We start from the raw sequence: 122746 nt of genomic DNA on the forward strand, positions 1-122746 counted from the left end.
CAGGTAGATGGCTTTATTATGGTCATCCTGCTGAACTGCAACAAAGAAGGTCAAGAACCCTCAGCAGTGACAGCCACAGGGAAGACGGGCCGTTCCACAGGGTACAGGAAGGGAAGGGTGGAGTTCCTCATGTCACCGAGGTGTGGCATCGAGTAATGGCTAACTGGCCCAGGTCACTCAGCGGATGGGTTTTGAGCACCTACTGTGACCCAGGCCTGGCCTTTCCCACCAGATGAGGAGCTTGAACTGAACTGTGAAGTCAAGGGGAGCCCAAGAGGTGTCCCTGACACGTGGGGCTCCTGGCGGGATGTAGACAGAACTGCAGTGGAGAGAAATGAAGGCAGCTGTCCACTTTGGAGACCACAAAATACAATAAGACCCAAGTCGCCTTCTCGATCACCCAAAACAAATGATATTTAGTACATTTTTCAGTGACTAATGCGCTTTATTTATTACAATTCTTTAAGCATTGGCATTTTAATGACAGCAGATCCACAGTGAGCATAATATTTGATTACAGGAGCCCTTTGAAGGGCGGTTGAGCATCTGACTCTTGATTTTGGCTCAGATCATGATCTCAGGGTCGTGGGATCAAGCCCCATGTCAGGCTCCATGCCGGGCGTGGAACCTGCTTAAGATTCTCTCTCTCCCTCTCCCTCTGTCCTCAGGCACCTGTTTGGGGAATGTCTTTGGTTGGGATCCCTAGAAGCAGAACCTCAGAAAACACCCCGCCTCCGTCCCTCTCCCTCTCTTAAAAAAATGAGGGGCCCCTTGAGACTTCTACTCTTCTACTTCTGGCCCCTGCCTTGACGCAGCACAGGGAGGGACACCCAGGGGAGCCCAGCAGTTAAGCTGGTGCGAGATGGAACCGCCGCCTCTGACTGCAGTTTGATCACTTCTGGGGGAGCTACTCCTCTGGGGTAGGTGGTTCTCCAAATCCGAGGACCCCTGGGCTGGCCCAGGTCAGGCTTCTGTCCCCTCTGATGTCGCTCAGCTCACACATACGCTTTAGAGTCGGCTGGTCTCCAGGGACCGAATGTCTGTCACTGAGACAAAAATCCCGAGATACTGCGTAACGGGGCTGCGTTTGTATCCAAGGCAGTGCTACATTTCCCATAGCTTGATATAAACTTCCTCTCATTAAAACAGCCCAGAACGCATCTGCATTCACAGGCTGGGAGCGCTGCCTTGAGATTCTAAACTTAGCAGCGTGTTTTCTCCTTGGTTCCCCAAATATGGGTTCAGACAGAGGCTGTGCTCTGGGAGGCAGAATGTCTAGTCACAGCATGCCGGGCCCCCCCGGAGCAGTGTTACCAGGAGGGGGTGGGTGTGGGCCAGGCCGTGGGGCTCAGGTCCCATGTGGGGACCGGCATCCAAGAAACGCCCCCCAGCCCCCAGCCGGGGGAGGGACAGGCGTGCAGGCAACCCCCACGCATCCTGTTCTGAGGGAGAGGCTGTGCCCTTCAGCACTGGGCAGAGGCAGGGAGCAGATCTGAGGCCCACGATCTTGGCAGGAACCCCCAGAGCACTACTGTTCTCCAGCGGCCTGAACCTTCCTATACTTCTCTTCCATCTTCTTGCCTTAAAAGATAGGCTTTACGATGACTGAGGGGCAGTGAGGCCATTAGATCAGGAGACAATGACCACTGAGGAGCTTGTGACTCAGTTCCCCGGAAGAGGGGACACCCGGGCGCCATGCAGGGCCACTCGGGGAAGCAGAGGGGCTGGGCAGGAGGCAGAGGGAGTCGGGAAAGGCAGGCAAGAGCCTTCACCATGATTTAGCAGGAAGGTACAGGGGCGAGGCGGAGCAGGGGGGCTGCGGGCTGGTTTGGGGAACTGGAGCAGGTACCAGCGTATGGGGTTGTCCCCGGGCATAGTTAGGACAGGGGACAAGTGGCCTGGAGTGTCACAACCCAGTAAAGGAGGCAGGTGGGGCATGGGCTCTAGACTGGCTGGTTTGCCTAGAAAAGGTGGGCTCCCGGCTGGGTCATTGGCTATCTCTGGGAATCGGCTCCTCCTGGCAGGGCCCCTCCCTCTGTGGTGGGCAAGGCCCAGATGTCAAAGGGTCAGAAACGCAGGGAGGCGCCAAATTTCGGTTTTGACCAGGTCAGATCTGGATCTAGCGTTCCTTCCTTCCACGGATGCAGCAATCACGGTTTCGCATACCTGCCGTTCATGGCGCTCAGTGTTGGATAAATGACCGTGTTTCATGCTATCGCTACCCCTATTTGTTTGTCTTGCTTCAAGCAAGTTATCCCAGCACCCTCGGCAGCCCGGAGGTTGGGGACGGCAAGCGTGAGGATGTCCGATGTCTGTGCCCCCTCTCCTCCTCATCAGCAGAACTCCAGTTTCGTCCAAGGTGGCGATTTTCCCGACTGAAACACTGACCCCCTCCACCCTCCTTCGCACTGGCGTGCATGAAGCAATCAGTCCCCGCCAGTGAGACACAAAGGAAAGTGGCCCAGGGGGGTGGTAGGAGGGGCACACACAAGGGGCGCCCACGCTGTGGCCTCTTGCCTTTTGTCTCTCGTCCGTCCTTCTGCCTGGTACACAAGTGCGGTCCTTAGAGGCACAACAGCCATCTTGCAACACGAAGGAGACAGCTGCAGGCCGATGATGGCGGTGATGCTGCGGGAAAGCCAGGAGGAGCCTGGGTGCGCGGTGGCTCACGCTGTCCTAGTGGGCCAGGTGGGCAATGCCATTAGTCCCATTGCACAGAGCAGCAAACTGAGGCTCGTCGGGTTAATAAACTACCCAAGATCTTGCAGCTCTTAGATGACAGAGCCTGCTATGGGCTGACCTGTGCCCTCTCCGAGTTCATACATGGAAGCCCTCACCTTTCTAGTACCTTCGACTGTGAGAGCATTTGGAAATAAGATCAAATGAGGTCGCTGTGGTGCGCGGGTCTCCTCAGCCCATCAGTAACCCGTGCTGTGGTTGGACAAGCCCTCGTGGCTCGGACTACGATCGCAAGATGTCCTTCGGCAGTACTCATCGGGAAACTTGGAAATAAAGGTTTATTGCTTACAGGACCTGGAATTTTCACATCGCACTTGGGGTCACGTGGCGAGGTCTCCGGGAGAGAGCAAGAGAGCGAGGATGAGCACAGGCCTGGGAATCTGCTTTTAGTGGGGACGAGGGGAGAGGCTGGGTTTTTTTTTTTTTTTTTTAAAGATTTTATTTATTTATTTGACAGAGAGAGATCACAAGTAGGCAGAGAGGCAGGCAGAGAGAGAAAGGAGGAGAAGTAAGCCTCCTGCTGAGCAGAGAGCCCGATGCGGGGCTCCATCCCAGGGCCCAGGGATCATGACCTGAGCCGAAAGCAGAGGCTTTAACCCACTGAGCCACCCAGGTGCCCCGAGGCTGGGGTTTTGAGAGTTCATTCTCTACTGGTGAATATAAGAGCGGGAATTTAAAAAATATATATGTATTACATAAACACATATTTTATATATATAAATATATTATGTAAGTATATAATATATAAAAATATATTTACATATTTTAAGTATAAATATAAAATGCAAGAGTGGGAATTTAGAGGGTGGGAAGAGAAAAAAGCCAAGAGGCACAAATGGTCAGTCATCTAAATCGACCAAGATCTCTAAAACAAAGGAGGCTGGCTGGTGGGGAGGGGGCTCTGGAGCTCGTCCCGCGGCCCCCCTGTGTGTAAGGAGAGGCCCCTTGGAAGCAGGCGCCTCCATAATCAAAACGTAAGTCCGGCATTTGCTTTGCAAACAGGAGGAAAGCCCTGGTGCTGAGGGCGGGGCTCTAACCCATCGGGACCCACGTCCTTGTCAGAACAGGAAGAGACACCAGGGATGAGTGAACACGGAGGGAAGGGGGCCGGGGGCGAGCCAATGAGAGAGGCCGCAGGGGGAACCCACCTGCCAACACCTGGATCTCGGACTCTGGGCCTCCAGAACCATGAGAACGTAAATGTTTAAGCCCCTGCCTCTGTGCCATTTTGTTGTGGCCGCTGGAGCCGGTGACTCCGGTGTCCCAGTTCACGCTCTGATCTGAAGCCCTGCTCAGGTGGTCCCCGCCACCACCCGGCTTCTTGGGTTTCCTGCCACCTGTGTCCCAGGCTCTTCTGCAACCCCCTGGTTGGTGGTGGGAGGGGAGCTGCCCCCCCACCCCCGTGGCCCTTGGCTGGGGTGGAAACCACCTTGGTCTTCCCTCAAGAGATCTGTGGCATTTTTACTCCCCTTGAGCTACTCAAGTGAGGCCCTCCTGCTTCCTTGTCTGAACTTAACTCCTCAGCCTCATCCTCCAAATCCAACCTTGCCAAGAACAGACCCGTCCCAGTGGTGTTTCTGGAAGCATGTCTAAGAAGCCAGAGAAACGTGGCAGGATGCAAATCCTCTGGATATGGGGGGTTTGTGGTTTACAGTGAGCATCAACAGGGAGTTGAATTTTGTCAAATGTCTTCTTAGAGTTTGTGGCCATGATCATGTGATTTCTCTCCCAGTTTCCCATGTCCGGAAATAAAACCCATTTGGCCGTGATATAGTATCTTTGACGTGCTCGGGGATTCTCTTTGCTTCTTTTTTTATCAAAAATGTTTGCATCAGTATTCATGGGTGACAGAGGACTGTCTTTGTCCGTTCTGCTATATCATATTATATTAGCTCCACAGAAGTAACTCAGAAGCTCTCCTTCTTTTTCTAGGTTCTGTGATGGTTCATGCAGCTTTGTGATTCATTGGTCTTTAAAGTTTTCCTAGAGTCCCTTGGTGATTTTTGTATGTGCAGATTTTGAGTTTTCTGTCTTTGTTCTATGAAAGTTCCCTGCATATACATTCTATCTTGGCTTGGGCTGATTTTGGTACAGTTTACTTTTCTAGAAGTGTATCCATCCCACCCAAGGTTTTAGATTTATTTGCTTAAAGTAGTGCAAAATGTTATCTTTTTGGGGGGGGTGTACATTCAAAGCAACCTCAATCAGTCCCCTGACTCCATGTGCGCTTCCCAGTGTGGTAAGAACACAAGCTGATCACGTGCCCCACAGGGCGGTTCCCCTTTGCACACCCGATGACTCCTGGCCTCGAGCTCTGGCTCAGCCACTCACAAGGCTTCAGTCTAAAGTTTGAGCCTTGACCATTGCGACAAGGGGAGATGCTCGGGGCCCAGGGGCGGGGAATGCGAAGATAAAAGGAAATGTCGTCAGGTCAACATCCAACAGAACAAACATCCTACAGCCAGGCCTGAACTAGCGCCAAGGGAACGGCCGCAAACACGGGAGCAGGTGGAAGTGACCTGTCATCTCCTTTTTAAAAATTCTTCTGTTTAATTCTTTTTCTCTTGTCACTCTCTTACTTTGTGTATTGGGGGGGGGTGTTTTTTTGTTTTGTTTTTTATTTATTTTTTTAGTTATGTCAGCTAATAGTTTTCTAGTTTTGTTGGTTTTTCAAATTATCAGTTTTGATGTATTAGCCTTCTTTTTCAACTCATTACATTTCTGCTTTGACCTCCATTAATTTCTGCCTTCTGCTTTCTTTGTTTCCTTCGTCGATCTTCTGGTAGTTCTTTATTTAGATGTTTAATTGATTGACTTTTATGTTTATGGTTTCTGATACTTAGTGCTAGACATTCTTCTAGGTCCTGTTGTAGCGCAATCACAGAAGGTCTGTTCTGTTCCTCTTTCATGTCATTATTTTCTAGAAACTGGACAGCTTTGGAATATCTCTTTTCTCCCAAGGGAGTAGCTTAATGTATGTGTTTGATTTCCAAGAAGAAGGGCCTATCAGTGGGTGGTGTGTTAGTGTGAATTTCTGGTTTGTTTGCACTATGATCAGAGAATATTGTTTGTAGTATTTATATTTTGGGTATTTTTTGATGTTTTCTTTTTTTTTTAAGATTTTATTTATTTATTTGACAGACGGAGATCACAAGTAGGCAGAGAAGCAGGCAGAGAGAGAGGAGGAAGCAGGTTCCCCGCTGAGCAGAAAGCCTGATGCAGGGCTTGATCCCAGGACTCTGGGATCATGACCTGAGCCAAAGGCAGAGGCTTTAACCCACTGAGCCACCCAGGCGCCCCGGTAATTTTTGATGTTTTCTTTGTGATTCTTCTATGTGCAAAGCTGCTTTTTAAAAAAGATTTTATTTATTGATTTGAGAGAGACAGCCCATGAGAAGGGGGAGAAGCAGAGGGAGAGGGACAAACAGACTTTGCATTGAGCACAGAGCCTGACATGGGGCTCGATCCCATGACCCCGAGATCATGACCTGAGCAGAAATCAAGAGTCGGATGCTTAACCAACTGAGCCACCCAGGTGGCCCTGTTAAAACTTTTTTTGATAAAAAAAAAAGTTACAGATGAAGTGAAGTGGTGACTGGGAATTTCTTTAGAAGACTTCAGTGCGGGCCCCTGGGAGGACAGAGTGCAAAGCACTGATTAGCAAAGCTCTGAAAGTTTTCAGAGTTGGGTGGGGGGTACTTGATCGTTGACCATGGGGTTGTTTTTGTTTTTTGTACTTTCCCAATAAATTTCAATTTTCGTGATAAAAATATATAATACCCTCTCCCTGGAGGATTTTTTTTTTGTTAAGACTTTATTTATTTGACAGAGAGAGACACAGGGAGAGAGGGAACACAAGCAGGAGGAGGGGCAGAGGGAGAAGCAGGCTTCCTGCCAAGCAGGTGCCCAGTGTGGGCCTTAATCCCAGGACCCTGAGATCATGACCTGAGCCGAAGGCAGAAGCTTAACCAAGTGAACCACCCAGGAGCCCTGGAGGATGGTATTTTGTTGTGTTTTGTTTTTAAGATTTTATTTTTTTAAGTAATCTCTGCATCCAACATGGGGCTCGAACTCACGACCCTGAGATCAAGAGTGACATGCTGTATTGACTGCATCAATGAGGTGCTTCCGGCGAATGGGATTTGAATTATTTTTAATTTCTTTAATTATTCTTCCCCCCCATTTTCTAATTTGAGTCCATATTATTTTTATTGCTGAAAGCCCCCTTCTAAATAGGCATTTTATAAAGGAATGAAGAGCAAACCTGATCATCCGGTTCTGACCCAAAACCCAGCCTGGGCTCCTCAGGTGCTGGCAGGAGGACAGGGCTGCGAGGTCTAACAGGTGACTGGAAGTGGCCTTGAGGAGGGACAGTGCCCAGATGCCCAGATGCGCGGCTGGTGAGGGGCCTTAGGAAGACAGGACCGGAACTCGGCGGGAGGGAGGGAAGGTCTAACGGCACAATCATCATGCAGCACATTGAACTTTGCAGGGTCCAAAGGGGGCTCCAGGACCCCAGACTGTCTCAGGGGGAGGGTGCCCCATCCCGCAGTTGGGAGATAATTCCTGGGGTGGGGGTGGTCTGGGGGCTACACACCCAGCTCCAGAGGCCTCCCCCCCCTCCCCCGCCCAGAAGCTTCCCAGGGACACTTCTCTTTTCCTTTTTCCTTTACCTGCCACGTTTGTACAAAGGCTCGTAGCTCTTCTATTTGGTAGAATTTCTGTGGCCCTTTTAAGACCCCCAAAACCGTGTAGAAGCCTCCAAGAACAGAAAGGACGTGCATGCCGCGCTGGGAGGCGTGCTGGGTGGCGCGGACTCAGTATGATGCTGCTTGTCCTCTTAAAAACTTAGATGATCTCTTAGGGCGTGCTCTGTGTCGGAGCAGAATTTCCCGGACTCTGCCCACGGTTCTGCTCGGATCATGTGTCTGCTTCCCCAGGCAAGAAGCCTTTGAGAGTGGCCTTCTCTGAGGCAGTCCTCGGGCCCCAAGTCAGGTTGTAACAGTGGCACACACCCTGGGCCGTAAACCGACCCTCCGCGAGGCCCAGAGCCTGACCCCGATCCCCACCCTGCACCGGGAAACCCCCCATTCAGCCAGAGCGTGTGGGAGCAGGTGCACCCCTGGGGCAAACCAGTCCCCAGCAGGTGCTGACTGTAGAGCCTGGTCACAAATGTGTGAAGAATTAGCATCCCCGTCCCCTGACTCCCGCCCCCGTGCCTTTATCTAGGAAGGTCAAGGCAAAGCAATGCTCAGATGAAGAGAGAAGGCACTGTCCCTCCGTGCGTCCTCACTGACATCGTCTTTAGGAAGTGTGGCAATACTTGCTTCTGGGGGGTGGGGGGAGGACTAAAATCCAACTAAAAGTGCCCTGCCTCCCCAGCTCCCGTCCATTCCTATAAACAGACTGTGATGAGTAGCCGTCCAAGGAGGGGGATGGTGTGTCCGGGCAGGGACATCCTGGAGTAGAGACAGAAGCCACGTCTCAGCCTCACTTGGGCCGGGGAAGAGAGGGGACAATTGGAAAGTTGTGTTATGTAACTGATGCTTCGACTGAGAAAAATATGATACATTATACATATTTAAATCTATTTATTTGAAAAAATATATTTCTATACTGCCTTTGTTAACTGTGGTATGTGAGACCCATTTGAATTTTGGCTCCTGAGGGAGAAGCCGCAGGCTGGCTGTCAGCCTCATGGACATTACCTTCTCCGGTTGCTGTGGGGGCAGGAAGGGCCTGGGCTAAATGTGGGGTTCCCAGGAAGGGGTTTTGGTGATAACAACTGTCCTCTTTTGGATAACATTCAAGGCAGCCTCTCCTTTAAAGAAATGCTCCCTACCTGAAGATTTTTTAAGTACGCGCCACACCCAATGTGGGGCTCGAACTCACCACCCTGAGATCAAGCATCCCATGTTCTACTGACTGAGCCGGCCAGGCCCTTCGATTTACTTGAAGATTTTACTTTAAAAAAAAAAATAAATAAAAATAAAAAATATATATATATATATATATATAAAATTTAAGTTTTACAAATCCCAAACATGTTAGTAATCTAATAGAGTTTTTGATTTTATAAATTATATAAAATCAACCTTATTTAATATTTAAATTTATATTTTAACTGTGGCAGTACGTTCTGAGGCATTCTCTGAAATGTAGTCCCCTTTGAAAGAAAGAAAAGATGCCTGACACCTCAGTCTAGGTTTCTAAGTGTTTCTGCAGGGACGGGGATACACGCGCTCTGAAACGCTCTGTTTTTTCCAAACACATTGCTTTCAGCCGGGTAGCTTTCCTGTCCTTCTCCTCCATCTCAGCTCAGGGCGAATATTCCAGTGTAGACAGCTTAGGTGAAATTTTCACAGGCCAAATCAGCTTTGTTAATCGTCAGTTTGTGACATTTCTTTTCTACCTATGTTCGCCAATTGGGGCCGGGGGGGGGGGCGTTCCTATAGCATAAAGCTATTAATATCCTATATTCAATAATGTAAATCTTATTTACTTCTCCAGGCAAAATCAAGAGTTTTCCCACTCAAAAACTCTCATCAGTTCAATGTAAATTGCCTCTAGAAACGCCCAGAGTTTTCCAGCCTGGACACCTCTGCCAGAAAAGGTGGACATCTGCTCCTGTGAGCTGAGTTCATTTTGTGAAGGTCTAGTAGTTAAACTCAAAGCAGCTCTCCGGTTTGCGGTTTTGCTTTGCATATCAATGCCTTTGATTGTTTTATCTTCCTGTCTTTTATTTTACAACGTAAGTGATTTAGTCATACCACAGCATTTGGAGCGAAAGGAGCTGAGGGCATTCTGTATTTTGCAAATTTGTCGCTAAAACCCACAGTTGCTCTGAGCCTGTGGGATCCATTCCAGCACAATGCAAATGGAATAACAAGACCTGAGAACCCACGAGAATAATGCCGCTATTGTGTCTGCCCTCTGTGTGTGGGGGGGCGTGGGGGGGTGGACGTGGAGGGGGCGCAGGCGGGCAGGGAGGGGGAAGGAGGCCTGTGGGCGTGTATCAGACCATAGTCGTGTCATCAGTGTCGCTCATACTTGGCTTGGCCTTATTTCTGAACGACCTTATAGACGAAGGGACAGAAGGAAGGGCCCTGGGGTGTCCTCACGGTCATCAGCCTTGCGATGGTGGCTGCCAGGGCGCCCGGAGCCCCGGGACCTCTCCGTGAGCCAAGGGAAAACAGTAGGACGCGAAGGGACCGTGGGCTGCTCTGCCACGAGTACTCGAGGAAGGTGTAAGGGGAAAGCAGTGACGCAGCTGTGGGATTGTGGCCGCCGAGCAGCATCACCACCCAACGCAGCCAACTGTGGGATCAGGGATTTGGGTTGGATTTTTGGCGCTTTTGCACCGTGCATTTCAGGATGATCCTGCCTCGTGGTGGAAACGGGAACACAGACGAACCTGTTGTTTTTTTGGTCTGCATGTATAGAATTCCAGCTGTTCAAAACGAGGATAGGCCAGGACCCAGCCCGTGGGGCTCTGTTCCTCCCCTGGCTTCTGAATCTGTCCATGCTGCTGTGACCCAGAATCCTATGCGCTGGCTTCTAGCCGGGACGCAACCCCGGACTCTCCCTTTCATTGTGTGGGGCAGTGGTTTTCAGAGTGCAGTCAAGCTTCTGCTTTGCTGGAAGCATCTCTGCGGTGGGCTCGGGCCCCTGTCCCCTGCAGCGCAGGTGAACCAGAGCAGTCTCGGGCCCATAGCTGTTGGCCGAGGGCATGAAAATAATTGCAGGCTGCCCCGTGCCCGCTCTGGAGGACACCTCAGCGAGGCTCACTAGCCCGTGCTTGGTGTGAATGGACACCTGCCTCTAGAGCTAACGCAGACTCTGGGGCAACGCAGACTCTGGGATGCTTCCTCTTGGGCAAATGAACCTTTCTGGGCCTCGGTTTCCTTATTTGTGAAACGACAGCAATCCTAGTTTCTTCCTGACGGGGCTGTTGCGAGGTGTACATGAGAAAACAAGGGAAGCGCTTAGCGTGGCCCTCTGGGAGACGGTAGGGCAGCAAGGCGGGCCTCCATCACTATGACATCTCGTGCTGAACGTCTCCCAGGAGTCCCACCGTCTCTCTCCTTGACCGTGGGCCAGGAGGGCGTTCCGCAGCAAGGAGTGGCCACTCCCGGTCTCCTGGCGGTCTCCTGGCCCTCAGAGCAGGGTGGCGTGGTTTCTGAGCTTCCCGGGAGAATTCCACGGTGGGCGAGGCCGCGGCGCTCCAAGCTCGTGCCTGCTCATTTCAGGCTTCATGGCACATTCTTTGCGGGGCAGTTGCCAAGGAACAAGGTAATCCGGTGACAGAAATACTGCCCCGGGTTTCAGTTTGCTAGTCCAAAGGGTTTTAGGTGGTGTCAAATTTTATTACGAGCATTCCTGGTCTCCATGAAATAATCACGTGAGAACACAGGTTCCGTGAAAGAACAAAACTACGGGCCCAGACTAGCGCCGCACAGACAATAGGCACTTCGTTTCCTTTTGATAGCGATCCAAAGATGGGTTAAAAAAACAAGAAGGTAGCAAGATCATGTTCATAGGCTGGTCTGTAACCTCCCGTGGGCCCAGGTGCCTTGGCGATGAAGGGATTCCTGAGCAAGTCCGGGGGATGGCTCCTTGGCTCCACCCCCATGAGCGATGGGACCAAGGACTCAGGTCGCTGCCGCAGACCCCCACCAGCCTCCTCAGCGGGTGATGCGCAGGGAGTTCAGCTACAGCCACACGGTGGGCATAGCGCGGGCACCAGTGACCGCCAGCCCCCTTTCCTCAGGGGCGGCTGCGAAGGGGCAGCTTTGAGCAGAGAAAGCCTGGGGGTCCTGAAGCAGAAAAGGGCAGAGGACTGTTCTTTTTACGTGAGCATCCAGTACAGAGGTGGAGTGTGACGTAGAAATCTAGTGATTTTTTTAAGATTTTATTTTTTTTTTTAATTATTTATTCGACAGAGAGAGAGAGAGGGAGAACAAGCAGGGAGAGCAGCAGAGGGAGAAGGAGAAGCAGGCTCTCGGCTGTGCAGGGAGCCCAGTGCGGGGCTTGATCCCAGGACCCCGGGATCATGACCCCAGCCAAAGGCAGATGCTTAACCGACTGAGCCACCCAGTTGTCCCAAATCTGGTGATTTCTATACCCAAAAGTGAGCGACCCTCTGGCTCCTAACTTCGATTTATGGAAAGCCACAGAGTAACTCTCGTGGCCACTAGAGCATTTATACCCATCGAGTCAGTAAGAGTTCCGAAGGAAACAGAAACAGTTGTTCTTAAAAAGCCCTTCTGTGACTGTGTGGCTGAGGACACTGTTTGCAAGTCTGGCTCGGATGCGACGCACAGAACTATACGTCGTCAAAGGCAGGCCGCTCCTCGAATAAAATCATGGGATCTTACCGCAGACTTCACATCAAGCACGAACACTCTTGATGGAAACATTTAAAATTATAATCCAAAAGGAAAACAGATGCAGATTTGATTTTACAAGATCTGTCAATCAAGCAGAAGCGTAAGGGGGCCCTGGAGACGCGTGGGGGGGCTGCAGCCCGCTCTAGGGAACAGCAGGAAGCCGGGGAACCTGCTGGGGGCGGAGGTGGGCATCCGCTCCGCGAAACTGGAGATGGTGGGAAGTAGGAGGCGAGGAGCAGAGGCTGAAGGTTTTGGGAGAAAAACCTGCGTGGAATGTTCGAGGTCCTTTCTGCACTCGAGAGGCCAGGCTCTGTCGAGGATGGAGTCCTCCCCTGGGGGAGGGGCAGCGTCTTGGCAAACCTTGCTGCTGGAGGTGGGCGGAGGGGCAGAGCGCACGCACCCCCACCCCCTTGCCGCCAGAGCTCCATCCCCCATGGCGGCTACAGGGGGAGGCGGAGGTCCGGGGGCAGGGAGGGCCCGGGCAGGGCGAGCCCCTCACTCCGCTCTACCTCAGGGCCAGCCGCAGGTCCCCCAGCCAGGGGACGGCACTGCACGGACCGAAGGCCAAGCAGGGCTGCCCAGGCAGTCCGGGAGAGGAGCGGCGCTCAGGTGCCAGGGTCTGTGGGGTGAGGGGACGGGCTTTCAAACCCAAGCTGTCCTAGAAGACCGGTCAGGATGGCGGGGGTCCCCGAGCCCGACGCCGTCGTCAGCCTCGGGGGCAGCCTAGCACCCGGAGAGCCGCAGGCTGAGCCCGCAGGGGACAACCGTGTGTTACCAGCGCCCGCATTCGTTTCCAGGAGAGCCCAGACATGACAGGACTGGCTCCGTTGCAGGCTAGCCGGGCTTGCGAGCCGCTTCCAACACGGGCGTGGCCTGCACGCCGAGAAAGCAAGGCCAGGCAGGCGGCGGCGAGGAGGCGGACTTTACCTGGGAGGCAGGGGTCACCGATGCCGCGGATGGTGCGTGCGTGGGGGGCTGCGGTTCCCCCGCCTCCCGGAGGGCGGGGAGCGGCGGGCGGCCTCTAGCGGCCTCTAGCGGCCAAGCTGCGCGGCGCACGCTGCGCGCAAGCTCCGGGGAGCACGGGCTCTCCATTTCCTCCCGACCTCTGCCGCGGTGAGAACAGAAAACAAAGAAATCCGGAAGAAACAAATGTCTGTCATTCATTCCATCTTTAGTGCTCAGTCAAAGAAAAATTTCAGATATTAAATACTGTTTTGAAATAAAAATAATTTAGGCCGATTCTTTTGAGGATGTATTTATTAAGTTCTAAGACCCTGAATAATTTTTCTTTTAAACATTCGAACGGAAAGAAAAGCTAGGAAAACTAGAAATTCAACATCTTCCACAGAGGGCTGCAGGCACCCCCATATTACTATTATTCTTTTAAATGTGTATTATTTGCGTAATGAAAGGCGAGCTAGTACTTCCGACAGCGCCGGTGGCCAGCGAACTTCATCTCGGCCTCCACTTGATGTCTTTTACTCCGTGGAAATGTCTCTTCAAAGCGGTGTTATCTGCCCACGGAGAATTTAAGCAGGAGTCGTCATCATTTTCTTCCAATTTCTGGAAATAAACATGTTTTACTCAGGAAGGCATTTCTGGAAAGTGTTTTGCAACATCAACAGACCGAAGGAAGAACCCGTGTCCGAACTCCCACTCCCCGCCTCCCCAGGAGGACGCTTCCGGACTCGGATGCAGGTGGACGCCCCGCAGGGTCCCGCGGCCCAGGAGCGGTGGGAGCTCCAGCAAGGCCCCCTCCCCACATCCTACAGAGCTCGCCACTCCCCAGAACTGCCGGTGCACTGGTGAACGCCCCTGGCGCCAGCTCTCCGGAAAACCTTCTGTGGACCCGCTACCTTGAGCTCCTCTTGTCTTCTGTGATAGTACAGCATCAGCTGTTTCTGCTCCTCACTGCTGATCACTGGTTCCCGGGCTGGAGCGCCTTGTCCCCTCTGAAAGACGCGGGGGGAGCAGACTGGACGACAGCCTCCTTTGCCCACAGCTACGCAGGTGACCCATTCTGATCACCACAGGAAGGCCTGGACTCCAGCAGCCCCTCGCCCGGGGCCCCCATGGGGGCCCGAGACCAGAGGCCAGGCAGTGCCATCTGTCATGCCATTCCCCCGTCAGCCACTGCAGGTCCAGTGTTTCCCCCAAGTCACAGAGCACGCGACCCGAGCACCTTGTGGACACACAGCTCTACGCTACCTACACCCGTATAGGCTTCTGACACATCCTCCTCGTTTAGAGCAGCAGTACTTGGAAAACCGGAAATCCGTGCTCTAGGCTGTATTTTTCATTTCAAGAAACATTTTTAGTTACTTGTAGCCCATTTCTAAAGTTGAAATCAACATGGCATATCCAGCGCCCCTCCCCCACATTACAACAAACTCCAGATGGTGTCAATCAATCCGTCCACATACCCTCCCAGGTTTTGCTGGTGCATAGAGGGGACAGTTTTCCTTTAAGCCTGGACCACTGGCATTAAAGTATTGGCAGCAAGGAGTTAGGTCAGGTTTATTCTAAATTTTTATCAGCTGGAAAATAATTAACAAAAACTGGTGACATGTTAAAGCAAAAGTACTTACTTGCTGAATCTTGACGATGATTTTGGTTTTTTCATTTTTGCCTACGTAGTCGGAAAGCTTCTTTGTTCTTCTCAGCTCCTTGGCCGCCCACCACAGTTGTGCCTCTGATTCTTCGATGACACTCAGTCCTGCCTGGGGCCACGGTAAGAACCAGCAATAAAGTTTGCTGGGACACGGCCCCCAGTGTGTGATCCCACCCCGGTGCGTGGAGCCTGGCAGGTGCCCACGCCCCCCACCAGTGTGGGGCAGGTTCAGTGTGGGGCCACGCTCCATCTCCTCTCCCCCCAACAGGAGGAAACCAAACCCTCCAACAAGTCAAAGACCTTGCTCATTTTTTGTGTGTGTGTCGTGACACAAAGACAGAGAGAGACAGGGAGATAGAATCCCAAGCAGGCTCCATGTGGAGCCTGACCCAGGGCTCGATCTCATGACACTGAGGATCGTGACCTGAGCCAAAATCAAGATTCGGACACTTAACCAACAGCGTCAGCCAGGCGCTCCGGCCTTGCTAACTTGAATGCCTTCCCTGTTAGTTTTAATTCATGCCCCGACTCAGTTAACTTCTTGCTCTGGGAAGCAGAGAGCGTCTGATCTCATCTGCACCCTTCTCTAAAAGGTCCTTCTCAGACGGAATTGCAGGACCCTGCCAGCAAAGAACACTGGGATCCTGCTGGGTTTTACATACAGGCATAATGAGGCTGTCTGTTTGCTTCCGCACAGCCCACCGACTGAAGATGGCTCAGAGCCACACATGCTGCCCAACGGGGCAAGGAATCAGGGAGAAAAACAAGGGAAAATGGAACATAAAGGCAGGAAAATAACATGAAGCGAAAGATAAGGCTAGAATGCAAAATGCCATGCAAAGGGACCAATACATTTTGGGTAGAAACAGGGACAAACTGGGTTTCTGGCTTCCCAGTGGCCAAAGAAAAGGGGAACGTTTTCAGTTCCTCCTAATGGGCAGCCTCACACCCTTCGCGCCTGCCCTCACCCGGAAGCACTACCTTCGGGGTCCCTCTCTCAGCTCAGGACTTTGCCCCGAAGCTCGGGAAGCACGGGGCCAACCCACGTATGGAGCAAAACACTAGGTCCAGAGGCGGAGGGTCAAATCCGACATGACCCCCCCTTAAAGAATGCCCCCGAGCTGCATACCTGGGTTCCAGACAGATCTTCCTTATTTTCAAACTCCGTCCGGATGGGATCGTAGGGCGGCAGCCCCATGGGATAAACAATCATCACGGCCCCTCGAAGCTGGTCCAAGGCGTCTTTCACCATCTCCATGGTAACGCAGACTCCAGCCTCCACCTGTTTCTGAAAAGGCCAAGGACAGACATCACTATTTACAACGGGGCTAATCCATCCCGAGTTCTCACACAAGACTCTCGCCAGCTGCTGCCAGAGCAACAGAAAGGACCCAAACAGGGGCGCCTGGTGGCTCAGTAGGTTAAGCCTCTGCCTTCAGCTCAGGTCGTGATCCCAGGGTTCTAGGATCAAGCCCCACATCGGGCTCTCTGCTCAGCAGGGAGCCTGCTTCCCCCTCTCTCTCTGCCTGCTTGTGATCTCTGTCTGTCAAATAAATAATAAATAAATAAATAAATAAATATAAATAAAATAATATAAATAAAATAAATCAAAATAAATTTAAAAAAAAAAAAGGACCCGAACAGCGCTTGCTACCAAAGCCACTATGTCTACTCCTGGGGCGTCTGTGCATCGGCCCCCCCCACCCCCATGGAAGGCAGAGCATTAGCGGGGCTGAGGACACTCGGCAGCACCCACCACGGGGATCAGACAACACCTGGGGTGGGGGGTGGGAGGTGGCCCAGGTGGGTGACAAGATGGAGACGGAAACAGGGAGGAGCGCAGAGATTGGAGTGATACCCGGAGGAGTACATCTCTTTGTCCTGGTCCTAGCACAGCACTTCAAAATCCCCAGGAATTTCCTGAGCGGTAGGAATGTCTGCTGTTATTCATGAGCCCCTCTGGACTGCACCCGAGTTTATGCTAACGATGTGGCCCACGTGGGACCTAATGTCAGGGAAAGGGCTGGCCACCCCAGGGAGACCAAACTGGGATTAGAGGGTTGGAACTTCCAGACCCAACTCCCATCATCACCCCCAGGGCGAGGCAGGGGGCTGAAGAGGAGTTAAATCATGTGGCCAATCATCTAATCATTCATACTCAAGAAATTCTGGGTAGACGTCCACTGTGGGGGAAGGAAACAGAAGCGGGGTCCAGAGCACCTCGGCTTCAGGAAGGTTCCGGGGAGGGAAAGGCAGACGACAAGGTGCTGAGACGGTGAAGCTGCAGAGAACTGATTTCCTGGGAGGGAAAGAGGCCTGAGGGCCATAGCAGGGTAGACACAGCCCATGGGAGGGGAGAGACTGGGCATTACCCCCGTCTTGGGTTTCCAGAAGGGGGATCCAGACAAGCTGCAGTGGGGGTTGTAGCAGAAATGTGAGAGCCCGGGGGATGGGAGACATGGGTTGTCCCGACTCTGCAGGGAAGGATGAGGGAGGAACAGAGGACCTGCGGGAGGGACCGAGAAGCGAGGGCTCCTGCCCCACAGCCCTGAGTCTCCGCCAGGCAGAAAGCGAAGCTGCCCACGGAGAGGGAGAGGGGACAGGACACAGGCCAGTCGGGAGTCTCAGAGCCCGGGGTCTGCTGCCCGTGGAGAGCTGGCCGGGGCCCAAGTGGGCGAGGAGGTAAGGAAATTTGGGCTCGGGGGGCCCCACGGCAGGACAGGGGCCAAGGGGCAGGGCAGGACGGAAGGTCCTGCACTAAGGGGGGGGACACATGGCAGCTCACATCTGAGCTGGGACCATTCTGGGTAACCGCGTTACACTGTCACCGAGTGGGAGATGCGTAAGATGGGAGGAGATCCTCGCTTCTGAGGAAACCCAGGCGTCCTGTGGCATGGACACCCAGGTCCCAGAGAGCGGTGAGGGGGACCGGTGGGATGTGCGGCCTGAGGGAGGAAGGCGGACGGTCCGCTGGGCGCCCAGACTGAAACTCTCCAAAGCTAGCTTCTCCTCTGTGAAACGGAGGGGACAGTCCTGCCTCACCTACTCCCGGGGCTCATGGATTGTTTCCTGCCCCACATCCCCATTAACCACATCAGGCCTTCCTGTGAGACACATGCCCGAGGAACGGTGAGGAGAGCGCTCAGATACGGTCCCATGAGGGAAGGCTTCTGCTGGGAGCGTGTCACCCGCGCCACCAATGCTAACGGGCGGGGTGCCAGAGTCAGATTCTGTAAAAGCTCCTCCAAAGGCCAAGGGCAGTGAACCCTGGCCAGGGAACATGGAAGGTGACAAGCAACTTCCGTGTGACCAACCTCCTGCCACGGGACTCGAACCCTCCCCCGTGTGGTGTTCGGACCCACAGGGCTAACTGCCCCCACAGGGCAGCGTCTGGTGAGGAGACAGTGACATGCGTACTGCAGGTCTGGTGGCAGTGTGGAGAGGGCCCTGGGCGAGAAGTTGGGCCTGCCGCTCGGGGCCTCTGCAACCGGGGCCAGTCCCTGCAGCAGAGGACCGGGAGCCCGCGGACGCTCTCCGTAAGCCGGGAGAGAACTACGTAAACTCATGCACGGGCAGAGGAAACAGGAGCCAAGCGCCCAGAACACAGTGTGGGGAGGGAAGGATGCAGGGCCATGCCCAGGTGACTGTTTTCCTAACTCGTCCTGACAGGTGCTAGTTTGGCTAGGTGTTAACTGTTATTATCATTAGCAATACTTAAAAAAAAAAAAATTCTGGGGTCAAATGCATTTTGCAAACGTGGGACTGAACCAAAGCCTTTCTTGTAGGACTTCACAGAGCCTTGGCTATATTAACAGGCACAGAAGGGTAGTCTTTCCTGAAACACTAAAAAAGGATGAGTTAGGGGCGCCTGGGTGGCTCAGTGGGTTAAAGCCTCTGCCTTCGGCTCAGGTCATGATCCCAGGGTCCTGGGATGGAGCCCAGCATCAGGCTCTCTGCTCAGTGGGGAGCCTGCTTCCCTCTCTCTCTCTGCCTGCCTCTCTGCCTCCTTGTGATCTCTGTCAAATAAATAAATAAAATCTTAAAAAAAAAAAAAAAAAAAAGGATGAGTTAGGAGCTTGCAGAATCTGGGACACAGGGGTTCAGAAGCAGCGGTTTTGCCCAGCGACTCAAACCCCGACCCCCAAACTGTGAACTTCAGCTGAGAAGGCCTGGGCGGGGTGGGGGTGGGGGGTGGAGCAAGGACCACTGCCAACACAGGAATAGCACGACTGATGGAAAACCCAACTCCTTCAACAGCCTGAAGTCCTCCCCCTCCAGATTCGCCGTATCTGCCGACAGGAGGATGCCGGCTTCTCCGTCCAGCAGAGTTTTTGTATTGTCACGACCACCACAGAAAAGTAACTCCTATCCGCACGTACTAGGTTAATCAAATATCCAGAGGGCTAATGCAGGGCCACAGCGTTTCTGTTTCACTTTGCTAAGCTCCAGAAGCATCCCGCAGGCACCGGCTCCCGGTTGTCCTACACACGCCGCCCTTCACTCAGCGTCTGCCTTCTGCCCAGCGCAAACCGGGAGGACACTGTCACCTTTACGAAAAGGAAAAGCGAGGGGCCACCCCCAGCATGCTGCTCTCCCTTGACTCTGGGAGGCTAACAAAGAAGAAAAAGCCCATCCGCCGAGAACCCTGGAAGCCAGACATGGAGCTGGTATTTCAAACAACAGGCTTTTGGGCCGCATTTCCAAAGCTAACCTTCGATATTATCGCTTTGGCCTCTTCTACAGTCTTCTTTAAAACTTGCTTCATTTTCTCATTTGGAGCTATGAAAATAAAACAGGGAAGAGGGAGAGAGATGGCCATCTTTAAAACTGTTCTCCCACGTCCTAACCCCTCTCCTGGCTGGGTCGGGGGGCTGGGAGAGGAGAGAAGGACCCGCACGGAACTCGGGCCAGGGACATGGGAAGGTTGGCTGTGAGAAGTCACATAAGACTCTCTAAAGCTTAACTTAATGAGGAAAAGTAGGGATTAGACAATGAAAATGCTAGGGGCGCCTGGGTGGCTCAGTGGGTTAAAGCCTCTGCCTTCGGCTCGGGTCATGATCCCAGGGTCCTTGGATCGAGCCCCACATTGGGCTCTCTGGTCAGCAGAGAGCCTGCTTCCTCCTCTCTCTCGCAAAAAAAAAAAAAAAAAAAAAAAAAAGAAAGAAAAGAAAATGCTAGGTGCATAAAGCTGTGTTAGAACAGAAAGGGCTGGGGCGCCTGGGTGGCTCAGTGGGTTAAGCCACTGCCTTCGGCTCAGGTCATGATCCCAGGGTCCTGGGATCGAGCCCCGCATCGGGCTCTCTGTTCAGCGGGGAGCCTGCTTCCCTTCCTCTCTCTCTGCCTGCTTCTCTGCCTACTTGTGATCTCTGTCTGTCAAATGAATAAATAAAAAATCTTAAAAAAAAAAAAAAAAAAAAAAAAACAGAAAGGGCTAATTTAAGACAATGCCAGTTGAAAGACCAATCATGAACCATGAACCGGTTCTTATGAAATACTATTTTTCTCATTGGTGCAGTTCCTTCTAAAAAGCAAAGAATCTCTCCAAACTGACCATGAGTCTATGCACGAAAAGATATAGAAGACAGTCAGCCATTTTCCAGGCTAAAACCCAATGGAGATAATACTAAAACTTCCTATTATCTTTAATATTTTTTTTATAAAATTTTTTGAGCCTATAAAGTCCTCATAAGGATACTTTTGTATTTCTTTTGCCCCTAACAGTGTTTTAGGGACACAGCGAAGTCAGGTGTAATGGAGCTTTTCCTGCAAGTTAAAAGGGACAAGCTCTCTGAATGGGTTAGCATCTTTTCTCCTTGAAATTCCACCCGATTGCGCATTCGCTACAGGGGGACACTTTCCGAATGCTCTGACATGCTCTGAGCTGCAGGCTCTAGGCCACGAGGAGGCACGCCCTCCATGAGAACAGAGACCCGTGGGCCGACACTGATTTCCTTCTTTCTTACGGAATCTCAGTACCTGCATAGCAGAACAGAACCTTCGATGCTTTGCAAACATTCCCCTGCAAACGATGAGGTTGAACCATATGAAACTGCCAATTTTCACCATCTGTTACCTACAAATACGGCAGCTTCAGGTGGTTCAGCTCCCAGATTTCAGGGCAGCAACATCGTAGGCAGAAACAGCAGCCGATGCGTCCGCTCGCTGCCCAGCTCACTCCGATCTGCCCCACAAGGACTGAGGTGTGCAATGCAGCATTTCATCGGTTTGTACAGAAAGCTGAGGCCCATGTTTTCATGGGAAGAGCCTCTCGCTTGCTGCTGTACTCAGGCGTGCGCACAGAAGACACAAGCTGGATTACCTTGCCCATTCCTTCGGCCAATGTCATCCTTTTTAAATACCGAGCCCCCACTGGGTACACACTTCTCGCCCCATTCGTCCCTCAACTTCAGTTCTTCAATCTGGTCGTCGGTCAGTCCTTGCATGTTGGGAGGGAGAAATATGCCATGTTCTGCTAATTCTTCCATTTCTTCAAAATAAGAGAGAGTTAGACAATATGTATCACGATCACCATTACACTTTCTACCCACACTGAAATGTAAGCTCCCTAGAGCTTAGGGATCTTGCCCGTCGGGTCCCTATTTTATTCACCGAACACTTAGATGCCACTTGCTTTGTGCCAGTCCTGCCCTTGACCTTTGACAAATGGTCATGGACATGGCCTACGCCAACAGCAGCACGGAGAATTTAGGGGCTCACCGTGGTCACCAGCAGCAGCGCTGGGCTTCCCTGCTCCGACTCTCGGCCATGCTGTACTTCCTGGCCCTCAGGAGGCACAAATTCAAATTCATCGACACTCTGAACACATATCCACAGGAGGCGTTACAATTTCCAAGTGTGCTCACATGGATTATTTAATTTCGCCTTGTGAGGCAGGTCAGAGAAGCAACATCCTCATCTTCCCTAATGTACAGCTCTAGCATCTGAGGCTTTCATGGCCTTGCGATTTTAAATACACGCTTCATAAATATTTAGGTAACCGATCAGTGGGGAGGATGTGAGGCAATGCACACCCCTCCAAAGGGACAAAGATGGGAGGAGACTGGTTTTCTAGTATCACGCTCACTATTCAAAAGCATGGCTTTATATATTTTCTATCCCACATATATTTACTCTGAATAATCCACATTTTAGCCTTGCAAAATTGCTTGCCCTTCCTTCCTTCCTCTAGGAAAGTACACACATCTAGGTCTTCCCACAGCACTGTAGGAAGGCACTAGCGGCCCGTAATAACACGACACTACAAAACAAAGGCTGTAACTTCATGGGGCCTTTGTTGACTCTCTCCCCACCAGACTCAAAATATCTGGGGTCAGGGGCTGGTCTCAGTCATCCTTGTCTCTCACAAGCATAGCACCTGGGCCAGCCTGGATCACAGTTCAGTGGGGGCTGGAGAACACACGAATGAGTCACTAACGTGACTATTAACATCTGGCACCACGTTTTCAACTGATAATTTTATAGAAAATGAAACTGGAAGTCCCTTTTCTCCCCAAGTGCTTTAATTAAAACAAACAAGCAAAAAAATGTAATACTGACCTTGTTTCGAAATCAGTAAGTTTTACGAAGAAACTTTATGTCCGTCTCATAAAGGTAGAAACCATAACCCTTAAGGAGTTCTCCATGGCACAAAAATCACATATTATAGTTACAGAAACACTCGGTAACATTCTGGACCACATCTGGAGTATGCTCATGTCCTAACGTGGTAGCTACTAGCTGCACGGGACTCTTTACATTTACATTGAAATGAAATAAAATTAGGGGCATCTGGGTGGCTGGGTCCGTTGGGCATCTGCCTTCCGCTCAGGTCATGATCCCAGGAGCCTGGGATCAGCTCCAGATTGGGCTTCCTGCTCAGTGGGGAGTCTGCTTCTCCCTCTCCCTCCGCCCCTCCCCCTGCTCATCTGCTCATGCGCGCTCTCCCTCTCTCTCTCTCCTTCAGATAAATAAAATATTTTTTAAATTATATATGTAATTAGAAACACAGATCCTGGGTCGTGTTCCACTAGTGGGTGCCTTACTGGACACACAAATAGGGAACACGTCCCTCCGGGCAAAAAGTCCCCGGACAGTGCCGCTCTAGGTCACTGACATAAGTGACCAAACGCCGTAATATGAGAAGAAGGCTCGTGTTTCCTGGCGAAGGGCAGGAACACCAAGACCCTCAGCCGGTCTTCCCACCCCCGAGGCACCGTCGTAAGTCAGGTGCTTACCCCCTTGAAATGCATTCACCTTTTATTTATTTTAAAGTAGGCTCCACGCCCAGTGTGGAGCCCAAGTGCGGGGCTTGAACTTAGAACCCAGAGATCAAGACCTGAGTTGAGATCCAGTGGGACGCTTAACCGAGACACCCAGGCTCCCCCGAATTCCCCTTCTGAAAAGGGCCGGGGGCCGTCCCGCCTCTCCCACGCACCACTGCACCGCACCTGCTCCGCTGCCCAGAGTGGCGCGCCCGCGGGTCATTCTTTCCCCGGGCCTATTTCACTCCCGGCCCCGCGGCGCCGCGACCAGCACCGGGCCTCGCCCGCCCGCCGGTGCCGGCGTCTGCGCTCGCTCCGCTGGCTCTTCAGGCATCGCCGGGGAGCCCCGGTGCCCCCTCCAAGCGCGCCAGCCGCGCGTCTTTGCAAATCTTAGCAACCTGCTGCCCCCCACCCCCAAGTCCAGCCGGCCGGAGCAAGTCTCGCGGCTCCCGCCGCACTTCCCCATCCCAGAGGACCCGTTCCTCCACCCCTCCCGGGCCCGCCCCGGCTCGGGCTCTACGGTCCGGGCCGCAGACTCGCGCGCCGCCGGGCCTCACCTGAGCAGACGCGCTGCACCTTGAGCCGCGCGTTGTAGACCCGGGCCACCCGCACCGTGAGTTCCTCCAGCTCCGTGCTCCCCGGCGCCTGAAGCAGGAACTGGCTCTCGTCGCCCCGTTTCACGTGCAGAAGAACCATGGCGGCCGCGGAGACCCCGCCGAGGCGGCGAGGAGGCCCGGGAGGCGCGGCCCGCCTTAACCCGCCGGCGAGCGGCGACCACGCACTAACGGCTGCTAGGAGACGGAACTCGCGGCTCGGGCTCCCGCGGTACAGGGACCGGGGTGGGGAGGGCACTCGCTCCCGGAAGTGGCTGTTGCCAGGAGCAACAAAGAAACACACGGGCCTCGGCTCCAGTCGGAAACGTAAGGTGGTTAAGCCGCAGTGCGCGAGTCCAGGCAACGTGTTCCCGGAAGCAGGTGCTGCGGGGCAACGATCCACGCAGTCGCGGAAGGCCGCGGTCCAGGCCGGGGAACTAGCCGAGCCCCGCTCCCGGAAGTGCCTGTTGTCTGGGCGACCGCCTCACACAACCCAAGCCGCCGGAGGGGGACGCGGAACGCCCCACGACTCGCCTGGACCCGGGGTTCCACCCAGGGAGATGGGTGGTGGGAGGAGGCTGCTAGGTCGGGACTGGGTCGGGTGGTGAGCAGGTCCAGGACTGGAGCCGCGCAGCAGGAGCCCACCGCCTCTCCGAGTCTCAGCGGCGTTTCTGCCGCCCACGGTCACCACTTCCGGAAGTTCAGTCCGCCGTTTCCGGTCTGGAGAAGTTCCGGGCGGTGCGCGCATGTTCCTGGGTCTGAGCGTCGCGGGGCGGGCTGATTCGGAGTCGGGTGTCCGGGGAGGCTCAAGCGCCTGCCGCCGGAGCGACTGTCCCCAAACTGTCCAGCGACCCACCGCCCAACAGATGCTGACTGAACAGGCGCCGTTTCTTCCGGGCGTCCTGACGCCGCGGCGAGTCCAGGGTCACCGGCGCGGTGAGCTTACATCCCAGTGAGAGGACAGAGACAAAGCACGGGGACAGGCCACGTTCAGACAGAAGTTCTAAAGAGAACCAAATAGGGCGATTGGCCTTTTAGACTGGATGGCCAAGGAGTGCCTTGCGGGGAGGGTGACATTTGCCCCGAGAACAAGGTGCCACCGACGCTAAGATAGCGCGAGGCCTCGACCCGTTCCCGCCTGCGGCCGTCGCCCAGTACAAGTTAATTGAACGTTGCTACTCTGCGATCCTGAAACTTCGGCTCTCGCCGCGGCAGCTTCATCCCGGGGGTTCGGGGCCGAGCGCATGGTGTGTGCCTGCGGGCCTGGAAATGCCCAAAGCCAAGGCAGGGCCTCCTAATGAAGAAGGTTAGACTGATCCGGGGCAGGGTGTGGAGCCCAGGGAGCAGATGTTTTTCATCTCCACTCTTGGGGCGGGAGCACCAGACCCTGGAACGGGCAGAACCGGTCAGAGCGGCACATGTCTCTCTCCCCAGAAGGGGAAGGGGGCCTCCTGCGTTCTCGGAGCCCCTCCCCGCTGGCCATAAGTTCATCCTTCCTTTATCCTGAATACATTGTGTTCATGGAGCCAACTACTGCTTAAAGCTTGGTCGATGTTGCCTTGTGAGAAGCGTTTATCCACAGACTCCCGTATTACAGGGTCTCTGGGTATGATTTTTAATATTAGAAGTGTGCAAAACTCATGGGCCGGCCTCCCGCTTTTGCTTAAATATGTAGTTGGTTAATCATTTGGTAGATCTGCCAAATCTCCACAGATCAGGCCCTTGAAGTAACTTTAATCTTTGTCAGCACTGATTTTTGCCTTTGTAGCCCTGCTAAACTTTGTTCTTTTGTTATATTCCTTTCAGTGGTTTCTTGGTTTTTTTTTTTTTTTTTTTTTTTTCCTGCTCATATAGGCCATGTCTCAATTTTGTGTGTAGTTTTTTTCTCAGTGTGTTTTCGGTGGTCATAAATTGTTTCAAAATCTCGTCTTGCCACCAGGAAGTGTGTTCTGAATTTTCAGACAAAACGTGGGATCTGTGTGCTCCTGTGCAGTTGGGCAACTTTCCTCTGAATATTTTAGGTACTGTTGCCTTTCTAGGGTGAAGGGTGTCTTGGACCATTTGTATCTAATGAAGCAATCCATTAGTGATGACTGCTGAGGGCTAGGTAATTAATAGGTCATTCATGAGTGCTGCTAGATACCAGGCAGCCAGAGAAGAAAAGAACACATTTTAATGTATTGAAAAAAAGAATTTTTTTAAAAAGCCCTAACATTGGGGCGCCTGGGTGACTCAGTGGGTTAAGCCTCTGCCTTCAGCTCAGGTCATGATCTCAGGGTCCTGGGATCGAGCCCCGTATCGGGCTCTCTGCTTGGCAGGGAGCCTGCTTCCTCCCCTCTCTGGCTGCTGCTCTGCCTACTTGTAATCTCTCTCTCTCTCTCTCAATCTGTAAAAAAAAAAAAGAAAAAAAAAATTAAAAAAGCCCTAACATTAAAGATACAGTTAAAGTTCCTACATATCACTCTCTGATTCCATTCTCTTCTTCCCCTTCTCTACAGGTAGATACTACCCTGAGTTTCTCATTCCCATTGGCTGTTTTTCTACCATCAACACATGTATGTCTCACTAAACAATAGAGGACATTGTTTTAAGTTTTATATAAATGGTTCATACTGTGTTATTTGATAACTTGCCATTGGTTCCATAATGATTTACTAATTTTTCATTCTAACTTCATTGGATTTACTAATATTGCCTTCACTTGTTTTCACTGCTGTATAGTATTCCACTGCATGAACAGGTCACTCCATTCCCCTGCTGGCGGTTATTGTATTTCTGGTTTGTACCGTTACAAACAATGGATGTCCTTCTCCACGTGTACTATAATTTCTCTACAAGTTAAATTTCTTATGATAGAGTATATGAGTCTTACTGGACATTGTTAAGTTGCTCTCTAGAATTAATTTGCTGACCTACTCTTCTCAAGAACACTGTGTGAGTTCCATTCTTCCACATGTTCACTAAATCTTGATGTGGTCAGACTTATGTGGTCAGACTTCTAAAACTAATGAACAGGCATTTTTGATTTATACATCAGCTTTTTGTGAGTTTGGTTGTCCTGTATCAATCACCATTACTATAGTTAGTTTGTGGACTTGAGGTTACATGTGAAGGGGATGAAAAGATAAGTTACAGATTGGGAGAAATATTTGCAAAGCACATAGCTAACAAAGGGCCAATATACAGAAAGACAAAGAACCCTCAAAACACAATCATAAAAAAAAACCCAAACAGTCCATTTAGAAAATAGGCAAAAGACACATTATTTCACTAAAGAAGACATTAGGTGGCAAATGAACACATGAAAAGATGTTCCCCACGATCAGCTTTTTTGTTTTGTTTTGTTTATTTATTTGACAGATCACAGGTAGGCAGAGAGGCAGGCAGAGGCGGGGCGTGGGGTGGGAAGCAGGCTCCCCACCGAGCATAGAGCCTGACGTGGGGCTCGATCCCAGGACCCCGAGATCATGACCTGAGCCAAAGACAGAGGCTTGACCCACTGAGCCACTCAGGCACCCCCACAATCAGTTTTAAGGAAACAAAGCCACAATGATACATCCTCCACTAAAATGGCTAAAACAAAAAACCGCAAATGCTGGCAAGGATGCAGAGAAATTGGCTCACTCATACATTGCTGATGGGAATGTAAAATAGTCCATTCTGGGAAACAGTTTGGCAGTTTTTTAAAGATACAAGCATGCAACTACACCATGATCCACAGTTGTACTCCCGGGCATTATCCCAGAGAAATGAAAACTTACGTTTACCCAAAAATCTGTACAAGAATATTTGTAGCAGCTTTATAACAGCACCCAACTGGGAACAACCCAGTCCTTCAATGGGCGAGTGAATGGTTAAACCAGCCATGCTACATCCATACCATGAAATGCCACTTGGCGATAAAAAGGAATGGACTAGGGGCGCCTGGGTAGCTCAGTCAGCTAAGCGTCTGACGCTTGATTTCAGCTCGGGTCCTGATCTCAGGGTCCTGGGATTAAGCCCTGTGTTGGGCTCTGCCCTCAGCACAGAGTCTGCGTGGAATTCTCTCTCTCCCTCTTACTCTGCTCCTCCTCCCGCTCATGCTCTAACATAAATGCCGTCTCTCCAAAATAAATGAAATCATAAAAAAAAAAAAGAATGGACTATTGACACATGCGATTTAGATGAATCTCCAGAGAATTATGCAGAGTAAAAAAAGTCAGTCCCAAAAGGTCACATACTGCTCTTGAAGTGGCAAAATTATAAAAATGGAGAATAGATTTGTTGTTGCCAGGAGTTAAGGACAAGTGAGGGGAGATGGGATGGGAAGGCAGCGGGGGAAAAGGGCAACACAAAGGATCTTCCCTGTGATGGAACTGTTTTGCATCAATGTTAAGGTCCTGGTGGTAGTATTACACTATGGTTTTATAAAATGTTACCATGCGGGGAATTGGACGGGGAGGTGGGGGACTGCTTAAAGGGTACGTGGGATCTCTCTGTATTATTTCTTACAACTGCGTATATATACATATCTCGATCATCAAAATCAAAAGTTTCTTTGAAAGCCCATCATTCTCGGGACACCTGTGTGGCTCAGTGGGTTAAGTGTCTGCCTTCAGCTTAGGTCATGATCTCAGGGTCCTGGGATGGAGCCCTGCATCGGGCTCTCTGCTCTGCAGGTGGCCTGCTTCCTCTTCTCTCTCTGCCTGCCTCTCTGCCTAAATGTGATCTCTGTCAAATAAATAAAATCTTTAAAAAAATAAATAAAAGCCTATCATTCTCTATAACTTTTTAGAGGTTAATGAACATAATTCAGTGATTTAAGAATCAAGGTTAGGGGTGCCCGGGTAGCTCAGTTGGTTAAGCATCTCACTCTTGGTTTTGGCTCAGGTCATGATCTCAGTCCTGTCATCGAGTCCCCCAGTGGGCTTTCCCTGCTCAACAGGGAAACTGCCTGAGGTTCTCTCTCTCTCCCTCTGCCCGCCCCCCATGCTCACTCTCTCTCTCTTGCTCTAAAATAAATAAAATCTTTAAAAAAATAAAAATAATCAAGGCTACTGTCTTGAATAGCAATCCTCTAGGACGGAAAAAAATCAATACCCAGAAGAACTACTAGCCTTGGCCTTGCACTTTGGGTCTTCTTAGGTCAGTCTCTTATGCCTGGCTGTCCTTGGGCCTATCTCCCTTCTCCCCCAACTTGTTTCTTTTGCTATGGGTGAGAAAATCATCGTTCCTGCTTCAGTGTTATTTTCAAGCCAAGAAGACTTGGAATGAGGGCCTCTCTTACAGAATACATGCATTGGACTTCTTACTGATGATTTATAGTCTCAGAATGTCTTACTTCTAGAGTATTACATGGAGAAGTGAAACGGATGAAACAGGGTCTTGAATTAAAATGACCTGATTTGACAATGCGAGTTAATCCCCAAATGTCATTAAACTTGGGTATGAAAAGTTCCAAAGAAAGCAGCTGAGAAAAATTCCTTCCTCTTGAGCAAAGCAGTCAACATGGTAAAGACATGTATTTATTTCATATGACAGCACATTTCACAGGATATGTACAGAATGTTGGTATACCACTGACTTTAATACTGTATTTCTATAAAGTATATAGTTATAAATATTGTATGCCACATAAGCAATAAAATTCTTACATATAAACAGCAATCTACTATAGAGAACAAAGAATTCACGAAGAGATCCTTAGTGTCTAATGTCTGCTCTGCTTTTAACAGAACTGGTAAATATTTTAATAACACAGAATAATGGCTAGTTATTTGCAGCATACCTTTGACTTTCAGAACTCTGTGCCCTTTCAGCAACGTGCCAAATAGAGTTTTCCTGATAAAGGCTGAGCAGCTGCCTGATATGTATATTGTAGACAGTAGTTTATACTCAAAAGGAAACATTGCTCACAGAACCGCGATCTGCACTAGTGAAGTAGATAATGAATTCTGCTAAGGGAGAGCAAATACCATATACACTAATCACATAGATGTTAAAGCCACAGTTTCAACAAGTTAATTCACATTCTGAAGCACACTGCTTATAGTAATACTGCTGTTTAAAATATACTACTGCTGAAATGATTAGAACCCTCAAAAAGCACAATATAAAACTCACAAGAGTTATTTCTAACAGCAAATCTGGGCTGTCAACAGAGAGAGGATTACTTCTATAAATATAGTATTTTGATAACATTTGAGCATTTAGAAAAGTGCTTTTTTTCCTACTAGATTTGCTTTACGTATTTGAGTGCAATGCAGTTTGCTGTGCTTTTCTCCATTTTACACAATCTTCGCCATGAATTCTATTTTCTGATATTCTCCCAATGCACCTCTCTAAAGGTTAAATGTGGGACCATGGAATTTAGGTGGACATATACAACTCTTTATATAAAAGGAACGTTAATATAAGTCTTACCGGGTAAAGATGGTTGTAACTTAAACAGCAAAACAACTATTGCCCAGGGAGTTTTCTTTTGGGGATTACTGAATGGTATCAAAATACTACATTGTGTAAAAATTCTGTGAACTTCATAAAATTAATAAAAGCAGGATCAGTTGCATACTGGCAGTGCAGGAGACAAAACCCACAGCTGATTTGAGGGGTGGCCTCTAACAATGTAAAGCAGCATCACGGAGCCTCTCAAGGGGACAGAGCACACACTCCAATTCCCCAGTTCCAAGCATTCTGAGTAGATCCCCAATTCCAGGCATTCTGAGGACTGCTGCCTTCCTGCTAGCGAAGTTCCAGAGCGAAAGCAGCAAAGACGAAGTGTGGGAGGGAAAAGGGCGACATACACCTTAGTGCAGAGAGGGGTACGTTTAGCCCTAAAATTCTCATTACACTTGGAGGTGTGTGCCTTCCTGACAGATAAGGCCACAGTGCTTTTTTGTAAGGACCATCCACAAAATCGACTGCTGCCAGCTGCAAGAACCCTCTCCCAGAAAAAAGCATTTGGGGGTGCCGAAGTGCACAGTAACAAAGATGTGTGTGTTCAGGGGAGCGGGATGGAATGGCAGGAAAATCTGGTAGTGAGATTCTAGGTTTGGAAAGAAAATCAATGAAAGGTCCAAATTTCATTTATAGCCATCCTTTCGGTAATGAAATACTGAAAAGCTAACTCCGTTAGAACTTTTAGGTAAAATCTGGTCTGAGTTATAGCCTAGAATTTAAGTTACAAGTTTTACAATTATATAAAAGTGTGTATATATATGTATATGTGTGTAGTGTGTACACACACATTTTTTTAAAGCCACGCCTTTCAAAACTGTTTCAGTATAACTTTGATAGCTCTTTGGTAAATACTTGGAAACACCAATTGTTTCCAAGTACGAAAGAGCTGGCAGAAATGTCAGCTAGAAGTCTGGGGTTTTTGAGATTCTTCAGAGAAGACTGGCAAAGAATTTCTGAATAAGGATTACTTTTTTTCGAAAGTAGTTTTGAGCACTGTTTGTGGCTACTACTCTCTCTTATCCAAACAGAAACACACCAAAACTCCAGGTATTAATGAGAAGGATTTTTTTCCTTATTTCCAATATACACATATTCCAACTCTGTACACATTAAATAGTGGTATTTCATGACAACATCAGTGCACTTAACAGTTACTTATTGCACATAATGAATAACTAATGCCCAATTCTTTTGGCTCTAACCTGCCCAAACTAAAAAAACAAAACAAAACAAAAAAAAACAATTGTTTTCTATTGCATAACCTTATCTTTCTGTAAAATCTAGTGTGGGTGATGCCTTAGATGCCAAGGTTGTGAAAGGAGCTCCAGAAGGGGTGGTGGCAGGTGGGAGCAGAGTGACAGGCGGTGGAGGTGGTCTTCTCGATGGCAACGCACAGAAAGGAACATTTGTACCTTTATTCCAGTCATCATCAAAGGTCGCGCTGGAGCCAGAAAGTGAACTCGGCTGATGATCCAGTAAGTCTGGATAAGCTAACTTTGACTTCCCTTTTACACCAAAGTCCTCTTCCTCCTCGAAGGTTACCCATCCTTTTGGGTTGCTGATTTTTGCCGTAGACTGGTCCTGCAGATCAAAACTGTCCTTAAAACCATCCAGTGAAGATGCGGGCTTGCTACTGGTATGACCCAGAGGATTCAGAGAAGGGAAAGGACTGTTAGCAATAGGCTCTTCTTTGGAGAGCCATGAAGTTGCCTCGGATTCTTGAGACTCGGCTCTAAATGGGTTTCCGGGAGTGGCGGTCCTGTCTGTAAAAGGATTTGTGCTGCTCAAGCTCGTAACAAATGGGTTTGGAGAACATCGCGTATTTTCCTGGGATTTACTCCGGGCTGGAATTGGAGGCATGCAACTTACAGAACTCAAAGTATTCACGTTACTTTGTGTTGCAGAAGGCAACTGAACCAACCCTTTTGGGTTTGGAGTTAGAACTGATGATGTTTGAACAGATAACTGAGGCTTGGATACAGCAAGCACATTCAATGACAGATCTTCAAACGGGTCACTCTTTAAGGGTGATTCCAGTCTGACAGCAGAGACTCCATTTGCTTTTACCTGAAAAGAGAACACTCAATAATCAGAAAAAAAAAAAAAAAGGTAAAATATAGTTTTGAACACTTCCCCTATGCTTCCTGTCTCAATTATTCTTCATTCTGGAGGGGCAAGTATACAAACTTGAAAGTAAAAATGGCTTTCTGTAGTTTGTTACTCTGGTGGTTTCAGTAAGATGAAACAACTAAAACCTTATTCTTTAAAAACTCTCTACTAAATAAACCCTTTATTACATACATTTTTTAAACCCCAAAGAAATTAAAAAGAGACTGTTCCATTCATGCAAGTCCCAATATGGTAAAATGGAGGTACAGAATTAGCAAATGACTTTCGCTCATGCCCTGTTCTATCAAATGTTAGCACAAACTTCAGAAACCCATATTCAGAACTTTATATTCGACTTCCAATACCAATCTATGATGATGATGTGGTTTCATTGTTCTTTTAAATATATTTTCATTTAAAGTTAATATTACTATGGAAACTCAACTTTACAAATGAAATGGATTTTATTAGTATATTTATATTCATAAGCTAAAGATAACGCATCTTTTCTATTTGGAAAAAAGAATTTTCAGAGCATTCTTTGCCTTTTAAGTTCTCCTTCATAGACTGAACAATGTGACACTATTCCTCAGCTGACATTCTTCATCTTATTAAAAAAATGTTCTAAAACAGACATGCTTATTAATAATCATATGCAGTGACCATTTAAAAGCAGGGGGAAATCCCATTTTCTATTTGCTGTATTCTAAAACCGAGATGAGTGCTACACAGTCCTTTCCACGTGACAGAGTTGGCTGTGAACTGGGAGAAGGAGTGTTGGAATTACTTCAGGGTCATAACAGGTGTGCACTCTGTGCCTAGTTCACAAAGAAACCAGTGGAAGTGGAGCGTGGCTATGGGCCTGAGCAACGGCAACCTTTCTTATGGGAAGGAAAACCCTGGCCTTATCAGCAAATAAGCTCATCAGATGCTTCATTTGAATTAAAAAAAATAGCAACTGCATGTAATTATTAAAACTAAAGAAATGACTTGGATATTGATGCCGTATTTAAAGAGAAGACAAATTTTAGGTTGGAAAGGGCAGGGGAGGGAGAATTTTAGCTCAAGCCCTGCAAGTAACAAAATGGAGCACTACCTGAAATGAATTCAGATATTGTGGAGTCAAAATAACTAAATGTTCATGAACTGTGCTGAAAAAGAGAACAGCAGTTCTTCCCCTGAAACATAACTGTATATTATGAAACAGTAACTTGCTACTTTAACCACAGGGAAGGCTGTTCATTTGTACAAAGAAATGATGGATAATTTCATTAAGTGAGTAACTTTCAAGTATATGACTGTTTTATTCAATTGTCCTAGGACATACTTAATAATTGAATGAACAAGTATGTTATCTTCAACTTAATATAATAAATTTGTACAAAAGTAAACATTTAACAGATTCAAAACTGTATTCTAAGTGTATTAAAGGTAAACATATTTATATATGAAAATCTGCTTAAGAGAAATCTATTAGAGACATAAAAAGTTACAATTAACTCTACATTACCGATAATCTCTGGATTATGATTAACACAACAAAATGGGAGTACCCAATCGGGTCTGGGGCCCAATTCTCCCATGGCAGATGGAAAAGTCCACAACACAGAAAGGAGAATTTTATGCTTTGCACAGCTTAGAATAGCAGGCCCTTGGCAAGTGAATGCTCTACATTTAAATATCTTTATTTTTATAAACAAAAAAATTTGTTTTCAAAATATATTAAGGGTAATTTGACAGAAGCAGGATCATTTTACCCAATCACACTTGAAATTACAATGAAAGCCACACCACCATTCACTGTATTAGAATTAAGTTATAATTTCAGCAGGGTTTGTGAATTAACATTTTTAAAATGATGGTACCTTTACAGAGAAAGGTGTTGGAAGGACCTTAAAATAATCCTATTATAATATTAACTTTTATCTTTCTAAATCATTAGTTCTTCCTTACCAAAAATAATCCTATTAGTAAAATTCTTTGAAAAAAAAATTCCCAAAAGAAACCTAAGAAAAAAGGTTGAATTTTCTATTTATGTACTTATGCCATTATTAAAACCAAGACCCAGTTTGATCTTGCCAAACAGACTTTCCAATACCTAAAGCTTACCTTCTTGGAGTTACACTTTTTAGTTCTGTTAATTTTCATTTAAAAAAAGCAAAAAAATGGTAAAGCATTAACAAGAACTAAAACGGTTCCTAAAAATTTGAAATACTAAGAAAAAAAAAGCAGGTTTATGGTATGATAATAGAATTTATTAATGTGGACAGGTGGTTTTAAAAATGGGTGAGACTTTAGATGTATGAAGCAAAAGATTCATACATCTAATGTGCTAAGACAGATGAAAAGCACAGATAAGATTGAGAAAGATTCCAATACCTGTTACCCTGATGCTTGCTCCTGCTTTGAGAAAGGGAACACAGACATCAAAGGAGAGCGTTAGGAGGACAATCTGAGACCAACCGGCAACCCTAACAATTCAGTCTTCCAAATGCTTTTATGTCTGTATTATACACAGAACCTGAGGGCGGCAAAATGTGCAGGTCACAGCATGCGTTCAAGAGATGACTCTAATTTCTTTGTAATTTTGAATTAAAAAAAAAAATGTATCGTTAAATTCGGGCTCAAAGTTCAGTTCCGTCAGAGGTGGATGACTAGCCACTTCCAAATTTTGTTCCTACAAAAGTAATACTCCAAATAGGTTTTGGGATCTCTAAGAAAAGCAGTCTAATGTCCCCCTGCCTCTGCCAAAGTCCTATGGTGAAGCCCTAACTCTTGGTGGGATGGTATTTGGAGGTGGGGCCTCTGGGGGGTGACTAGCGTTAGATGAGGCCAGGAGGGTGGGGACTCAAGAGGGATCTGTGCCCTCATGAAAGGACACGTCAGAGAGCTTGCTCTCTCCCCCACTGGAAGGCCTGAGGAAAGGTCATGTGAGCACACAGGGAGAAACACGTCTGCAAGCTGGGAAACGAACCCTCACCAGAACCCAGCTGTGTTGGTATCCTGATCTCAGACTTCAAGCCTCCAGAGCTCTAAGAACACACATTCCTGTGGTTTAAGCCACCCGGTTTTTGCTATGGCAGCCCAGGAAGAGGACAGCAGCCACAAGATAGCCCATGGGGTGATCATCATGAGAGAAAATGTATAAAATGGAACCACTTTGCAAAGGTACTACCCTATTGAAAAATCAGTATTTATTTTAACAAAATGACCAGGATCCAGGCATATTTTGTATTAAGCAAATTTTTATCATTAATTCACCTCAGAATTTATTAGTGGTAAGGTACAACAAAATAAAAACCCGGAGCCTATTTTTGTTGTTTAAAAATGAAATCATCTTGGGGCTCCTGGGTGGCTCAGAGGGTTAAAGCCTCTGCCTTCAGCTCAGGTCATGATCCCAGAGTCCTGGGATCAAGCCCCACATCGGGCTCTCTCTTTGGCGGGGAGCCTGCTTCCTCCTCTCTCTCTCTGCCTGCTTCTCTGCCTACTTGTGATCTCTCTCTGTCGAATAAATAAATAAAATCTTTAAAAAAAAAAAAAAGAAATCATCTTTCCATAACACAGCAGTATTTTTTTTAACACAGTAGTCTCAAAAACAGTTTTGAGCAAATCTTCCCCAATATCTAAAGCTTACCTTATTTTAAAATATCAAAACTCATTTTTACAATTGAGGAAGTCACCACTCTGAAGTATATTAAACGTGAACAGTGTTTCCTGACTACTAAACACGAAGACTCCTGAATTTAAACGAGTACTTTCTCGATGATGTCAGGGCTACATGTCTTGGCTCTGGCACTGAGAAAAAGGTAGGAGGTATTGAATAGATCCAGAATGCTGAGATTTCCTACGTGGTCTCTTACGTGGTCTCCTCCCTCCCTGTCAGCTCTCATGACAACAGTATAGCAATCAGGCTGCTCCTTTATCTCTGGTTGAATTTCCTAACTTCCAGTCCTTAGATGACAATCAGATGACTAAGATGCCAGATGTCAGGCAGAGAAGGAAGGCATTTCTACATTTTGTACATGTTATATAGTCATCTGCATTGGGCAAATCTTCTCTATAGAAAATTATAGAGTCAAAGACCATTTAAATAATATAAAAAGGAAAGCTGGGCCATGTATGTTTTTATGTTTTAAATACCTTGTAGATTTGGGGCAGAATTAATAACAAAGACTTGTAAAAATTACCAAGTGTTCAATTCTAAGACGATATCACCAAAATATCCGATATGTCATATTTTAAATTCTTATCATTTTCAACCTATGCCTCTGGGAGATTTTTAAATTTTAGGCATTTATTATTTTTTGAATAGGCATTATTTTTATGGTTCAAAATCCAAGAGGTACGAGAAGGTAAAATGCCTCCCTTCCTTTCATCCCCCCAGCACTCTCCTCTCCTTGGAGGAAATTCTTAACCACTCTGTGATCCTTTCCAAAGACAAGTCTGCACACAAACAAGACCCCCTGCTCCCCCAAGAGAGAAAAGTGTGTGTGTGTGTAATGTCTGGAGGAATCTGGTGTCAATGACTAAAGTAAAGAGAATATTTAGAATTTAAAACAAACATCTTTGGTAGTTTCAAAGAAGTGGATAATACAAGATTTGAGAATGTTCTCTACTAGGCCACACAGGAAGCACACGCTGTCTGCCACCAAATCACCACACCTATTCCAATGAAAAGCAGAAATCAAAACAACAGAAAATGACCTAAGAAAATGATAATGCGGTAGTCATGGGAATATTCGCCCTATGGTACATCCGTGTTATCTTCTACTGAAAACTGCTATCTTACTGAACAGTTGGCTCTTTCTCAAGTTTTCCAGAATACTGTATCTATGTTCATACTGGTCTAAGAATACTTAAACTGTTACAGACTTAGGAATTAAGGTTCATTTTTACTATAAAATAGATGCTTACTTGTCTCTTAAAAAAGTAGTAGAAAGCTCTAAAATGGCTAGTTTGAAAGTTTTTAGCCCTCCAATTACATCTAAAAAATTTTTTATTCAACATTCCTCTGGGTATTCCAATAAAGTTTAAAAAATTGGGGCGCCTGGGTGGCTCAGTGGGTTAAAGCCTCTGCCTTCGGCTCAGGTCATGATCCCAGGGTCCTGGGATCAAGCCCTGCATAGGGCTCTCTGCTCAGCAGGGAGCCTGCTTCCGCCTCTCTCTCTGCCTGCCTCTGCCTACTTGTGATCTCTGTCTGTCAAATAAATAAATAAAATCTTTAAAAAAAATTGTTCTTTAAGATTTACTTATTTGAGAGAAAAAGAGAGGGTGCATGTGTGTGCATGGCGAAGGGACTGAGGGAGAGGGAGAGAACCTCAAGCAGCCTCCCCATGGGTGCAGAGCCCAACATGGGGCTGGATCTCAAGAAGCTGAGATCATGATCTAAGCCAAAATCAAGAGTCAGGCACCCAACCGACTGAGTCACCCAGGCACCCTGCCCTCCAATTACATAAAAACAAAACAAAACAAAACAAAAACTAAGAGTACACATTACAAAAAATGAGAAGAAAAATTCAGGACTTCCTAAAAGGGGATTGGCAGAAAGAAAAGAACAGTGGACATTTGTGGTTTGAAGGATTTCTACAGTGTTTTATATATTGCCGACATCCTCAATTTTCTGAACTAAAAAATGTAGAATACTTTATGCTATTGATCAGCTTAAGAGAAAATTTCCTTTTTTTTTTTTTTTTTTCCTTTCTTTATTTTTGACAGAGAGAGAGATCACAAGTCGGCAGAGAGGCAGGCATAGAGAGAGGGGGAAGCAGGCTCCCCACTGAGCAGAGAGCCCGACGCGGGGCTCGATCCCAGGACCCTGAGATCATGACCCGAGCTGAAGGCAGAGGCTTAAACCACTGAGCCACCCAGGCGCCCCAGAAAATTTTATTTCTCTCAATTATATATACTTCTTCAGTTTTTACCAAGGTGACCAACTGTCTGAGAAAGAGCTGAGAGCTATCAATATTCATTTTAAGACTCATGTTTACTTTAATATCTGTTTTTCACCATATAGAAGCCCAAGAAGCTGTTGACTTCTGCCTACTAGTTGGACATCTCCAGATATCTGTAAAAATAGATACAAACTATTATTTATAAATGTGCCTAAGGGGCATTTGCCAATGTGTACTATTTGTGTTTTTTAGAGCTTCACTAAGTTTAAAAGCAGACTTATAAAGTTTTGCCCATTTCTTTGGCCTTGATGGCATTTTCAAGTTAAAACTGTCAGATAAAATAAACTGTAAGGCTGGACAACAAAAAGTGTTCTTATTAAGCATGAATTTTAACAATTTCACTAGAATGTATATAACAAAGTAAGGTCAGGCCGGCATAGCAAAAGTCCTTGTGATCCTCTGATTTTCACCCACGAAGGCAATGGCAATGCTTTCTGTGCAACACTAATGAGGTGACCTTATTCTTTTGATGGTTTCTATTTGGTCATTGAGCACACTGCCACACAGCCAAAACATCTAAACTGGTCCAATGACTGACCCGGAAACACCTGAGGATCCCAGGGCCAGTTCCGCCACAGCGAAGGACCCGCTTGCCGCTGGAGGAACGAAAGGATTATTCTCTGCTTGCTGGAAATTCAGCACACTGCCAAATGGCCAGAAAGTGAAAGCCAAAACTAATATATTAGCCGTGAACAACAAGAAAAATACACTCCTCTTCGTCCTAATATATTAACTATCCAAAGTAAAATGTGCATTTAAAAAAATGAAAAAGTCACAAACACTGTAAATGTTAACAAGATAAAACAGCCCGGGAACCACTTGGAAATGCCCTCGAGACCCCGATTTTAAGCTTGCTCTTTGAGAACCCCTGATCTTAGCAAAGACTACATCAGAGGCTTTGAAGGGTAATCTTGGTCATCCGCGGGACTTACTTGTGGTTGTGACGAAGGTTCTGAAGGCAAGCTGTGGGATGACCTGCTGCGAGGGGGTGGCTGAGGCGGGGTTTCCAAGTTGGGCTGGGCGGCAGACTGAGGCAAAGGTGCCGCGACAGGGACGAGAGGCTCCTGCAGCTTCTGAACAGGCAGGGGCGGAGAAGGCTGCACAGGAAGGGCAGCCTGAGGCTTCAGTGGTTCAGGAAGAAGAACAGACCCTACACAATGAATTTTCAGATGTTAGGTATTTTCTAGAAAACCTCATTCTGTTCTTCCTTCTGTGCGGTGTTGGGGTGTTCTAGTTCCCCCGTGCCCCCACCGAGCCGCCCCATTTCTTGCTGCAGGGAGAAGGAAGGCTATCCCTACTTGAGTACGTTGTGGAAGGTGAGAGGAGGGGAAAAGGACACGTGAAAAAATTCAGAACAAAACTAGAATTTCTAATATAGGGTCTACCTTTCGCCACTTCTGGTGGTTTGCTTTGGCCTTCAGGGGTCAGTCTGCCAGCAGATGCCCTAGCATGGCTCTGCGGGGCACTGATCACTCCAGCACGGGGTGGAATAGTCTAAAAATGGGAAAAAGAACATTTGAGACATTTACTTATTTTCCATAGATAAGATTTTGCAAAAATATTTGCTTTTGTGTCTCATTTAGTCTCTCTGGCATTAGCCCCATCTTGTCATTTTAATTGTTCTCTATTTATAGTCATACAGTCTTAAGTTTTAAAACCTTCCTTTTTATTTTTGACTTTACTATGTGGCAGGCATGATATTAATTAAGTACTATATAGGCATTTCCACTGCACCTTCGAAATTCCCCTCGGAGGTAGGTCTTGTTTATCATCTCTATTTTAAATGAAGGTGAAGAAATGTATACAACTTCCCCAAGGCCATAAAACTAGAATGGAAACTGGGACTTGAGCTCAGGTATGATGAGCAGCGGGGACCTGGGCTTCCCCTGGGCAGTGTGGCCACAGTCATAGCTGGGGATGGTGTGAAAGCTCCCGAAGACATGGAGATACATGTACATGGAACAACTGAGACGGGTAAGAAAATCCACACCCGGGGCACCTGGGTGGCTCGGTGGATTAAGCCTCTGTCTTCGGTTCAGGTCATGATCTCAGGGTCCTGGGAGAGAGCCCCACATTGGGCTCTCAGCAGGGAGCCTGTTTCCCCCTCTCTGCCTGCCTCTCTGCCTACTTGTGATCTCTCTCTCTCTGTTAAATAAATAAATAAAATCTTAAAAAAAAAAAAAGAAAAAGAAAATTCACACCCTAAGATTGCTTTTTTTTCAAACACAGAAGAACTCCTGGATGACTAACTCCATGTGCTAAGTCAGATACATTCAGAAAGACACCAGTGAGACATCGGTTGTCTATTTTCCTGAGTTTGCTGGAGGCTCTAAGCCCCTGTAGTTCTTATTTTGGGCACAAGTCACTATTGCAATCACAAAATCCTGACATGTCTCCCCTATTCAGATGGCATTAAGCAGAGCACGTAAAGTGCTTATGGGAAGTGTGCTGGCGAAGTCAGTGACGAGCGACTATCCCTTCATGGAAGAAGAATGGGGAACAGATCCCCTAGGTGGGTCTGCCTATCTGTATCTACTGCTTTCTTTCTCTCCTTCCTTCCTTTAGAGCGCACGCCAGAGTGCACACATGAGTGAGCCAGGGGGTGGGTGGTGGGCAGAGGGAGAGGGAGAGTGGGAATCAAAGCAGACTCCCTACTCAGCGTGGAGCTCGACTCAGGGCTCCATCTCCTGACCCCAAGAAAGCGACTTGAGCCAAAATCAAGAGTCGGATGCTCAACCCAGGCACCCCGCCACAGACACTTTAAAGCGGGATGTAATATTATATGTGGTAAAGGTCTGCCCATTTCTTACTAGGAATTAGAAGTGGTGTCATCAGAAGCAGCCCCTGGTTCGTCTCCAGAGAGTACCGGCTCCAGGGTCCCACTCCTCAGCAAGGCGCCCCTCCCGCCCCGTGCCAGGCACCACCGGACAAGCCACTGGTTCTGGTTTCCATCTTCTTTTATTACTTACTTGGTAATAAGTAGAAAGATCCCAGAGAAAATGTTCATTTGCGTAAATATTAGAGTAATTTCGTGTGTAAGAGAACAAAGGCTAAACACAGAAAACCCCAGATTTACAGAGAAGGGAAAAGCCCTGTGGCACCATCCGCGCCCCTACTCTCCCTACCTTCAGAACCAGTTAGTACATGGGCTCCTATCATGAATGTTCTCCCTGCCATCCGGTTATAAAATTCTTCCTCTCGAAGAATGACTTTCTATGCTCATTAATTACTCAGATAATACCTTAAAAAGCTGCCCAAACACACTGCCATCTCATAAACCTTGAGATTCTAAGTTATTTAGGGACCATAATTACTGAAGGACATCACTTTTGTTCAAATAATAAAATGTGTGTGTGTGTGTGTGTGTGTGTGTGTGTGTGTGTGTGTGTAAGGAAAATTCTTATGAAACTTTATTCACCATGAATTTTTCTACATTTCTAAAGGTTTTTCTGTAAAACAGAAAGCTTTGGTTTAGTGTCAGTTAATACTATGGCAATAAAACACATCACCTACTATCCTTGATGGCTACAGTCTTAGTTTCAGAGAATCATGCTCTACCTTGTACCTAGCATCTCACTTTTTTTTTTTTTTTTATTAACGTATAATGTATTATTTGTTTCAGGGGTACAGGTCTGTGAATCATCAGTCTTACACAACTCACAGCACTCACCATAGCACATACCCTCCCCAAAGTCCATCACCCAGCCACACTATCCCTCCCCCTCCACCCCCCAGCAACCCTCAGTTTGTTTCCTGAGATTAAGAGTCTCTTATGCTTTGTCTCCCTCCCGATCCCATCTTATTTCATTTTCCCCTCCCTTCCCCAACGATCTCCCCACCCTGCCTCTCAAATTCCTTATATCAGAGAGATCATGTGGTAATTGTCTTTCTCTGATTGACTTATTTTGCTTAGCATGATACCCTCTAGTTCCAAACAATTGTTGCAAATGGTAAGATTTTGACTTTTTGATGGCTGCATAGTATTCCTGTGTGTGTGTGAGAGAGAGAGAGAGAGAGAGAGAGATAGTATTTCATTGTGTATGTATGTATATATATATGCCACATCTTCTTTATCCATTCATCTGGTGATGGACATCTTGGCTCTTTCCATAGTTTGGCTATTATGACATTGCTGCTCTAAACACTGGGGTGCACGTGCCCCTTCGGATTACTACATTTGTATCTTCTGGGTAAACAGTAGTAGTGCAATTGCTGGCTTGTAGGGTAGCTCTATTTTCAACTTTCTGAGGAACCTCCATACGTTTTCCAGAGTGGCTGCACCAGCTTGCATCCCCACCAACAGTGTAGGAGGGTTCCCTTTCTCTGTATCCTCACCAACATCTGGCTTTCCCGACTTGTTAATTTTAGCTATTCTGACTGGTGTGAGGTGGTATCTCATTGTGGTTTTGATTTGTATTTCCCTGATGCCGAGTGATGTTGAGCACTCTTCATGTGTCTGTTGGCCATTCGGATGTCTTCTTTGCAGAAATGTCTATTCATGTCTTCTGCCCATTTCTTGATTGGATTATTTGTTCTTTGGGTGTTTGTTATCTTTGAAGAGTTAATGTCATCCTTAAAGGGTACCCTGGAGGTCATCAAGTGCCATTCCCTCATTTTAGAGTTGAGGAAACTAGGTCTTGACACGTGATTTGCCGAGATAACACACCTGACTGACAGCAAACCGGGACCTAGACCCTAAACCTGAAACCTGCTGGCCCCCAGGCTCGGTGTTGCCTACCGGTCTGGCTGCACTGTATCCAGCGGGTCCTGGGCCTGTGAGTCCTGCCTGAGGAGAAGGCTGACTGCGTCCTGAAACAAAGACATCACACCATGTATTTAAGTTTTGTTCTGTTTTTTTTTAAAGAAAGAAATGAGAACCCATGTACTTCTATCCCAAGTGTCTACATGGTCCAGTTTTAAGGTTAAGTAGCTAAATTCAAGTGTTTTTACCTATATTATCTTTCCGTGTTGTTCCAGGGCTTTTGGGTGCTTTGAAGCAGGAAGGGGAAAAGAAATGAGTCATAAGTAAGCAATCAAGCAACACTGCATAACATCAGTTGGCTTTCTGTTTCATTACCAGCACAGATGGGAGCACGAGATGGGAAGCAAAGGTACACTGCTTTGGATAATGATGAAGGCTACTCTCTGTCCTGAAGGAAATGCCCCAAAAGAGAGAAAAATTAGAATACTCCGAGTGACATTCATGCAAGACAACTTAGCCCTCAGTCTGCTCTCTCACTCACAGGGTGACTTCTAAGGTGACCTTCGCAACAGAGTTCTCTCCTGTGAACCTTGAAAACAGAAGGTCAGCTTGTGTGAATGGTGACAAGATGTGACCCTACTACCTCTGGTCCCCAGCATACAGAGCCTTTTCCAGGTTATATCAGGGGCTCCTAACCACCCTGCTTTAGAGCTTCGCGCTGTAGCTATCACTATGGATAAAGGAATCTTACGATGAGGTATTTTAGAGTTCTACAAAAAACCCTCTGATTAAAGTAGAAGGCAGGCGCATCTCACAACTAAGTATTTGCCTTATGGAAGACAGTGTGAATATGCGGTTCAAATTCACTAGAAAGGTATTAGACAAATGAAATGAAATAAATCACTCTGGGGACCAAAAGGAGCATGGGGGACTATTATGAGTGGCATTTCAAATTTAATATTTTTTAAAGGAAATTCAAGTGCAATTGTCATATTAAATACATCAGCCCTTTGATAACTATAATCTTAACGAATGGCTTTTTAGTCTTAATGGTCTTTTAAGCAAATTTAGTTCAGCATCATTATACATAAAAAATTTATGTTATTTGAAATCACCCACAAAATACTTATTCTTGGACCTGAATTAATAGGGTTTCATGATGATTATTAATTTTTAAAATGGCAGAGTTGGTATAGTACATTTCTAAACATCTGACTTACTCTGAAAATAATTTTGAAAGGCATTCTTCTTAAAATAACACTGTACAGTAATTCCACATCCTAAGTAGATATGAAATATATACAAAACAGAGTGCAATACAACATAAGAATCACAGGGAAATTAAATGGGTAGCCCGTTAGAAACTATCCACAACACGGAATGAGAAGAGAGAAAGTACGAGGTTACACGGTGTACATGGAGGAGGGGGAAGTTTACGGGCAGACTAAGGACAGATTTAGTGTGCCTTTAATACACTGGGGGGGCTGACATTTAACAGTGAGATGAGAGGTCCGTTTCTATGATGCAGAAGTCTTGTTACCTTCCATCTCTCGCCTAGCTGCCCCAGGACTGGGAGGGGCTCCAACACCTTTTCAGAGAAAGAACAGAAGCTGTATATTGTTCAGGGCCCACAGCACAGAATGAAAGGCAGGCACACAAAACAATTCCTGCATCCAACTGACTTTTGCTAAAAGGTTCTTTCACTGCTTTAACTTCTTCAAAGATATCAATACAAACCAAAGCGCCTTCAGAAGCCTAGCCGAAACCCCGGTCCTCCCCTTCCTCAAACAGGATAGAAAGGCGATGACAATTTTCTTTTTACATCAGGTTACGAGCTCTAGGGAATTTTAGAATCTCTTAATGGAAAGCCCTGGTTTTATGATCATCTCATTATATTCACAGTTAAATCACTAATAAAAGCTCTAATATTTGACAGTCAAAAAGGAAAAAGAAATCACAGATCAATTTCATTTTAAATTTCTATGGGACTATATTAGTTTCTTAGAAGTTAGTTTTTGATGCATTATTTTAAGAAAATTCTAAAGGTACTGAAATGACTTTCTCTAAGTTACCGTCTTAAAGGAGTTATTAGCTTATAGGATTCAAAAAGTTAGGTGCAAACATTCCCTACAAAAGAATTATGAAAAGAAGCAATTTTTAGGGGCGCCTGGGTGGCTCAGTGGGTTAGGTCTCTGCCTTTGGCTCAGGTCGTGGTCTTGGGGTCCTGGGATCGAGCCCCACATCAAGCTCTTTGCTCAGTGGGGAGTCTGTTCCCCCTCTCTCTCTGCCTGCCTCTCTGCCTACTTGTGAACTCTTTCTCTCTCTGTCGGGTGAATAAATAAAATCTTTAAAAAAAAAAAGAAAAGAAGCAATTTTTAAAAACTAAGTCAGATTTAAAGTTAAGTTTGATATAACTTTTCACAAATTCATTTAAAAATTTATTTTCTGCAGGTTGCTTTCCTAATTGAAAGAAGAGGATAAACATGTGTTATCATAAAAATATAAATAAAAGCATGCGTTTAAAATGGGAAAAATTAATTTTTTTTTGTAAGTCGATGGAAAAATTATCATCCCGCAGCATTCTGCAGAAGCTGTCAGGCTGAAATAATTGAGCTGCACTTTTTATACAAAGTCCTTAAGATCTACATATAAGCAGAGACAACCTGTGATAACATGTGAATCGGTCAGCAACGGCATTAGGCAGCCAGAGTAGAAACAGAATGACCACACACGTATAGGGAGTGAGTCTTAACAGAAGGAACAGTGGATCTGTAAAGGCTCTTCTACGGAACTATGATCACTTGGCTCACCCTCTCCTGAGAACTAGATTAAATGAACTTGTCAAATACATACCTCCAACTGACTTTTGTGAGAAATTTTCATGTAAACCAAAGTACACTTTTTAAAAAAAGACCCATTTGTTAATAAAAATTTCCTTATTGAAAAAAATAAAATCATTCTCATGTTAAAAAAAAAGTGAAGCATGAATTTTATGACAAGTTATGATAAAGCCATGCAAAATGAAAGATATATTTCAGAAAATTGTAGCTTCAATTTGCATTGCTAGGAAATTTTGCTAATCACTAGATTTGCTAAATTCCTAGAAAAGGAAAGTACTAGAGCATCACTAAGCAAATACTTGGAAAATGTTCTATATTTACTATACCTGAATTCCTTTTGAAATTAAGGTGATTTGGGGGAATTAAATCTGTATAACCAACCTAACTATATTCATTAAGAAAAAGTGTATCAGTCTTTGATTGGTAATTTAACTATGTCCACCTGGAGAATGGAAGCCTGTATCAGGTTGGCTCATTAGTAAAATTAAACTCTGATCTTTTATTTAACAGGAACATAATGGAAGTTTGGAGCTATTTTTTACTTGAAGTATAAATATCATTCACTTTGGCTTTTATCAAACAAATCTAAAATGTCTTTCCATTACAGGGATCAAACTCTAAAAGATGAATAAATCAAAATGCATATGTTGTAACAAATATAAACGGTTACCTCCGAATTCTTTTCTAGCAGGTGCAGGACTCCTAGCCCCTTATAGTTCATAAGAAAATATGCAGCAGAAAGGAAAGGACATTAAATAAAGAACTGAAATGTCAAAGATTTACTACAGTATTCATGATGTTAAATATCACGTAGGATCTACATACTAGTATCCTGGCACTATAAAAAAGCTATTATTTAAGGCAAATACTTTTAACAACTTAAGTAACGGCACTATACTCACTTAAAAAGAATATTTAAGTAAATATATAAAATTTTATCATAAGTACATGTATGTTCTTCAGTTCTAATTATGTATTTTACAGAAATTTACAGAAATCTGTATGTACAGATGTACAACTACATCAAATTAGCAAAAGCAAAACAAACATTTCATGCACACCAGTAAGAGCAGCTAGAAAAACCCATTACAGAAATCTAGTCGGGAGACACTTTCCACCTGTGCCATTGCTCCTACATGTTCCTCAGAGAAAGGCTCAGGCAGTAGCAATAATGGCAGAAAAACAGTAAAATCCAGAAGCTCAAAGTCTGAAGACATGCAAAACAGTTTAAAATAGAATGGAGGAAGATTTTCAATCTAGCAGAAGTGGAACTCGGTTTGTTACCTGAAGGAGGAGGTGGTCTCTGGGGGGGAGCAGGGCGCGCAGGAGGGGCAACCGGGCGGGGAGGAGGAGGCCTCTTGGGCTCCAGGGGCTGAGAATCTCGTTGCTGCTGCTGGGCTGCTGGTAGAGTGTCAAGAGGAGAACCTAAAAAAGTACACGAGGTAAGATCAGGTTCCATGTAGGTGAGAGCACAAAGGTATGGTATTTCCCAATACCTATGATGAATTCTCGATTCTGCTCATTTTCTCCCTTTGTACTGTAGCATATTGACAAGCATTTTTACTATCAATAACGTAAGCAGTTCTGCCATTAAATTCCCGTCTGGTATCACAGAAGCAATAGTGCTCGCTCCGCGTGACTGCCTTACCTAGACCCCAAGTGCTGGGAGCCGATTTACTGAGTGGCTCGATCAAAAGGGCACAAAGCGTTGGTTGAATAAGGTCATTTGCAGTCTACTGGGCCATACAGAGAAGAAAAAAGGAGTCTCTGCTTTTCTCTACACCTTAGCTTATCTTGAATTAACCTAATGAAGCCAGTCCTCTAAGAGTTGTATGGGAGAACTGGAGAAATTTACGAAATGGAGGACAGCTTCTGGAGATGTTGGTAAGCACAGAACAGTGATTTAGTCATGCCACATAACAACTTCCAGCTTGAATCTTCCAATTTTGAAGGATTAATGACTCTTAAATTTGAATTCAAAAAAATTTTTTGTCTCTATTTGCTTCATACCATAATATAGGTTAGGTCTAGGTTATATATGGACAGACAGTGAAGCCCAGATGGTTTTGAGTGTTACTCTAATAGAAAAACAACAATTTTAAGAGCTGGATAAACCTGACCTCATAGAAAAAAAGGGTTTAATGAAAACCTCGTCTAATGAAAGTGATGATGAGTTTCCTTTCCACTTAGGGCTTACCATCTACAGGTTTCCTCTTTTGTATGCACAAGGAAACACAGTACAGATCCAAAGGCATCAGAGATTTGACCATCTAAACTCTGAACAGATCAGCTAGGGCAAGTCACAGAAAACTTGGAAGAAAATACATACCTTGTGAAGTTGGGTGCCCCGGAGTTCTCGATGGTGCTCGACTTGGCCTTACGGGAAGAGACGGTACGGGGCCCTCTGATATGGTTGGTGACTGGCAGGGACTGGTCCGGGGTGAAGAGCCTGGCGAAGTGCCAAGGCCAGAACTTGAAGACAGCTGGAGGTGCTGGGGAAGAATTTCCTCAACTTCAGCACTGTAGTCATCGACATCACCTAAGGAAATAAGGTTATTAAAATAACCACCATTTTCACTTTCTCAGAGGTTTGTTTTCACCAATCTCATGTTGATCAGCAATCTCAATCAGTGTTCATTATAACACTGCAAACATGTCGAGGTTAAGCATGTAGACATATATAAAACATGTATATGTACAGAACTAGAATTAGTGCAAACACCCTTACAGATCATGTAACTAAAGAGAGCGACTACCTCAGAGCATCAGGATGCCAGTAGAGACCAACACCTGGAGTGGTGCTGACACAACGGGTTTCAGTATTCCAAGGAGCAGTGATCTCAGCGCTGGGTGACTCAAAAGTTTACTGCTCTACTTCCAAACCTTCCTACTTGCTCCATGGAACTGCTCCCTCCCACTGCCCTCAACTCAGCTCCAGCCCTAACAGCAGACAGGATCTCAGACAGCTCCATACCCTTCCCCAAAAGTCTCTTCATGCTCCTTCCCCTGTGCTCTCCTGGGGCCTCCCCATGGCCCTCCTTCTCAGGGTTGGAAAGTAGAGTCAGGGTCTCCTTGCAACCTGATTCCAATTTTAGAACATTAAACCTCCAATCCTGACCAATAAGGGCTACTTCTTTGAGGCTATGCCTGCAGGAATTTATGTTAATGCTCCCCACATCCCCTGGCTGCCATAATCTCCAGCCTCCCTCTGGCGGTGACTTGAACCTACTCATCTAGGACTAAGCAGAGAGCAGGATGACAGTCGAGTCCTACCATCTCTCTGGGTGACATCAAAATCCATGTAGAAGGCACATCAACAACTGAAAATCCTTGGTCTTGTCCTTACCCTCTCTTCCACTCAAACACACACAGCCCTCCCAAGTGCACTAGCTCTGACATAATACTCCAACCCTAGCTCCCAGCCTTTCAGTTCTCTCCCGCAGTGACTCTTTCCTCTTGAGACTTTATCAGGATCCAGGCCTTTGATCCCTCTTCTTTTAGCCCCTGTGCCATTCTGCTTCTCCGAATCTGTCTTCGGATTCAGCGGCGCTTCAGCTCGGCCACCCCCGTGGCACCTTCTTCTGTCCCACCCGCCTTAGTTCTGTCACGGCACGAGGGCTGCCGCTGGAGAGAATCCCATGGTGCTGGCCATTGTGGTCGCATTAAATTTGCAGTTTTCAGCCTCCTCGGGGATCCCGAAGCTGCCTGGTAATTTCATGACTGGCTCTCCGCCACTCCCCCCGCCCCCCAACTCCTTCTCAGGAGCTTTATCTGGAAACGTCTCAAATCTCCTGACGCTGTGGGTTGCCCTACTCCTGCAGATAACCTCAACTTTGAACACTTCTCAGAGGAAAGAGAAGTCTTAAGATGGGACCCCCGTCCCCCCTGCAACAACCTGCTGCCAAGCCGGAGTCTAATCCCACGGCTGCACTCAGGTCTTTGTGGTTCGGCCCACCCCGTTTTCTCAGGGACCTGCTCTATCACCCCTTCTGCCCAGCTGGTCCCCAACATCGTCAGCCCTTCCCATGGCACGAAGCACTCCCAAGCCTCACTTCGCGAGGAGCAACCCCGCCTCCCACTCCCCAGCCCCCAGCTTAGCTTCTTTAGAGAGCCGTCTGTAGACACTCTCCACTTCTGCACCTCTAGCCGCACCTCCATTTACCACCATCTGGCTTCCTCGCGGCACCGCAAGTCCTCTCATGAGTGTCACCAACAGCCTCCGTCACTGTTATTACACCCAAAGGGCAAGTTGTCCCCACGTCTCCTCATCTGTCTGAGACACAGACCTCTGCTCACTGTGCCTTCCTCGTCACCATTTCTTTGGTTTTGTAGGCCCACCTCTTGCCTCTTGGACAGTGCTAGTTGTTTCTTTTCAGTTTCCTTTTGAGAGCAGCTGCCTTCTGCCTGTCTTTAAAATCTGGGTTTCTCTGTTCAACTCCCAGGACCAGTTATCTCTCATCTCTATACAGTCCTTCTGGCCAAGCCAGTGCAAACCCGTGACTTGAGCTGCCATTAGAGCTGTCCTGTGGGCCCAGAGCTCCCTGCAGAGTACCCGCCTCATGCACCCACAGCCTACGTGTGGGCCCGGGGGCTCCAAAGATACCTCAGCTCCACACGAGCCAAACCAAATCCATCTTCTACCCCACAAGGCTCTCCTGCTTGATTTCTCTGCTCTCTCTTTACTCCCTCAAGAGCATGCTTACGGAAGAGGTCAGAGCCTTTTCCCTCTCCGTTTCCTGCACGTTCCTTCTTCCTGGCTCACTCTCTCCACATTCCCTTATCTGATTCGCACCCAGCCGCTTCAGACTCTCAGTTCAAATTTCAAGTTCTCTGGGAAACTTGCCCTACTCCCCAACTCCGAGGTAGGCCACTGTCCCATGAATTACTGCAGTGCCGTTCACGACTGTATCTCTGTCACCTGACTCTCACTGCCTGCTCACTGGTAACACCGCCAAGCTAGGAATTCTAGAAAGACAAGTCAGACATCTGTTGCATTTTCAGCACCCCGTGCGCACCTGGCACGTACAAGGTAGGACAGAAATGTATGGACTAAGTCAAGGAATGAACAGAGAAACGTGAAAGCTGGAGATGTCCTGTATGATGCTCAACTCTTAAATGTGTTGTGTGGAATGTGCACGGCCTCACAGTATGATATATGCTCATTTTATAAACTAAGGAATGCACTGTCATAGGAAATATGCCCGAGTAACACAGCACACAGCATAAGAAAGCTCCGGCATGTCTCGATGACATTTAAGGAAATTATTATCCAGATAACTGGATACTAAATGCAAAATCTGAAATGGCCACATTTATATGGGTCCATTCAAATGCACATGTTCCCAGTATCCTCGAGAATCTTTTAAAAATTGCTTTGAAATGTATCTTCTTTTGTAGTAACTACTCTGAATGCAATTCTGTTGTTAGAACACCCACTTTGAATTTCTACTTCTCTACCTTAACCGCAACTAGCGGGACCAAACTACACACCAGAAATATCAATTCGTGCTCTGAGCACAGAAGGACATAAACTCACACTTGTAAAGCTCTGAACCTTTAATGGAAGAACAGCAAATACATTTGCTACCTGAAGTCTAGGTACAGGCAAAACAGACAATGTAAGGCAAAACAAAATCTAATTAAGTCTTCTCTGTGTGTTACAAGAACACAGAGATGGAAAAACCTGGAGACTAAGCACTGATGGGAAAGGACATTTATCCAGAAGCACAGAAGTACATGTGTTCCATAAACAAACCTTCCATATCGAAATCTGCTGTGACCTCCGCATCTTCTCCAAGCAGGGTGGAGCTTGTCGATGATGGCAAGGCAACATTTATTTTCTCTAAACTCATTTCTTCCTCCAAATTTTTGATCCAGTCTGGACTTTTTAAGGTAATAGTTATAGTCCGACCCAGTAACTAGTTGATTAAAAGAGATGGAAAATAAAAATTCATTAGCATGAAAATTATCTTGGAATGAAGAGACCGCTATGTTACACTATGTTAGTTACACTATGCAATAGTCTAGGCTTAACTCAGCTAGACTCGATTCAACATGTACTGCCTCACACATACTGAATTTTTAAGTAGCTTAAACGTTGTTGATTTTCCCTTTAAAAGCCCATGTTGCTCAATCTAAGGTCTTCTCTTCTGGGGTGCACACAGATTAAGTTTCTTTAGCTGTAGCCAGTGTCCTTCCCTGGCCAGAGGTCAATTCACTGACAACTGTGCTACATAACTTGAAACTTCCTTTGATTCTGATCCACAGATTCAGTAATTGGTCCTACATGGAACAATTACAGAAGAGACGGCTTGCATTCTGCCTTTCCTATAAATGTGAGCAGCTTTTAGACAAAAGTATAATCTACAACAGACAAACACATTGTAATTAAGTCACACTGTCCTGTTGACATATTCAAAAAATAGTTTCAAAAAACTTGTAGACAGCCACAAGACTCCTTGGTCAACAGAGACTGCGCACTAGGAAGACACTGTCTTTTAAAATCCATGCCATGTAACAAACTTGCTTTCTAAAACCTAAGCTCTCTCCTACAGTTTCAACTTCTATCTTTTAAAGAGCTTCTGAAGTATATAAAATAAGGGAACTTTTCCAGTATTTCCAAAGGATCTGTGTGGCTGTAACCAACATGCTGTGAAGACAGCTGGCTCCTTTGTGGGTACAGATCTTCCACGGCTCAAAGTGATATCGACATGAGAATTCCTTGAAGGCACAGGATGGAGACACTGAAAGCTGCTGGCCAGAATGGTACAGTCTTTTTTTTTTTTTTTTTAAGATTTTATTTATTTGACAGAGAGAGACACAGTGAGAGAGGGAACACAAGCAGGCAGAGTGGAAGAGGCAGAAGCAGGCTTCCTGCTAAGCAGGGAGCTGGATGCAGGCTCGATCCCAGGACCCTGAAACCATGACCTGAGCTGAAGGCAGAGGCTTAACCCACTGAGCCACCCAGATGCCCCTACAGTCGTTTTTAATAGTAATTTAGTACCCACACTGAGCTTTGAAGTCAGTGTCCTAAGAAACTAATAATCCTTTACTTGCTTATCAGACCAAATCAATTCCATTTCAGAACTTGGCAATAGGTTACATGGGTCTTTAAAGAACATGCTCAAGGGGCGCCGGGGTGGCTCAGTCATTAAATGTCTGCCTTCGGCTCTGGTCATGATCCCATGGTCCTGAGATTAAGCCCCACATCAAGCACCACATCAAGCCCCTCATCAAGCCCCGCATCGAGCCCCCTGCTCTACGGGGAGCCTGCTTCTCCCTCCCCCACCCCCCCCCACCCCCGCTTGTGTTCCCTCTCTCACTGTGTCTCTCTCTGTCAAATAAATAAATAATATCTTTTTTTTAAAAAAAAGAACATGCTCAAGAAGGTCATCCTTTAGGTTTGCCCCACTTAAGCTATCTACTTTCCCCAGCTCCTTCCCTGGAATGCAAGAGCTCTTAAGGATCTATATCCTAGAAGATTTGGGGCTAAAGTAATATTATTAGCAAACGCAACAGAATAGAAGTTTGGAAATATCTAACTTTGAAAAGGACAAATTAAACATATTATACACTTTCCATAAACATAATTTTTTACAGCATTTTCAAAATATGTTTAGGGAGCTAAGAGTGGGTATTTTCTAAGAGTGTAATAAGATAAGTAGACTTGAGGGTGAGGGACAGGGCAGAAAAGGAGGGGAAAAACTAAACAAGGAAAATTAAATTATCAGAGAAAGACAAAAGAAATTCTCAGCAAAGGAGTAAGCTAACGCCAAATTGAGAGTTGCTCTTAAATATTTATATCCTCATGGGATGAAGACATGCTTTAAAGAAACTAAAGCTAAAATTAAATTTAAAAATCAGCAGTTTTCGGGGCGCCTGGGTGGCTCAGTGGGTTAAGCCGCTGCCTTCGGCTCAAGTCGTGATCTCGGGGTCCTGGGATCGAGTCCCGCATCGGGCTCTTTGCTCAGCAGGGAGCCTGCTTCCCTCTCTCTCTCTGCCTGCCTCTCTGCCTACTTGTGATCTCTCTCTGTCAAATAAATAAATAAAATCTTTAAAAAAAAAAAATCAGCAGTTTTCATACAGTTAAGATGCAATGAAGTCACAAGATCGACAGGTAGGAATATCTGCAGCACAAATGAAAAGGGACTGAACTTTACACCAAGGCTGCTTCAGAAGATGAGTGAATACCCCGGGAAAAATAGGCTGAGGGCATATGCAGTTTATTTAGAAAGGACCAATGACCAATACATTAAGATAACCAGCAATGAAAATCCTAACGGAAATGACATACCACTTCCGGTTTTTCAGGTTGTCCAAGTTACAAATTACCCAATATTGATTAGGATGTGGATATTAGGTAATCTGAGGCATAATATAATTAATTAAACCCATACTTTCTGAAGAGCAGTTAGGCAACAAGCATCAAATTGTAATATGCTTATATTCTCTCACACAGCAAATTTACATTTAGGAGTTTATCCTAAGGTCAGGAGTAACAGGACAAGCACACAAAACTAGAGCATATAGAGGACTTTCCTGGAATGTTGGTTTTAATAATTAAATTTGGAAACAATCTAGTTATTAATAAGGGTTTGTTAAATAAGTTTACATACCTATCCACATGAAATTAATGCAGACCTTAAAAACATATTTCCTCATACAGAAAAATGTCCATGATACCGTCTCAAGTGAAGAGGTAGTGAGAAAATAGCATTTACAACACAATCTGATTTGTGTCTGTGCATGTGCATCTGTATACATGCATATCCTGCTTGTGTTACTATGCACACAACTGTATGTATAATCCTATTGGTTTTAATACACACGCATCTATGAAGGTTAAGAGAAATTATTTTGTAATGGTTGGATTAGTATTCTTCATTTTTTTTATACTTTTCTGTATTTCATGATTTACTTTTACTTGAGTATATTACTATTATATTCAGGGAAAACGAGCATATAAAACCTATTTCAAAAGCAATATATGTGTGGCAACTGTCCTTTTACTCCAAGGAAACTGAAGTAATGTGACAGAAAAGGAATCTCAGGGAAGACTTTATGAGTTACCCACTGTCGGAGAAATTAGGTCTGGATTTTGGTCCTTCCTTCTAGTGATCATATACTTAGAAATTTAGGGTCAATCCAAAGCATTCAGAAAAAAATCGACAGACACAGCACTTTATAGAAGTAAAACTATTCCAGGCCGTTGATGTAAATTTCCTCCATCAATAACATTGTAAGTCACAGGTTAGGAATACTTCCACTAACTAAAACTTTCTAAAATATTTCAGTGGGATGCATTTGTTATCTTTGGGAATTATTTTACCTGTCCGTGAAAGAAGTATCTGGGTACCATGATCCAAGCCAATAAAACCAGTTCCTAAGAATAAAGAGTACCTTGCTCCCTTGTTTAGTTTTAAATAAAGCATTTTCTTCCTCTGATATAAATCTTTCCTACTACGAATGACCCAGAATATCTACCCCAATTAATAAAGTTTCCATGTAATAAAAATCTAGATAGGTCATAAACATGTTTCCTTCTTAATCTGTTACCAATGGTTAGTATCTTTAGGGAGGACCAAAATAATCCCTAGCTGGTTAGAAACCTAGACTAAATAATAAATAATAAAGCATACCATAAGGTCTTTTATAGTCCTGCACTGGAAATACATTTAGATAATCTTGCAGCCTGTCTATAAAAACATAATCTTTGGATACCTTATTTCAAAATGGTTTCGAATCTACAAATGCTGCCTTACCTCTTTACCATTTAGGTTCAGAACACTCAAGGCAGAGCTTCCCTCCAAAAATGTAACCCACATTTTATCTTCTACAAACCTTCAAGAAAAAGAAAAATAAAACATAAAAAATAGTCAATACCTTATATTATATTATATTATATTATATTATATTATATTATATTATATTATATTATATATTATATATATTATATAGTCAATACCTATATATAAGTAGCCCAACAACTAGACCAATGACTATTAACAAGAGCCTATAGAGGCCAGGAAGTAAAAAAAAACCCAACAGGGAGAGCAGTAGGGCCACTGGTGACCTGGAGAGGGCACTCTTCCTCTGAAAGCTTCTAATGCAAATTTCTTTCGAATACTATGCTAATAAGCAGTCAGACCTGTGGACCTCCATTTGTGATCCCTGCTAATCTAATCCTTCATTTCACTGACAAGGAAAAAAAGGGCCAGAGGTTATAAGTGGCTTGTTCAAAGTGACCTTACAAGGATAATGAGTTACAGGGCTAGAATCCAAGTCTCCTGGCCCTGCAGTCCAGAACTATGTGTTTTCATGGTCTCAATGACTTCCCTGAAGCAAATTTTCTTTGACCAAGAAATAAGACAGGGAGTTGTCATTAGAATATATATATCTGGCTGGCCCCAAGGTACTTTACTTTATTACAGTCCTTTTCTTTATTACTAACAGCCATCTACTCTCTTGCGACTTCAGTGATTCTAAGTTTGTAATTTTGAAATAAGAAACCCCAAAAGGAAAAAAATTAAAAGGACTTTAGAACAAGTTCTGAATAAGATGATCACTGATACGTAATATTGTTATCATTAAAAAAAGAAGAAAACAAAAACATTACCAGTCTTACTTACAGAACAATTTTACTCACTGAACTACTTCGAATTATATCAAGATCAGAATCAAGATCAGAAATCCTTGCACATTTTTCAAAGGGGCAAATATGTACATGTGTACACACATACACACACACACAACCTAGGATTCAAAAGCATGGCTTACGGATATCAAGAGGAAAAGGCTGTATTCTCTTCCTGTCTTCACCCACAAGGGCAAAAGCTTCTAGATTTTTCCCCCAATTAACAGAAGTATCTATATTTGTCCCATTTACAGTTCCAGGGAATCTCTTATTTACCAATAAAGGGGGTTTATAGACTTCAGTCACTCCTTAACAGTTGTTTTATTCTAGACCAAAAGGTAGTGGTCAGTTTAGCTTTGCTGGTGACAGCAGTCCTCTCCTTGTTTACTTCCATTGTCTGTCTATTCTAACTTGGCTGTCTGCAGGTATAACAACTAGAATATTCCATGTGTGGAGACAACCCAAAGTTTTATAATGTTAGAGTAATACCTTGTTTTGTTACCAATACTTTTTCTTTTTTTTTTTTTTTTAAGATTTTATTTATTTGAGAGAGAGAGAGAGAGAGACAGAAAGTACACAAGAGTGGGGTGAAGGGCAGAAGGAGAAGCAAATTCCTTGCTGAGCAAAGAGCCCGATGTGGGACTTGATCTGAGCCAAAGGCTGTCGCCTAACCGACAGAGCTACCCAGGTGCCTACCGATACTTTTTCAAATGACGCCAAGCACTTTGGGTAAAATTTTTGGTTCCCATTTAATACCAAATTTCTTCGAGACCGGGTTATAAAGATAGGTTGTTTTCCTGTATCAGAGACTTTCATCCCTAATGTACACTCTGGATTCTCTCTAGCCCAGTGTCGTATTCTACATTTGCTCAAGAGGACACTTATCTGCCACTATGCTGCCCACACTGTGCTCCTGGTAGTTTGGCTTTCTGTACTTGGCAAAGCTTACAGTCATCTGTAAACTTGGCGATTTCACTGTGTACTTCCTAGTGCCTTAGGAGTTTAGAAATGTTTTATTTTAAAGCTTTGGGGTGGATCTTTGTTAAAAGATTTTAGGGATATATAAATGCAATTTCTCCTCTAGTTGCTCATTTGCTTTCTGAAAGGACTCTAGGTTTCTTGGGTCTGCTTCTCGCCCTACAGAGAGCACAACATCTTCAGTCTGTGGAGTACTCTGTTTAGGATCAGAGAAGCCATTACACAATTCTCATCTTCCCAACCAGAAGACAAGTAGGAATCGAGTCTTCAATTTTCCTCTGCTCTACCACAGCATCTAGTAGAGAGATCTATCTACCAAACAGCTATAGAACTACCTAAATGAGCAGATAAAAAGCACAGAAAGGAATCAAACCTCTTCCCTATGAAATTCAAACACATACATGTCATTCAGTCTCTCAAAACTGCTGTACACTTGGAAGAGAACATTTTTTTAAACAAGGAAAGAAGCATCTGCTTTCGCAAAAGGCAGATGGTTAAGTCAATGACAAAAACCAAGACTGAAATGGATGACTCCTGGCTGTTCATCTCGTGGTGCTGCTTCTCCATTAGTTGGAAAATTAAATGTGCTTAAAATTACTTAAAACATCAAATTTCTTAAACTGAGGGAGGAAAAGTCACTCTGCTTTACTCCGAACTCTCCTTACAAAAACAAAACTGATCACAGCTTCATTTTGCCACGGCGCGTTGTTATATATTAGACGATATGAGAAGCTTAAGATACCACATGGAAATGTGCACGTATCTCTGTCATCAATTGTTCACACAAAGTTTTATTACTCAACTTCGAACTTTCTAACCAGAATTCAGTTTCAAAACCTATGAACTCTTTGAATAATATTTCTATAGTACGATCTTCCTATAGTTTGGAAATAAAACTACAGTTGACCCTTGAACAACACAGATTTGAATGGCAGGTGTCTGCTTACGTGGATTTTGCCCGATACAGTACTGTACATGTCTCTTTTTTTCCTTACGATTTCAATAACATTTTTTTCCTTCTAGCTTATTTTAAGTATATAAGGCATATAATATATAAAATCTGTGTTAATTGACTTGTTGACATTATTGGTAAGGCTTCCAGTCCACAGTAGGCTATTAGTAGTTTTGGGGGAGTCAAAACCTCTAAGTGGATTTTCGACTGTAGGGGATGATCAGTGTCCCTAACTCCTCCATTATTCAAGTGCCAACTGTATTCATACGCTATTCAAACAATAACAAGGTAATTTCTTATATAGAAAATATTCAGGAGGCATGAGCTGCTTTTGGACGTGAAATATTCTACTCACCTTATCAGTATAACTTCTCCAAAATTTGTAAACTGCTGCAGAAGCTCATCAATCAAAGCATCATCGAAAAAATTATTTTCTGGGACAGAACTTTTGATTGAGACCAATACTGTACCATCTGGTGGACCCTGAACTGCAATTACTTCTTTATAAATGTTTTGCCTCTCTTCAGCTTCAACTTCAAATATATCTATATCAATCAGGGCAACGACAGGCCTTAAGGCATAAAGGAAGATGGATGTGTTAGAAATGTTTAAGAAGGGGTGTATTTCAAATAAATTTCAAGCACCATTAGAAATACCAAGACTGTTTAAACCTATGGTCAGAGGTCTTCAGCTCGGCTCTTCCGTAGTGCAGCAAAGTGCCCGGAGTCCATGTGTAGAGGATTTTGCTTCCATCTTGAAAACTAGCATTGAGAAGATCTAGATCTTCAGCTGTAGTCAGAATAACACACACACACACAAAGAGAAGCCACATGAGCACGACAGATCATGGGGAGCCGGGGGAGAGCTTTTCTGCTTTACTGGCTTCAGCTGCCCGAGGCTGGGATGCTGCTACACCTGTGCAGCAGCAGGAAGTCTAAATACCTTTAAGTTAGAAGGGTGTTTTGGTTAAATTATCATTTTATGCTTTACTTGGTCAAAATTAAGGCTTTACTTCTGAGATTACTGAAAGACCTGTGACTACATAGTGTTTCGTAAGTAATTCAATGGACAAGTAGCCGTTCATAATATTTACAAGCCAGATTAGTTATTCAAATTAAAAACCTTCATCAGCACTCTACTGAAATTCTCATAAAAATTTCATAAAAATGTTTCCTTGCTTCTCTTTATGTGAAATTATGTCACTGAAAGAAAATAGACTAAAAAATTAAATTATTATAAGCAAATCCGAGAATATTTTTTAAATTGTTTTTTATTTTATTACTTCTATTCTAGAAAACCTGGGTTGAAAAAAGCAGCCCTCCTCCCTTGATATTTACATCATTCTCTTCTTCCTCATAAAATTTGCATTAGCTCATTTAAATGAGGAAGTCCATGTCCCAACCTGATCTATCAAAAGGCCACTTCCTTCTTCTCCAGAGGACACGGTCTGTCCAAGCAGGGGTGCGGCACTTTTCACTGGTGTCATAGTCGTCCGAAAATAGGTCATATTTGTATGTTGGAGCAAAGGTTACTTTTCCTTCTAAAAATCCTCTAAAAATCTAAAACAAACATATATAAAATCAGTTATTTGAAAAAAAAAAAGGTTCTGTTTTCATTCAGGCAAGCCATTCATTAAATGTCTATTATATGCTGGAGATTCACACAAAATTTGTCTTCATCAGATGAACACTTTTTACTGAATGGAACAAAGGTTGAAAAAAAATAACTGAGGACTGTTCATGCCACTTGTTTGACCTTTGATGAAACAAAGTGAAAAACCTGAAGAAGGGAATTCTACCAGACCTTTGAGCTATAACAGACACTTACAACTATAATGGATTTTAGAAATCCTATAGTCTGACATCTAATTCTCAAATGAGGAAGTAAGACCTAAGTCAGATGATCATGAATGCACCATATCAAGTGGCCTCAGCTACCTCTTACTTAAAAAAAAAAATTAACCTTCCAAAATTTTGCAGTTATAAGTTTTAAAGAATAAGTTTTAGAAAGGCAGAGGATATAAGAAACAAAAGAATAAATAAAGCAGATTACCATGGGGTCTTACAGCCAAAAAACAGTGGCTCTAAAGACTAAGATTCTAAATTCACTATTTCTTTTTAAAGATTTTATTTATTGATTTATTTGACAGAGATCACAAGGAGGCAGAGAGGCAGGCAGAGAGAGAGGAGGAAGCAGGCTCCCTGCCGAGCAGAGAACCCAAAGCGGGGCTTGATCCCAGGACCCTGAGATCATGACGTGAGCTGAAGGCAGAGGCTTTAACCCACTGAGCCACTCAGGCGCCCTAAATTCACTATTTTTGAAAAAGAAAGAACCAAAAATATATACTCTTCCACTTGAATGTGAATCTTACAGAGACTTTAATATATCTTTCCTCCTGGGAATTATTATAAGTCTTTTTCTTTTTTAAAAAAATTTTTTAAGAAAAGATAATTCTGTGTATATTAAACTAGAGACATGTATTTTAAGTATAAAGAGACTCCAAGGTGGGTGCCTGGGTGGTTCAGTTGGTTAAGCATCTGACTCTTGATTTTGGCTCAGGTCATGATCTTAGGGTCATGAGATCGAGCCCTGCCATAAGGCTCCACACTGGGTACAGGTATGGAGCCTGCTTGGGATTTTCTCTCTCCCTTTTTCTCTGTTCCCCGACCTCCCTCCCCTGCTCCCACCTTCTCTCCCCATCTCAAAAAAAAAAAAAAAAAAAAGAAAAGAAAGAAAAGAAAAAAGAGAGAGAGAGACAGACACTCCAAGAGATTTAAGAAAAGAAAAAAAGGAAAGCAGGTCTCATAACAAAAGATCCCCCTTCTCCTCAATGCAAGTATCTTCTCAAATATGTATATACCTGACCAGCATTTTTTTGATTGATAAGCTGATCTCCTGCGATCAGAGAATCCCAATTTTGCTGTCTTATCAGCTCTTTAACTTCTTCATTAGGCAGATCAATGCGGTAGTTGAAATCACCACACCAAAATACGTAGTCATGGGAAAACAGCATCCTTCCCTGAAGGCAAGGAGAAGGGATTTTAGATTCTGAACAGTCAATCTGAAAAATGTTTTACAACTATTTCTTTGCCTCAGATCTGCTCACCTTCCCTTGGCCAGGCCCTATTTATGTGACCCAAGATTAATAACACATGAAACTTCAATTTAGGTGTACACTGGTGATGTTCCTAGGAACTACCTTGAGTTTTCAAAAACTGACAGAGAATCTGGGGTAAATTAAAGTACACCTTTCAAAGCTTCATCTTCAAGGACAAGCAGTAAGAGCTTACCATCGGAAAACTCAACTTCCGCGCTATTTCTACAAAATCTTCGTTTCTTTCTTTGACTTGTGATTGCCCTGCCGCAAAGTGGCTACAGACGAAGCAGAGGCTTGTCGTATGGAATAGCATTCGTATCGCGACTGCTCCCTTGTTTCCAGTGGCACCTCCCATCCCAGTCTTCACAGTATCGACCGCGACATCCCTTTAAACAGAAGACTCTAAATCAAAGAGGGGAGCTACCAAGAGTTCTGTGCATGTCAGAAATTAGCAGTGTCTACGACAGAAAGATAAAACTACAGTTTGAGGACAAGGCTGTGCAACAGTACAGTAAAACTCTTAGTGACTCTTTATCAAAAACACACTGAAAACCAAGATTCAGGAGTAACTGTTTTCTCTGAAGCAACTAACATGCCAGGTCTTTTCCTTGTCACGACTCCGAGATGCTGTTTACTGACCTGATGAAAGGAGCATGCTGTGGTCTGATAAAAACAAACAGGCAGACGCCCACCAGCTGCTCCGAGGCCAGCAGCACATACTTGTGGTCTCTGCTGATGGTCTTCTGCAGCTCCACGGCCCACAGCTTCTGGTTTGTTGTGCTAGCAGAAAATATGACAGAGGGAATCTTCTAAAAGACACTGACAGTACAGCCTACTTTACAAGGCAATTGTCAATGACATCTTTGTCATCAATGACATCAATGACATACCCAAATTTCATAAGGCTACCAAACAGTCATGAAATCCATACTGACGGAAATCTTGCTGTAGGCTGGTTTTCTGTTGCTTTTAAAAAGAAAACCCTGGGGCGCCTGGATGGCTCAGTGGGTTAAGTCTCTGCCTTCGGCTTGGGTCATGATCCCAGGGTCCTGGGACCGAGCCCCGCATTGGGCTCTCTGCTCAGTGGGGAGCCTGCTTCCCCCCCTCCCGCCTGCCTCTCTGCCTACTTGTGATCTCTCTCTCTCTGTCAAATAAATAAATAAAATCTTAAAAAAAATTTTGGCCAAAAGAAACCATACTTCAAAGTGCAGAACTCCTTTATGGAGGAAACCTGAGCGTCCTGCCTAAATGAGTGCTCACCATCTGAGTGAGCTCCAGTGACACTTTAGTACTCATTAGAACAGAAGAGTACGTGCTTCCAGACACTCCGTCCCCTCTCTTATTTTCCTGTACTACAATGAATGTCTTTTAAAAACTTCCCGTGGAAAATTTTAAGCATGCACAAAAAAGAATCCTAAGAGAAAGTACCATTAACCTATGGCCTAAGGTAGCTTCAACAGTTATCAACATTTTGCCAATCTTTTTTCTTTCATCTCCCCTCACTTATGTGCGTATGCGTGTGTGAATATTTTAAACCAAATATAAAACAAATGCCATTCGCTCATATGTACTTTAGAATGCATCGTCTAACGCAATAGACAGTTTATTTTTATATAATCACAATGCCCTTATCACACAATTCCTTAATACCATCTAATACTCAGTTCACATTTAAATTTTCCTAATTATCTAAAAAAATGTCTTCTCACAGTTTTTTTCTGTTTTTTAATTTATTTACTTGACAGAGAGATAGAGAGAGCACAAGTAGGCAGAGAGAGAAGGAGAAGCAGGTTCCCTGCTGAGTAAGGAGTCTGATGCAGGGCTCAATCCCAGGACTTTGGGACTGTGACCCGAGCCAAAGGCAGACGCTTAACGACTGAGCCTCACAGTTGGTTTCTTCTTTCTTAAGATTTTTATTTATTTATTTGACAGACCGAGATCACAAGTAGGCAGAGAAGCAGGCAGAGAGAGAGGAGGAAGCAGGCTCCCTGCCGAGCAGAGAGCCCAATGCAGGGCTCGATCCCAGGACCCTGGGATCATGACCTGAGCTGAAGGCAGAGTCTTTAACCCACCGAGCCACCTAGGTGCCCCCACAGTTGGTTTCTATAAAATAAGGTCCAGGGGGTCCCCTGGGTGGCTTAGTCGGTTAAGCAAATGACTCTTGGTTTTGGCTCAGGTTATGATCTCGGACCCTGAGATCAAGCCCCACATCAGGCTCTGTGCTCAGTGTGGAGTCTGCTTGAGATTCTCTCCACACCCCCTGCCCCTTTCCCTGTCACTCACTCAATCTCTCAAATCAATAAAATCCAAAAAAGACTAAAATAAAACAGGGTCCAAATAGGGTCCACACACAGCATTTGCTTGTTACAGCTCTTGAATCTTTAATAGTCTCTCAACCCTCGCCACTCCATCCCCTTTCTAATGCTATTTTATTTTTTAAGAAGTTGGGCCATTTGTCAGTAAAATGTTTTGACAGCCTGGATTTGACTGATGTGTCTTCACAGGATTTTCACTTGTCCCTCTAACTCTTACATGTGCTTTAAACTGGTTAACGTAGAAGCTTAAGAAACCCATTCAAATTTATTTATTTGTTTTGGCAAAAATAACCCCCTGGCTAGTGCGGTCCCCCTTGCATCAAAGCAGGAAGCACCGAACCTCTGTGCTGTTACAGCAGATCTGCTGTGCAGACTCTGACAATCTAATCAGCTCTTCACAATGAAAAGGTCCCCATTAATCCCGCTAGAGTCTTCACATCTATTGGTCACTGCCATTACTTCATGAGGGGCTGCACGACCTTGATTTTGTAACTGCAGCATTCCACAGGCATTGTCCTAAGTTAGAATTCTTCTCTAAAGAACTTTTCTCAACTGTTCCGTTAGTCTGAAACACAGTTCATACAAAGAAGGTAGCATAAAGGCCTGGGCCTTCATAGATTTTCAGAATAATAAGCGTGAACCTCCAAAGCACCCCCAAGAACCTCTAAAGGGAGCAAAAAAGTGTGTTCTGAGAGTTCCAGGCAACACATGATAAGCGGAAAGCCAGAATATGACCTCACGCCCATTTATCTAATCTAATACCGCCATACCACCTCCAAAACACATACCAGCACATGGATTCTCTTCTACTACCTACCATAATCCTACCACTACAACTTGGGTTCTGAGAAGAGAATGACGGCTTTCAACTCTTTATCCAGCTCGCTTCTCAGGCCCAGTGAACCCTACCTGATCATTCTATTTAAACTGCACTCCCCCCCCAACTCCACACGCCCAAGCCCCTTTACCTGTCTTTATTTTCCATTCCACTTCTACCACGCTACATACAAGCACCCCTTGTCTTACTGTGACTTGCTTTATTGTGCTTTCCAGCTCTTGTGTTTTCTACAAATTGAAGGTCTGCGGCAACCCTGTGTCAAGCGGGCCCATCGGTGCCATTTTCCCGACAGCATTTGCTTACTTCCTGTCTGTCACATTTTGATAATTCTCACAAAATTTCGAACTTTTTCCTTTTTATTGTATTTGTTATGGTGACCTGTGGTCAAAGATTAAGACTAGCAGAAAGCTCAGATGATGATTAGCGTTTTTAGCAAAGGAGAGTTTTTAATGCAGGTGCGTATGTTGTCGGTCACACATAATGCCAACACACACGTAGAAGAGTACAGTACAGCGTAAACTTAAATGCACCGGGAAGCCAAAAAATTCATTTGACTATGCTTACTGCAGTATTTGCTTTAGTGCAGGTTGAGAACTGAGCCTGCAATATCACTTTAACTGAGAAAAAAAAAATGCATATTTTTATTCTGAAAATCTTGAAAAAAATAAAGTCAGATTTTAAAAGATTTGCAAAGGGGCACCTGGGTGGCACAGTTGGTTAAGCGATGCCTCTCAGTTTTGGCCCAGGTCATGATCTCCGGGTCGTGAGATGGAGCCCCACATGGCTCCGTGCTCAGTGCAGAGTCTGTTTAAGATTCTCTCTCCGTTTCCCTCTGCCCCTCCCTGCCCCTCAAATAAATAAATAAATCTTTAAAAAAAAAAACAAAACACCTTTACATATATTACCCCAATCTATCTTTGTAACAACTACTTAGTTACCTGCCTTCCATGTCCCTCAACTAGACAATTACCTCATTGACTTACCTTGCATTCACAATGTTTCCAGCATTCAACTCAACCATTTCTTCAAAACCAATTGCAAATATATCAGTTGGCTTACTTCTTTTATCTACAATTAAGCAACCAAAACGAACTTTTAAAAGGTAGCCTTAATCAAATGGCAACCCCCCCAAAACCCAGCACAACTAAGATCACCAATTCTCATAAAATTCCATTTTTTGTCTTTTACGTGTAACCAAATTCCAATTATAGGCAAAAACAACAAACGGGACAAAATTACTTTAAATTTATCTTCTATTCAGGCCTCCTAAGTTTGCTTCTTTAAGACTGTTATTCTTAAAGATCCTTAAGTCCTTCCGGAAATCATTTTGTAAGAATTCTTGCTAAAATCTGCACTATGGGCACCAGAGAAACAAGCCACTTCTCAAAGGCTGAAGTGAACAAAAAATGGGGAAGTAAAGGGATTCTTCAGAAAAGGCACAAAGAGGCTGAGAAATCAGCTCAAATTAGAGATAACAAGAGGGATTTTTCACATTCAAATATGAAAACTAGAGGCTCGACCTTTTTACTATTTCTTTGGTAGAAGAATCCAAGAAAATTAATGGAGATCCGGGTGTTAAGATGTACCCCCTCTGTTTCAGCCATTAGCACTCTCCCAACAGACAAGGAAGACGAGAGAACTGGAGCTGAGATAAGCAGCCCAGGGGTATTTGGGTGGCCCAAGTATTCAGAAATGAAGATAAGTAGCTAGAAAGGGCCTATAAATAGTATACTATTTATAGGTATGAACTGGGAAAGGAAACAAATAAAACTCTTTATTGACTGCTATTATGTGCAAGGATTATACATGCCTCATCTCATTTACCACGTACTTTATAAGACAGATTGTTTTTGTCCTTTAGTTGCAGACAAGATCCTGAGGCTGTGGAGAACCTAAACAACTTGCCCCCAAATTTACATAAACTGCGGTGCGGCACAATGACGCCAGAACCAAATCTCCAGAATTCAAATTCTGGTTTTGCCATTAGTAACCACGCCCTTGGGCAGGTCACCTCCCCTGCTGTGTCTTAGTTTTTCATCTGAGAAATTAGAATAATAATAGTGTCTATGCCATAGGTTTGTTACCTGGAATAATGTAGAGTACTTACAGAATTGTGGTGTTAGCTGTTATTTTATTATTATTACTATGACGGTAACTACAATGTCAAATTGGGTTCAGTGTAAGTGAAAAGGGCATTTTAATAAACGTCGGGGGGGGGGGGGGAACCTCAGGGTTTGAGATGGAACTGATTGCAGATAACTACAAACAGGAAAACCTGTATCTCACATTTCTTCTATGCACCTCGCCTTATACATATTACTTGCTGGCTGTGTACCACCTGAAAAAGGAATTCGAAGTGACTTGTAAAAAAAGAAGGCAGCCTCAAATTCACGATTCTAATAAAAAATCTAAAAAAGCATCCTCAGCTCAGTGTTTGGTTTGGGCTAGTAATGACAACCAAGTTTTTCCAAGGATAAAATCAGTACTGTTAAGTTATAAAGTGCCAACAAATACCACAACCAGTTTTGTAAGATTTTTCATAATCTACCCCAAATACTTACCTTAGTAACTAAACAGCTAACTAGATTTGAAAAAATGGAACATACTAGGCTTAAAAAATCATCAAGTACAAATACGCTTGCTTTGTGTCAGTTTAAAAGATTAAGAACCAGTTTTTCTTATATGCGTGGTTACCCTTAAAGGTTTGGTCTTCATACTTAAAAATCCAAGTTTCTTTTATAGAGAACGCCTATTATGATGCATTACATTTGTTTTATAGATTAATAAATCACAGTCAGGATTTAGTAAGTGAATCCATATTATAAAACGCGGACCTTGAAACTCCTGGATGCCAGCTAACTTGGGTGCATCAAGAAGCCAGTCGGTGAGTGTCTGATTCTTAAAAGCTATGCTACGAAACTGCTTCCCACCATTCACGTTCCAGGTTCCAACACATACTCGGATCTTCTTGGGCTTTGAATACTTGTAGAAATTCTCACACATGTTCTTGAGTACTTTGGAAGATGCTAATCAAAAAGAACACATAACAGAATCTTAGCTGCATTAAACCACTTTTAGAAATTGATTTTTATATCTGAGAAATGATGGACAGGAAGTACAATTATCATCATAAGCACTGAACAAGCATAAGACATGCACAGCCCAGCACAACGCCAGTAACCAACACAATTTTTTTTAATTTGACATTTACTACAATAGTCACAGTAAAAATGCTATTATAGGATTATTGCAAACAATGTAAAACATGCAGAAAAGTTCTGTTTCAATGAAGTAGTAGATTGTTTTACAGTGTATGAAACTAGAGACTCTACATTTTTAGGAATATAGCCATTGATTTTCATATATCTTTCATTAAAGGCTGGTAAAAATATAAATCTTATTTCTTATTTCCAAACAAAAACATCTAAGAACATTACATTTAAGATTCTAGCTTCTGACAGGTGGCTTGATGAAAAATGGCTCCCTGACAAAAACATAAATTATGTATACTAATGAGACTTCAGAGATTGAAGTCACTACAAAATTCTTCCCATCTCACTGTGAGTAGTAGCCAAAGTCCTTAACAATGGCCTACAAGGCCCTAAACAACCAGCATTGCCATCCTGTCCTCACTGGCTACCTCTCCCATATTGGCTCCCTGCTCAGCCACTGACTCCCTGCTGTTTCAATAAGAGGCCAGCCTGCTCCTACCACAAGGTCTCTGCACTTGACTGTTTCCACAGCCTGCAACATTCTTCCCCTTGACTCCTTCGGGTCTCTAAGTTCCAGTGAGGCTTTTCCTGACCATCTTATTAGAATTTGCATTCTGTCCCTAACCTTCCATATCCCTTCCTTGTTTTATTTCTCGCTATAGCATTAATCACATTTACAAACTGAGTTTTATTTATTTACGCTGTAATTATCTGTCTCCCCTCTCAAGAGTGGAAGTTCCACGAGGGCAGAAAGGTTGGTCTGTTTTGTTTACTGTAGTATCTCCAGCCACTAGAAGAGTGCCATAGAAAGTGCTCAGTAAAACATTGTTAAATGAATGTTCAATACATTTGGATTCTCAATCTCTTTCCTGCATATTTCTTGACTACCATCTCTCTTCCTTCTAAATCACACTTCAATTTGATCAAATTAAATTCTCGGCACTTAAAGTAGCTAGAACCTTAACAGACCTCAATCTAAAAACAGAGAATGAACACTTAATTGGTAGTTGGTAAGAGGAAAAGGAAATCACAATGATTCTCACCTTTTACCACATGATTTTATTTTATCATTATTAATTATTTTATACTAAGATATAGCAGACTCCTGAGAGAATGAATGACAGTGAAAAAGGCAAATAACATCTTAGCATTATAATGAAAATAGTTTGACCAGTGACTTTCCCGAGGGAGCTGCTGGAGATAAAAGCCCGCCCCCACTGCTCCCAGGGACAGATGTGCAGATTTCTAGCCCTCTTGCTATTTGATCTGATTACTTGTAGAAGGTGTTGGGGGGGTAATGGAAGCAGATGATTTGTTCCGGTCTGTTGGTGTGGTTCACTGAAATCTGATCCTACCTAGAGAATCGTTCTCTATGCCATGGTCTTTATCATTGCCATTGTTGTTATTATTATGAAGACTGCCTCTGTGATCCATTCTATATCAAAACACAAGTTCTGTAATGATTCAGCAGCTTAAGATACTCAGCAAGAAAAATAATGACTTGTGTGAAAACATGTTGCCACGTTGTGTGAACTTATAAAGTCAAATCAGCTTATACATGGAATAAAACATTTTTAAATTTTCTAGTTTATTCTTAACTGGTTGGCACCTTAATGTGCAGAAAGAAATGAGTCTGTGTTCAAACAGATGCCCATTCCTAAATGCCATATCATTTCAGAAAATGGATTTCATTACATAACTCAAAAATATATTCAAGTGCTCTCTTCTTCCATTCTTCTCACAAAAATAACCAATAATTTCTCAAAACATTCTGAACAGTAACTAAGCAAAACAAATTTTAAGTGTACCAAATCTTAAGTGAAGGGAAGAAAAGATGGCTTTTTCTGCTAAATTTCTGGCAAGGGTTTAGCCTTTTTTGTTCCTTCTGCCACAGATTCATGTTTAAGGACAAGTTCATAAACCTTGTCCAGAAAAGGCAGGCATGAGATTGATAGGAACAGGAAATAGTCCTAATCACTTAATTCCTCTAACTTTGTTAGCAATCTTCATGCTTTTTAGAAGAATTCAGATCACATTTTAGTGTAGGTCTTCTGGTTACAGAAAATATTTCCTCCACAGTATGAGAAAATAAGCCTATGCTTTTTTCAATTATTATATATGAGAAACACTGCAAAGTAGTCATCAATATCACAGACAGTACTCTGAAATTAACACAAAATAGTCTTGTCTGGAGTTTTCCCATTAGCTTATTAAGAGTATACGGAAGAACACAATGTTTGTTCAATGAAATATAAAAATGAAATTAAAACTAGATGAGCTACATTTAATTAGATTTAAGCATTTGCTATAGGAAGACATATTTCCTTCTAAACGAGGTACTTGGTTTTCTCGACCTTGAAATTTTTCTTCTCAGATTAAAATAAGATATCAATATATCCTGTTAGAATCTGAGGGCAAAATAAGAGGAAATTCCCATTTATATGGCTTTATTTATTTACAATATCAACTTCAGAAAAATAAAGAAAAATTTGCTTTTATTTATAGATTGGTTTTCTATACTGTACCTGACTGTAATGTCTGTTCAGAAACTATGGATGCATCAAGAAGAAAACAAAGAATCATTAGTAAAACAACAAGTTACAATTAAAATCTAGAGTGTTACAACAATACATTCTAAGATGGCCTCACTTTTTTCTTTTAATTCGATTTGATGACTTTTAATTTGATTTAATTCGATTTTCTGATGGCTACAGGACACCAAAGATTAAAAGATTTTTAAAAAATGACAATATCTGAGGCAAACCCTTAGCATCTAAGAAAAATCCTACAGTGACTCGGTGATGTCCAGAGTTTCATAATCAGGAGGTCCTTGGCCTGCTTTTCAGACTGCTCCCATGTGTGTGGCTTTGTGTGTGTGCATGTGCACACAGGGAAACTGTGGGTCTGAAAACCTAAGGAGCTAGAGGATATTAAACACATGAAAGATACTACCCTACTATATACCTTTTAGTATTCTTTCTCAGACTCAGCTGATAAGTACAACCAGTTCAATTATAACAAAACATATACATTCCAAAAAAATCAGCATGCAGTGCAAAACTGTACAAATTCCCATAGCCACAGAGCTTAGGGGAAAAATGAGCTTAGGGCACAACACTCAAAACCTTCAACTGTGAGTGACATGCCAAAAAAGATGGAAACCTACTAAAACCAGTAGTATAGTTGTATATCATTAAATAGCCTGAAAGGTATGAGTACTCCTTAAATATGGCATTTCATGTTGACAAAGACCTGAAGTTTGCCTGTCCAAGTGGGCAACAGGATGGCTCCAGCTTGTGAGTAAGGCGACCCTTGAGCACACAGGTCCGAACTGCACCAGTCCACTCAACATGTCAATTTTTTTCATTAAATACAGTACCGTAAATGTATGTTCTCTTCCTTGTGATTTTCTTAATATTTTCTTTTCCCCAGCTTACTGTATTGTAAGAATACAGTATGTAATACATTTAACGTACAAAAAATGTGTTAATCAACTGTTTATGTTATCAGTAAGGCTTACAGCCCACAGCAGGTAATTAGTAGTAAGTTTCTGAGCAATCCGATGTCATACATGGACTGGCAGTTCTAGGGGGTGGGCTGGCAACTCCAGGGTTCCACACCTGGGGAACTGAGGTAGAGAAAGGTCTGAAGTATATGCATAAGCATATGTTTTGTACATTTCATTGTATATTTCTTTCTACCTGTCTACGTTCTGCTGGGTGAAACCACGCATAAACTAATGGAGAACAGACATTATGGTCAAAATGTTCCCTCATAGAGCATCCATGTTGGAACAAATTCCCATTCTCAGAACACGCATTATCACAGAACTGACTGTACATCTTTTTAGGCTTATTGGACACACAAGAAAATGTGCAGGGAAATAAAAAAAAGTGACGATCAAGTTTGGGAATTCTTAGCTACCTCACTCCTTTCCTTCAACTGCTTACTTTCAACTGTTGCTTAGTAATGCCTCCATATCAAAGTAGGCACAGGGGGAAAGCAGTGGTAAGATGCAAATCAGCCAAGTCACCACTGGGAGCCAGGAAGAAAGCCTGAAGTTAAAAGCGGTAGCAAAGATCAGACTTTGTTTTCTAGAACATTAGTAGGGTCTCAGTTCCCCACCCTAGTTAACAGATCTCCGAGGGGCTAACGGTAATCAACTACCCCCAGCGCCACATAGAATTCTGAAAGAATCCATGATGACCTATTAGACCAAGTAATTATCCAAGAGTGCATTATTTGATGAGGAACAATTTCTCTTACATACACAGGGAAAACTGAAAGGTTTGGTGTGGGGATAACAGAAGTAAAAATGTTCAGAGTATTTAAAAGTTAAGATGAAAAAAAAAACCCATGGAATTAAGGAAGTTAATTCATTAAGTTCTATAATGAATATTGGGTTTTCCCACGATACTAATAAATACATATTCAATGACATGAGCTCGAATTCTTTTGATTTTAATAAGACTCAGTAAAAGATAAAAAGCCACCCTGAAAACCATATATGTATGTCAAATATTAAATAGGGTCCTATAATAAGCAATATTTTAAATTATTATGATTTAATGCTTGTTCAAACAATAGTAAGACCAAGTTATAGAAATCTGGGGTTAGTAATTAGCAAAATAACCAATATAGGTACTTTTTTTCCTCAATTAATCATTTGTTTTCTTATATAATTAGGTTACTGAACATTCTATTAAAGGTAGTAGCTGAATATTCTATGAAATCCTGCCTTATACAAAGTTAGCAATACTTAAACCATTTACCCCCTCAATCATATCTATAAAAGAAAACATGCATGAGCCTCATTTCAGAGCTCAGTGATACCACTGATGATAAAAAACATTCCAAAAGAGCTCAGCCTCTTTAGAGAATGCAATTTTTAAAAACTACATTGATAGAAATTTTTCCCAAAACTATTGTAGTCAACTCAATCTAAAAAATATTTATGTAAATAAATTTACATTTATTTCTTAGGCTTCTGGAAGGGATATAAATAACATAAAGTAATCAAAATATAAAGTAAGTATGCATACCACGCAAACTTCCTGTAGTTAAAAGTGCTCGAGCTTTGTCCGCTAAATCACTATTAAGAGTATTTCCCAGCAGTAAAACATCTATGGCCTCTTGCTTGGAGCTGTCAAAGAAGTTATTCTGAATCGTTCTAGTAACAGAACGAGCACCATCTTTTAACTTTCCAGCCTGTTGGGAAAAAAATAGCATGGATTTTTGTTCCAAAGAGTGTTAATTGTACTCAGTAGGCACTTTGAAACTTTAAACCAGTTTTATATGACTTTACTGCAATAGAAAGGGCCTAATCATTCCATTTTGAATATCAAATCATCATAATAAAATGGCTCAACATGTCATTGTTTCTCTTCCTTTTGGATAAAGTTCTCAGCAAAAAGAAGGAAAAAATCTCAAAACCACAACCTTACCCACTAATGCGATTGAGAGTTGTAAATGCTTAAAATTGTTTACTATAAAGGAAATATAAAGTGACGTGTACCTATTTAAAACAAGAAAATTAAGTCTTACCCTGTAACTTTTAGAACTGGGGATGGGATGGGGGTGAAGGAGATCAAGGATATCGAGCACTGATATGCTCTGAGACTTCAAAGTATGTTAACAGTAGAAAAATAAAATTGGAATTGCTCCTAAATAACTTTAATATTAGTTAAAATTAAGACTGAACATAAGAATGAAGGACTGGTCTAAAACGAAATTTATAATTCCAGTTCAAAAATATTAAATGCAAACTACAGTTTGTCATTTTATTGGTCTTCGATCATTTTATTGTGTAAATATAAATAATAAAAATGATAAACTGAGGCCAATTCCTCTAGTGGAAGAGCTGATTATAACTTCTTTTTTGAGTACAGCCGAGACACAATGTTACGTTTCAGGTGTACAGCACAGTGATTAGGTAACTCTCTGTTACACTAGGCACACTGCCAGTGTAGCTACCATCTGTCACCATGAAACGTTATGACAGTACCGTGGACTATATTCCCTATGCTGTGCCTTTCATTCCTGTGATGTTTTCATTCCATAACTGGAAGCCTGTATTTCCTGATTATAACTTTTTTTTAAAAAAATATTTTATTTATTTGACAGAGAGAAATCACAACTAGGCAGAGAGGCAGGCAGAGAGAGAAGGGGAAGCAGGCTCCCCGCGGAGCAGAGAGCCTGATGCGGGGCTTGATCCCAGGACCCTGGGATCATGACCTGAGCCGAAGGCAAGAGGCTTTAACCCACTGAGCCACCCAGGCGCCCCCGATTATAACTTTTAATGAACACATATTTTACTTAAGCATGTTAGTTACCATAAAGATTTCTTTTGATCTTACGGATTTTGATGTCTTAAAACAAATAAACAGAAACAAACCCAAATTCTTGCCTTTTAGGAAACCACTTCAGTTTGTAATATGTAATTTTCATTCCTTACAGAAATATCAGTAATTTGAGAATTAAAACATTATTTCCTTCCACATGGTAACACATACAAATGACATTATTTGAAAAGACACTCACCATTCATATTATCAGGCAATTAATCAAAAGGAACCCAGAGAAAGGAAAAGAAAGAGCAGTTCAGATGTTAGAGTTTAGTTTAATTCAGACTCGTATATTTAATATGTGAAATTTCATTTCTATTATGTTAGAGACAAAAGACCACTGAAATACATGTAACCTGTATATATATATTGTCACAGTTACTGCAGAAACAAAAAGGCAGAAGAACACAGAATATTTTAGGCAACAGTTATAGAGAATTAAGTTTTAGCAGTAAGAATGATATTATCTATTTTAAAAGAGTAATAAAGGAGGTTTAACAATTTCAGGTTTTCAAAAATAGGGCCCATTTAAGAAGTAAATACTTGTAAATGTCAACAAAATCAATTCTGTGAATTGAACAAAAGCAGCTTTGCAGTAAGGCCAATACCTCTGAACAGAGAGAGGCACGGCGTTTTATGAGACACAGAAGAGGAAGAAGACTTAGAAATTAAAAGAAGACTTAGAGATGATGATTGGCCTTCAAAGAATTCCAGGGGCTGTACTGAGGGGGCTGCAGAACTATAAAAATGGTAAATGTCCTTATTTCTATACTTGAGGTAATTTGAAGAACTATAGAAATTTAAAATGTTAATAAAGTCCAATTGAGAACAGGAGGCTTAAAAGGCAGTGTTTAAGCATATAGAATAAGTCCCTTAATAAGTGCCAAATACTAGAGGAGAAAGTGGCCTGTAGATAAGGCCAGCAACATAAAGCAATGATGAGGCACAGGATTATAAGAAAGCCCATCTCTCATACTTCTTTTGTACATTTTGATAGCCTCCTTTTCAAGGTAAGATAAATAAAAGAACAGAAACTTAATAATCAAGCCCTAAAGGTGTTGGGCTCATAGGACGTATTCCATAAACTGTCCAATGATTTGTTCATCCATCCACCATTTGTCACGATTCTGTTAAACAGTAGGCACTACAAGTGCTGGGAACACAAAGCCAAATGTGACAGGACCCTTCATTAGGAGGACTACGGTTTAAAAAAATCATCTTTATAATCAAAATAAACAACACAAGTAAAACAGGTATGTAGGGGAAAATCATGAAAAAAAATGTGAGCAATACATACATAGACCTACTAGATTTTATCACTAAACAACTAAATACGTCATATTAACACCCCCCAAACCTAGGGAAATAACTCTCTTCCATCCAACCACTGGTATCTGCTACAAAAGGAAGTGATAAAGAGGATATAACAGCATAATAAAACAGAATTCTGAAACAGATACCTAAAAAAACCCAACATTCATTCATTCCTTTAGTCATTCATTCCTTTATTCATTCATTTATAAATGAGAGCAAGTGGAAGGGAGGGGTAGGATAGTGGTAGAGAATCCCAAGCAGGCTCCCCATTGAGAGTGGAGCCTGCAAGGGGTGGGGGGGGGATCTTAGGACCCATGAGATTATGACCTGAGCTGAAACCAAGAGTCAGTCACTTAACCACTGAGCCACCCAGATGCTCATTTAAAAAGAAATGATTTAAAAGCTTATTAAAAGGAAAATGAGGATCTTTTGTAACATTATGATAAATCTAGATCTACCTTAGCCTTTCCTTCAAGAGCTCCGGTCCCTGCGTATATTTTACTGATTGAATCACCATTCACAGACCACATCGACCTAAAAACTTCTTGAAAGCGAGTCACCAACTGAGGCTTTTCAGCTAAGCCAAGAGCTTCCAGCTGTTTTGCTAGCATCTAAAATGGCAAAAGAGAAACTTTTATAAGTATGTTGATTGATACATGGTGATGTGACATTTTAAGAACTACAAGAATCAAAAATTCACAGTTTATAGGATTATGTGGGACTGGATTCTGAAAACTTACCAGTATACAAGGCTGTGTTCTATCCCACCATTTCAATTTTTAAAGGAAATACCACAGCAGTGAAGCTTACAAGTACCTTAATATTCCCATGTAGCAATATCCTTTCTGGTTAAATGGTAAAATTAACCTTATTAAAATGTCTCTATAAATCAAACTGGTTTAAAACTTAAAGAACTAACTATTCAACAGCATGCAATAGAGCACAGAAAAATATCTGCATAGGTTATTTAAACAGATATAGAAATAACTAATTTTCTCTAATTTTTGGATTGGGTTCTACACATTTGGATGATTAAAATCAGGAGATTATGAAAAAGTAGAGTTGTTCTTGAACTATCACAAAAATAAATCAATTAGTCTTGTTTCTGAATAAAGTCATGACAGTTTAATGTATAAAACCTATATTGGTAATGTCTGTAAGGGGAGCTGCTGGGAATACTTCGTGCAAGAATGCAAGGTCTTCAGGCTCCCACAATTCCTTCACCTTGGTAACAATAAATGTGTTTAGAAGTCATTGGTCTTTGGAACTTTGGCCTTTAAATCTGTCAGTCAAAGCAATGCATAATCTTTACTCAGTCCATCTGTCTTATTTGGAATTCAATTATGTTTTATGCCTTGCATTTTTACTTAACTCCTTCCCGTTTATGTTTCCTTTTATCTGTAAGTATCATGATTATCCATACTTACAGAGAGATCAAAAACTAAAATAAGATTTAAAAAAACACTAAACTAGGTTCATTTGATTACCTATGGACTTATACCAAAGCTGTTCTTCGTTAGCATGAATAATAAAACAAAATTAGTCTCCAGCACCATCTCTATCATTTATAGCTCCCTCTCTTCAAGGAATCTGGGAAAACTAGTCTTCGCAAGCTGGGCTCTGCCTACTCTAGCAGTAAATTTTGTAACCAGCCAACCAATTGCTATATACGAGGGAGTACTCTCTCACCTAGTTAGCAGCAGGGGATACTCATACTCGGTGAAGTCAGATTCTGAGAACTAATATTTGTTACACTTTTAATGAAGACTTTCAAGTATTTCAGTAAGTTTACTCTCAGAATCTAAGTAAACATATTCAGCCACTTAAAAACGCAGCTCAAAACAAACCCAAGCCATGTGATAAATGCCATTCAAACGACCAGACCCCTGCTTTTACTTTTCTCATCTCCATCATATTTTCTACAAAAATTATAATAAGACTCAATGACAGAGTGTTTAATAAAAAGGCACAACAGTAAAAATTATTTAGCTATGTGAAGAATACAATTCTGTAGCAGAGAAATCTACACACAGTGCTTTCATTTTTGAGACAGAAAGAACCTCAGGTGCAAAGTAACTAATTAACCAATGTCCTGGCCAAATTTAAGATCATTAACTGGAAGAAATAAGAACATGTTATTTCCTATTCTTGTTTTTATAGTATTTGAAAGCTATGCTAAGTTCCTATGTAACTAAATGAAGACCCACCACAGTCTTATGACCCCTACAGTTGCATAACAGGAAAGACTTAGAAAGCTCAGCATCGCTAGTGTGTCATAGAGTTGAGACTATGTCTATATTAGACATTAGAATTTACGGATAGGTAGTAAAGAAAAAAAAAACTTTTAAACAAAGACTTTGTTACAGAAGCTCAATCTAATTCATTCTCATTCTCACTAACAACTGCATTTTCATCGCTCCTGTTTTCTGTAGCTACTGATTTGAAAACACCATATAAATTGCACTGGGTTACAGACCGTCAAAAATATAACCCTTTAGATGTGAAAAGGATCCTCCCCAATTCTGAAGAAACTACACAAAGAACAAAGGCCAATATGTATACATACATTACGTATGTGTGTGTGTGTGTATATATATATTTTTTTCTTCCAGAAGACAAAAGAAGTAATTGTTGGAATAGTATAAATAGCAGTTTTTAAAGGGAAAGTTAAGGAACAACACAGGGAAACATCAGCTATCTAAAGAGAGTATTTGAAAAAGGTAAAGGGAACATTTAAATGAAAAGGAATTTTGAGGGAGGAAAAACCCATAAGAGAAGAAATGCCTTTAATGAAGCATAATTTCATTTTATGAAAAGTAATGAGAAACATAAATATTACAAAAACATTAAAAGAGGCATTTGATACAAGTCACATACATACATTTCAACTTTTTTTTTTTTTTTTTTTACCTCTAAGCCAAGGAATGCCTGCACACTATTTGTTCTATCAAGACAATCCAAGCAGTTTGTTCGAACCGTACCGCTCTGGCATCTGCAACAAATTCAGTAAAGTTTACAGCTAGTTTGAAACACAAATAATAAAGCTAAAACAAAATGAGAACAATTAAGTTGATTAAAATACAGCATCCACTTTTTACCCCCAACTTTTTATTACTACAATTTTCAAACACACACACACACACACACACACACACACGAAAGAATTTACAACAAACATCCATATACCCACCATCTAGATTCTGCAACTGTTAACATTCTGTCGTATACTCCTTATCACATATCTATTTATCTACACCCACTTATTTTTAATTAGGCCAATAGTTAGGAGCTAAATATGCATTCAAATTTATGACCCCATAGTTCTTTGCACATAAAAGATAATCAAATATTTATGGAAGAAATTTTAGGTTTTTAACCTAAGATGTTATCTCTACTGACCTATACGAATTTCTATGGCATTGATACTAAATATTGCACAAATTGATAAAGCTAAAAGTTGGAGCTTCGTTCACTGAAGTCTACCTCATTCCATACTCTGACCTTCATTTCTTCAGTACCTACTTTCCTCCTCTGCTTCATAATCAAAAACTGAAGATTTAAATTATACAAAGCAGATAATAAACTATGTCTTTTACTTCTATTTGCAGTTAACAGTCCTTACTGAGGTCAAGATATATTAAAATATTAGTTTTAAGAGAGAAGTGAGATAGTCTCACAGATAACAGCATGAGGTCTGGAGGCAGATAAATCCTAGCTCTAACACTTTTTAGCTATGTGATTTAGGGCAAATTATAGTCTATGCCTCAATCTCCTCAAATGTTAATGGGGATAATAACTGAACTGATCCCTTCAGCTGCTGTTACAGGTACACATAAAGACTACATACAATGCCTGGCTCATAATATGTGCCCAATAATATAAGCTCTTGTTGCTACTAGTTGTTCAATTCTGAGGAAAGAAAAACAAGTCTAAAATCAAGTATAATAAAGACATTTTATTTTATGATAAACTTTGGTGTAAAAAAAAAAAAAGGAAATTCAAGAGCTCAATGTTAAGAATAATTTTTACAATATAGCAAAGTCCCAACTCAAAGAGAAGAGAAACAGAGAAGTCAAACCTTTGAACTTCACTTCCATTGAAATAAAAAAATCCATAATCTACAAACTTTTGGACTTGAGGTTTAAGAACACTATGCAATTTTTCTGCCTTTCCTCCTTTAACCATTTGATGATAGTCAAAATTCACCATCTGGATATCAGCAGCATGTTCAGAAGCTTTCAAATGACTCTGAAAGTAAAAAGGCAAATACTCATCTAAATGTTAACTAAATACGACCTTATAAAGGAATGTTAAAATGGAATCTTACATTTTAAATTTAAACCTCAACATGGTCCCTTGAAATCTCACTGATCTAACACAAAGCTTGCATTGATGCTGGCAGTAAAATGGAAAATTACTTTCTGATATCCAGTAACATCTTTTTTGTAAAACTTCACATATGGTCCCCAAGAGATTAGGTGACCTAATTAACATCAGAGAACGTAAATAATATTCTCATCTGATTTAGAAAATTAAACCACAAGCACTTCATTTTTTATAAATTTAATATCTGTATCTGTTACAGAATCTCAAAATAAAGTAACTGATTTAAGACAACACCTGTTAAAGACTGGAAAATTCATTTTTTAATACTTTCATTCATTTAATACATTCAATAAAACATTTCATTCAAATGTTTTAAAAGTCATCTCTAAAGTATAATCTGTTTAACAGCATTTACTTCACAAGCTTAAAAACAAAATAGTCAAATAATTAAGTTACTTCCAGACTTCATGAGACTAAACTTCAGAAAATGTTCTCTAACCATTTTGTTTGCTTTGAGCTTACAATCTTATGGGACATCGTCATTTATATAATTATCGATTCAATGAGTGTTTATGAAGAATATTTTTTCTTTAGAAGTTAAACATATCTTTGGGTTCTTTTTTACTTGAAATTCTCAAGCTTTCTCTCATCAAGAAGGTACAACTTTGTGTGTATACAAATGAGTTATTCACCATTTCATAGGTTTAAAACAATGGCTGTGGTTTCTAGGAAATAGGCAAGATGATGAACATATGAAGGAGGAAACTGCCTGGTATCTTTTTACCAGTGACAGATGAACATTTTTTAGGGAGGAGGATATTCTTCTGCTTCTCCACGGCCTAAATAAGTACATTTCAGAAAACAGCATCAATTGCTTTGAAAGCTTTCCATAATCCCAATTTCAGCAACATTATGTAAAACTGGTTCTTAGTAGCCCAAAGAGTTAATGGTTCCAACAAGTACCCAGCCTTTTTCTAGGAAGTAATTTCATTATTGTATCATATTATTTTTTAATATCATTCTACATGTTCATGGGCCAGAACAGAGAAAAAAAATGATCATGCCTACCTGGAAAGCCTTACTTAGCATATGTTCACCTTCCTTAGATCCAAGCAAATTTACTATTATTTGTTTACCATATAAATTCTTAAGTGTTCTAAAATGCCTATTAAAGAAAAGAAGAGGAAATAAACATATGTCAAGTGGTAAGTGATAAAGTAATTTTTTCTTCAACAAACAGAAATCCATTAAATAGAACCTATAAGACGGTTTCCTAAATTTCTAGAATTGGCAAAACTGGATACAAATTCATTGACCAATTCATTCCTCTCAAAACTCTGAATTTATGAAAATTCAGTTAATGCGCACTTCCTCTGACCCATCAATGCTGAGACTCCCACCTGTGCTGGAGCTGCTGGAGCTGCTGGAGCTGCTGGACCCACCCAGCCCCTCTCTGCCCTGTGAGGCTGGTGCCACCTAAGCACGGAGAACATGAGTCATCCAGCTTGGGGTGGCGGCTATGGCAGAGGGCTGCATCTCCTATGTGAGGACATCGCATATTCCGTGGGTATCCAGGACCTCCTTAACAGTTCTAATCTTATGAAAAATAGGCCACCCACCCATCTCCCCTCCAGGAACCCTCCGCTTGTTTCCTAGAGTTAGGAGTCCCTTATGGTCTGCCTCCTTCTCTGTTTTCATCTTATTTTATTTTTCCTTCCCTTTCCCAATGTTCATCGGTTTTGTTTCTTAGATTCCACATAAGAGTGAAATCATATGGTATTTGTCTTTCTCAGACTGACTTATTTTGCTTAGCATAATACACTCTAGTTCTATCAACATCATTGCAAATGGCAAGGTTTCATTGTTCTTGATGGCTGAGTAATAGCCCATTGTATAAAGACCATCTTTTTTTTAACCCATTCATCAGTCATGGACATCTGGGCTCTTTCCATAGTTTGACTATTGTGGACATTGCTGGTATAAACACTGGGATGCATGTGCCCCTTCAAATCATTTTGTTTGTATCCTTTGGATAAATACCTAGTAGTCAATTGCAGGGTCATAGGGTAGTTCTATTTTTAACTTTCTGAGGAACCTCTATATTGTTTTCCAGAGTGGCTGTATCTGTTTGCATTCCTGCCAACAGTGTAAGTGGATTCCCCTTTCTCTGCGTCCCCACCAATACCTGTTGTCTCCTGACTTGTTAATTTTAGCCATTCTCACTGTGAGTGGTATCTCATTGTGGTTTTGATTTGTATTTCTCCAATACCAAGTGATGTTGAGCATTTTTTTCATGTTTCTGTTGGCCCTCTGGATGTCTTCTTTGGAGAAATGTCTGTTCATGTCTTCTGCCCATTTCTTTCTTTTTTTTTTTTTTTAAGATTTTATTTATTTATTTGACAGACGGAGATCACAAGTAGGCAGAGATACAGGCAGAGAGAGAGGAGGAAGCAGGCTCCCTGCTGAACAGACAGCCTGATGTGGGGCTCGATCCCAGGACTCTGAGACCATGACCTGAGCCAAAGGCAGAGACTTAACCCACTGAGCCACCCAGGTGCCCCATTCTGCCCATTTCTTAACTGGATTTTTTGTTTTTGGAGTGCTGAGTTTGGTAAGTTCTTTACAGATTTTAGATACCAGCCCTTTACCTGATAAATCATTTACAAATATCTTCTCCCATTCGTAGGCTGCCTTTTCGTTTTGTTGACTGCTTCCTTTGCTATGCAAAAGCTTTTTTCCTCATCACGTCCCAACAGAGCTCATTCCCACTTTGGTTTCCCTTGCTTTTGGAGGTGTGTCTAGCAATAAACTGCTGCATGCTAAGTCTTTCAAATCCAGTGTGCATTTATTTAACACTTACAGTACATCTCAATTTGAACTAACCATATTTCAAGTACTCAGTAGCTGCATGTGGCTAGTGGTTACCCTATTAGCATATATTCAAAGACGTGGTTTTGAGGCCAAGAGATCAAGACCCACAACCCAGCACCACCAACCCCAGAAGTCATAATACTGGGTATCACTTTCTTCTGGTTAAATTAGGAGTCAGAAGAAATTTTACTTAGAGCCAAAAAAAGCTGAAATGAATCAGTAAAATATAATAACTAGTTTTGTTGCTTAACAATATCAAAACTTATAGCATTATGTAAAAATAATTAGTCTTACCTGTCAAAAGCAGGGGCATTGGCTTCAAATCCCCTTGACATACGAACACGATGAGATCCCACCTACAAGAGAAACACATTTAATCATACCAAAAGCCAACATGCAGGCAATACGTAGTAATTCATTTGTTGAACAAAAAATAGTACATTGAATAATTGATTTTCATTCCTATTATTGTTTTTTAAAAAGCCAAGTTCAACCTTTCCTTTATTTTTAAAAACATGAACCTCATTAAAAAGAAAAACAAACAAACAAACAAAACCTAGAGGGGCGCCTGGGTGACTCAGTCATTAAACATTAAGCTTTCGGCTCAGGTCATGATACCAGGGTCCTGGGATGAGCCCCACACGCCTGTCATCGTAGGGCTCCCTGCTCAGCGGGAAGCCTGCTTCTCCCTCTCCCATTCCCCTGCTTGTGTTCCCTCTCTCCACTGTGTCTCTCTCTGTCAAATAAATAAATAAAAAGTCTTAAGAAAAAAAAAAAAAACAAACCAGAAGTCATGAAACATTCATAAACTAATAACAATTTTTACTTACAAAAGATTTTTTTAAAAGATTTTATTTATTTGCCAGACAGAGATCACAAGTAGGTAGAGAGGCAGACAGAGAGAGAGAGAAGGGGAATCAGGCTCCCCACTGAGCAGAGAGCCTGAATCAGGGCTCGATCCCAGGACCCTGAGATCATGACCTGAGCCGAAGGCAGAGGCTTCAACCCACTGAGCCACCCAGGCACCCCCAAAAGATATTTTTAAGAGGGCTTTTGTATACATTACCTTGTTTTAAGCTCAAACTACATGCTCTGTGTAAGTTAACATATTACTACCATCTGGGTAATAAAAAAATTGAAATGCAGACCAGTGAAATAACTTGTCCTCTCAGATCAAGAGAATTTAAAAAAATTAAAAAAAAAAAAAAAGAATTTAAAAAAATTAAAAAAAAATAAAGATTCAAGAATTCAAGAATTCAGGTCTCCTGAACTAAATTTCTACTCTTCCAAGCTGCCTACAAATGCAATGTCTACATATTTTTCTTTGTTATGCTAAATGCTCTATTCACTTCTCCTTCATCCAAAGATTCAACAAATTAAAAACACTGTTCCTGGGGTTCCTAGGTGGCTCAGTTGGTTAAGCGACTGCCTTAAGCTCAGGTCATGATCCTAGAGTCTCGGCAGGGAGTCTGCTTCTCCCGCTGACCCCTCTCCTCTCATGCTCTCTCTTCCTCAAATAAATAAATAAAATCTTAAAAAAAAAAAAACACTGTTCTTAGAAAAACAGGCTTTCCAAGTCAGTCTCACAGTCACACACAAACAATCAGAAAATATAGTTTACGAAAATTAAACAAGATGGAAAACATCTGCCTTCCTGTTTTGTTATAGTTTTTCTTCTCTCACATATGAGAGTAGCAGAAAGATGACACAAAGTAATGAAATATATAAGAGATGCCAAGAAGAAATATAAAAGTGACAGCAGGGGCGCCTGGGTGGCTCAGTGGGTTAAAGCCTCTGCCTTCAGCTCAGGTCACGATCCCAGGGTCCTGGGATGGAGTCCCTCATCGGGCTCTCTGCTCAGCAGGGAGCCTGCTTCCTCCTCTCTCTCTCTCTCTCTCTCTGCCTGCCTCTCTGCCTACTTGTGATCTCTGTCAAGTAAATAAATAAAATCTTAAAAAAAAAAATCTATCCTTTAAAAAAAAATAAAATAAAAATAAAAGTGACAGCAGATTATTTCCCTAAACTTCACTTTTAAACATTTCCCGCGGAAGCTCTGGTATCAAATTTCCCCACAATTCATTCTCCCCAGTTTGAACAAAGTGACTTTGAAAGGGCATGGGAAGAAGGCTACCAAACCAGACACACAGTTTGACAAGTAAAATCAGAAAATAAGCTCTAACATGCTCATCCAATTTGAAATTTGAATTAATGGTATTATCCATTCATCACACATCCTTCTCTCCTGGTAAGTGAGACAATCTAGTGACTCTCCTGATAACCAGTATTTTCTCTTTGATGTTTTTTCTTTTCAGTAAGAAATGATTTGCCTAACATCACACCTATATTCAAGTTCATTTTATGGTGCTTAATAGTCTTTATAAAATTTTAAAATTTGAAAGATGTGTACCCCACGACATGAAGCATTTTAGACTGAAGAAAATGCAGCAGAATTCGATACCTATTCGTTTGAGTACTCTCAGGTAACTGCCTACAACTCTATAAAGGTCCAAGCCTCAGCATTTTTCTACTGATTAATATTTATCTTGAACAGTACTGCCAGCTGTCAAAAAGGTAAAAAAAATACAAGTACTGTTTTTCAGGCAATGGCTGTGATTGTTCCCCATCACTCTGGTCTTTGACACACAACTAGCTATACGTCATAACTCTAAGTAACATATTGGCTAAACTGGACTGGTTTTATTACTCAAGTAGGTTTTAGGACAACTCCCTAAAAAAAAATTCTCTAAAAAAAGAGCTCTTATATTAATGGCAATAAAAGTCTTACTCCAGAAAGCTGTAAGGCTTTAAATAACCATAAACTTATTCAATTTTTTAAAAAGTTGTACCAAAAATATCTGTTAAAAACCATTTAATTGGGTGGTATCGAACATCATTTTCCATTAATACTACTGCTCCATGTTTACATATTTCTCTGACTTTAATTAGACCCGAAGTTGAGTGTGCAGCACTATACGAGACATAGCTCTGATGAGGCCTTCCATCCTTTAAGGCTAATATAGCTATAACATAATGTCAGAGTAATAGTTTAAATTGTAAATGTTAAAGAACTTCCGAGTCATAAGTAAAATCCACGAGTGTGCCACCACTTAAAGTATCATTCTTATCTGTGCAGCACCTTCGGACAACTCCTAGTAATTCCTCAAACTAATTTATATTGACATTTACCTGTTCTGCAAAAGGCCTGACCCCCCCCCCCGCCCAAACAGATGATAAGCTCTCTCTGAAGCATCAGTGTAGTCTTTGAATCTCTCATAGTATACAATATGCACCCAGTATAGAATAATATACATTGGAGGAACTTAAGCATTTAATGACGAGATCAGTGTGGAGGAGGGACTGAATCCATGTGAGGAGATCTGAGTGTGCTCTACTGAAGGATGGCAACTTTAATTTGGGGAGAGAGGATACTTGTTAGACGACGCAAGGCATGAAGTTGGACAGGCAGAGGAAAGCAGATTGTGAAGAAAAGGGCGCCTCATAGAGCTGATGAGATAATATAAGGAAAGTGGGAAGCACTGCCAGAGAGCTGGGAGGAGACAGTCAGGAAACTGTGAGAGTCTTCCAGGCAAGAAGAAATGAGGAAGAGCCGAACTGGGATGACAGAGTGGGAAGTGAAAGCAAGGGAGAGTCCCAGGGCCTAGGAGGACGCTGGGTTAAGTGTCCCAGGGCTACCTTTGCTGGTTCCAGGCTGGCTGTTAGAGCAGATGGGGCTGGAGATGCTTCAAGGTCAACAGAATAACATCAGGTACATAGAAGTTCTCAAATGTGAATGGTAGGGAACTTGGTTAAAAATACAGATTTCTGGTCCCATTTCAAGAGATTCTGTTTCAGCTGATGTGAAGTTGAGACCATGAATCTTTATTTTAAAATCACCTCAGAGGATCCTTCAAAATCTCACAATTAAAAAACCTCAGAGGAATTATCTGTGGGGATAAGAGGCAAGTGAAGGGACAAGTCCCAAGGAATCTCTGTCCATGCCTCTCGCTAGGTAACACTAACTTCAAGGAACCCTAAAATTAATTCCAGTCCTGAGAATACGAAGGATACCTAACAATCATTTTCAACCACTCTCTGTCAACAGCCCTTGTTTGTTTTCTAAGGTGAAATAAACTTGGGGACTTCGTATTTTATATTTTTAAAAACGAGTATCTATTTTTCAGTTTTTAAAAAGTTATGAAATATTTTCATTCCTTTCTTACCTATTCTTAGAATGATGGGGGAAATGTTTTTCTGTAAAAGATACTTATGAAACTAATCTACTTCTGTTAAAAAAAAAAGGCTGACTTTAAAAACTACTAAGCTAAATAATCGATAACTGGGACAAAAGGCCAGCTCTATGACAATTTAGCAGAATTGTTGGATTGCCTTGTCTTAAAAATTACTATCTTTATCAAGAAATGCGTGATTTTAAAATCTGTAGCTTTCAGCCTTTAAACAGTATGACATGGGCAAGACAGACTATGTGGGCCAGCCACAAAACACAGCGGGAGGGAGGAGGACAGCCTCACCCAAGGTGGATCACACAATGTAGCTATTCAAGATCCAACCATACTGAATAATCACACACTATAATTCTGAGCTTCTAATAAAATATCGCAGAGAGCAGCTAACAGAGGGCCCGTAAATAGGTTATCGCCATTTCTTACACCGCCCTATCTCTAAGCAAAAGAATTCACTGTTCCTCAAAACAAGGCTTTAGGAATGTTCTTAAAGCAAACATTCCAAACACCCTTCTCTGATCACAGAGGCTTAGGAGAAGTGGACAAGGGTTGGGATTCTTTACCAAAAGACTTGGGGAGAGATAGACCTACTTAAGTTACCCCTAAATGCCAAAGAGAAAACCTGCATAAGTCAAAATTTTTGACAAGAACTCAGGAATTGTAACTGCTTTCAATTCCTGTTAATTCTTGGCCTGTCTTACATAAATTGCAGTATTGCAAAGGTTCAAGTGGTCTGCAATCTTTCTCCACTCCAGCCATCCTAAAATTTAAGAGATCCAGCTGTGAACTAAAAGGAGGCAAGATTTTTTTCTGTCCATTTTCTCAGTATTATAGGCTAAGGCATAAAACTTGCTAGACAATACATACTAGAAGTCTAAAATGAAAATAATGTATACTTTAGGGACTAAAGATTTTTGAATAAAAATAAAATGTAATGGGATCAGGAAGGAGACAAACCATAAGAGACTCTTAATCTCACAAAACAAACTGAGGGTTGCTGGGGGGAGAGGGGTCGGGAGAAGAAGGTGGTGTTATGGACATTGGGGAGGGCATGTGCTATGGTGAGTGCTGTGAAGTGTGTAAACCTGGCAATTCACAGACCTGTACCCCTGGGGCTAAAAATACATTATATGTTTATAAAAAAATTAAAAATTTTTTTTAAAAACCTACCAAAAAAAAGGTAAAATCACACTATTATGGGCCATCTAATAGTATGAACTTATAAGAAAAAAATATTGTATTTTAAAGATTAGATGTTTATATCAACAAAGTTAAAAAAAAATCAGAAAGCAAACACCAGAGAACATATTAAAGATAACAGGTTACTACAAATTATAAAGTAAAATTTCAATAGTGGATGTATTATTATTATTTTTTTAATTTTCTTTCGCAGTCAAGAATATACATTTTTTTTTTAAGATTTTATTTATTTATTTGACAGAGAGAGATCACAAGTAGGCAGAGAGGCAGGCAGAGAGAGAGGAGGAAGCAGGCTCCCTGCCAAGCAGAGAGCCCGATGTAGGGCTCGACCCCAGGACCCTGGGATCATGACCTGAGCCGAAGGCAGAGGCTTTAACCCGCTGAGCCACCCAGGCGCCCCGATAGCAGATGTATTATCGAAACAATAGCTAACCCTCACACAGTGCTGCCTGTGGGTACCATGCATTGGTCTTAGTACTTTTCATTTTTCCTTACAACCCTATGAACAGGAACTACTAATATTATCATTTTTCCTGTTTTATAGATAAACAAACTGAGACACAGAGGCCTTAAACCACTTGCCCCAGATCACACAGCTAGTAGTGGCAGAGTAGGTATCCAAACTAAGAAATCTGGTTTCAGAAGCTTTTTGTTAAAAACTACATTCTTTTACCTAAAGAGGCTAAATTATTATTTATTAAGATACTGAGATAGTAAATAAGAAACAATGAATATCAAGTGCTATAGAAACATTACAATTTTCATACGAAATACAGCAGTTAATTTCTACGGACATTTGAAAGAACATTAAATCGAAAATATCTAAGACAATTCCACGAACTCTTGTATTTAGACCCTTGTTTGTCACTATCTAATATTACTAAACTGAATAACAGAACTATCCAATGAACTGTCCTGAAAGTTTAGCAAACACGGAAAATATTCAAGAGAAAAACACAAGATAAAACAATGTTACACAGATACCTGCAACCCTGGTTGCTCCCAGAACAACGGAACAGATCCCCGGATTTGTATGAAAGAAGAAACAGAGTCATCTAAGTACACAACCTACAGAGAAAAATCAGATATAAAATATTTCCACAAAGTTATTATCTCTACATGACAAAGACAAATTTACTAACATCTGTTGCCTGCTAGTTTTGTCTTATGACCAGTCTCTCGCATATAATTGTCCAAACAAAATATCCAGAAGAGGTGACTAAATAGGTTTGACTTTCTTTTAATTAGTGATAGTTTTGCTGTATATTATCCAAAAAAGAATAAAAACATAAGCATATGTATCATAACTTTTAAAAAGGAATGCCTTCTAAATAATATTTTACACACTTACCTTTATATTTAATTTTTTTAGGTTTTTTTTTTCTTTTTTGTATTTTTCAAAAACTAATTTGAAGAACTGAGTTGGGCTGGGAGTGTGGCCTGAATTTCAATTCTATAGTTTCAGAGCCAAAAACGTCGTAATTTTTAAAAAAATCAACAACTCTACACATTTCTCAGTGCTTAACAAGGTAAGTGTTCTCTTAACCTCCTTTATCTATTTCATCCATTCCCCCAGCCACCTCCCCGCTCTGGCAACCACCCGTTTGTTCTCTGTATTTAAGAGTCTTTTTTGTTTTGTTTTGTCTCTTTTTTCTTCCTTCATTTTGTTTCTTCAATTCCACATATGAGTGAAAACATGATATCTGTCTATCTCTGACTGCAAATGCCATAACTTAATTTTAGATGGTATATATCTACCTTTAAGAGCTGGGTTTGATGTAAAATAAATAAACCAAATAAAATATTCCATAAAAAAAAGAGCTGGGTTTGATTTAATTTCACAAAAAAAAAGTTGTCTTTTTATTAAGTTGTCATGCTCTATAATTGAAGATTTTAAAAATTTAAAATTTAAATTTAAATTTTAAAAAAACATACAGCATTGACAACAGCATGCTAATTAGTAAAATTCTTGTTACTCATTTGAAGGGCCATACCTAAGTTTGTTTATAAATAAGTTTGTCTCCGAGAAGCCTTTCTTAAGGCGAGTAAGTAGCCAAGAACAACCACAAGACGACATTACAGATGTGAAAAGGAGTTCTGAATCAAATGGAAATCTCTGGTTTTATTATTTTCTGGGCCTCTCATCTAATACATGAATTAAGCAATATAAAACACTATATACCTGTTCTGTTTCTACAAAATTAGCGACGTGACCGTCATCATTTGTTCCCCGGACGTTAAACCTGGTCCCAGCTCGTTCACAGCTGAGTCTGGAAATGAGGCAAGCCTTTGCCTGCTTATGAGCAGCATAAATTGTTCTGATTTCTACTCCCCCACACATGAGGCGTAATAGCCAGTCATCACAATTCACACCATAGTGCTTGAGATGCAAGTGCAAAGACTGATTCCTAACAGAAAAAAAATAACTCATTAGCTTACTGAGTACCAGATAACACAGCATAAGTATTAAGACAATGCTCCTGAAACATTAATTTAATGCTATTCAATTAAAAGGACCTACAAATAAACCAAATCATTTACATTTACTATACTAGGAATCAGAAGAGAAGGCCAGATAATGCAATCCTTTGGCATATGACCTGTAGGTCTATAGAGAAGAAGCCCATCTTTTATATAATTTTAGTATCTGTGCCCCATTCGGTTGTCTTTTTATATAATGTATACATAACCTAACTTTTCCAAAAAAAGAATTTCATACACATATCTCCACCCTACTTTATAAAGCTCTACTCTTAACGCTCTACTTTAACAGGGCTCTATTTTAATTAATTTTAATTTAAATAGCCAATTGAACTAGCAGCTTCCATATTAAAACGTGTCTAGAGTTTTCCATTATTCCAAATAGTTTAGCATTCTAGGTAACAGAGGGGGCCATGTTTCCAGACCTTTCTGGAGCAGAAAGTTTTACTCAAATACACGGAAGCCCAGTGATTAGGAAACACATCAAAGCAGAGTATGGCTAAAGCAGGGATAGGGGCTGGAGTCCTGCTGGGCTGGCCACCTTCTCATCCTGCTGCCTGCCTCTACTGGGCTCTCGATAGGAACCTTAGTCCTCCAAAGAATGCATGTGGAATTTCCCAACTAACTGATCACCAAGGAAAATATACTGTGCAGAAAAACTTCCTGGCTGGTCTCTTCTGATAACAAAGTGTTATAAAAGTGAATTTCCTATAATATTGAAGCTTGGTTCTTTGAGTTTTAAAACTCTTCTGTTTTAAGCAGAAATTTTTTCTTAAGTATTCTGCACTATCTTGCTGTCTTAGTCATTAATACACAGCAATACTGCTACACCAGCCGTTGCCCAGCCCTTTCCCAAAGAGTACAGGCTGCAGGACAGGTAAAACAGAGAGTGGCCATGTGCAGTTCTGGTAAACCATCCATGCGAGAAAGCGTAATGTAACTGAGTGGTGAGATTACTTCTGAACTAACACTGAATCCAATGGCCATTATGTATTTTCAAAACACGAATTCAGTTTTCGTACTCTACTATTAACTATGTTGATCTGAGGTGAAATTCAAACTTGGCCAGTGTATCCAGACACCACAGCGAGTCCCATGTCATGGCAGAGATATAGGCAATACACTCGTCCCCATTTAAAAACAAGTGGGATCTTATACATTTGCGCAGGTAGAGTTTCTCCCTCTGCCATCGGCTGTCATTTTTCTTTCCTGTCAATGTGTTGCTGTGTTATTTCTATTTAAATTTACAAACAATTCTCAACTGGCAGCAGCTTCAAATCTCCAGTGGAACGACATGACTTGGGCTTTGAGACAGGTGTTTGTGACGACAAACTTACGTGGCCATATCCCGGGAAACAGTTCTACTAAGCCACGACAGTAGGCACAGTAAATGCATAAAGCTTTCATTTTTCTACGCCAAGTGAAGCTCAAGAATGTCAATCCTTAGCAAAATTGCAAAAAGTTTAAAAATCAAAACTCATTTTTGGTGACCCCTACCTGTCTCCTGCTAGATGAACACCCTCAGTCTGTGACCTCAACTTGTGGCCACCTCCATCCTTAATTGAACTAACTAACTAAATAATTCCTACTGGTTAAACTTAGCAAATGTGCTTAATTGCTGATCATCGAGCCAATGCATCCACTCCTGCTTAAACTTCTAATGATGGCAGGAAAACTTTTATCTCTTAATCTAAGGAATTTGGGTGAAGAATGAGCAGGGTGGAGGAGGGAAAAAAGTGAGGCCAGCTGCCTGGCCCAGCTGTATCACCTTAAATTTTCAGGGATTTCAATGCCTCGTCCATCAGGAAAAGTGTGGGGCTGACATGAGCAGCCAGAGCTCTTTGCCCACTCAGCTGCCCTCAACCCTTCCTTCCCCAGGCCACAGCCATCATCTCCTCCTTTGTGGGGCTCCAAGTCTCTGACTATAGTGCACTAGAGTCTTTTTTCATTCTGCCCTTGTTTCTCCTCCATGCTACTATGTCAGGCCAAAAAAGTTCCACATTAGCTACAAAGTTTCCGCTAAAATGAGTTTCTTATCCTCACATTGTTGTTGGTTTTGAGCCCTCAGACAGACAGCCAGGGCAGATGGGTCAGACTCGATGTGCTACTCAAGGACCATGGGTAGATGGTGCCAGGGAGAGAGAAAGAAAATATATAGGAGGAACACCTTGAATCTGACCTACTAAGGGAGACCCAAGAGTAGAGAGTCCTGGACTTCGGCCTTGCAACATGGAAACAGAAAGAAATATAATTGCTACCTGATGTCAAGGAAAAAAATCAACAGTAATGCTGGCTGTGAACAAGAGAAGCACTGTTCTAGAAATCTGGTCAGCTGCAATAAAGCAGTACTGATGAGAGTCACATATGCCTACGCTTCGTGCGTACTTATAGTACAGCACGTTTACACATGACGATGAGATTTGTTACCTAATTAAGTCTTCCTTTATTATAGTACTAAACTTTATCCTAGTATGCCACTTCTTCATAGTCTATCGCTCTTGAATCAAGTTTATCTACCTATAACCTTTAAAACTAAAAATAAGACAATGTTGTCTTGGAGAAACAGTCTTGTCTCTGCCAGAGACAAGATCTCAAAACTAAGAAGAGTAAAGATGGGTAACGCAATTTGATCATAACTAATTCATTCTTAGTTTTAACGTAAGTATCTTAAACATATTTCAGAAATGAAAGGTCAGTCTAGATCAAGGAGAGCAAGTGGGTTTCACGTCCCATGAGAACTTCAGCAAACTGACACTGGATGTGCGCCCCGCTCTACTGGGTTCTGCAGCAGGAAAGAGTGGGGTGCTCACCCAGCAATGCCCATCGCTGCTGGCTCTGGAAATAACTGATGAACATGCTATGCCCCAAATCAAACTACTGCCCAGCAAGCACATGACTACAAAGGGAAAAAAAAAATGTTTAACACAAACTCACCAGAAAAATCTATTATCAGTTGTGTGTTCTTGCATGCTACGATGTGCATTAAGACTCAGATCTAAACTGATTCCAGAGGCAGACCATGCAAAATAAAAGTTCCCTGAATTCAAAACTTTTCGCACTTCTGAAATGCGATCCTCATCTGAAGAATCAATTCGTAGCGATATAAATTCAGTAGAAGTAACTCGGAAAACTTCAGATTCTTGAATTTTTCCAACAGACATACATCCGGTGACTAAGACCAGGTAATGTAACATGGTATCACCTACAAAAACCAAAGAATTAATTGGATTAAAAAGTCCCAATATTTTTCAGATTATTGTCTCCCAACTTTCTTGTCATGTCTCCAACTTTTTAAATCTGACAGCATGGTTATTGTAAACTTCCATGGACATGTTTATATTTACAAGTGGATTTTGGCAGAAGATGAAAAAAAAAATCCTTGCTTAAACACATTTAGTATAATGCAGCATTGAAACATTTAACAGAGTATCTCACATTGATGAAATTATTACTCTACTAAATCTGAGGATATCCAAAATTTATCAAGTAAAAAAAAAATATATATATGTATATATATGTTATCTTCCCCATCTTCTTTTATGATTGCCAGGAAATCCAGGTAAGACAATAAATGTGGGAATTCTTTGTACATGGCACAGGGGGAAAAAATGGAAAAAATATCAGTGTAAGCTGCCACTGCTGACATATGAACAGAACGCCCCTGTTAACAACTTATAAAACAATTTGGTTCACGAGAACTTTAACAGAGATTTTTCACTCACTTTGACAAAAATTCTATGAAATTAGCATGAAGGTGAAATTCAGCGGTGGTGTACTCTGACAATGGGCTCAGAGCAGGCAGCTGTGGCCCTGAATCTTGGCTCCAGCACTCATTACCTAGACCAAGTTCAGTGTCCTAACATAACCAACCTGAGATATTCTCCTTCATAAACCAGGATTAAAATAAATCTCGCTGGACTGTGAGGGTATACCTGAGACAGTATTAGTTAAGCTCCTAGGGACAGTGCTTTTTACATTTGAGAGAGTCATAATCAAATGACAAATCTCCACTTTACACACCAGCCCTCCTCAAAGTATGGCACGTGAGCTGTCACAGTGAGAAAGGTGCTTGTTCCAGAATGCCAACTACCTCATGAATAAACTCACTGTTTAGTTTGGCTGGCTTTTTTTTTCCTAGTAAGACTTTATCAGCGATGGAAGCCATGTGTTGGTTTGCATGATGGTGCAAGCTCCTTATCTCATCACAGACCGGTAACAAAATGGTTCACAGACTGGTACCAGGCCATGGGCCACACCTGCAGCCATGCTATACAGACAAACTGGTAATCACAAAGGTTACTCTGCAGCCCACAGTGACATTAAGTGGCAGAGAGAGACTCAAGCTGAGAACTTTTAAATACAAAGCAGATGTCCTTTCCACTATAAACCAGAGCAATCAGTGTGGTTCTCACAAAGACATCTTTTCCTAAAACACTGCACCAAAACAAAACAAAAAAGGGCAATACCCTGATTTTCTCTTTTGATAACTGACACCGATCTTAAAATGTTTAAATAGGATAATGTCTCTGGAACTTAAAATCACAAGAGCCTGAGTAGGTAGCATGCCTTTTCAACCAACAAACATTTCCCCAAAATTAGTGTAATTAGAGTTTAAAGATGTTACCATGCTTTCAGCTCAAATACAGAGTATGAAATTATATATAGCAGTCTCTCAAATCCTTAGAATTAAAAAAAAATGGAAAAAGATGGATTATATTGAATAATGAACTTACCAAGATTTAATCGTAAAACACCTAAGAGTCCATATGCATCCAGTACTTTGGAGTATGTACCCTTGATTGCCTCTTTTTCTGCAGATGCTATAAAAAAAAAATTTCAGGGTAAGAAAAATGTCCTGAAACATCAGATTCTATTTAGCTATAAAGCCAGAGTCTCAAACAAAAGCTGCTAAATTGGAATCTGATTCTTTTTTTTTTTTTTTTTTTAAGTAGGCTACACACCCAGTATGGAGGCCAAAGCAGGGCTTGGAATTCACAACCCTAAGATCAAGATGTGAGCTGAGATCAAGTTGGACAGTCAACCAACTGAGCCACCCAGACGCCCCTGAATCTGATACTTAACCTAAATGTATTACATAAACTATTTTCTCAACTAGTAACTCAATTGTCCTTCTTGAAGAGTCAACAACTTGTCCCAGCACCATTGATGAATTAATCCAGCTTCTCCCAATGATCTGAAGTACTGCCCTGAATAACAGTTGTATGTTTTGGAGGTTGTTTTTGAATCTTCTTCTTTGTCCCACTGATATGTTTGCCAATGTTTACCACCACCACTACCCTGGGTTATCATACCCCTAGTGGACATTATCCAACTCTTTTACCTACATTCTTTCAGAATCTGGCCTCGATCTCCTCTTTCTGCTTCTGCTTCATTTTTCATTATTCCCTTCTCCCTCCCACAACCTGAGTTCTATGCTCTCATCACATTAAACTGCCCGTTAATTAACCAAACGCATTCTTTTACACCCCAGCACCTTTGCACAACTCTAACTTTCCTCCTGCAAGGCTCCACTTAACCTTCACCTTATATAAACTTCACCCAAGGTCACTTTCTGGAAACCTCTCTTTACCTCTACAGGCACAGTTCTTTCACAGAACTCCCTCTCCATGTTGCCAAAACATTTCCTATAGACCCATCACTTGTCTTTCCCATTAACCGGACTGATCCTAGAAGGCAGGAGGGAACACTGTCCCAAGCATCCTGTCATCCCTGACATTTAGAATCGTGCTTAAAACACAGAAGATGACAAATGCTGAAATGATAAAAGCTAATGGCAACACTTGACAACAGAGTCTAGCGTAGGAACGCAGATCTTCAGTTTGGCCTTTGTCTTGATTCATTTCTTCATAACATTGATGTTATCTAGCTGTTCAATATACCCCACAGAATCATATCCCTAGGTCAGGCTGTTGTGGTTGCTCTACTGAAAAACAAAAACAAATCCTGAAACTTTAAAGGAAAACTCTTCCTAGAGCAAATATACTTATTAAAAATTTGACCAAAAAACTCCAAAGAAATATAAGCCACAGCTAGTATCTCAATGGACAATTCCAAATAATTCTAAAGCCTACCAAATCCAGAAAGGAGGTATGATCCTCTTTCTCATTCTCTCCTTCCTCTTCTGTTTTGTTCCTTCTCTACTGTTCTCCCTTTCTACTCTCTATCCCGCACCACCAAGTCACCTCCTGGCTGACCAGTTCACTTCTTATTTACCCTCATCTCTTGTCCCCTACCCCCCCTTCCTTTCCTCATTCATCTCCTATTCAGAATAACAGTACATTTCAGCAATAGTATGTGTTCCACATTAGAAAAACATGTTATGGGACTCCTGGGTGGCTTAGTAGGTTAAGCAACTGCCTTTGGCTCAGGTGAGGATCTCAGGGTCTTGAGATCGAGCCCTGAGTGGAGCTCCATTGAGCATCCTGCTCAGTAAGGAGTCTGCTTCTCCTCCTCCCTCTGCCCCTCCCCCCAAGCTAGTGCCCACTCTTTCTCAAATAAATACATAAAATCTTTAAAAAGAAAAGAAAAGCATATTATTAGATCCTTACAGCCTTCCTACTTCCTGTCAATCTTTATGGCCAAAAAAAGGGCTAACTTCTCTGCCTACGGCTTTGCCCAGTACTCCTCAGTACTTTGTATTAGAGGGCTTTTCTTTTTTCCCCAAGCTCTTCTCCAGGGTTCTACAGACCATTTCATCTTCCCTGCCTCCTTCAACTCTTTTCAGACTATCCACTCATAAGCCTTCTTCCTAGTTAACCCATTTCTGCCTTGGAATGAGTTGTGTTCTGCTAGCTGACAGGACACGCTAAAACTAATTAATTAATCACTCAGTTAGCAGATACTGTCATAATTCTCTGGCATGATCATTATTAAGTGTGGGCCTTTACCTTTATCAAAGCATCCCGAATGAAATTAGGGAGAAAGATCTCACTAAGCCATTAAAGTTATGGGGATTTGTATTTCATTCCGCATTCGTAGAGTTCTTCTTATGATTACACCATATGCTTAAATAATAGTCACTCCTAACATTAAATGACAAGCGACACACATACAAAATGTCACGTTAATTTTAATTATATTTTGTAAAGTAAGTCAGGATTGCCTGTCCCTAACTACTCCTTCATTAAGAGTACTGTGTACATTAAGGCAAACATTAGGGGCGCCTGGATGGCTCAGTTGTTAAGTGTCTGCCTTTGGCTCAGGTCATGATCCTAGAGTCGTGGGATTGAGCTCCACATGGGGCTCCCTGCTCCGTGGGAAGCCTGCTTCTCTCTCTCCCACTCCCCCTACTTCTGTTCCCTCTCTGGCTGTGTCTCTCTCTGTCAAATAAATAAATGAAATCTTAAAAAAAAAAAATGAAGCAAACATTAGAGACTTGTTATATCTCTGATGACAGAAGGCATGGCTTCCAGGGAAAATTATTAGAGTTTTAGAGGTTACATGCTCTATGTATTTAACATCACTAATATAGTAATATAGATATTACTAGATGTATCCGTTTCAGCACCTAAATCATTATTTAGGTTCAAATACCAGCAACCAGTAAGATTAAAAAGAAAATGAATTTTAATATTAAGCCATTACCCTCCCTTAAAAACAACAAAAAAGTCATTTTATAACATTAATTACCATGCAAAAAAATGGTCTCTCTTCTAATAAAATATAATAACGACCTTTTCATTAACTGTGCTCCAAATATATGAACACGTCATGTCTCTCAGGCGCCACGAAGACCCATCTATGACACTGTCGTCTGATTCAAACAGGGCAACAAGTGTCATGCTGCTCATTTACACTTTTATATTATATTCTAAGACTCAGGAAACAGGCCTACACACAAGCACACAATTTAAACTGAAGTGCTTATTCTTAGGTAAAAGTATGCTAAAGGAAAGGAAAAATCTTTTGAAGAGTAGATATCACTTTCTTTCCAAGGAATTTTTTGCTTTCTCCTCAAACTATTAAATGAAATTTTAGAGTGATGAATGACGTGTCAGCTGAGCTATCTGTATATTGCTTCTGTGGTGATTATGACAGTAACAAACACACATTATTCAATTTTCACAACACCCCCAGGGGCAACATTACAACTATTTCCCTCTGACATGAGGAAACAGGCTTAGAGAGGTTATCAATTTGTTACTAACTTGCCTAAGCTTCAACAGCCTGAGTCAGAGAATGCAGCTGCAGGAGGGAAGGGATTTCGCCTAGTTCACGGCTCTATCCCTAGGGGCCTAGCTCTCAGTGTCTGGTGCTCAGCAGGAGTTCAAAGATGTTATGTTCAATGAATTTGTCAATGAAATTTCAGAGCCATATGCAACTTTAACTCCAGACACTTCCAATTCCCTATGAGAAAACAGTGTTTCCTTCCTAAACATTTTTTATGTAAAAGACTGTAGATGTTTTCTTGTTCGTCCATACATGCTTCACAGGCTTGGGGTGGAACTGAGGGAGGTCTTTTGCAGGCTGACAGAGCCCAAGCAGAGTGAGAACAACGGTCCCGTGCATGGCTTTAATGAGGCAGGAAGAGAGGGCATCCACTTGGGGGAGGGATAGCCTGGGATAAGTCTGAGCGGGGTGAGGAGGGTGGTGTCCACCAGGGATGTTGGGAGTTTCCTGGTATGGTAGGTTGAAGCTTGGGCAGGGTAGGGAGGGCAGGGTGCACTGCAAGGAAGCCCAAGGCAGGGTGCTGGAGCCCGTGGGCCGAGGAGGGCACCGGTACATTGGAGGAGGCTGCAGAGGCAACAGAAGAGTGGTTGGTCATAGAGGGGAAGGATCAGGATAATGAGAACCAGGTTCCTCACTGTCAGAGAATAAGGGTGCAGTATGGGAAGAGAGAAAACTAGAATGGGCACTCCAGCCTTGACTGAAATTGGAATTATCAGTGTGAATTTGTAGTTTTCCAGATGGACTGAAAACATGGATATAAGTGGGTGTTTATAACCATTTTTACAAATTCACACATAATTACATATTCTCCTTAGCTCTGTCCGTCGACAGGGCCTGAGATCAGCAGTACTCCAATGGCAATAACCACAGCCAGCACCCAGATCTTGCATGCTACTACCATTCTCCACTGTTAAGGACTCCTTGGAGAAATGGCTGATAACAGGGCAAGGGCACGCACAAGATGAGCCTGGAATATATTCTTGTCCCAGAAAGAAAGTACTCGAAGAATAATGGAGACGTGCCATCAAAATACAGAAGCCAGCTTGAAGGGGCTTCTACTAGAGAAATCTGGAACAATTTGAGCTTTAAAACAATAATAGGAACATTGGGAGATGGAGAGGAGAAGGAAGTTGGGGGAAATTGGAAGGGGAGGCGAACCATGAGAGACTATGGACTCTGAGAAACAACCTGGGGGTTTTGAAGGGGCGGGGGTGGGAGGTTGGGGGAACCAGGTGGTGGGTAATAGGGAGGGCACGTGTTGCATGGAGCACTGGGTGTGGTGCAAAAACAATGAATACTGTTACGCTGAAAAAATAAATAAATTTTTTTAAAAAATTAAAAAAATTTACATTAACAGGAATTGACATCTGCTGGATAGAATATTACTCCTGCTTTGCTTCATTATGCTAATTTAATTTTGAAAACGTTTCTTTTCTTTTTAATTACCTCAGCTTCCACCTCTTTAAAAATAGGAAGATCGTTTTTTCTTTTAAAGACAAGAGTCCCTGTGAAATTTTCTGAGCAAATGTGCTGAAATAAAATTTTACCATTTCCAAAAAAAAAAAAAAAAAAAAAAACAGTAATAGGAACAGATTTACAGCACACTGAAGAAGCCCATAACCAGAAGTGTGATGAGTAATGGGGATGTTTACAGGCTCTCGAAGTACCTGACATCAAAATACTTTTTATATGAGAAAAAGGCGTCTTCTAGGGACCACCTTAACCAAATAAACAGAGTGAACACCCAACGGTAATGGGACAAGTCAAAATTGTGTGCCCCCTGACCGGATACCACGGAAAGGACACAGCACCACTTTGGTAATATTCCTGCTGATACAGAACCTCAATCTGAGCACGAGGAGCCATGAGACAAACTCACAGTGATGTACACTCTGCAAAACAACTGGCCTTCATCTCCAGAAGTTTTAAGGTCATAAACATCAAAGATTGAACAACTTTTCCAGATTTAAAGGGAATAAAGAGGCATGACAATTAATAAAATGACAAATTTGAACTGTATCTTTTTTGCTATTATGAGTCATGGGACAACTGGTGAACTTGAATGGAGTCTGAGATTAGACAGAAGTACAATGTAAACTTTTTTGATGGTTATACTGTAGTTATGAAGGAGCAATTCTTTCTAGAAATAAGTAACAGTATTTGTGGGTGATGGGACATCATGGCAGCAAGGTTTCTGAAATAATTCAGAAAATAGTTCTTTGCACTGAACTTCAGCTCTTCTGTACCTTTGACAGTGTTTCCAGATTTTTAAAGAATTAAATGTAATCATCAAAAATAAATTTTAAAAATACACATGTACTTTCCTAAATTAACTCTACATAGTACTAAGATAAACTCTTACAGTACTATGTTATCCCCTCCCCATATATTTTTTAATGGGGAAAAGATCCTCTTATTTTATGAAACTCCATGAAATATAGAGAAATACATGATGTAAGAGGGAAAGACTTAATTAAATTATTGTCCTATTTCTCTGGTAATTTTTTTTTAAAGATTTTATTTATTTTTTTGACAGAGAGAGATCACAAGTAGGCAGTGAGGCAGGCAGAGAGAGAGGGGGAAGCAGACTCCCTGCTGAGCAGAGAGCCCAATGCAGGACTCAATCCCAGGACCCTGGGATCATGACCTGAGCGGAAGGCAGAGGCTTAAACCACTGAGCCACCCAGGCGCCCCTCTCTGGTAATTTTTAATTCTAGAAAATAACCTGGGAATCTTCCACTATATAGAGATTATTTAAAATAAAAAAGCCATACTACTTTAAAATAATGTGTATAACTTTTAGATAAAACACAGAATGTAGAGATCGTTCACTCACTCATCCCCATCTTTCCTTCTCCCTAAAACTTTCCCCTTGCACCCTACACTGCAGCCGAAATGAATAAAAAAGGAATAATGGGTGGCTCCTTCTGTGCACCCCACATTGTTTTCCCTCTCCCTTTGTTCACAGTGTTCTTTCTATCTGGAACACCCTTTACTCATCTTTGTGTTTCCAAATATCACCCATCCTTCAATACCTAACTAAGATGCCTCTTCCTGAAGTTTTCCCCTGATCATGCGGGAAGTAGATCTTTCTTCTCATTGTTTTATACTTCATTCACTTTCATACGAATAGCAACAGAAATTCTCTCATTTCTTTTTTTTTTTTTAAGATTTATTTATTTATTTGAGAGAGAGAGAGCACGCACACATGCGTGGATGTGTGCACACAAGCTGGGGTGGGAAGAGCAGAGGGAAAGAGAAAAGGAGAGACAGAATCTCAAGCAGACTCCCGGCTGATGGGGGAGCCCAACCTAGGGCTCCACCTCACCACCCTGAGACCATGACCTGAGCCAAAATCAAGAGTCAGACTCTAAACTGACTGACCCACTCAGGTGCCCCCCAAGTTTTTTTTTTTCTTTTTTAAAAAATTTTTTTAAAGATTTTATTTATTTATTTGACAGAGAAAGAGAGATCACAAGTAGGCAGAGAGGGAGGCAAAGAGAGAAGGGGAAGCAGGCTCCCTGCTGAGCAGAGAGCCCGATGCGGGGCTCGATCCCAGGACCCTGAAATCATGACCTGAGCTGAAGGCAGAGGCTTAACCTACTGAGTCACCCAGGCTCCCCGCCCTCATTTCTTTTTATCTCAGCACAACACCAACCTAACCACAGATGCCGAACACTAAGACTATTAAGTACTCATCTAATAGACAAAAAAATCTGGGAGACTGTAGCACAAAAGGGAATGTTTTGTGAGTTTTAAAATAATACTTAAAAAGATAAACATTTAACTTTACCACGAGCATCCGAATGCCCTAAGTTTAACAATTCCTCACAGTGACATCTGGAAATTTTCAAATGTGATATCTATGGCGGTACCTCTGGTGGCGTGAGAGTGGGAATGGGAAGGTGGGAACAAGACAGGCCTTGTTAAATGATTTCTAACCAGGGCTTAAACTAGTGGAGTTTATGCAACGGTAGGATGTATCGAGAGCCCCGAGGAAAACACAGTGAAAGAATGAGAGGACATGAGAGTTCAGGGGATATGGTGATATGAAGTTCAGGTTACTCCTTGCCAAGGCTGTCTTTCAAGGTATCTACTGGGCTTTCAATGAGGGCAACAGCCTGCTCTGCATTTTTTTTTCTCCTGTTCATATTGGTGTTATTTAGTAAATAAGATGCTAGGAAAAATAAACTTCTCTTTTTTTACAAGTTACTGATTTCTAACCACCATCCAGACCTTGAGCAGCCCAGTTCAGGTAAGGAGGCCTGTACCTCTTGAGCTCACCTGTTCAACACGTAAAGTAAGGCAGAGCCCAACTCCCAGAGTTACTGCCCTAACACCATAGGGAAGAAGAGTACCTAACTCCCTCAAGGACTTATCTTTAAGGAGAAAAGCTCTTCTTCCCTCTTCTCTTATCACATCCAACACTACCATTCACTAGGCCTTCAATTTCTTCTTAACTTTCCATCTAATGTGAACATGTAGTTCCTGAGACATAGGGCTCCCTTATGCATAAATCTATAACTACATTTTTCAACATATCCACGCATCCGTAGAACTGCCAATCTGAAGGTCCTCTGATTCCAATCCTAGTGAATATGTGAATATGAATAAGGTCACAGAACAGAACTTAAAGCAAAATAAAATATGTGCCATAAACACTTATTCTCCATAAAAAATATTTATGGATGAAATTACATGATATCTGGAACTTACTTTAAAATAAGTGGGGAGGGGGAACTAGTGGACAGCGATATAGATAAACACAAGGGTCCATGAATTGATAATCATTGAGGCTGGGTGACAGATAATATGGAGTCAGTGAAACTACTCTCCCTTCTTTGATAAATGTTTGATACTTCCAAAATCAAATGATAAAATTTATTCCAACAACATTCTTTGGCATGCTGGGTAAGTTCAGAAAGAAGACAAGATAACTCTGGACAGTCAGTAAGAGCAGAGGCTACTGGAATTCTAAGCAATCTGAGAGGTGCTTTCCTTCAATTACCCTAGACCACAAATATACTCATCAAAAGCTCAATGGGCATATGGACTTCATGATTTGAAAGAAGCAGTAAGTCCTGGGTGGTGGTGAAGTATGCAACCCTTGATTTTGGCTCAGGTCATGATCTCAGGGTCATGGGATTGAGCCCTGTGTCCACGCTGTGCTCGGTGTGGAGTCTGCTTGAGATTCTCTCTCTCCTCCTCCCTCTGCCCTTCCCCCTACTTGCATACGCATGCACATGCTCTCTCTCCCTCTCTCCAACAAATAAAATCTTAAAAAAAAAAAAAGGATGACCCCATAGCCCACTCTAAAGCCATCATATAATCATCAAATGATAAATACATAACAAATTGGGAAGGAAGACTCTGTAATTCCAGAATGGAGACCCCAAGAAAGGTAAATACTGCTGTACTCTGCCATAAATGTTTTCCTTACATTCCTCCTAAATCACTAAGCTTTAGTATCCTCCTCTGTTGAAAACGGCCTTGGAGAATAACGAGCTGGCCCTGGCTCATCACAGAAGAGGTTGAGAAATACTGAAAACTACACTAAGCCATGCAGTGGTAACATCCAACACCTTAATTCAGATGACTTAACTCACTCAGTATTTTAGTTCTGTGCTGCTTTCAAAGTTCTTATAACTGAACAAATTATGACTGAACGTAGGCCTAACCTACGTTTCCTACCAAAGCGACAGGAAAGGAATGAAGAGAGAAGCTATAGAGATGATCTATTTAGAGACTACAGAAAACACTCAAGAGTATAAATATATCAATTGGCCTTTAACAAAATGTAATACACTAATTGTCCTCTAGCATGTTACTCAGCACCCTCCTTTGCTGGAGTGACTTGCTTTTATAGCACTGTATCCTATGACATAATTGGTATTATTCAGCATTATTGGTATCACATTATTGGTATCTTCTCAAATTAGAATATGCCAAAAAAAAATGAAGCATAAGCGCATCTCTAGAAAGTCAGATGAAAACACAAGCATATACCTGTTTCTTGGTTTTCATGACTGTGACTCTAAAACAGAGGTTTATTAAACATAGGATAACTGGTGATCAGACCTGCACGGCCAACTCTACCATCTGAACAGAAAGAAACAAAATTCACTTATTATCTAGGATCCCCAGGTGATTACAAAATCATCTGTTTTAAACTTCAATGGTACTGAGGATTAAGTTTAAATGTAAATTTCTCTAACTTCTGACAATTACAATAATTCAAACTAAACGGGGCACCTGGATGGCTCAGTGAGTTAAGTGGCTGCCTTCCCTCAGGTCATGATTCCAGGGTGCTGGGATCGAGCCCGTTGGGCTCCCTGCTTGGCAGGAAGCCTGCTTCTCCCTCTCACTTGTGCTCTCTCCCGCTCTCTCTCAAATAAGTAAATAAGATCCTAAAATAACAATAATAATAATTCAAACTAAACAATGAAGCTACCTAATGAAGGTCTTGCTAACCCAATGACAACATTCAGCTGTGGCTCCAACCTTCCAGACGGGCAGCAAACTGTCTTTTTTTTGTTTTGTTTTAAAGATTTTATTCATCTATTTCACACACAGAGAAAGATCACAAGCAGGCAGAGAGGCAGAAACAGGCTCCCTGCTGAGCAGAGAGCTCGATGCAGGACTTGATCCCAGGACCAGGAGATCATGACCTGAGCTGAAGGCAGAGGCTTAACCCACTGAGCCACCCAGGCGCCCTGCAAACTGTCTTTCTTCAGCTGATACTCAAGACCAAACTAGAGAAAGTCATTAAGAATGTGAAAGCAAGATTACACATTAGTATGCTCTTCCTAGAATCACAATTTGCCTGTGGTTGCGAGCACTGCAGTTTGTGGTCGGCTTATTTGCATACAGGTAGCACTTTGGGGTAGTACCAGAGAGCCTCTCGTCAGAGAATCCTAGAGACGGTACAAAACAGGCCACTCATTTTCAAAAGAAAAAACTAAGAATTTAGGTGATTCATCTAAGATTGTGTAACTACCTGGCAGTAAAGCCACGTTCCATTTTATCATACATGAAAAGAAAAGTTGTTTTAAAAGCAAAAGGTTCTCTTTGTAGAATTAAAAAATTAAAATTCCAGTTGAAAGACATTAAACTATCCAAATTAATGTTCTGTATAAACAGCAAATCCCAGTGTTGGCAACATTTCAAAATAATAGTAACCTTTCACTCATTATGTAACAGGTATTTATTGAATGCTTACCATGTACCAGGACACTGGCAAAGTTCTACAAAGAAAAAAGCCAGTGCTCTGACACCTAATAGGAAGATAGCTATTATGCAACTAACATATGCAAAATCAAAAATGATAGTAAGTACAATGACGGAGTTGCGACAGAGTACATACAACAGGAGGACCTAATTTAAAATTATTGGGGGGACAGCAATGGATAGGCCTGCCTGCAGATGTGCCCTTGAAGCTGAAATCTGAAGAATAAACAGGAAGTTAGCCAAATGAAGAGTGGAGGGAAAAACATTCCAGGCAACATACAAATACTTTATGACCTAGCAATTCCATTACTAAAAATACATCCAACAGAAACGTGTACGTATGTGCACCAAAAGACATTTATAAGCATGTTCACACTGGTATCATTCATAACAGAAAGAATTAGAAGTAAATGTCAACAGAACCAATACTGGGATATTTATACCATGGAATACCACATAACAATGAAAACTACTGCCACCTGCTGCAACACAGATGATCTCCCAGAAAGCCACACAAGCCGGCCCCAAAAGAATACATATTGAATGATTTCATTTACGTTAAGTTAAAAACCGGATAAAACTAATCTATGATGTAAGAAGTCAGGCAGTGATCATCTCTGCAAATCATGGCAGAGAGAATAACTAGGGAGGAATGTGAGGGAATCTTCTGGAAAGTGAATAACAATGTTTATTTCTCAACCCAGCAGTGGTAACATGGATGTGCTCATTCTAATAATTCATCGCATTCTACATTTATGATTTATGTATTTTTCTACATGCATGAACACATTTTAAAATAAATACTGAGCAGAAGAAACAGCATATGTGAAGGCTCTGAGATCAGAAATAATTTGGTACATTCAGAACTACAAGAAGGTCAAAGTGGCTGGAACACAGAAACCAGAGGCAAAATAGTCTTAAGACTGAAAAGGGGGGCAGAGACCCAATGATTTAATGCAGATCATCTTAAAGCGTTTGGATTTTAAGTTCCAAGCGGTCAACTGTGAAAGGGGCTTAAACAGAGAAACAATATGATCTAAATTGTGTTTTTAAACAGACTGGAGAGTGGGGAAGGGGAGTGGAAACAGGAAGATCAGTTAAGGAGGCTATAGTAATGATCCACGAAAGGGACTACAGTGGCCAGACAGTAGCAGAACCAGCTAAAATGGTGGCTTGCGTGGATTCTCAATGAAATTAGAAGGTTGGGCACAGTGGACATGGTAATAAAGTGACTGTGTGAAGCTGGAGAGGAAGAGGCATAGAGGATGACTCTTAACTTCTAGTTTAAACAACAAGGTGGATGGATTGCAATCCACTAAGATAAGGAAGACCGAAGGAAGAGCAGGTCTGAAGGAGAGCAGAGATCAATGTGCCTATCGACCCAGTATCTATTCCAACCTTTCCATACTGTGTAGTCACCATTCAGGTTGGGGTATCATGGAAACCCAGACGATGACAGTAATTTCTACCTTATTTTGCTAATCAACAGCCCAATGCAAATTGCCTATGATATTTCTACAACCACAGCAATTCAATCAGGAAAGGACACAAAACTCAGTTTGATCCAGTGCAAGGGGTAGTGCATGTTCCTTTTGTGGGTTCCAATCCATTCTCTCTGATGGAAAAAGCTGGATTCCAACTGTGTCATCCAAAATAAGTAATTATTCTACCCAGCTCTGTATCAGTCCCACACAGCTTTGCAACATCTACAAATCTGGTAAATATACTTTACACCCATTCCCCAAGAGAATGATGAAATCATTCAACAAGATAAGCAGAAGACATGGGCCCAGTGTTGACCAAGGACAGACCGCTAATGAGCACAGATACAAAATTAGATAGGAATTTACTTAATTATAAGATTCATTCTTCCTATACTTCACACAAGGTTCTTAGGATTACAAAACTTTATTTACCTACATTTCAGTAAGGTACTCAACTGACTACACCATCCTATGGTCTACTAGTGAACAGAATATGAAACACAACTCAAAATATATATTGGTAAGAGCTAGTTTATATAAGTAAACACACGTTATATTTAAAGTTATATAAGAAAACTATAAAGTGGAAGTGAATATTTTAATAAGCATAATATTCAATATATAGAAGTATTTTAAGGCAATAATTTAATCAGAAGGATTTCCTTCCTTTCTTCCTTTCTTTTCCTTCCTATTCGCTTCCCTTCTCTTTTCTCCCTTCCTTTCTCTCTCTTTCTTTTCTTAGTTATCTCAAAATCATCCAGGAATTTAAAGAACCTAAGTTTCAACCTAAATTAAGAGAGTAATTAAATAGTGTCCAATGGGCCAACAAGTTAATCCATCTTCCCAAATGCCATATATACTCAAAATAATGCGACTAGTTCAGTGGCTGTGAAACGCACTCCAGTGTGAACACATGCTTATGTAACATAACAAGAGGAACGACAATGGCTTATCCTTGCAAACTCTATTTTAGTAGAAAACAATAAAACACAAATTCCTATTTACAACCATTAAAAAACCCAAGCAGATTTAAATGGTCATCAACAAAAGTATAATATTCAATTTTTAAAGCTGTATCTCCTTTTGGCAATCTAATTACAAGGCTCACACCAAAATGCACTAGGTTACCCTACTTCTTGTTTCTTTCAAAAGCACAGTTTATTTTTTTTAAATTTTGTTTAATTACTTTCAGAAACACAGTTTAAATGTAACTAAGTGATAAAATTTCACTGATTTAGACTCTACCACCTCAGAATTGTTGAAAATGTGGGTACTAAATGCAAAGAAAAGCTATACTATTTAAACTGCTACCCATTATACTTAGCTTATATTTTTTTCAGCGTTTAGGTATCTGAAAAAGTCTTTATGTCATTTTAATTGTGGTTGGACACAGAATCCTAGGTGTATGGTTTGTTTTCTTCATCTTTTAGTGCTTTCAAGAAACTGTTCTATGCCCACTGACTTGGATTGTTTCTGAAGAAAAGTTTATCATTATTCATGTGTCTTCTTTCTTCAGTCTTTTCTATTATGTCTTTTCATATTCAGTCAATATGTGTTTTTTCTTGATCTGTTTTTAAGATTTCTCTCCATATCACTGGTTTTAAGCAATTTGATAATGTGTTTGGGTGTAGTTTGCTTCGTGCTTCTTCTGCTTGGGGTTCATTTAGCTTCTTGGATCTGTGGATTTATAGTTTTCATCAAATTTGGAAAACTGTCAGCTGTTATTTCTTCCAATATTTTTTTGCTTCAACCCCCTCCTTCTAGGATTCCAATTACCCATATATATTGGCCATATGTTGTTTTCTAGTCCATTGATGGCTCTGTTTATCGATTGTAGTCTTTTCTCTGTGTTTCACTTTGAGTAGTTTCTATTATTATGTCTTCACATTCACCAATTGTTTATTATGCAGTGTCTAATCTATTAATCCCTATCAGTATATATTTTTTTCATTTCAGAGAAGTTATTTTTATTTCCATTTGATTTAGGTCTTTCATATTTTTCAGGTTTCTTTTTTTAAGATTTAAGATTTATTGTATTAATTAATTAATTAATGACTAGAGAGAGAACACAGAGGAAGAGGGAGAAGCAGACTCCTTCCTGAGCACAGAACCTGACACAGGGCCCGATCCCAGGACCCCCGAGATCATCACCTGAGCAGAAGGTAGATGCCCAACCAACTGAGTCACCTAGGGCCCCCACCATGTCTCTCCTTAATGTGTTTATTCTTTCCTCTACTCCTTGGATTTATGGAGTATATTTACCATAGCTGTTATGATGTCCTTGTTTATTCATTTGTTTTTTGAGAGAGAGCATGCACGTGAGCCAGTGGGAGAGGCAGAAGGAGAGGGAGAGAGAATTTTAAACAGATTCCACATTCAGGGCAGAGTCCAGTGTGGGCCTCGATCTCATGACCCTGAGATCATGACCTCAGCTGAAATCGAGTCAGATGCTTAACTGACTGAGCCACCTAAGAGCCCCTCCTTGTTTATTAATTTTAACATCTCTTTCTACAGATTGACTTTTCTCCTCATTACAGGGTGTGTTTTCCTGTTTCTTTGCATGTATGGCAATTTTTAATTGAATGCCAGACATTGTGAATTTGTTACAGAGTTGAATGCTGGCTTTATGGATATATATTTCGTATTCCTGTATTCTTAAACTTTGTTCTAAGATACAGTGAAGTTTTTTGGAAATTAGGTTATTTGGAAACAGTCTGATCCCTTAGGGTCTTGCTTTTAAGCTTTGTCAGATAGGACCACAGAAGCCTTTAGTCTAGGGCTACCCTGCCCCATTACTGAAGCACTATACCCTTCTGAGTATTCAACCCAATTCCCAGAGTACCATAATATTTCTCCATTCTGGCTGCTGACAACTTAACTATTCCCAGCCCTGGGTGAGGTTCAGGAATTTTTCTTCCTGCCACTTTTGGTGGTACTTTCCCTGCCTTGGGTAGTTTCCTTCCACACCAGCAGTTACCAGTACTCAGCTGAAATCTCATGTGGAACCCTCTGCACATTTCTGAAACTCTCTGTGTAGCTACCTCCTCTTTGGTGTTAGTCCTGAGAATTCTCATTGCCTTGGCTTCCACAAATTCCCTACTCTGTCTCAACTCAGGGAGACTGCCAGGCTTTCTCTGGGTGTATCTCTCTGCTACTGCAGCCCAGAAGCACTCCAGGTAATAAGCAAAGTGATCAGCTAGAGCAATTGTAAGGCTCACGCCTTTGTTTCCCATCCCTCAAGGATCAGTGCCTCCTGTCACCTGTTGTTCAATGTCTGAAAATTGTTTCTTTATTTTTATCTTTATTTTATTCTTTGTTATGTAAAGTGAGAGGGTCCCTATTATACCATCATGGTCAGAAGCAAAAAAATCCTGTTATAGTCTTATACTAGTTATATTTTATAAGACAAGTTAGAACATCTGGTAGACCTGAAATTATATAATAAAGTCACATAATGGGATTTTATTGTTCAATGACAGACACACTGTGCTTTGCCTTTTATTTTCTCATAGCAAAGTTAAGTGCTTTGTTAGCACTTAGGAACTAATTTGGCTCTACATTAACAAGCGAATTCTGCTAGCTGGCCCAGGAGTAAAAAGTTGTTGTTTTTTTTTTAAAGCATAGATATTTAAGGTGCTGTTTACTTTCTTTTCTGTCAAACAGAACATTCCAAAAATTATTTACAAAAGGAAAACGAATTTTTGCAAACCTAACACAAAGTGATATGTAACAAGTCTAAATTTCATCATTCTGTGCAGAAAAAGTCAACTATAAAAAGTCACTTCCCTCAACTTGAATTTATTTTCTTAAAAAAGAGATAGGATACTGCAACTTAATCTAAAGGGCAGTCATGCTGACGGCCAGCATTTGGCAATTAAAAAAAAAACAACTATACACACTGCTTGTCATCACCACCTACTACACTTGTTATCCAAAATTTTAGAACCTGACATTTAACTTGGCTCAGCAAAGCAACTTTATATTTTTAATGACCTAACTCTAAAACAAATCATGTTCCCTCACTAATACAGTAATAGTTTGCAGGCAAAAACAAAGCAAGTTTAATACTTCCCTCATTAGAAAATACTACCAATGTCACTCTTAACTTTAAAGTCCGCTGGCAGTATTCCCTCGCTTTTGCTCTTCATTGCCTGACGCCCCAGAAAAATAACCACTACCCTCACAGCAACACAATCATTAAAGTAAAAGATCAAATGGCAGACTGGGTCATCAGAGCACTTATTTTCTCTCTCAAGCCTCAGTTTGCACATCTGTGAAATGGGGAGGAAAACACAACCCACAGAATTAAATGGAATAAAGGGTGCCCAATACCACATCTCCCTCAACCGTAGGCTGAGACGCTCCAGGACACGTCAACAACCTCCCATAAGAGCTGCAGGAGATTTTTAATTTAAAAAAGCACAGAGATACTCAACAGATGTTGCACTGCCCAAACCATTGGTTTGAGGTAGTTCAGAGTTTTCATGTTAGACGGCAGTACATTCCCTTGATGATACCATATCTTCGTAAAGCTGGGTTTTTAGTCGTTGCTGTGATAAAAAGCAAATACCACTCCAAAGTCAATGTGGAACAGGAAATGAGGGTGGAGCTGTCCAGTCTGATTCTAAGGCTTGAAAAGCTGTTCAGTGCTCAACAGGTACATACATATCCCGTTAGTAACTGGTTATTTATGAAGGAAGTAAGTTATTCTCCATTTACTTGTATTATTTTTTTAAATAGCTACTAGAGTTGTTAAGGCAGACGTATTTAACATTCGGACCTAATTATTTAACAAGCGGAACTGTGGCCTGGGGGTGCTGTGAAAAACTTAATGAGACACCATGAAACAATAAAGTTTAGGAACTTCTGGCTTAAGTTGTGACTGGCAGAGGAAGCTTTCAGGAAATGGCGACTATTATTTCACTATTATTACTTCCTTACAGTGTGCAGTTTCATAAAAATGGCAGTGTAATCCACATTCTGTAACAAAGACCTCCAGAATGTTGTCCTGTAGTTTCATGGCTCACATTTCCATAAAGAAAAAATTAGGTAAATGAAGAAACTCAGATGAACAACGTGGGGTAAAACTAGGCCCAGAGTATAGTGATATGGACTTGCCGTCCATGAAGTACATGATTTGGGTCCTGGCTGAGTTGGAAAGCTTGAAAATAAACTTTCCACTAGACAGAAGCAATTAATTCTTAACTTCCATAGTAGCATATATTGAAAAACTCTAATATTAAGAGTTAGGAATTTATATCAGCACCTTCTATCTCATCTTTAAGACAGGTGATCCATAACTTCTGTTTTTAGAATCATCCTTCATTTCCCATGTTGACCTTCTCTTCCCTTCATTTTCTACTTAGGATGCAATTATGAAGTAAATTATTTACCTCTGCTGAAGCATGAGATGGGCTGAAAAATAATGGGACAGCTCATGAGTTTAATGCGTGTTTGGTCAGACTGGCTACTTGTCCTTCCCCTGTTGTCATCTTTTTGTGTGTGTAACTATAGAAAGAGGACAAAAACTGAACCTGACACAAAACTGGTAGATGTCTTTTTAAATCTCCTATTTGTTTCCAAGGAAAAACAACCTGTAGTGTTATAACTTGCTGACCATCACACTTGCTGCTTACACTGGTCTAGACACAGTAGACTGTTACACAGGGAACACACTTGCTACACTGAACATCTACATGTCCACAGACATTAAATTTCAGTTTAATTAAACAGTTTTCTGGACTGATAATTTTTATGCCTTTTATAGCAGCAGTTCAGTCAAATAGCAATTCTTTAAAAGATTAAAAAAATAAGTTTTATTAAAAAGAGTACTGTAATTTCAAACATAGAATACTCTATTTTTGTCAACTTTGTAAGCTAGTTTAGGTTAATCTTCCTCCCCAACTTCCTCCCTCAGTGAGCAAAACACTGTACTAAGCACCAGACGTACAGAGATTACTAAGGTCTTTTCCTCAAAGAGTACAGCGACCAGACACAGAAGCGCCTAGACACAGAAGTTCCACAGAACCTGAAAGTACTGTATCAAAAGTGCTACGGGACCATTAGCACTTGGTTCAGGCTGAAGTTTCAAGAAAACTAGTCATTAGCCCAATAACAGTCAATAATAGCATTAAAATTGATGGAACATGGTTACTTTGGATAAAATTTGCAAGCTAAGAATATTATCCCATAATCTATCCTAGAAAGGCCTATATAAATTATGCTCAGAATGATCATCCCAACCTAATTACATCAGAATCTCTAGGGAGCTAAAGCCCAGGCAGCCGCATTTATAACCCTCCACCCGGTGATTACGATGCGCATCCAAGGCTGAAAACCACTGGCTCACTAATTGATTAAGTCATTGTATCATGACTGATTTAAGTTTAGAAGCCTAGCAACATACAGACAGATTCCTAAGGCTAGATTTGTAGACAAGATTAGTAGATGCTCAGACTCTACAAAGATCCATGATATGAAATTCTTTTTACTGTGTTTTCACTCGCACCTTATTTTTTGATATGTGCTAATAATGCAAAATAGAAGGTTTCATGTTGGGTATCTCATAGCACTTCTGGCATAAACCAAGAAAAATAAGTGATTGTCAGTCCTCAATGATATGTACTACCTAAGATTCTGATTTTGTCAACTTTAAAGCCAGAACAAGTGGGGCCTGTAGAAATCATAAATTTTCGGTGCATGACTGAGTCCTGCAAGGGTCACTTTTACCATCTACTTCCAAAAAAGAACACCTGCACATAACCATGGAGAGAACCAAAAACCAGCACTTAAAAAGGATTTATCCTGGGATATGGACTGAGTTCTAGATAAATGAAGAAAAGGAAGAAATAAGAGTGAGACTGGAGTGGGCGGTGGGGCAGGTCCTCAGGAAGAAGACTTGAGAGAGAATACAGGCTTGGATTGGAAAAATAGAGAAAAGCATCCTAGCAGTCGTGAAGGAAGAGGGTGTCAACAGGAACAGCATGATGAAGGGAGAAAAAAACCCCGGTACCTTGGGAAAGCACTAAGGACACACAAAAATCTCCTTAAAGGAGACCAACATCCACGCCGGACAAACAGGGTGGAGCCACGTTATGGAAGACCTAGATGGACAGGTTGAGGATTTTAAACTTAACCTTACTGAAAAATGGGGTTCTACTCTGGTTTAATATCCTACACAATTTGAGAAGATTCTTCTTGCAGATTAATAAGCATAATGTATTGAGATTAAAAGAGGTGGGATTATTGAAGAGAAATAGAACACCTCAGTACCTTCCAAACACTGTTCCCTGAATACAACAGGCATTTAAGAAATGTATGGTGCAAAAAACAATGAATACTGTTATGCTGAAAATAAATAAATATACAAATAAATGAAATGTGAGATTTTTAAAAATGAACACTCTACAGCCAATATGCACCTTGATACTGTTCCCAAATGAATGTCAAATTAATTTTATAAGTTAAACGATGTATAAAAAGGTCTGTTAGCTCTTTATATTCATATTTTAAGTTTTTGCCATAAAGTTTATTATAGGAAAGTTAACAACATACCCACAAAATTATATATCCATTTGTGCTTTTACCGAAAAAGGCAATATTTAACTTTTTCTCTTGACAGAACTGCTTATGCAGTCTAAATCTAATGAAAATAAATATAATCAGTAAATGTTAAGACTGTATTTTTAGTATTTTTTCCTTAAAATAAATGATAATGCCAAAATGGATGGTTTAGGGAGTTTGCCTTCTTAGCCATTGTTTGGCATAAAAGAGAGCTGTTGGACGTTTGGAAGTATGATTATCCTTAGGTTTCCTAAGAGTAAAATATAGCAATAATCCTAATAACTATGGGTAATGCGTACTGTGTAAACATGTGACTCCCTATTATTACCAGTAACTACAGTTGAAGAAACATTTAAAATTTAGACAAATTAGAAAATCAGGTAATACCACCAAAAAACCCACAAGCAGCTAAAAAATATTTCACAACTAAACCAAACCATTTCCCCCCAGTTATTTTTAATTAAGAATTCATCAATACAAGAACTATATTTGTAGCATGAAAAAATAGACTATGCAAACTAATATTAGAGCAAGATTATATTTCAGTTTATTTAAATATAAAAACAGTTTGAATTAAGTCCATACTAAGTATAACCCATCTTATTAATACTTGTTTCTTAGAACACAAATAGCTCTTCCTGCTCACTCAAACCACGTTACTATATGTACCAAAAACATATACATTTCTTATACATTACACTCTGCTTAAGCTTCTCATTATGTCACTACCCTTTTTTCCCAGTCAAGATAAAATTTTATTATTTTTAGAATATTAAGATCAGGTTAACATTCTAATAGGTTAATATTCTGTATGCAAAAGTTAGGGTCTTATGTACTCTTCACTTACTGAATCTGAAGAAAGCTTAACAGTTTAAAATATCTAGAGCCTTATATTTGTAAGTATGACTTTTTTTTTAAGAGGCTTATTTATTTGAGAGAGCGAGTGAACCCGCACACAAGCAGGAGTGGGAGAGGGAGACAGAATCTTGAGCAGACTCCCTGCTGAGTACAGAGTCCAACGCAGGGCTCAATCCGACCACCCTAAGACCATGACCTGAGCCAAAATCAAGAGTTGAATGCTTTGCTTAACTGACTGCGCCACCCAGGCACCCCTGTAAGTATGACTTTCAAATGCTATTTTTAATTTATAAAATATGACCAGTAGCTAAACTGATGCTAACAAGGCAAAAACACGGCAAAAAACAAGTAGCTATTACTAAAAAGCCCTTAAAAACACAATCACATTTCAAATAACTCCAAGCTGGAGTTATCTGCCAAAATCTTAAATCAAGAAAGAAAATTAATATTCAGATTAATATATTTATTTTTAACTTCATCCATCTGTCCAGAAAATAACCTAAACCATTCTAATCCACTGTTTTGCTTGTGGTGCAGCAGTCCTTTTCTTCAGATTATCAAGATAATTTTTAAAATGATGTGAAATCAATCGTATGTTTCAAGAAATTTTAGAAGTTTACAATTCTCTTAATAAAAATGGAAGGGCCTCCCCATAAGATACTCCAAAATATATCAGATAAATAAGGACTCCTATAGTTCATTACTGTAACTGATATATAAGAAATCCTGTTCATCACAGTAAAAATGTCAAGCAAGGCTTTATGGGTTTATGTGACATGATATAAACTGTAACAGTAATTCTTTGGAAGGCAAGATCTTCTTTTAGAAAGAGCCAAAGAACCCAAGAAAGCAAAAACCTGTAACCAAACTTGCATTTCCCCTGAACCCCCAAAAGAAACCTGCGGCAGGGGACAGAAAAGAAAATGGAAGTTTAAAATAAGGTTGGATGAAAAGAAAATAAAAACATCATCTGCTTCACGAAATACAGTGAAGGGGTTGTCGGGGGTCTTCTCTAGAGAATGGTTGACTCTGATTGTTTCAAATCAAAACAGAGACCCAATCAGTTGGGCTAGGACAGATGACTTACAAAGCACAGCTACAGCCCCAGACTCGAACATGAGACATTCCTCCTTATGCCTAGTTTCCACTATGAGACTGAAAGGTGGGGGATCCAATTTGTGATAGATCCGAAATCCTTTGCTGAACGCCATTCTCCTTTCTTCAGAGGCAGCCCTGCGAAAACCAAGCAAAGCAAATGAAGCTAACGTTTCCTTCTGCAGCAGGGACTGCAAGGCATCCAGAAGTCCCTCCCTGCCAGGTTTGGATGGGGGGCGGGGTGGAATAAAAGGGAGCTCGGGGAGAGAATGGTTTATTCCAAAAGATAAGCCGTCACTTAATTTTACCAAAAGCCAGAGGAAAAGCTACCAATTCTCACCCCAAGGCAACCCAAGGTTCAATCACTCTGAAGTCCACCAACGGTTTGGCTAAGATGCGTTTCCCGTTTACTTTATGGTTACCAAAAACGAAAGATTTTTGAGCGTATTTCGTTCGGACTTGTTTATCAGCTTCCTGCTTCTGGATTTGTCACTACGCGGAAAGGGAGCAGATTCGGAAACTTCAAGCCGTTCCTTGGCCGGGGAAGGAGAGGAGGTGGGAGGGAAGGTTAACGAGGCTGCTTCAAAGCTCCTTAAGGGGCAGGAGGGAAAGGATTACCCGACACGAATGGCTCTCCCGGGGGCGGCAGAGAAGGGCAAGGGAAGCGGCACAGGTTAACGCTGCCTCCTGCCCAGCCGCAGCCACCGCCGGCTGGGGGGACGGCAGGCGGGAGCCCGTAAATATGAATGGCCACCCGGGAAGACTCACGACACGGACCCGACCGGGGTTCCTCGGGGGTCCCGGACAGCCGACCCCCAGGAAAGCGGTTCCTTCCCAGGGACGAAGCCGTCCGGCCACCCAATCCCTCCATTATGCGCCAGAGGCGGTGACCCGGCGCCCAGACCGACTTGGTTCCTCTCCCGCGGACAGCCTGACAGCCGCTGTCACCGCAGCCCCCCGCCCGACGCAGCGCCCCGCACGACCCTCGTCTCCTCACAACCCCGCCCGCCCTCCCGAGCCACGGCTGCCCGCGGTCGCCCCTCACCGTTGCCGCCCAGGCTGCGGCGGGGAGGCTGCTCAGGAAGCGTCCGCCCGCGCGCCCGGCTGCCGGTGGGTCTGGCCGCGGCCGCTCCCCGCCCCCCGCCGGCTTGCTCACCTCTTCCTCGGGCTCCTCCTCCTCCTTCTCCCGCAGCCGCCACCGCCAAAGCCGCCGGAAACGTCACTTCCGCTCCAGAGGGCCCATCTCTTCCGCATTGCGCCGCGGCGGGGGCGGAAGGACCGCCCCTCGGGGGAAAAGGCGGGGCGCCGGGAGGCAGGCTCCGCCCACTCCGAGCCTCCCTGCGGGTCCGAAATGGTAGGCTGTTTGACGGCCTCTCAGCGTAGCGACCTTCGCCTCAGGCGGCCGGTCGGCCAGGTCGCAGCTACGGGTCGGACCGCTGGGGAGCCGGGGACGAGGAGGATCGGCCTCCCTGGCCCCCCGCGCGTGGGCTTTTCAGAGCTTACCAGCCCTCCCCGTGGGCGCCAGGGAGGGGCTCTGGGGAAAAGCTCTGGGGACCGGGTACTGATATGTGCCCGAGATGGGTGTCAGGATCACCCCCTGCCGCCCCCAGCGACCTGAGACGCGGGGGGGAGGGCTCGGGACAGCCGTGAGCACGCCCGGCCACGGGGCGGTGCCCGAAGAGCTGTCCATGGTGTCTCCCCGCAAACAGCGCCCGGGTCCTGTTCCGAGCATCTGGGTCGGCAGCACGAGGAAAACGAATGCCCGCTTTGAGCAACTCCCGGGGCTGCCTTTTCTTCTGGAGTGTTCCAGCGCCCTCAGGAACACTAAGGGAGGAGCGCTCCGCTGTACACACGGTGGAGGATCGGAAGTCACAAACCGGACCTCAAGACCGAGCTGAAACATGGCTGTACGGAGGCGGCTGTGGCCGGCAGAGTGGCGAATAGCTTTCGTCAGCGTGGAGTTTAACCCAAAGGCGTCTGAGCCTCTCCGTTTCTCATTTTTCAACCAGTCGTGCTACGTGGCTAATATTCGTGTGTCCCACGGCCTTCTCCTCTTTCCACTTCATAGACCCAAATACGGGAATGAAGTCGAAGCCAAGAGGGCCACAAGGAATTGAAATCCTGGAGAAACTGTTTCTGCTTGCCTCCGTTTTTTCTTTACCTCTTCCTCTTCTTGCTTTTATTTTAGCAGCGAAAGCAGAATTTAAATTTGTTGTATTGCACAAACTCATTTCCCCCTCTGGGCCCTGTCATGTGGCTTGATAGAACATTTCTTCACCCATTTTAGAGAAGCCGGGCCTACCCCGGTTTCAGGACTACTAAAGCAGCTATCATTCACTAGAAGAGAAACTTTCTCTTTTTTTTTTTTTTTTTAAGATTTTATTTATTTATTTGACAGACAGAAATCACAAGTAGGCAGAGAGGCAGGCAGAGAGAGAGGAGCAAGCAGGCTCCCCTCTGAGCAGAGAGCCCGATGCGGGGCTCGATCCCAGGACCCTGAGATCATGACCTGAGCGGAAGGCAGAGGCTTTAACCCACTGAGCCACCCAGGCGCCCCAACCTTCTCTTTTCTAGAAGGAGATATGCAAAGACACATCGAGTTCTGAGAACTGGAGAGGATTTCTCATTTAGCACTATTTACTTAGAAAAAGGTTTTGCTCTTAGTAGTGGTTACTGACAGGAGCCTCAGAATTAAATTTATATTAAGAGTCACTGCTGGACTCGTGGTTGCTTCCCCCCAGCCCCCCCACCCCCCATAAAAAAAATCTATTTCAATTAGAGATTGCAATCAACAGAGGAACTAAATGGGAGTGGGTGGGAATGGAAATTTTCTTATTTGCCTATTCGTTATAATGCCTCTCTAGCCCTGAAGGAATGCCAGATGTATGCACCAGAAAAACATATGGAAGCAGGAGTGATGTTGATATTATTGAATACATTGCTTGGGAGTTGTTTTTTTATGTCAGCTGAGACCCAGGAAAGATAAGTTGTTAAAAATTACGCAGTTTCAAGTGGAATTGGAACCTGAAACCAAACTTGCCTACCCCTAGCCTAAGATCACTTCCACCATGCCTGTCCGAGGCCACACGGGAAACCCCTCCTTCTCAGAGGGTCGATTATGCATGTTGGGCTCTTCTAGAAGCAGGAGTTCTCCCTGCATCTGCTTTCCTTTGATTTTGAACTAAGGAGATTAAGGTGAAGGTTTCTTGGTTCTGGGTTTGAATTGCTGTTTCTTTCTTCAGAATGAACTGGAGGGGGACGGGGTTTTGGTAAGCACGACTCTTATTCCTAGAGCTGTCTGAAGGCCAGGACTTTTCCAAATCCTTTCAAAATAGATCATTTTAGTCATGAAATAAGCACATGCCCTGGGGTTGAAAAATAAGGGTCATTTTACTAGTGACTTTTATAAAATGTTATTCCTTCCTTTTCTTATCCCTCTTTACTGATTATACTTGTTATAGCATATGAAAGTGGCAGGACAAATTTTCATCAGATTTGAAGTGTGTGGGGAGTGGTGGTGGCTGACTTAAAATACATGTTAAGGGGCACACACAAACTTCTGAGGTCTTAAGGCCCACAGAGATGGGCTGACCTCTTGAAAGAGGGGCTGGGCTGACCTTGAAAATAAGCAATGAGGCCCGTGGTTGGCTGAAAAAATAGTACATTGTAATCCCTAGAACATGTGAAGTTAATTTATAGGAAAAAAAAGTCTTTGCTGATGAGACTGAGTTAAGGGTTTTTTTGAGATTATTTTGCACTACCTGGGTAGGCCCTAAATGCAATCACAACTGTCCTTATAGGGTAGCAGAGAGAAATTAGATATACACACACACACAGGCAATGTGAAGACAGGAGGAGAGACTAAAGCAGTCTAGTCACCAGCCAAAGGATGTCAGCACCGCCTCAGGAAGCCAGCGGAGCAGGAAGGATTCTTCCCTAGGGCTTCTGGAGGAATGGCCTTGCCACTACCTTGATTTCAAACTTCTGGATTCCAGAACTGAGAGATAATTTCTATTGTTTGAAATTATCCAGTTTCTGAAAATTTGTTACAAGAGCCACAATCAATACAAGTCTATGTGTCTTCCCATCAGGAGAGAAACTGAGATTAGCAAAAATTCCAGATGATTCAGATAGGAGCTTCATTAGCTTCAACAAACTGAAGACAAACACCTGGAGTCTTAAATGTTGATTTTTGACCAAATTCGTTCTCCTACTGGCAATTCTCTATGTTAAAATATGCACTCACCGGGGTGCCTGGGTGGCTCAGTGGGTTAAGGCCTCTGCCTTCGGCTCGAGTCATGATCTCGGGGTCCTGGGATCGAGCCCCACATTGGGCTCTCTCCTTGGTGGGGAGCCTGCTTCCCCCTCTCTCTCTGCCTGCCTCTCTGCCTACTTGTGATCTCTTTCTCTCTGTCAGATAAATAAATAAAATCTTTAAAAAAAAATATATGCACTCACCATTTCTATAAGTCAAAAATACTCATACAGGGGGGCGCCTGGGTGGCTCAGTGGGTTAAGCCACTACCTTCAGTTCAGGTCATAATCTCAGGGTCCTGAGATTGAGGTTGAGATTGAGACTGGGTTCTCGGCTCAGCGAGGAGCTTTCTTCCCCCTCTCTCTCCGCCTGCCTCTCTGCTTACTTGTGATCTCTGTCAAATAAAAAAATCTTTAAAAAAAAATATATATAGGGAATATAAATGGCTCAATCTAATAGCATGTTCCCAGTATACTATAGGGTTTATGTAGAAATGACTGATTATCCCAATAACATTTTTTATGTGTTGTTTATTTATTGATTTTTTTTTTTTACAAGTAAGTAGGATGTTTATTAGCACTAGTTAAGGTCCAATAACATTTTTTTAAAACCGTACCATTGTTACATGACTAGGAATTTTGAGATGTCTAAAATGTGAATTAGTGGTAGGGTCCACATTTCCTTTTAGCCTGAATTTTATCAAAAATACTAGAAAATGTTTGGCAAACTTGGGGAACATTAACAGCCCGATCAAGTTACCTTTAACGGGCTCTTGTTCAGTTACATAGACTAGAACTACATCAGGATCTGCGGAGAGCTATTAGTATATAGAAAGGGATGGTTTTTGAGAGGCAACAACAGTAGGTTCCAAAATAGCATTAGCTATTTGCTTTGAATACGCTTGTAGTAATCAGTGAAGAATAAGGTTTTAAACTAGAAAAAATGGAAACCTTGTAAGCAGAAAATACAGTCAGCTTGAAAGCAGAACCATTGTGAAAATAAAATCGAACAAAAACTTCAAAGACTGAAAAAACTGCTCACACATACCATAGGTAAGGACGTTACCCCCGTGACGATCAGGGAAATTAACAGACCAACTCAAGGGATCTCAAGTGAAGGGGGTTGTTTTAATGCCACCCAAGGATTCTCATGGAAACCAAAAGACCTGAGCAATACGAGGGCTCAGCCTCACTATGAGAGGTGGAGGGTGTTCACCCGTCAACCTAGCTCTTTGTCCCTAAGCAGCAGGTGTCTCTGGAATTTTCATACCTAAGCCTACATGGGAAAAAGGTAAGTCTCATAGGCAAATTGGTTTTGCAAAGTATCTTCAGATGGCTTCTACAGGATTTGTCAAAACTTTCCCCTTTCCCCCATGTGTTTTGAATCATCAAGCACAGGATATAAAATCTGTGTTTCTGAAGATTTTTTAAGTAAAAGCCCCCAAACGAAGGACCACAGTATATCTTCCGAGAAATGCTGTGCTAGGCCTTCTTGTTGAGCTGGATGATTGTAACATCCACGCTCCTGCTGAAGTTAGGTCTGCCAGGGCTAGAGGAAAGCCAGTATAAATTACTGGGGCCTAGAGGTCCAGAAGCAGGCCAGGGACCAGTCAACATTGCACATCAAAACCAATTTCGTA

The 122746-nt window shown here is 42.2% G+C and overlaps 2 protein-coding genes across 10 annotated transcripts; both read right to left on the reverse strand.

The window, feature by feature from the left end:
* Positions 1-13367: 13367 nt before the first annotated feature.
* CFAP298 (cilia and flagella associated protein 298) lies at positions 13368-23846 on the reverse strand. The gene is made up of 7 exons (XM_046002764.1): positions 23558-23846; positions 21059-21226; positions 19451-19518; positions 15869-16027; positions 14717-14848; positions 13985-14080; positions 13368-13691 (listed from the first exon to the last, which is right to left on the reverse strand). The coding sequence occupies exons 1-7, from the start codon at positions 23694-23696 to the stop codon at positions 13581-13583; spliced, it is 873 nt and encodes a 290-aa protein (XP_045858720.1). The 5' UTR covers positions 23697-23846; the 3' UTR covers positions 13368-13580.
* A 5229-nt stretch (positions 23847-29075) lies between these two features.
* SYNJ1 (synaptojanin 1) lies at positions 29076-118558 on the reverse strand. Of its 9 annotated transcripts, none has more exons than XM_046001892.1 (33): positions 117898-118002; positions 116845-116990; positions 95169-95255; positions 93370-93637; positions 90137-90362; positions 88939-89022; positions 82808-82869; positions 80711-80807; positions 79395-79564; positions 78227-78308; positions 75775-75927; positions 72701-72866; positions 70184-70207; positions 67281-67472; positions 65430-65514; positions 61933-62073; positions 61487-61679; positions 61057-61215; positions 59599-59755; positions 58868-58985; positions 58552-58767; positions 55395-55473; positions 51389-51551; positions 47963-48172; positions 46918-47058; positions 46304-46342; positions 44334-44381; positions 43042-43080; positions 42830-42900; positions 39477-39585; positions 39024-39241; positions 34520-34540; positions 31969-32098 (listed from the first exon to the last, which is right to left on the reverse strand). In XM_046001892.1, exons 2-32 carry the CDS (start codon positions 116966-116968, stop codon positions 34523-34525), a joined length of 3939 nt encoding a protein of 1312 aa, XP_045857848.1. In that variant the 5' UTR covers positions 116969-116990; positions 117898-118002; the 3' UTR covers positions 31969-32098; positions 34520-34522. The 9 variants fall into 9 exon arrangements, with proteins under 9 accessions (XP_045857841.1, XP_045857840.1, XP_045857843.1 ...); XM_046001891.1 differs by having other exon boundaries at positions 34520-34543; XM_046001885.1 differs by lacking the exons at positions 34520-34540; positions 117898-118002 and adding an exon at positions 118009-118558 and having other exon boundaries at positions 29076-32098; positions 72701-72857.
* Positions 118559-122746: the final 4188 nt, after the last annotated feature.

This window comes from Meles meles, chromosome 4 (genome assembly GCF_922984935.1).
Source record: "Meles meles chromosome 4, mMelMel3.1 paternal haplotype, whole genome shotgun sequence".
Classification (NCBI taxonomy): Eukaryota; Metazoa; Chordata; class Mammalia; order Carnivora; family Mustelidae; genus Meles; species Meles meles.

Coding starts and splice junctions, on each gene's coding strand:
- SYNJ1 (XM_046001884.1), bottom strand. CDS start 118,106: ATGCGGAAGAGATGGGCCCTCTGGAGCGGAAGTGACGTTTCCGGCGGC. Junction 67,473..70,183: donor TGAACAGACATTACAGTCAG/GTACAGTATAGA, acceptor CTTTTTGATTAG/CATCTTCCAAAGTACTCAAG. Junction 61,216..61,486: donor GGAAGTTGAGTTTTCCGATG/GTAAGCTCTTAC, acceptor CCTTGCCTTCAG/GGAAGGATGCTGTTTTCCCA.
- CFAP298 (XM_046002764.1), bottom strand. CDS start 23,696: ATGGTTCTTCTGCACGTGAAACGGGGCGACGAGAGCCAGTTCCTGCTT. Junction 14,849..15,868: donor AAGATCTGTCTGGAACCCAG/GTATGCAGCTCG, acceptor CCGTGGCCCCAG/GCAGGACTGAGTGTCATCGA. Junction 14,081..14,716: donor TCATCGTCAAGATTCAGCAA/GTAAGTACTTTT, acceptor CGCGTCTTTCAG/AGGGGACAAGGCGCTCCAGC.